At 41.2% G+C, this 144179-nt stretch overlaps 1 protein-coding gene across 2 annotated transcripts; it reads right to left on the bottom strand.

Annotated features, from left to right (window-relative positions):
* Positions 1 to 35471: 35471 nt before the first annotated feature.
* Positions 35472 to 120835, bottom strand: HEATR5A (HEAT repeat containing 5A). 2 transcript variants are annotated; one of them, XM_040968682.1, is made up of 36 exons: positions 120328 to 120835; positions 119700 to 119899; positions 118794 to 119005; positions 117576 to 117684; positions 115758 to 115907; positions 114991 to 115165; positions 107563 to 107723; positions 106114 to 106369; positions 105493 to 105648; positions 102903 to 103153; positions 100453 to 100564; positions 97957 to 98109; positions 96930 to 97029; positions 92442 to 92551; positions 88379 to 88542; positions 87387 to 87562; positions 82074 to 82179; positions 80725 to 80915; positions 79542 to 79701; positions 77310 to 77499; positions 73626 to 73795; positions 68280 to 68436; positions 65478 to 65657; positions 63425 to 63664; positions 61164 to 61345; positions 59618 to 59686; positions 56950 to 57129; positions 55073 to 55295; positions 51544 to 51792; positions 49806 to 49933; positions 47934 to 48081; positions 46806 to 47078; positions 44056 to 44280; positions 38792 to 38946; positions 37888 to 38101; positions 35472 to 37042 (listed from the first exon to the last, which is right to left on the bottom strand). In XM_040968682.1, the coding sequence occupies exons 2-36, from the start codon at positions 119823 to 119825 to the stop codon at positions 36735 to 36737; spliced, it is 6159 nt and encodes a 2052-aa protein (XP_040824616.1). In that variant the 5' UTR covers positions 119826 to 119899; positions 120328 to 120835; the 3' UTR covers positions 35472 to 36734. The 2 variants fall into 2 exon arrangements, with proteins under 2 accessions (XP_040824616.1, XP_040824615.1); XM_040968681.1 differs by lacking the exon at positions 120328 to 120835 and having other exon boundaries at positions 119700 to 119994.
* Between the last annotated feature and the right edge of the window lie 23344 nt (positions 120836 to 144179).

The raw sequence follows: 144179 nt of genomic DNA, 5'->3' as shown, positions 1-144179 counted from the left end.
GGCCTAAAGTATTCGGACCTTGTACCCACAGGGGAAATTCTGAAGAGGTTCCTGGCTCCTAGCTTCAGATCAGCTCAGCTCCATCTGTTTGAGACCACCTAAGGAGTAAAATAGCAGATGGAAGATTTTTGTGTCTTTTTCTCTCCTTCTCTCTGTAAATTTGCCTTTCCAATAAAAATAAATATTTTAAAAAAGAAAATGCGGTGGGTCTCAGGACGGGGCATCTCATGCCAGGATCCCAGACACCAGCCACCATGTGCACCTGGTGAGCTGTCCCCAGGCGGCCAGTGTGCCATTTGGTGCCAGGCTCAGCCTACTGGTCGCCCAGCCGGGGATCCCTGGCGTTTGGTTCTTTCATCGCTTCTTAGGTAGCTCCATGTAGAACCCATTGTGCTTCTAGGACATGAAGCAATCATAAAGGATCCCAATGACAGTAACTCTTCCTTTGAAAAACTTGAAATCACTGAACAATGCTGACCACCAAATAACAGTCCATGCAAAAGCTATGGCTCAGGGCTTGTCCATTAGAATCATATCCTGTTACCTGACATGATGATGGATCAGGAGAAGGGTCACATTAAGCAGGGCCATTATGTTAACTAGCACTCAAGAACCATAACTGGGGGTAGATTCTGTCAGGGATGTGTGGGCCAAACCCTGTGGAAATTCTAGCCCCACTAGTTAGCTCAAGAGTTGGAGTGGTGATGGACTAAGCTAGGTGTGACCAAGAGCCTACCATGACTCACAGGTAAAGGAACCCCCAACAGTCTGGACTGGTCAGTGCAGCAGCACCCAAATGTGCATCCTGAATAGGGTGTGGGATGGGCCGGGCTGCAATGTCCACCAGCTCATACAAGGTCAAATGGAAGTCCAGACTTTGCCGGAACCTGGCCTAAACCCAATGGCATGTATGAGAACTGGGTCTGGGAGTGGATTAAGTGGAGGAACTTGAGAAACTCCCTTGGCAAGTCAAAGCTCCCGCTGGTGAACATGTGGTCCAGACCTGGGGATCAGACAAGCTGGGCAAAGTAGCTCCAACAGCTGGATAATGTGTCAATTGGTAATGGAACAGGGTGTACAGGGCAGGACTGAGCAAACCTTAGCCCACAAGTGAAACTAGAGACCAGGAGGGAGTACAGGTCATGCCGAGCTAGGCTCTTGCACCCACTGGTCTGCGTGAGCCAGTGTCTAAGGCAGAGGTCGGGACAGGTGAGGGGCTGAGCCAAGCTGAGTCAGAGCAACCACTGGCATGTGCGTGATCTATGGCTGGGAACAGGTCCAGTTGGGGAGCTAAGGAGATAACCCTAGCTGGGTTGAGGCTGCCACCAAGGGACGCATGGCCTGGAATGGGGGGCCGCGTTCTGAAGGGGAAATGGCTGTAGTCGCTCTTGGCACAAATGTGGACTGGGATTGGATGCACCGAACTAGGCCAGACTCCAACACCCTCTGGTGTCCTGGAGGACCAGGGCATATGTGGGATGGACTAGGCAATGTCTCAACCCCTACTGAGCCATGTGTGAGCCATATGTGGGTATGGACGAGCCATGGCTGGGTTGAAACATCCAACAGCGAGGACCAGTTTGGGTTGAAGACCAGTCAGGAAAAGCCACTGTTCCTGCTATGACAGGATGTGAACTGAGTAGGGCTGGCTCATGGACCCACCGGTATGCGCAAAATCTGGCATGGGGAGAGGTTCTGATGGAGGAGCCTGGGCAACTCTTCAGGCAGGATACAGACCCGGCAGGCAAGTGCAAGAAACATGATAGGAAACAGCCCAGACTGCTGGCATACATTTGGCATGGGTCGGGGGAAGACCAGGCTGAATCTGTTCACGTCATCCACTGGCAAATCCAAGCACCAGAACAGTGTGGGTTGAGCCAGGTTTGGTCGTGACAAAGTCCAGTGCACAATACGGAATGCCAAGGTGAGGTTGCCTGTCCTGGATGTGACCACAGCACCCAACCAGCACACATGAGAACCAGGAAGGGAGGGGGTGGGGCCGGCAGGGGAATAAGGGGTGGTTCCTTTGCTGGACAGCTACTCCCACTGGAGAGCATGAGCTGGGATGGGTGCAGACCAGACTAAGCAGGGCTACAACACCTGTACGCCTCAGGTGGACTAGATCAGGGAAAAGCCAGCCTGGGCTGATTATTCCTACTGCTGCAAACAAAATTAGAGTGGGTGAGGGTTGTTTGGGCTTAGCCACAGCATCAGCTGGCAGAAGCTGGCACTGGGGGCTAGTTCTATCAAGTCTAACCACAGAACTACCTGGAGAGAGCACAATCCGGGAGTGGGAGAGGCCTGGGAGGGAAATAGTGGGCTTCTCCCTCTTGGGTTACCACTTCCACAGGAGGGCACGAAAATCAGGACCGGGGCTGGGGTGGATTGGGGTGTGGGACAGCCTGGACTACTGCTACACATACTGGCAAACCAGGGTAGGGGGCAGGCCTGGTGGGGGTTATTGTGGGTCGCTCCAACTAGGCTGCAGCTCCCACTGGTTTATGTGAGGACCAAGTACGTGCTGGGCAGAACCAGGCTGGACTGCAACACCCATTGGTTTTAGAGGAAGGCGGGGCTGAAAACAGAACCAACCCAGCTATCGCAATCACCAGCTGATTAGAGTGATAGACTGAGCCGGGGCCTGTACTTGCTATTACATTGAAGAATCTGGTCCGAGAACACCTCAGACAAAGTTTCTTTAGAGATCTCCCCAATTGAAATGCTGGACTCAGAATCCTAACCAAGAAAAGAGAGAAGACAGGTCAATCAACCATCTCAGCTATAGGTTGACAGCGAAATACAGAGCAAACAGAGACTCTATGATGGACTGTATAAATCAGTGGATTCTTCAAAGACCTCATAGTGCTTGGAGTGGCAAGATTGGCAGCAATTCATAACTGGTGAACTATCAAAACCACTTGAGCAAGAACCTTGGAGCATACCCTCCATCCAGGACCTGGGGAGGGTGGGAAATTGGGTGGGCCTTCTCCCTTAATACCCCCCTTTAAACATGAAGGAAACAATAAGGAAATAATAGTCTTACCCACTTTCCTATAGCCTTTGAACCTTTTACCCTAATTATGTAAAGATTGTCAAAAATATAATTTTAAAAAATCTGAAAAAAAAGAAAATGCAAGTGGATTTCAAATATTTTTGCACCAAAATACTTACCTTTTAATTCTATTTTCCATAAACTTTTGAACTCCTCTTATATTTACCTCTACCAATGTAAATTATATGTTACATTGCATGTTTATTTTGAGCAGTTGTTAAACTTTTAAAAGTAGTGAGCTTACATTTGCTGTTTGCTTTAGATATTTTTCCTTTCAGTAGGTTTTCACACTGTAATTATCTAAAACAACGTGGCTTAGTGGAGAGACTAGTGAGTTTTAAGTAAAAAGTCGTAGTATCTCCTAATAGTTTTCAGTGTTCTGACTGCTTTTTTAATCTGGATCAAACTGAATAGTTCTCTCTGGGCTTCAATTTCCTTACCTGAAAAATAGAGGGAATTGCATCTAGCAGTGGATACCTGCTTGTATCAAATGTACTACTTATGCAGGCATAGATTTGAGATGTTCTCTTGCAATTTTAGCTTGCCAGCTGGATGCAAAAAGAAAGTCAGAAGCCTTTTAATGCTATGGACTAGCACCCCCTGCAACAGACAAAAATGACTGAGAATTATAAAAAAAAATTATGAATTATGTATTTTATTTGAAAGTGGGAGTGGCAAAAAGAGAGGGAGAGAAAGGGGGAGATCTTTTGTCTCTTTCATCCCCCAGATGGACACAAGAACCAGGTCAAAGCCAGGAACTTTGTCTATGTCTCCCACGTGGTGGCAGGGGCCCTGACACCCGGACCTTCCTCTGCCTGCTTTCTCAGGTCATCAGCAGTGAGCCTGATATCTGTGACATCTGTGGGGCAGCTGAGCCTCCAACTGGCATCTTCCTGGGATGCAGGTTGTGGCCCCATCCAACGCACCACAACATCAACCCTTAGGAACATTTCTATGAAGATGAGTAACTTAAGAATTCCTCTCGTGAACATCCTCCAAGATGTCCTAAATACCCCTAGTTGTCGGCCAGCACAGGGATCAGAAATACCTGAGTCTACTTGGCATGCTGTTTTTGTCTGCAGTTTCTCTGCTCTCAGGTCTCTTCCGGGTCTCCCACGCGGGTGCAGGGTCCCAAAGCTTTGGGCGGTCCTCGACTACTTTCCCGGGCCACAGGCAGGGAGCTGGATGGGAAGTGGGGCCGCCGGGATTAGAACCGGCACCCATATGAAATCCCGGGCGTGCAAGGTGAGGACCTTAACCACTGTGCCATCACGCCGGGCCCTGAACTATGGTAATGCAACCAAGGGGAGAGGGTTCGGGGAGGGGGGGCGGAATCCCAGTGCCCATAACACTGTGTCACATAATGCAATGCAATTAATAATAACAACAACAAAAAAAGATATTGGTATGAATCTGCCTTAATTATAATGCTATTCATTCTGTTTTATTAAAGCTTCCTTTTTATAAAATAAAAAACAGATTTGTCTCCTTTTATTGGAAAGGAGTATTTGCAGAAAGGAGAGACAGAAAGTTCTTCCATCTGCTGGTTCACTTCCCAAGTGGCTGCAATGGCTGCAGCTGCACCCATCAGAAGCCAGGAGCCAGGATCCCTTTCCAGGTATCCCACAGAGGTGCAGGGGCCTAAGGCTTTGAGCCGTCCTCTACTGCTTTCTCAGGCCACAAGCAGGGAGCTGGAAAGGAAGTGGACTAGCAGAGACACTTCCCTGCTTGTGGCCCGGGAAGGTAGTAGAGTACAGTCCAGAGTCTTGGGACCCTGCACTCATGTGGGAGACCTGGAGGATGCTCCTGGCTTCTGGCTTTGGATCAGCTCAGCTATAGATGTTGTGGCCACTTGGGGAAAGAACCGGTGGATGGAAGATCTTTCTTGGTCTCTCGTTTTCTTTATGGATCTGCCTTTTCAATAAAAATAAATAAATTTAAAAAGAAAAAGGAACAAAATTATGGGGCTAGGCATGGGAACAGGAACCTCTGCTCCATTAGCCACTTTTGGCTGATGGGCAGGGGGCACAGAGCTGGAATTGGCTGGGCCAGGCCAGGCTACAGTACCCACTGGCAAGTGCCGAGGTAAGGCGGACCATGCTAGACTGGACTGCAGTGCCAAACCAACACATGTGAGACCTGGGAGGAAGGGATGAACTTGGTAGGAGGTCTATAGGGGCACTCCCACTGGAGAACATGAGAGCTGGGATAGGGTCAGATCAGGCTGGGGAGGCTGCAACACCTGTTGGCCTGCATGTAAGCTGGACCAAGGGAAAAGCCAGGCTGTGTTAACTGTTTCTACTGATACATAGAGAAACCAGAGTGAGTGTGGGTTGGTTGGGCTTTGCCGCAGCATCAGCAAGCAGATGCTGGCATAGGGGAGCAAATTCTGTCAAGTTAAGCTGCATAACCACCTGGAGAATGCAAGGTCCACGAGTGGGAGTGGGCCCAGTATGGAAACAGTGGGCACCTTTCTTTTGGGTTGCCACTCTGATTGCTGAGCATGAGAACCAAGACTGGGGAAAGCATGGGTAGACAAAGTGGCACCCTCCGGCAGGTGTGTGGGCTGAATAGTGGAGCTGGTTGGGTTGCTCTAGGCTTCAGTGCCCATTGACATGTATGAGAGCTGAACGGGATATGGAACAGACTGGACTAGTCTGCTGTATATACTGGCAAGCATGGGACTCAGGGCAGGGGTGGGCCTGGTGGGAGTGTCTTTGAAGGCTGAGTGTGTGGTGGGCAGGATCAGGCTGGGCTCCAACACTCATTCGTTTGTATAGAAGACATGGCTGGAGACAGAACTAACCCAGCAATTATAACAACCAGTTTGTGTGACAGACTGTGCCAGACCCTGTATTGGCATGCACACACAAGAATCAGGTCTGAGATCACCTCAGATGAAATTTTTGTAGGGATCCCCCCAACTGAATTGCTGGACTCAGAATTCCGACCATGGAGGGAATTACAGATTCCATGGTCTCACCGTAGAGTGCATCTGTCAGAGCTGGTCTTCAGTGGCTTAGACAGAGCAGTGAACAGCATATCCAGATGGCACATGGAGGACATGGCAGTCTATTACCTGCAGAGGACACATAATACCACAACAAAGGACAGAGGACAGAACAAATTGATTAACTACCCCAGCCACATGTTGGCAGTGAATATCTGGGCAAATGGAGACTGTAAGGTGAACTTTATCAACCAATGGATTCTGGAGAGATTTCATCATGCTTGGAGTGGTGAGATCAGCAGTAATTCAGAACTGTTGAACTATCAAATTATCTTGAATAGGAACCTTGGGATTGCCCCACACTGGGGACCTTGGAGTGGCATCGGGTGGCTGTCCTCCATCCCAGGGGGCGGTTGGGAGACTGGGTGTGGCTTGTCCCCTAGTCTCCTCCTTTCCCCCCAGATACAGGCAGGAAAAAAAGAAAATGTGGAAATGGTGGTCTCATCCACTTTCCTGTAGCCCTTGAACCTTAGCACCCTAATCAACTATGTAAAAATTATCAAAAATAAAAATTTTAAAAATAAACAATTAGATATTTTTTAAAAGAGAAAAAGAATAAAATTATTTGGAGTTTTAAGTCTGAAGTGTCCAGCTTTTCATTTCTTTCACGCATAAAGCAGAAAGTGATGACAGGCTTGTGTCCTTATGTACTTGTGAGCGTTCCTCTTGGAGCCCCCCTCTCCTCCTTGGCCCCTCTGCAATATCTCACAACAATGTAATGTCAATGTCTTTCGGAAGGTACCGGGTGATGTTTACATGCTGAAAGCTGTTGGCCCTGGCAAGGTGACTGGAGCCAAATGTAAACCTGGCGTTCCTCATTCCCAGTCAAATACGTTGTGCAACAGTGGCCATGGGCACTGTGTGAAAGGTTGCCTAACAAGCTGCCCCAGTGTTCAGATTAGTCAGCTCCTTGCTGGGTGATGGGTGTGACCAGGATATTGAAGGTCATTACTGATGGAAAGGCTGGCTTGTCAATGACAGGCGCTCAAAGCAGGGAAAATTCAGTTCTTGGCACTCATTTGCTTCTCAGCGATAGGGGTTTGATCTCCAGGGTGCAGAGTCTGAGGGTACTGAGACATGTGGGATAAAGGATGTTGCTTTCTGAGTCTTTATTGTTTCCTGTGAAAACATAGCCCCTGAGTTGAACCTTAAAGGCCATTGCAGTTTCTGGCCACATTAGTTTATGGTGGAACCCAAACCTGTTTTCTGGGGAAATAGTTTTTGTACTCAAAATCTGAATTATTATGAACAACATAAACACTGTCAGAAATTACAGAAAGCAGAATAAGGGCAAAAAACATGCATTAATGATTTTGTTAAAAGTCAGTTTTTTCACAGTAGCACGTGTTCCTAATTTTTGAACTGTCTTACATGATTGTAATTACAGGGCGCTTTTTGTCATGTGACTTGTTTGTAACATATTAATAAGCTTCTTTCCGTATTGTGCTGCCTCACTGTAGCTTAAATAACTGAATAATGTTCTTTTTTTCCCCCTTGAATAATGTCCTTTTAAGTGGTGATTGAAGTAATGTACACTATAGCCAACCCAACAGAGGCGATTTCCCTTGAAATCACCAACTAAAAAGATATGAACATAACCAGAAATTTAGGCATTTCAGAAAAGTTTTGAAGATTTCAAGTGGCTAGGGCCAGTTATGTGTTGTTGGCATCTCATCAGGGCACTGGTTAGAATTCCAGCTGCTCCTCTTCAATTGAGCTTCCTGTTGATGTGCCTGGGAAAAACAGGAGATGATCCAAGTGCCTGGGCCCCTGTCACACACATGGGAGACCTGGATGGATCCTGGGTTTGGCCTGGTCCAGCACAGGTTGTTGCTGCCATCTGGAAAGTGATTCAGCACTTGGAAGATTTTCTCTATTTTTCTCTCTCTCTCTCTCATATACACAAATACACACATACACACTTTATGAAATAAATAAATGTTTTAAATGTTTTAAATCATCATGCAAGAAGCATGATGATAAAATCAGCAGTGTGTACAGCAGAATGTCCTCTTCCCCTGGAAGAAGCACTCCAGTGCTCACCACCTGGAAGGCCCCGTGTGACTTCCTGGTTCAGTCCTGCTCTTCTACCCTGACCGTGATTACCTGTAGCCAAAGTGTTTTCTGTATGCCATCAATTTTTTCTGTATTTTAAATTTTTCCCTTAAGATATACTTCTTAATCACCGAGAGAAATGGGTTATGCATGTTTTTATCAAGGCTGGCTTCTGGTGTTTGTGGAAAGTGTTAACTTACGTTTCTACTCCAGAAATTATCAGGTTGCCACACCCAAATAGGCAGGGCAGCACTTGACTGAGAAGAAGGTTTGCTTAGTGAGGAGGCGTGCACAGCACAGCTTGCTGCAGCATGGGGTATTAGCAGGTTGGGCCTGAGAACTTTACCCTGGAGAGGGATGGCTTTCATTTACTGTACACATAAGGTTTACCCTCCCTCCTTCCTATTCCAGAAGTTCTAACCCTAGTTTTATTCTCCCATTGTTTGGGGATGAGTTTATTGTTTATATACTGTCATTGTTTAAATCACTCATTCATTTCAAAATGAATGGTTGTTTTTGCTAAGCATATAGTTTGTGTCTTCTGGGATAAGTGTACCTATAATGCTTTCATCTTTATTGTCCCTGCTCCTCCCCCCACCATCAGAATTGTTCAGCTGTGTCTTTTCAGATTTGAAAATGGAGAAACTTAAATAATAATAGGCTAGGCTAAAACTCCCACTGGTTTACGTGGAGGCCGAGTGTGTGGTGGGCAGGATCAGACTGGACTGCAATACCCATTATTTTACATAGAAGACAGGGCTGGAGACAGCTGACCCAGCAGTTGCAACTAACAGTGAGTGCAAAGGCCAATTTGGGCGACAGACTGTGCCAGAGGCATGCACACACAAGAATTAGGTCTGGGACCACCTCAGATGAAGTTTTTGTGGGGATTCCCCCTAACTGAACCATTGCACTCAGAACTCCGAACATGAAAAAAATTGCAGATTCCACGATCTGACCATGGAGTGCATGTGTCAGAGCTGGGCTTCCTCAGTGGCAGTACACTGGAACCTGCAGAAGACACATGGTACCATAACAGAGGATGGAGGACAGAATTAATTGATCAACTCCCTCAGCCAAGAGTTGGCAGTGAATACCTGGGCAAAACGGAAACTCTAAGGTGGACTATATCAGCCAGCAGAGTCTGGAGAGATTTAATTGTGATTGGAGTGGTTAGATCAGCAGTAATACAGAATTGTTGAACTATCAAAACTACTTGAGTAGTTTCTTTCTTTTATCTGCTTCTCCAGGAAAAAAAAAAAGTGTGCAAGCTACATGCTAATGGTTGTTTTCTCCAGGTAATGGAATTATGGGTTATATTTATTGTATGTTTTAAAACAGATTTCACATATAACATTTAAAATCAAAAAACGAGAGCCACATCATGTGCAGAGACAATGATAGCCTTCTTTGTGGAGAGAATAATATTCTGTAAGTCTTTGCCTGTGGCTATCAAGGAAATCTTGTTTCTAAACAGATCCTGATCTATATTAAAATTAGAGGCTGTTTTTGTAAATTAAGGGTTTTTGGAGAGAGGAAGTAGAAGATAGTGCACTAAGTGGCTTTTTCGCCTGAGGAGAACTTTAATCTGTGCCAGCCCCACCACACACACACACACACACACAAAATGCATGCATGCACATGCATTCAACACAGTCCTCTGCACAGAGCCCTTTGTAAAACCAAAGGATGCTCTGAGTCACATGGAGAGTGGTGGAGGTAGCGAGCTGCAGGAAGTCCTGAGCTTCCCTAGGGATCACCTAATTCCAATTCTGAAGCTGGTATTGGAATTGGAATTTTGGTTATATGCTTTGGGTAAAGAAGACATCTGTTCATTGAAGGTAAATTCAAGCAATTTAAATGTTTAGCCAAGATAGATTAGACTTGTTAAATAAAGTATACAGGAGGCCATTTATTTGAACTGAGCTTCCATATTAGATCCCAACAGGCCCTACCAAAATGGAGTCAGTGATGCTAAATTCCAGGTCAGCAAACAAACTGTAGGGCTGGCCTGACCTCCGTAAGAGAGTGGCCAGTTCTTCAGGAGCCAATTCCCCAGTCAGCTTTAACCAGTGCAGTGAGGAAGTTCCTTCTGGTTTAATTTTTACAAGGAAAGTAATCTGATGCTAACCTTTTTTATTCTTATGTAACCCTTTTGTGCAACCCTTTAGTACTGTGCTACTTTATTATTTTTGCTGAAGCTGTCACACCTCTCAATTTTGAGGAGGTGCAAAGCCAGGAGCCAGGACCTCTGTTTTGGTCTCCCACTTGGTTGGCAAGAACCCAAGCACATGAGCCTTTCTCTGTTGCCTCCTAGATGCATTCGCTGGCAACAGGACTGGAAGTGCAAGTGAAGCGGGACATGAACTGGTATTTCCATACTGGAGGCAAACATTCCCAAGCAGCAACTTAATCCACTGGGCCATGCCAGCCCAATAAGTGCTTCTTACTTCTTTATCTCTCAAAATTAAAATTGTCGGGCCCAGTGCAATAGCGTAATGCTTAAGGTCCTCACCTTGAATATGCCAGGATCCCATATGGACGCTGGTTCTAATCCTGGCAGCCCTTTGTCCCTTCCAGTTCCCTGCTTGTGGCCTGGGAAAGTATTCAAGGACAGCCCAAAGCCTTGGGTCCCTGCACCCACATGAGAGACCCAGAAAGAAGTTCCTGGTTTCTGGCTTTGGATCAGTGCAGCACCAGCCATTGTGGCCACTTGGGGAATGAATCATCGAACAGAAGATCCTCCTCTGTCTCTCCTCCTCTCTGTATATCTGACTTTGTAATAAAAAATAAATAAATTTTTTAAAAAATTAAAATTGTCAATCCTCTTATTTCCTACTACCTCTGATTTTTTCTTTGGAAATATGAAGCCAAAATGTCTGAATACTGTTGATCTCATCCAGCTTTCTTTTTATGAATGAAGAATGGAGACTTTCCCAAAGTTCCTGTAGGAAGAGGGGAGGTTATTCCTTTTACCTCCTAGTTGCAGGATAGAGTCTTGCTCAAGGCCTTCTCATTTTCCAGTGGAGAATACCCAGGAGAGTCTTAGAAATACTATATGCAATAACTTCCACTTTTTAACTTATCATAGGAAAATGGTGGTTGGACTTTTGCCCTTCACTTTGCCATTTTGTCTGCCTTTGAAATAGAAAGCCAGAGACAGGCTCTGTTTTTCTTGCTAGAAGAAAACCAGAGCTAGGACAGGCATTTGATGGCAAGGAAAAGTCACCTTTGGGATCCCATATTCCATATCCCTTAAACCATATTAGAGTACTTGGATTTGAGTCACTTCCAACCCAAGTTTCTATTCATGTGTACCCAGAGGGAGCAGGTGCTGGTCCGAGTACTTGCGTCTCTGCCCCCGCTCGGGAGACCTGGACTGAGTTCTAGTCTTCTGGCTTCAGCCTAGCCCAGCCCCCCAGCTACTGGGGAGTGAACTATAGATGGAGGACCTTTCAGTCTTTCGTTCTTTCTCCCTACCCCTGTAAGTAAGTAAGTAAGTAAGTAAGTAAGTAAATTTACCAAGGGAAAAATGCCGACAGTAGTTAAAGCTGTAATAACAGCTTGTGTTCAGGAACTATTGCACTGGAGACAAACACAGACCCCAGTATGTACCTGTGCTGCATTTAAGGACAGGTTGGGACTTAACAGTGAGGGAATAGGGTGGGAGTCAGTGGGCTATGAAGAGAAGACCCTAGAGAGAACGGGAGATTCTGACTCAACGGAGCTGATAGAGTTCTTGCAGATGTCAGCAAAGTCATCTGATATGACTCACGACTGGTGGAAGATAAACAATTTAATCATACATGGAAGGTTATCAGGTATCAAGGATGGAACATTTTTCTATACTGATTTCACAAAACTTTTGCTAAAACACAGAAAGTCAGAAAAGAGAGTTCAGAAAAACCTCAGTGACATTTGTTCAAAGAACGAGTGTTAGTCTGTTGTTGGAAGAGTAAAAACCTGGTAAAGAGCCTTGACTGCAGATAGCATCCCCTGAACACTCAGCAGTAAACCAGCCTTAGAATACACTGAACTCAGAGAAATACTTCCTTCATCAGCTATAGATTGCCAGCTGCTCATAGAAAAAGTTCCTGTATATTTTTTTGTACTTATTTTTAATCTGTCTGTGTGGTTTCTAACCCTGACTTTGATTCCAGATGCTGCTCCTTAAAAACTAAATGAATCAGGGGCCAGCATTGTGGCTTAGCAGGTAAGTCACCACCTAAGGCAGCAGCAGTTCATATGCGTGTTGGTTCTTGTTTCAGCTGACCCACTTCTGATCCATCTCCCTGCTATTGGGCTTGGGAAAAGCAGCAGGAGATGGTCAAGTATTTAGGACCCTACCAGCTACATGGAAGATCTATATGGGGCTCCTGCTTCAGCCTGGCCCAGCCCTACCTGTTTGAGCCATCGTGTGGAGTGAACCAGCAGATGGAAGAGCTCTCGCTCTCGCTCTTCCCTTCCCTCTTTCTGGAAATAAGTCCTGGAAAAAAAAGTCAAAACATGGTATTTGGTGTCAGGCCAAAAAAAGCTTTCTCTTTATCTCTCTCTCTCAGCTTATTTCCTTACTTATAAAATAATGATCATTGGAATAATTACATTAGAATAATTATTTTGGAATCACTTATTTCACTGCTTAGGTATGATATACATAGAAACCCCCTGTAAGTTGTAAAATGAAGAATGAAAATGTTATCATTTAAAATGTGAACATAATGTTTGTTTTTCTCTCATGTCACACCAAGTTTTGTACTTATAAAATGCAGGCAGAGACATTTCTGCATCTTTGCACTCAGCAGGAAAATCATATAATTACCTCCTGGGACCACGGGTCATTTGAATTGATTTGGAAAATAATATAGCCATTTTCAGAAACTCCTCTTTTGAAGTATTCTGCATCACACAATGTGGCTCAAGAAAATGAGAAATTGCCCTTATTTATAGATCAAGATGGTAAAAAATGCTAAATTTCCTGTGATTAAGCCAACATTAATGCTAAGTCTATAAGTTTATTGCTGTCTTTGTTCATATTTGACTGCTGTGACAAAATATCTAGACTGGGTACTTTATAACAAGTTTGTCTGTATGTTTGTTTTTGAGAGGCAGAGAGACCCCATTAGCTGATGTATCCTACAAAGGCTTGCAAAGGTCAGGGCCAAAGTCAGGAGCTGGGAATTCCATCCAGGTCTCAAGGTGGGTGGCATCAATTATTTGAGCCATTTTCACTGTCTGCCAGGAAACTGCAATTCTGAGCTGAAACCAGGAATCACACCCAGGTAATCCTAGGAGGGACATGGGCATCTAACCCGTGGCCGAAGAGCCTGGCCAGATGCTTGCCCCACACTTGCAGTTTCAGAGGCTTCAGCCTAGGATTAGATGATGCCATTTGTTTGCTCTGTGGTGAGAGCCTCTTAGAGGGTAGCATCATGGAAGCATGTGCTACAGGGAGAGACCTCATGGCAAGACATGAAGCCAAAGAGCAGGGAAGGACCAATCTGCTCTGTTACACCAACTGTTTTGAGAAAACTGCTGGGACCCTTAAGAACTACTGAATCCCTTCTCAGAGCAACATCCCCAATGACACAATGACCGTATCTGAAATTCTACCTCCTGAAAGTTCCATCACCTCCTAATGTCACACAGTGGAATAAGCTTCCAGTACAAGATCCCTGGGGACACACTCAAGCCTTATCTGCACCATAGCAACCACTCACTACAGACCTCAAGGGCTTTCTCATCCAGCTCTCAAGTATTCTCTCAGAGCACCCAGGCGCTAGGAGCTGGGTGAGTGTTGCCACTATCTGTGATACAGACTTGCATCCCTGACGCACAGTCAAGTCAACAACACTCACTTCCTAACTGGCAGGACCTATTCAGGTCCTACTTGCTTAGATGATTGGACTGTAGAAGTTTATGGCTTAGACTAAGCGATCTTTTTTTTTTTTTAAGATTTATTTATTTTTATTGGAAAGTCAGATATACAGAGAGGAGGAGAGACAGAGAGGAAGATCTTCCATCCGATGATTCAATCCCCAAGTGAGAGCAACGGCTGGTGCTGTGCCGATCCGAAGCCAGGAGCCAGAAACTTCCTCCAGGTCTCCCACGTGGGTGCAGGTGAAAAGGCATTGGGCCATCCTCGACTGCTTTCCCAGGCCACAAGCAGGGAGTTGGATGGGAAGTGGAGCTGCCGGGATTAGAGCTGGTGCCCATATGGGATCCTGGCGCGTTCAAGGCAAGGACTTTAGTGACTAGGCCACGTTGCCAGGCCCCATTCTCTGATTTCTTAGTGCAGATTCTCTTCAAATTTGTTTAAACAATTGTGTTCTCCACTTGGGTCATCCTCCCAACTGCCTTCCCAGGCACGTTAGCAGAGAGCGGGATCAGAAGAAGAGCACCTAAAACTTGAATTGCCACACCTATGGGATGGTGGCGTTTCAGGCACCTGCTCAACCCACTAACCACAGCATTGTGCTTCATTCCCTGTGAAATTCAGCCAAACAGAATCCACATTGAATGTCTGGGGAAAATGGGACCCAGAGAGATTTTTCATCAAGATTGTAGTCACAGGCTAAAGCAGAACTTGGACTCAGGCCTTTTCAACTTGAAAAGCCACTGGTTTTTATTTCCATCCACACCTGTTGTTTAGAAATCTGCTGAGTCATATTTCTAAAAATTCCATTGACTTCTAATAGGAAGTCATATTCTTAATACTTGCTCCATGGTTACAAGCTTTCAACTTGAGAATCTCCTTGTTTCAGGAATGGTAAAAATCTCTCCTGTGCCCTGCCACTGCAGGGAAGGAAAAAAATGTTCAGTTCCCTATCTAGGTTCAGTGTCTGCAGTCTTTGAATTGAACTGACCAGTACAGTAGCTTAGCAAAAGAAGAGTTGATGTATTTATATATACCTGGGAGGAGGGCCCAGTGATAGAAACCGAAAGGGGTGATTGAGATCTGGGAAAGGTATTAGAAAAAGACCTAAATGACTTTAGGAAAGACTCAAGGGCTTTGGGGAGAACAAACAAGAGGTAGGAAATACCTGTGATCCTATTTGTCCCCTTCAGGGCCATGCAGTCCCTTCACTGATAGGACTGAGATGTTCTGTTTCCCAGGAGGTTCTGCTTTTATTCAGGTAAGGGAAGCTCAGAAAGGCTTTTTTAAAAATTATTATTATTCTGTGTTTTTTACTGACTTGCCTTTAGTTCAAAATGGTTTTTCTGCAAAAGTGGCCTGTTTTGGAGTACATATTTAATATTCTGGATGTTTTTACTACTTTTTGACATTCATTTATGCTGAACCTTCCCACTTAAGAATATCCCCTCATTTTAAAAAAACCTTTGGAGAAACAACAGCTTCCAACCTAAAGTCTCCCTAGGGCTAAAAGAGGAAACATTTCTGCTAGTGTGATCTATTTACAAGCACCACAGCTCCCACTCTGCTGTGTGGGTGACTATTTTAAGTCACAGGGCAACGGAAGGTCTGTGTTTAAAAGCCTCTGTGAGATGCACTGTCTGAAGAGTTGGGAAATATGGGAATCAGTGGCATCTAAGCGATGCAGGGAGCATGGAGAAGATGAAATCATAGCACTGGTAAACAGGAAGATGATGATAATGCCAATCCTGAAACATTTTTTTTTCATGGTACATGAGCCTATTTTCTATAGGTTTGGGGATTTCTCTTTCCATCCTCTCCCCCCGCCCTTTTTTTCCTTTCATATTTATTTATTTATTTATTTGAAAGAAAGAGAAAAAAGAGACAGACAAAGAGATCTTCATATGGCTGGTTTGTTCCTTAAATGCCCACAACAGTCAGCCACAAACTCCACCCAGGTGCCCTGTGTGGATGGCCAGGGCCCAGGTATTGAGCCACCCCATGCTACCTTTCCAGGCAGTCACCAAAAGTGAAAAGAAAAGCCCTGGAGATGACTTTGGTCCCAGTCACCATTCAGCTTCAACTGCATAAAAGAAACCAAGGGCAAACTCCTGAGCCAAGCCAACCCCAGGGCCAGGCGATATTAATAAGCGATTGTTGTAGTTTTCCATCACAGGCTTTGAGATGGTTTCACTGGCAACAGTAGAAAATTCAGACTTCTTCCTCAGTTGCGCGTACTGAGGCTGCCACTCACTAATGCATAGCTTTAGTACCTTCTCTATACCTTGCTGTTCCCACCACACTTCACTTCCCTTAGTGATTATGTCCTGAGGACTGAGCATGGGGTCAGGTTCACAAAAGCTAACAAAACTGTCACAGAGCTATCAAAGTTTTTCTTCCAGTGGTGTCCTCAGGCTCACAGTTACTCAGAAGCACAGGAGCTGGTCTCCCACAACCCTGGCACGTCGTTTCTGAGACTGTGCCGTCCACGAATGCACTAGGCAGGCAGGCTGCGGAGAGCCAGGGCTGGGCTGGCTGAATGTGATGACTGGGCCAGGGCTGCAGCAGAGCCTGGTGTGAGGGTGAGGCTCTTCAGGGCTTGTCATGCCTGCCATGGCTGCTGCAGGAAACAAGGAAAGAGCAAGTCCTTAAGGAAGAAGAGCAGGAGCATTTGAGCAGGAAGAGGCAGAAGAGAGGAAGCGGAGGAGAAAAAGAAGAGGTGAGGACCTCAACAGGAGATACTCACAAAAACGGCTGTACTTTGTCACATGCAGATATTGAAAGGGAATCTCTTGGTTAACTCAAACTACAATATTTGAGCATTTCCTATGTACCAGGCATTGCTCTGTTTCAAGTGTGACCCTCACAACCCCGTGAGGTAGGTGCTGTTATCTGCACGCCCATTTGTAGCACAGGAAACTCACAGTGAAGAGGTTCAAGAATGTCCGGAGTGGGAGCAGATCAGTCCCCGTGCTGTCAGCCCCGCCGGCTGTGTGCCTGATTCTCTCGCATGCATGCTCTCTCTCCTTCTCTCTCTTTTTCCTTCATTCGGTGCTTTTGAAGTTGCCCCTCTGTACAAATGTATTTTTTGTTCTTTCACAGAAGAATGAGGTTGGAAGAAAAAGAAAGTGGAATGCAGGCAGATAAAGACAAGACAGGAAACGAGAACCTCAAAATTCCAGGCAAGAGAAAGAAATCCATATGATCCTATAACAATTTAAGTAGGATGGGTTCAGGTACACACACACACTAAAAAGAAGAAAAAAAGGTTTTTCAGACTCACTGCTGTCTTGAACTGTCCAATTAGCTTTGTCTGCCTGATATTTATGGCAAACCTTTTCAGAATACTATGTATATCAAGGGTGGTAAGAAAGTTGTTCCTTAGAATTGAAAAAAAAAAAAAGCAGCCCAAAACAAAACAAAAAAACAGACTACTACATCTCATAATGAGACAGCTTTCTGGGATATTGTGTCTGAAGTCAGGTGGGAGGGGAGAAGCCCTGTAGTTACCTCCTCCCCCAGGACTCCTTGGTGTGTATGTCACTTAGCAGAAAGAATTCTTACCGGAACAGGATATCCTGACCTAAATAGTAAAGACAACACTATGTGGGCTCCAGATGAGGGTCTCTGCTAGTTTTTCCTGTTACCCAAATTAACAACTCTGTTCAAAAATAAGTTCCTCAAAAGACATCCAAAAGAGCTACTGTGTGAATTGGCACAGCTGCTGCCAGCTTATCAGCACGGCCCAGGGGGCTCCTGGGCAGATGTGTGATTTTATCAGGCCTTATTGTAAAACTTCCCTGGGATCTGAGGTGGGGCAGAGCTGGCTGCCTCTGCTCACTTCTCTCCCTCCCCTCACGCAGCCCGCCCTGCAGCGTCCAGGTTGTGCTCCCTGCCTGCCTGCCTGCCTTATGCTGGCTCTGAGTTTGTGTTCGCTGGCTGCTTCCATCCGAAGGGCTTCCAGAGGCCAGGGAGCACACTTTAAAGATGGCAAATGGTTGCTAAAAAGAATCAGTGATAAAAAGAACATCATTCTCTGACAGAAGCAAGCGATCCTTTAGAAGAGAGCAGACAGATCTAAAAGAATCCAAGCAGCTGGATATGCTGCCCCAGCAGTTGTCCCTGGTCCTTAGATTGCCTCATCTTCTCAGTGGCTGGTTGGAAATGGTGGGAAGAGTAGTTAGAAAATGCTAGAGTCATATTGGAACCCTTCTTCCTAACTGTTAAGAAACAAATCCATGTGGTTCATCTCTCACAGGAAGGGCCTTGAAGACAACAAAACATTTAAACTTCAGAATGTATGTCTCGGGGAATTATATGTCACGGCTTGTAACAGAACTACTGACATATTGTTATGTCCAGGCCCAGGGTTTCCCTGAGCTGCTCAACCACAGAAGCCAGTAGAAGTACTCTTCCAGCAAGTCTTCTTAGTGAAGGTTCAATAGCCCAGATGACTAGAGGTGATAGAAAAGTTGCCGTCAGAGGCAGTTTTATTAAACCTAGATCCAGCTCTGGAATTTTTGATTTTCAATGTTAGGAAGGCTGATCATGTTTTCAGACTGATAAATAATGTAACTTTTTAAATGCATTGACTTTTGGTTACTCAGTATTTAAAAACTTTTAAAATTATTTGGATTTTATTAGAAAGACAGACACAGAGGGCCAGAAGACTAATCTTTCAGTCGCTGGTTCACTGCTCAAATGCCTGACCTGGGTGCAGGGGATTGGAGCCCCAGCGTCTGAGCCATGATCAGCTGCCTCCCAGGATGTGCACGAGCAGGAACCTGGATGAGAAGTAGAGCAGCGGGAACCCTATCCGGGCTGTCAGACATGGGATGCAGAAATCCCAAGTGGGAAATTACTTGCTGTGTCACATACCTGCCCCATGTTAACCCACATTTTAAAACATTAAATCTGTGCCCTGTTGTGGAAATCCAAGAAGAAAGGAGGGTATAACGTGGGGCTAACACTGTGGTACCCTGAGTTAAACTACCACTTGGAATATCAATATCCAGTCCTGGAGTGACATTTCCAGCTGTTCTGCTTCTGATCTAGCTCTCTGCTGATGTACCTGGGAAGTCAGTGAAGAGGACCCAAGTCCTTAAGTCTCTGCTACGCCTATGGGAGACTGGGATTGGGTTCCTGGTTCCTCACTTCAGCCTGGCCAAGACCAGGCTGCTGTAACCATTGGAAAAACAAGCCAGAAGACAGAAATCTCTCTGTTATTTCCTGTCAGATTGCCTTTTAAACAAATACATCTGTTTTTAAAGGCTGCAAGTTAATTTTCTATTTCCAGGCCATAACCACCATTAATAGTTTCTTATATATCTTTTTCTATGCATTTAAGAGCATATATGTACATGCATACTTGCATATATGCATCAAGTATGCAAATTTGTGTATGAATAAATATATATATATAAAATCATGATTAAAAAAGCAGTGCATTCTGTTCTTCAGCTTTGTTTTTTCTCTAAATTCTTGCTTATTTTTATTGGAAAGGCAGAGAGCCGAGCACACACACAAATAGTAGAAAGCTCCTATCCATGGGTTCCCTCCCCAGATGCCTGCAACAGCAAGGGCTTGGCCTGCTCAGAGTCAGGGCCCAGGAATTCCTTCCAGACATCACCTCTGCTTGATAGGGACTGTGCACATCGCCAATGGCATCTTAATCCTTGTGCCAAACACTCCAGCCTACACCAGCTCATTTTTAAAAGAGGAAAAAGTAAAAGCCAGATACAAAACCAGATAAGAATATCTGAAAATTATTGGCTTCCCTTATGAACCTAAATGCTAAATCTCTAAATAATAGCTAACAATGCAACAAGGCACTAAAAAATGATTGATTAAAAGGCAAGAGGTGATATGTAGAGATGGAGATGTTCTACCTACTCATCCCACTGGGTCATGCATGTTAGCAGGAAGGGACTGGAAGCGGAGGAGCCAGGACTCCAAGCAGACACTCCAGTGTGAGGTATGGGCATCCCAACAGGTGGCTGAACGTACTGTGCCGTGACATCCTCTGCTTGCAATTCTGATTGTGGGAAAACATTACTGCCTGTTTATGATTAAAAGAAAAACTGTCAGCAAAGTTTAAGTAAAATGGAGCTCCCTTGATTTCATGTGGATTTTTTTTTATATACTAACTTTAGACACATTCCTTTAAAGATTGGGAACATCCATCTGTAATTTAACATCGTGCCATAACAAAGGAAAAAGTTATAGTTATCCAATTCCATATGTCACATAAATTCTTTAAAAATGATATATAAGCTGGTGAAAAACACAAAAAGAGCAAAAATTGTTGTGAGATTTTGTCATCTTGCTGGTGGTTCAGTTTCCAGTTCTTCTCCCTGCCTGGAAGAAATCCTTCCTTGTTTATCCCGTGGGTGAGAGGCAGGGTTCCACTCAGGTGGCATGTCTCTCCTCCTCCTGAGCTGTGGCCTCCACTGCAGCCAGGGAAGGCCATGGGCCCTCAGTCTTACCAGGAAGATGCTTGAGTCCTGAGCTTTGCTCCGGAGATGGCCATGATGTTCCTGCTTTGCCGGTTGCAACGGTGCCTAGTGGGGGCAGTGCCCAGTGGGGGCAATGCTTGGTGATGGCAGTGCCCAGTGGGGGCAGTGTCCCACAGTGTCCTACTTGGTCTTCTTTAGTGGCCAGGCTCTTGCACGGCTTCTAAGTTTGATTCTTCTTTCCCACTGACTTGCTGAACCTGTGAATAGCTTAAGTACATTGCTATTTTTATACACACTGAAAGATAAAAAACTTAAGATACTTTAGTGTTGCATACAACCAAGAATATTGACTGATAGACGCTCTGCCACCACGCAGGGCAGATCAGCCACCCACTCTGATATGGGATGCTGCTGTCACAAGCACCACTACCCCACCTATAGTTTTCTTATCAGTGACCCCATTCGACAGTTGAATTTGTTCCCAACAGGTTTGAATTATTGTAGAATCCTTCAATTAACTCATTGTGCATTTTAAAAAAGTATTTCCTTAGGATAAATTCTCAAGAGTAGAATTTCCATACCCAAAGATAGGAGTCCTGATTTAAATTTGAGATCATAGGGCATGGTATAGTAGCCTAGTGGCTAACGTCCTCGCCTTGCACACTCCAGGATCCCACATGGGCACCAGTCTGATCCCGGCAGCCCCACTTCCCATCCAGCTCCCTGCTTATGGCCTGGGAAAGTAGTCAAGGACAGCCCAAAGCCTTGAGACCCTGCACCCACGTGGGAGACTCGGACAAGGCTCCAGGCTTCTGGCTTCAGATTGGCTCCACTCTAGCCATTGCAGCCACTTGGGGAGTAAATCAATGGACAGAAGATCTTCCTCTCTGTCTCTCCTCCTCTCTGTATATCTGACTTTCCAGTAAAAATTAATAAATCTTTAAAAAAATTGAGGTCAATAAATACAAAATGGATAGGTATAGAAAGAGGGGAAAAGGCACTAATTGTTATAATTGTCAGCATAGTTTATTGAGTACCAATTAAATATTTGCAACCAGTGGTCACTAAGACATGATTGTTGCCTTTACAACTGAATCAAAGTTTCCTTGCTTCCAATTTTTTTCTTTAAGATTTATTTGAAAGGCAAGGTTAGGAAGAGACAGAACTCTTCCATCTGCTGATTCACTCCCCAGTTGGTTGCCACAGCCATGTTTGGGTTGACTTCAGCTGGAAGCTTCATCCAATTCTCCCAAGTGAGTGGTGGGGACACAAATATCTGGACTGTCAGAAGTGTTGCAGGGGCTGGTGCAATGACTCAGTTGTTGGCTAATACCTTCCTGTAAGCAGCCCCATAGGGGCACCTGTTCATATATCAACTGCTCCACTTCCCATCCAACTCTGTTTATGGCTTGGAAGAGCAGTGGAGGAATGGCCTAAGTCCTTAGAACCCTGCAACCACTAGGGAGACCCAGTAGAGGTTCTTAGCTCCTCCTGCCTTCGGATCAGCTCAATTCTAGTTGCTGCAGCCATGTAGGGAGTGAACCAATGGATGGAGGATCTTTACCTCTATCTCTCCTTCTCTCCATAGGTCTGCCTTTCCAGTAAAAATAAATCAATCTTTTTAAAAAAAGGAACAGTAGAAGAGCAACCAGGGCTTGAATCAGAAATGCTCACATGGGATGCTGGCATTACAAGTACACTACAATGTAGATGCCCATCTTGCTACTTGTGAAGCAGATCTGGGGCATAATCTCAGGTAAGTAGAGTGTAGAGTAAAAACAGTACATGCCATCAGAACGTGATATGATGGGGCAGGCATTTGATGTAGCAGTTAAGAGGCCCCTAGGAATTCCCATGTCCCATATCAGACTGCTTGGGCTGGACTGGTGGCTCCACTCTGGATTCCAGCTTCCTGCTCATGTACACCCTGGGAGGCAGCAGGTCATGCATCAAGTATTCAGGCCCATACCACCCAATTGGGCAACCTAGAGTGAATTCTGGGCTCCTGGCTTTGTCCTGGACCAGCCCTGACTGTTGCAGGTATTTGGGAAGTAAACCAGCAAAAAGCAGATCTCTCTTTTTTTTTTTTAAAGATTTATTTAATTTTTATTGGAAAGGCAGATATACAGAGAGGAGAGACAGAGAGGAAGATCTTCCGTCCAATGATTCACTCCCCAGGCAGCCGCGATGGCTGGAGCTGAGCCAATCCAAAGCCAGGAGCCTCTTTTGGGTCTCCCACGCGGGTGCAGGGTCCCAAAGCTTTGGGCCATCCTTGACTGCTTTCCCAGGCCACAGACAGGGAGCTGGATGGGAAGCGGGGCTGCTGGGATTTGAACCAGCGCCCATATGGGATCCCAGGCGTGCAAGGTGAGGACCTTAACCACTGCACCATCGTGCCAGACCCCAAAAAAGCAGATCTCTTAAAGAAAAAAATTTCTGTCTGTTCATCTCTCATAGATTTCTGATCTTTACATAAAGAGAATGTTAATTTAAAATTAAAAAGCAAAAGAGACCAAGTGATGGCCATAGTGATGTAACCACTCAAATTTGCTGTCCTACTTTGGTGAATTTCAAGAGAAAGATCCTTGAATGACTTGAACCAAGTGGCTAAACAGCTGAGAATCAAGGATCTTAAAACAGCCTGACTGGCCAAACTGCCAGGGAGAACAGAGACTGCTGGCTGGCCCTAAGCTAACTCTGAAAGGCAATACACTTGCCATGGATTTGTATGTGTTTAGAGGTTAACTTCACAGTCACCTTGTACATTTTCTGTACAGGGGACACCCTGTACAAGATGCCTGATTTCATTTTGGGTTTATGTTTAAGTCAGCTCCTAATTCTGTACACCACAGAACAAAAGTGGCGCGACTGACTTCTTTTCACTCACTCCCTTTTAAGCAGCTGGATCAAAAACACAGCCCCAAGTTACCCCAGCCCCAAGTTACCACTACTGGTGATAGAATGTTCATGAGCAAATCAGAAGAGCTAGACGACCACAGCTATTTAAGGAACTGAGAAACAAATCAGAGAACTTCTCTAACTCAGCAAATTCGGGCAGCAGGTATTTATGATCTCTTCTCAAACTTGGCCAATGAAAACTCCAGTCACACTCAGGCTGAACCAGTTGGAATTGATAGTAAAATCAAGTTAGACTGGTTTAAGAAGCACACGTCAAAGAGCAATGTTTCCCAAGCCATGTATTCCTTTCTCGTTTCTGTGAGATTACTTTTAGTAGAATCTGAGACTTTTAACAAAGGAAACTTTTTTTTTTTTAATTTACAAGCTACTACTGAGTTCACTATCTGGAGACTAATTATGCCTCCGATGAGAGTTCCTGTTTACACGTAACCAAGACCAAGTCATATGAATACCAGCAGAAGATATTTTTGGTGATTCACCATCAACAGAGGAGAGACGCGCTAAATCAGAAGGCTGAAAGCACATGACCTTACAGTCTGAATTCAGTGGAAGAGTATGTTACCTAATGGCCTGTGAAGGAATTAGAAGATATGTGTTCGTTTGCTCTGTGTACCTAGGCAGGTGGCCAAGGGTCTTGTAAGCAGTTAGGACTGGGCAACCTGCCCTGTCCCCTGATTTGGTTAACTCCTTATCTGCAGTGCTGAGATGTGTGGGAGAGAGCTTGGAACTTCTTGAAATCCTGGCCAGGAAGAAACTTCTGACATCAGATGTTCCCTGTTAAAGCCTGATTCAGCCCTGTGTGTTCGGAATCAGCGAGCCCAGGGCCGGCCTGCGCTGAGTGAGCCAGGCAGCTGTGAGCACCCTCTGTGTGCTGGAGACATTGAGCTCCGCATGCAGCACCAAGCCCTTCATACTTGTCTGCCTGCAAGACAGAGGACAGCAGATGCTGTAGGATAAATTCCTGCTTGTCAGGGGTCTCTGTGTTGAATGGTAAGGGAAATGTATGGAGTTGTGTCTGCCACCTCCTGGCAATTTCCTCAGGTCATTCATGCCTGCAGGGAATTAGCTCCCATTCCTTTGTCCGAGGGGAGAGGCTGTAATCGCAGTCCCTCACACTGTCTGGTGAAGAAGAGGTAGAGGTCCACCTGGACCCAAGAAGAGAAGGGCATTTGTTCTGGGTCCAGGTGCCCTGGGGCATGGCACATGGTATTCCTGTGACACCTGAAACCTTAGCACTTCAAGGGCCTTGTACCTAAAATTCAAGGATTCCCAGATACTTTCTGCAGTGTTTCCTTACTTTCTGGAAGAAGTGAGGCAAGGCCTGTGTGCCCTTTTTGTGGATCAGTGCTTGTGTCAACCTGAAAGTCTGCTTTGAAGATATGACTTCTCTGACCAAGTACAAGATCTCCAGCTGCTTTGGGGAGTGACAACAGTCCATCAATGCAGAGGTAACCTTGAGCAAGGAAGTGCAAGTGATGTCCTAGGGGACAAGAGTTTTAGGGACAAGCCTAAATGAAACAACTTTATTCTTCTTCAATGCCACAAATGAGGCAGGACTTCTCCTTTCTAAGTACCTCAGTCTTACCAAGAAACTAAAGTAGTTGTTTTTTGTTTTGTTTTGTTTTTCCCCTAGGAGAGATTCTCTGGGAATAACCTTATATGGAGAAGCAAAGAATGACTGGATTCTCCTCCAGCAGTTCCTTCTGTGCTTTTTAATCATAAGACGGTTGGTTTAATTATTTATCTTGACTTTATGTTCTTATGTTTATTTATGGTTTTCTCACAAGCACAGCATTGTAAACTCAAGACATTTATGGGTTCTGGTGCATTATTTTCATTTATTTATACTATAAAAATTCATACCACAGTTCTTTTAGAATTAATGTTGTTCCACCACAGCTTTTTCTTTGATTAGGATCTGTTGTTTATTTGAAGGAGAGAAAGAGACAGACACAGTGACCACCCATCTGCTGGTTCACACTACCCAAATGCCCAGACTAGCCAGGGCTGGGCCAGGGGCTGGGCCGGACCCTGACGCTGGGAGCCTAAGCCTCTATGTGGACTCACCATCTGAGTTCCACCACCTGAACTGTTCCAGGTTACCTCTGGGTTACCAAGGTGCACATCAGCAGGAAGGTGGAATTGGAAGAATAGTCAGAACTCAAGCCAGGCTATTGAGAGGGGATTTCCTTGTCTCAGGCAGCAAACTGCTGCACCAAATGTGCACCTTCTTTTTTTGTCTTGTTAAGGTCTTCGTTAGAAAGCTGTTTTGGGGCCAGCACAATAGCCTAGTGGCTAAAGTCCTTGCCTTGCATGCACCAGGATCCCATATGAGTGCTGGCTTGTGTCCTGACTGCTCTACTTCCCATCCAGCTCCCTACTTGTGGCCTGGAAAAGCAGGAAAGGAGAGCCCAAAACCTTGGGACCCTGCACCTGTGTGGGAGACCTGGAAGAAGCTCCTGTCTCCTGGCTTCAGATCAGCTCAGCTCCAGTCATTGTGGCCACTTGGGGAGTGAACCAGTAGATGGAAGATCTTTCTCTGTGTCTCTCCTTCTGTCTGTAGAATCTACCTTTCCAATAAAAATTTGTTCTTAAAGAAAGAAAGCTGTTTTCATGTGAACTCACACTGGAATCAATCTGTACCTGAGAATGCTAAAAGCCTTACTGCCAACCCAGTTTAGAGTACTACGCTGGGAAAGGAGCCTTCAATGGAATGATAGCCAGGAAGCTAGTCAGCTGTAGACACAGCTTAAAAAGTCACTGGCTCACTTGCAAGAATTCTGGCAGCCTTAACATTTGCTACAAATTCCTCTTATTAGTCAATTGTTTTTGAAATTTTTTCCCCCAAGCATGTGTTGCCTGAGTCTACCACACTCAGTGGAGCTCTCTTCCTGTGAGATGTTAGCAATGTGGCCTGTGGCCTCCCAAGTGAGTCAGAGGTCTGGAGGCGGAGGCCTTCCAGGTGCTCAGCATTCAGCCCCTACTGTGCTCCCTTCCTCCTTGGGACCCAGACCGTATCTCTAAGTGGATCTACAGCCTTGAGAAGCTGCTGAGACTTAGTTCTGGGAATCAGAACCTGAAGGGAGAACAGACCCCTCTCCTGACTTACAAGCAACTCAGGTCACAGAATTCTGTGCTCTCATGGGGCACACGCAGGCACTAGTGTCCCAACAGTTTCTGCAAGGAAGAGGCTGGCCCATGAGGCTAACAAAACTGGCCTGTGGTAGAGCTGGTGTTAACCCCCAGATGTGGCAGAGCTAGGGTTCAGGGCCCTTTCTGTGCCAGAATGACCTTGTGTTCCCAACAAGATGTTACACACAGTAGGTTGTGGCTGTTTTTTAAGTTCAAAGGTCATGCTCCTCAGGGATGAATATAATATTCCTAGTTAGTAATGGCTGTAACTCAACGTCACCATGAATCAGTGGTAAGGTCAGATGTCTGTATAGAAGAGGACAGAGGGAACGAAGGGACGGGGAGCTTAGTAACAGAAGTGATTAAGCAGATGGGATTGGGCCAAGGTCAGAGATCAGCATGCGGTCTGCTGGAGCAACACTGCAGCAGGGAGCGTGGAGAGATGCAGCATGATGTGTAAACACTGAGAAGGAAGAATTATTTTCCTGTCATCAGGGAAAGAGCGTGGAGCAGGAAAGAAAGGTTACCACGATGTACACACACACACACACCCCCAGGTGGTAATAACCTTGTGATAAACACTGTCACCTGACCTTCAAGGACTTATTTTTTCAGTATATTTTAAGAAACTAACCTCCTGGGACTGGCGGTGTGGCCTAGTGTCTAAAGTCCTTTCCTTGAATGCACCGGGATCCCATATGGGTGCTGGTTCTAATCCCAGCGGCCCCACTTCCCATCCAGCTCCCTGCCTGTGGCCTGGGAAAGCAGTGGAGAACGGCCCAAAGCCTTGGGACCCTGCACCTGCGTGGGAGACCTGGAGGAGATTCCTGGCTCTTAGTTTCAGATCAGCGCAGCACCGGCCGTTGTGGTCACTTGGGGAGTGAATAATCGAACGGAAGAGCTTCCTCTCTGTCTCTCCTCCTCTCTGTGTATCTGACTTTGCAATTAAAAAAAAAAAAACAAAAAAACCCAAAAAACTAACCTCCTAATGTAACTGTGTAGTAGAGTCATGATTTGCCCTTTTTTATTTCTTGTTTTGTGGTTTTTGTTTTTGCTAGTTTTCTTCCTGGATGCTGAGATTTTCATGAAGTATCCAGAAATCACCAAGGGCCATGAGTTGGTCATGTGTACTTCTTGAGGCTCACCTACACAGGGTTATAGTCCCTTTAATGCCGCCATCTTCCCAGCTGCAGCAGATGCTGGTGTTGCAGGTGCCAGTCAACAAACAAAGCATCCCCAGTGTGTCTTGCTGAGGCTGAAGACTGGAGAAATGACTGCTGGAAATAAGGGGCTGCAAGCCTCCAGTTCCTCCTGCCTGCCTTCAACAGCTTTTTAATTTTTTTTATTTGAAATGTAGATTTTATAGAGAGGAGAGACAGAGAAAAAGGTCTTCCATCTGCTAGTTTACTCCCCAAATAGCTGTAATGGCTGAAGTTGAGCTGATCTGAAGCTAGGAGCTAGGAGCCTCTTCTGGGTCTCCTTTGCAGATGCAGAAGCCCAAGGTCTTGGGCCATCTTCTGCTGACTTCTCAAGCCATAAGCAGAGAGCTGGATGGGAAGTGGAGCAGCCAGGACACGATCCAGCACCCACAGGGAATCTTGATGCCACAGGGTAGTGCCGGTTCCCAGTAGCTTGTTTTGTACTGGAGTGTTTGGCACTTGGTTTCTTTTGTTTGGGATGGAGCCCAAGGAAGTGGCACCTGGGAAGGGAGTGGCACAAACAAAAGGGAAGTGACTAAGGTGTTTTGATACTCATTAAGGTGGGTGTTACTCCTCAGAGAGAGGCCAGGCACCTGTATTGCTGTTCCATCACACCTCTTCCTGCCAATGACCAGTGATTCTCCTGACTAATGGCTTCCAACGTGGGTGAGCAGAGGCCAGGCTGGCCTACTTTGAAACTCCCTGCTGACCACCAGCAGTCTTCCTTAAGTCACTGGTCACGTGGCCACACAGCTGTCCTCCCTTGGGCTACGGGCCAGCCTGGGATGGCACTTAAGGCATGACCCTGCAGCTACCCCCTCAGAAGCAGAAGGAAAGGATGGAAAAGGAGGGCTGGTGAGATTGTGCAAATTCATGTACCTTACCCAGGATGCTCCAAACAAGAATTCCACCCACTCCTTTTTTTTTTTTTCCAAATAAACTTGGAAATGTAGAGTAGCTTGATATATGCAGCCAAGTTGTGAAGATGCACCACATACCCAGCCTCCCCCGCCATCACCACCTCACCCTCCCCTCTGCACTCTGTGAGAGGAAGTCACTGTGTGCAGCCCACACAGGCACATGGGGAGGGTGAGCGTCACCGCCCGGAGGGTGGAATATTTACATAAATTACAGGGAACCCTTTGCGGGGCAGGTTTGTTTGTCCTCCACAATTCAGTATCTTCCATCGTGTACAGACTGCGGACACTGGCTTCATACGTTGGGTTATAACCCAGAGCTCACGAAGGCTCCAGCTTTAGCCTTCTACAACTGTCAGACCTTGAGAAATCCCAGTTGTTTGCTTCAGGCTTTTCATGACTTTCTGGTATTTTCAGTCCTGGGAACTTTTTAAAAATTTCTGAAGCTTGCTTCCTTCCCCTCCACCCCAAGCAAGCTTTATTAATGTTGTCAGGCACACTGCACTGAAACATACAGGGAATGCAATGAAGGGATTATTGGAGTCCTAGGAGTCACATGGTATCATTGTCAGGATGGCCACTGTGGGTGAAGCCACTGCCTGGAAATGCCAGGATCCCATGTCGCAGAGCCTGGTTCCGGCTACTCTTCAGCTCCAGCTTCCCACTCAGGCATGTTGGGGGGCAGCAGGTGATCCATGCAAGTGCTTGGACCCTTGCTACCCATGCAGCAGATCCAGATGGAGTTCAAGGGCTCTGGGCTTCAACCTGGTTGTTGCAAGCACTGGGAACTAAGCCAGCCAATGGCAGTGTTTGCTTTTTCTCTGTCACTGTTTCAAGTAGATAAAAGGCGAAATAAGCAAACAGTCTTAAAAATCCAGTTTTTTAACATTCCTTTTCTGCAGATTCTGATTTAGAAGTGTTGGAGTAAGCTACAAGAATATGAATTAGTCTTTTTCATTTTGTTGTTTTATTTTCATGTCTTTGCAAGAGTTGCAGGGAGAAATCGGTCTTCTTCCTGCTGGTTTATTCTCCAGAAGCCCGTGGCAGTGGGGACTGGACCAGGCCAAAAGCAGGAGCCCAAACTAAAATCGGGTCTCTCACGTGGATGACAGGAACCCAAGAACTTGAGGAATCACTGTCTGCCTTCCAAGGTGTGCATTAGCAGGAAACTGGAACTGAAAGCAGAGCTGGAACTCAAACCCGGCCACTCTTATGTGGAGTGTGATGTATTAATCACTGTGTTTACTGCCTCCAAATGTCTACTTCAGGAATGTGGATTTTAATCTAGTATCTACAAATGGTTCTTTTAGTTAGATATTCTTGATAAAGAGGATCATAGGTTCATTTTAATTAAGACTTCTGAGCAACTTAGATAATCCATAATATGGAAAGAATAACTCTTTATAGTTGGACTCCAAATATTTCAAATTTCTTATCACAATTGGTCCTTACTATTAAAAATGAAGTAGGGAGACAGTGTTGCAGATGAAGAGAGAAAAACCTCAAAAAGTCAGGTGGCTTTGCTAAGGTCACAGCTGGATGTGTAGCCATCCCATGGACATCAGACGAGAAGCAACACAATGTATTCTATAATTTTTCTGTGATTTTGTAACAATATCATTAAGTAAAGTAACTTTAAAAAGTGGGTATCACGAACCAGTGTTGTAGTGCAATGGATTAAGCCACTGCTTGCTTGCTCTGATTCTGATCCAGTTCCCTGCAAAGGTGCCCGGGAAAGCAGCAGAGAAAGACCCCAAGTTTTGGACCCTGTACCCATAAGGGAGACTTGGATATAGCTTCTGGGTCTTTGCTGGGGTCTGGCTCAGCGTGCTTATTATATATTTGAGCAGTGTACCAATGGATGGAAGATGTGTGTGTGTTTCCTTCTTTCTCTATCACTCTGCCTTTCAGATTTTTTTTAAGAATTAAGTAATTTTTTTTTGCAAGAAAATGTAGGAAATACCCTGCAAGACCTAGGAGTAGGTCCCGACTTTCTAAGAAGGACACCAAAAGCAATAGCAGTTGAGAACAGAATAAACAAATGGGACCTCATCAAACTAAGAAGCTTCTGTACAGCAAGGGAAACAATCAACAAAGTAAAAAAGCAACCCACAGAGTGGGAGAAGATCTTTGCACACTATATAGGCGATAGGGGGCTAATTTCCAGGATATACAAAGAACTTCAAAACAACCAAAAAACCAAAACAAACAAGCCACTCAAGAAATGGGCACGGGAAATGGGCAAACATTTCACAAAGGAACAAGTCCAAATGGCAAACAAACATATGAAAAAATGTTCCAGCTCCCTGGCAATAAGGGAAATCCAAATTAAAACATCGATGAGGTACCACCTAACACCAGTAAGATTGGCCCACATAAATAAGAACACCAACGACGCTTGCTGGCGAGGATGTGGGGAAAAGGGAACCCTACTCCACTGCTGGTGGAGCTGCAAATTGGTACAGCCTTTATGGAAATCAGTCTGGAGAACACTCAAACAACTCAAAATCTGCATACCATATGACCCAGCAATAGCACTCCTAGGAATATATCCAAAACACCTGTTTTACGACAAACCAACATGCATCCCTATGTTCATTGCAGCACAATCAGTAATTGCAAAAACATGGAAGCAACCGAAATGCCCATCAGCAGAAGATTGGATAAGAAAGCTTTGGTTCATCTACTCCATGGAATACTACTCAGCTATTAAAAAAAACAAAATGCAGTTCTTTGTGGCTAAATGGGCCCAACTGGAAACTATAATGCTAAGGGAAATGAGCGAATCCCAAAAGGTTAGATACCACATGTTTGCCTTGATTTAACCTGTAATTTTTTGTTTGGTTGTTTGTTATTTTTTGAACCTGTCATTGATACTGTCTCAACCCAGATGTTTCGAAGAATGGAACTTGCATTATTTTTAACATATTGTTTACCCAATACTATGTCAATTAATTCCATAATGTTGTATATTGATACTGAAGTTTTGTTGGGGCTTTTAACTGACTGGATCTTTACTCTGTTAGCCCTACCTTCAGACCAGAGAAGGTCTCCCCAAGAGGCCACTGAACTTATCTGGACAATAAGACGCTGAACTTCATGCTAGGCATGTGTTTGCAAGGAATGAATCTCAACTGAACTTGAACTATGGTTATGCAACAAGGTGGAGGAATCCACCATGGGGGGAGGGGTATGGGAGGGGTGGGGGGAATCCCCAGCGCCTATAAAACTGTACCACATAATACAATGTAAACAACAATAAAAAAAAAGAATTAAGTAATTTTTAAAAAAGATTTATTCATTTTCATTAGGAGGATTAACAGAGAGAAAGAAAGATCTTCCATCCGTTGGTTCACTGCCCAAGTGGTTGCAACAGCTGGAGCTGAGCTGATCCGAAGCCAGGAGCCTTTTTGGTTTCCCATGTGGGAAAAGGAAGGGTGGGAAAAGGAAGGGTGTGTTTGTGTGCAGGGTCCCAAGGACTTGGGCCATCTTTGACACCTTCCCAGGCCACAATCAGGGTGCTGGAAGAGAAGTGGAGTAGTTGGGATGTGAACCAGCATCCATATGGGATCCTGACACTTGAAGGTGAAGGATTAGACTCGAGCTAATCCTTTCCATTAAGCAAAAATAGTATCAGTGCCTGCCAGCTCTGTATTGGCAGCAATAACTTATTTTGTTAAAAAGTATAGAACACTGAGAATTGTTGCAATACATTTTCCAAAAATAAGTTTTTTTTTAATGCACTGTCTACCTAAAGAGTGACATATGGACGTGTACAAGAACACCTGTCAAGTTTGTGAAGAGCGAACTATATGCAGTTGATCGAGAGGATTGTAACTGCCTGGACTACACAGTGATGAACAGGGCTTTGTAAAGAAACACATGAATGCAGCCTAATGCATGATAATGCAGTCCTTAGCCTGCTGTTTTATCAACTTCTATTAGTATTATTGTCTATAGCTTCGAGGGTGGATTTTTTTTTTCTCCTGTAATGCACATCCGGTATGAGAGTGAAGGATAAAGGGAACTCTTCCATAGGGTTTCAGGTGCATCTCTGCATAACGGAGGTCCTGCTCTCCAGGTTTCTATCAGAGGGTTCTCTGGCCAGGAACACTGCCTGGCAGTCTCTACGTTTCTTCTCTGGGCTCCCTGACACCTCCCTCTTTTACAGCACACCATGCTTCAAGCTGCTCAACTCATGTTCCTGTTAAGTTGATGGTGAGGTTTGTTTTACAACTAAAGATTTTGCTTCTGTTCACTGGTTCACTCTCCAAGTAGTTGCAATGGATGGAGCTGACCTGATCAGGATCCAGGAGCTGCTTCTGCGTCTCCCACTCAGGTGCAGGGTCCCAAGACTTTGGGCCATGCTTTATGGCTCTCTAAGGCCATAAGCAGGGAGCCGAATGGGAGGTGGAGCAGCCAGCACAAGAAACAGTATCCATATGAGATGATGGTGCTTGCAAAGGGAGAATTAGCCAATTGAGGCGTTGCATTGCACCCTCCAAAAGGCTCTAAGGAATGGATTAAACAGGATGAGACTCCAGTAGTAGCCTTGCCTCTATAAAGCTCTAGACAAACATACCACTTTAGTAAATGCATTAAAGTTGCTAGATGGCATTACTTAATTTGTGGTTTCCAAGGTACTAAGATTGTTACCATTTTATAATTTTTTCTTACTTCCATTTTCCTCCCCCTCTCCCTTTTTTCTTCTTTTCTCTCTGAACTCTTTATTCAAAGGCAGAGTTATATAGAGACAAAAATCTTTCATTATTTGGTTCACTTCCCAAATGGCCACAACTGCCAGAGTTTAGCTGATCCAGGAGTTTCTTCCAGGTCTTTCATGCTGGTTCAGGGTCACAAGGCATTGAGCCATCCTCTGCTGCTTTCCAAGGCCACAAGCAGGAAGCTGGATGGGAAGTAGAGTAGCTGGGACACAAACCAATGCTCATATGGGATTCCAATGCTTGCAAGGTGAGGATTAGCCATTGAGCAATTGTGCCAGGCCCTGCCAGTCACATTTCTTCAAGTTGTAACTGTAGGGTTTCTGGCTAATATAGTAGAACTTTACTTTTGTTTTGAAGTATGTTTCATGGTTTCTATTTAGTTATTGACCTACGTTCTGATTTTTAAAAAAGATTTTTAAAATATACAACCCAATACTTTCACATCTATTTTATTTTAAACAGTCTTAAGTTGTAACAGAGGCTAATGCTGTGGCATAGTTGGTAAAGTCACCACCTGTGATGCTAGCCTACCATATGGGCACTGGTTGGAGATCCAGCTGTTTCACTTCTGATCTAGCTCTCTGCTAATGTTCCTGGGAAAACAAGGGAAGATGGCCCAAGTGATTGAGCCCGCTTACCCATGTGGGAGACCTCTGGTGTGTGCTGCTGTTTCCTCAGAAACCTGCCCAGGCCTCATTCTTGATCAGTTGGCTTCAGCCTGAATTCGGGTTACTAAGTCAGGATTCCTGATGTTGTTTTCATACCCCAGGAGCAGCATCAGCACACAAAGTGGACATGAACGAAACCTGGTACATCTCCTAACCCACAGCTCCAAAAATGGGGGGAGGAAGGAAAACATTAGAGCCAGACATTTGGCCTGGGGTTGAATATACCAGTTGGGTCACTAAGAGTCCTGTCTTTGTTTCAGACTCCAGCCAGTACAGACCTTTGGAGGCACTGGTGATGGCAAGTATGGGAGAGCAGGATTATGTTCTCAGCTTCATTGGGCATCTAGGGAGTGACCTTGTGGATGGGAGCTTGCCACACGTCCCCAGCACTCAGATGAAGGGCTAGCAGCTTTAGGAAGAGAGGAGTCTGAAGACTGGCCATTCCTCATACTGACCAATCGACACATGGCCTGCCACAGGCCCAAGGCCTGTCCTCGCCCAACTTCTCTTTCTGAATTCTAGATTCAGGAGTGACATATGGGTTTGACACTGTGTCCCTTAACATAAAAAGCCTTTCTTCTATCACAAAACCATTGTTACAGACTGGGTTTTGCACTGATTCTACTTCATTTGGGGGTGCAGGGGCACAAGGACTTGGGCCATGTTTCCCAGGTGCATTGTCATGGAGCTGGATCAGAAGAGAAGCAGCTTTGACTTGAACTGGCACCTATGTGGGATAGGTCACTGTAGGCAGTGACTTAAGCCACTCTGTCAAGACACCAGCCCCAACTATTAAATTATCTTATCAGTAAGGAAATATTTATTAATTCAGTGTTGTATTAAATAAGGTGGTATATTTTTAAAAGGTTAAAATCTTAAACCTATGATATTAGACATGTTTTTGTTAATTACTGACATTCATATACCACCTTTAACCCAAACAATTCAGGACATCATTAATGAATTCAGTTCTTTTCAACAACTGAAACAATTAAGACAAAACAAAAAAGTAAAACCCAAAAGTCAGTATCTTGTATCCAGAGAATATGCTAGTCCAGCATTTGCCTGGGTAAAGCAATAATTTGAGTCCAGATTCATCTTATACCTGTGCAATTCAATAGCCGTTAAGTATTCAGTTAGAGCAGCAGAGGCAAAATTAAAGAGAAACTTCTTCCTTTGAGTAAGCAATCGAGGAGGACTAAAGTGCAGTGTGAAGTTTCCTGCATACTGAAGAACATATTGAGCAGTACGGGAACCAGTCAGGAAGCAGGTGAATTTGGTGTAGGAGGAGGGCAAGAACTGTGAGGGGAGGCAGGCAGGGGGCTGTGACATTTACACCAACCTGAAAGGAGTAGGAGGCCGCCAGTTAGAACAAGGGAGAGAAAAGGGCATCCCAGGTGAAAGACAGACACACCTAGTTCCTGGAACTATTCAGGAAGACTCACCCACTGTGAAGAAGGCTCCAGGGAAAAGACCAAGCTACAGAGATCTCACTCACCTGACAGATGTGCTTTTCTAGAGTCCATGAGACTAATCAGCCATCTTTTGTGGGTAAAATAATTTAAAATACAAGAAGGTTACAGAAAATTAACTTTATTTATGTATGTAGAAAAATTAATTATGTTAGAATTTGTCAAATGTGTTTATTCGCAACAATTTACAAGAGTATTTATGTACAAACATAATAAAATAAACTCTATCACGTTGCTCTTGCTGGGGCTGAAGTGGTCTCTCAGTATGCCTCTGTCACTTCAATTATAGTTAACAGGGAGATGATTTGTTTTGACTCACACAGCTTAACATGGAGTTGGAAGGAGAGTCAGTGGTCATGAACAGAGTTTAAAAAATACTTTTCAACCAGTAAGACTTTATTATTAGATTTTTTCTATATTAAAATATGTTTCACATTAAGAAAAATACTTGTATTCCTTGATGGATTACCTCAGTCTGTTGTACTAAATTTGGCATTATATAAACATACTGTTGATCTAAATATAATATAGATGTGAACAGATAATAAACTCATTGATATGTTTATCACAAACGAAAATGAACCAAATTATTTGTAATGAAGGCAGAAAATCCAACTCAGAAAGAGTAAAATGGAGATGCCCTAGTCTTTTGTAAAATAAATAAAACTCACTTTTGAGCTCAATACAAACTTAGCCAAAATGTGAAAAACCACAGTATTTATGAAAGCCAAAATCTTATGCCAGACTTTAGGGTAATGATTCATTTGTACTAATTTTTGTGGATAATTTTCAACCAGGTTTCCTCAATAAGTTTCCAATCCTTTTGTTAGAGGAGTGGAGGAAACTTTAATGCTATTATTGATGAAGTCAGATTTTGAACTCACTAATTGGATACAGTGTAAGTGCAGATCATTTGTACCAGGCAAATCTCTGTCAGTGTTTACACCATGTGTGCATGAACTGTTAAGAATCCAAGTTTTTAAAGTTGTTGACAACATAACATGTTTAGTAAATTTAGTTCTTCAGCACTTTTTTGAAATTCCTGGCAAAATTCTGTTAGCTTTATGATCTTAATAAATGGGAAAAAATTTCACCAAAAATGCTAAGTTTGCTGTCACTTCGAAAAGTCACAGCTATTAAAGTAAACACAACCAACTAGACTTGCAAGTGCACTTGTGTCTGAAAAGTCACTTTTGTCCCCAAACGGAGGAAATGACCAGGTATTACCTTTAAGGTGCTTTCAATTCCAAGAAGTAACATCAGAGGAAACTGGTCTTTAACTGGATGCTTGCATTCTTTCCTGGGTTCTTGTTGGCTTTGGAGGTTGGAAGTCGGCCTTTGACACTCTCCTGATTCCCCTTAATAGCAGCCTCGAGGCGGGCTTTCAGGGTGGGAGAGGAAGCCATCACACTTTTAAACACTGATGAAAACTGAGGCCCAATGTGCATGAGATTTTGCAAGGCAAAGTCGTGTAGACTTCTCCTTGCTGCAGATGTAGTTCCCAAAGCGTTCTCATCCAAGAGGAAGGAAACCAGGATGGGCAGAAGACAGGCCACCAGCTGGGAGCCTGCAGAGGAAAGAGATTTTGGATCAGAGGCAGAAAGTTGCTGTGAGGGCTGTATTTCACCTGACACATTCATCTTGACCCAGCGGGAAGATGATTCCTTTAGTTTCTCCTCCTAAATTAATACTTAATGATGTTAATACTTGGGATTAACACAACACCTGTCTTTCAAGCAGACATGGGACTAATGGAAGGTTGACAAAATCCTGAGGGATGGGCCAGTGGCACTGTGCTGATCCAGCTCCCTGCTCATGTGCTCCCTGGAAGGCAGCAGGTGATGGCTCTAATTCTTGAATCTACCACTGATATATGAGACTCAGTGGAATTCTGAGTTCCTGGCTTCAGCCAGGTCCAGTCCTGGAGATTGTGGGCATTTAGGGTGTGAGCCAGCAGGTGAAAGATCTCTCTGATGGGCCCAGCATGGTAGCCTAAAGTTCTTGCCTTGCACACACTGGGATCCCATACGGGCGCTGGTTTTAATCCCAGCAGCCCCACTTCCCTTCCAGCTCCCTGCTTGTGGCCTGGGAAAGTAGTTGAGGATGACCCAAAGACTTGGGACCCTGTATCCGCATGGCAGACCCAGAGCAGGCTCTGGGCTCCTGGCTTTGCATCGATGCAGCTCTGGCCATTGTGGCCGCTTGGGGAATGAATCACTGGGGAATGAATCATGGGACGGAAAATCTTCCCCTCTGTTTCTCCTCCTCTCTGTGTAGCTAATTATCCAATAAAAAATAATTTTTTTTTAAAGAACAATCTCTGCCTATCAAATAAATAAAACACAACAATAACAACAGCACATTCTGGCTCCAGAAGTCCTCGGCTGCCCTGAGTTTAGCTCCAACACTCACGATGTTGTTCTTCAGCGACCATCACCAATGCTTCCAAGACCTTGATGCCCTCCTGAAAGACCTGCAGCTCAGCGCTGTCCTCAGGTTTTCTCTTGTCCATTTCCTGCAGTTTCTCCACAATAGTGGAAGCCAAAGAGTGTATGTACGGGTAGGAAACAACTGGATTTGGATACTGGAAAATGGAATGTAAGAGCTGATAGGTCTTGATTTGTACCTAGACAGGAAGAGACAAGAACAGTACATACTATAAATTTAAAAATAAAGCTCCCTAAACAGGTCCCTGGGGACTCTAGGAGCCAAGGGGAGCAGACAGCCAGCCAGACAGTTGAGATGGCTGTGTCCCATACCCCATAGCATCCTTGGTTCCAGTGGCTGGTCTGTGCCTGCTGACTTCTCAGCTTTCTGCTTCTGCAGAACCCAGGGCAGCAGGTGGTAGCTCAAGTAACTGGGTTACTGCAATGCTCCCCCTTGAGTATAAAAGCTAGAGTGAGCTCCTGGCATTTGAGAAGTGAGTCAGCAGATGGCAGCTCTGTGTCTCTTTTTTTTAATCTTCTGCCTCTCAAATAAAAAATTTGAAAGGAAAGGCATTTAAATATATTCCTGATTAATCTCTAACCTGGGTAATCTGGGCTGACAGTTTCCAGATTCAATGCCAGCAGTGGCAATGACAGTTTGGAGTGGAACAGAGGCTTACAGGCTCCACAAGGGAGGAGACCCCTAGGGCTCACATTTCATCTTTGCTCTGGTTCAATAGAATAAGACCATCATTATTTGGGTTGATCACCCCAAGAACAGGTATTCATCTCAAATGAAAAATTAAAAAATTGTAATCTGATATTTTTGTTGGAGCCAACAAAATCAGCAAAGTTTTACAAAACCCTGAACAGTCCTAGCAGACACTTACCAGAGGATCTTTAATGGCAAGAGTGGCCTTGAATTTGTCAATACAGCGCTCCTGAAGACATGGGATGGTAGATACTTCTGGACTGGTGGACAAAATGAATACTGTGATAGCAGTAAGCAGACTGACTTCATCCAGTCCTTGGTGTGTGCCGTCAGCTAGAGGGAAATGATTCATTAGGAACAGAACCTATGAACTGCTTTATATATGTCTAAGACACTGTCTTTGGGAGCAACAATTTCTCTTTTGTTTATAACAGAGATAGTCAATAAACACCAACATTAAGATGGTGGCATAAGGACTGGGCCAGGCTGAAGCCAGAAACCCAGAGCCTCCTCTGGATCTTCCACATGGGTCCCAAGGCTTTGGGCTATCCTCCACTGCTTTCCCAGGCCACAAGCAGGGAGTGGATGAGAAGTGGAATACCTGGGGAGTGAACCAGTGGCTGCAGTCTTCTTTTGTTGCTCTGAATTTCAAATAAATAATGAACCAACTTAAGAAAAGTTATTCTTCTAAAGTCAAGAATTACCAAGTAATCACAGTGTGTGTTTTGTTATTTTTTATGATTCATTTATTTTTATTTTAAAGGCAGATTTTATTTCAAAGGCAGAGCTTACAAGGAGAGATGGAGAGAAAGTCTTCCATCCGCTGGCTCACTCCCCAAATGGCTGCAATTGCCAGAGCTGAGCTGATCTGAAGCTGGGAGCAAGGATCCCCTCCTGCTCCCCCGGGCTTCTCACATGGGTGCAGGTCCCAAGTATTTGAGCTATCTTCCACTGCCTTCCCAGGCCGTAAGCAGAGACCCAGACTGGAAGCTAAGCAGCTGGGACACAAACCAGAACCCACATGGTGCGCTGGTGCCACATGGTGGATTAGCTTGCTGTGCCAGTGCATGGCCTTTAAAGTAATTATAATCTCTAAAGTTAGGAAAGGAGAGGGCATGAGCTTTGTACTTGAGATACCTACTTCCCACATCATAGACCCTGGGTTTGAGTTTTCAGCTGTAGTTCTTGGTTCCAGACCTTGGGAGATAGCATTGTGGCTCATGTAGTGGGGTCCCTGCCACTCATGAGGGATACCAGGATTGAGTTTCTGACTACTGGCTTCAGCGCAGTCCAGTCTGGCTGTTGTGGATGTTTAAATATTGGATGGGATCTCTGTCTCTCAAATAGTTTTAAAAAAGAGAGATGAAAGAAAGCCAAGTCATTAGGATGTATGTCTGTGTTTGCTAGCAGTGTGACTCTGGATGCCTTACTTCAGTTTCTAATCTATAAAATGGGGATTAAAAAATAGCTCACAGTGAGGGGTGTAAGGATTAAAAGCAATGAATTCATGCAAAGCACCACATATAAGTTAGCTATTAATTATCTTTACTGTTCAGTTGTAGAGAAATGTTCGGACAATTGCTTCAATGGTTTTATTTCTTGGATAAGTTTAAGATATTCTGATAAGACATGTATCACATGAACTATCTTAGCACTTTGGCTACACGTACCATTTCTCAAAAGTCAAGAAAAAAGCTAAAACAGAGGTTGCAATCATTTGAAGAAATTCTATTTTTTAAAAAGATTTATTTTAAAGGTAGATTATTATTTTAAAGACAGATATGGGCCGGCGGGGGGGTGCAGATTTATCTTCAGTTCACTAATTCACTCCCAAACACCTGTAACAACCAGGGTTGTGCAGGTGAAGCTGGGAACTGCATCTAGGACTCCCACATGGGGAGCAGGCCCCAAGTACTCAGGCCATCATCTGCTTTCTCCCAGGTGCATGAGCAGGAAGCTGGGGCCACAGTTGAGTAGCTAGAACGAGAACTGGCACCATGATTGCCCACCTCACTGCCCTCCGCAAAATTTGAAAGGCAGAGATTCTGTTTCCATAAGCTAGCTCACTACCTGTGTTCATAAAGCCAAGGCCAGGACTGGTATAGATGGGGAGATGAGAATCCAATATAGTTCTCCCTTGTAGCAAGCAGGACCCAGGTTTCTGTGCCTTCACCTGCTGCCTCTGGGGCATGAGTTAGCAAGAAGCTGGAGTGGAAAGCAGAGCTGAGCCTTGAACTCAGGCACTCACACACGGGATGCAGGTATCTCAGTCACTAGGCCATACACCTGCCACCAGGCCTCCCCCGCCCCCCACACTTTTACTTAGGTTATATGCAGGGTTCCCTTAGCATTAGCTTTGCAGAGGAACACAGATGGTAAGGACTTGAGGTCTGGCTGGCAGCCCCATGAGTGAGGCAGCCATCCTAGAAGGAACCTCAATCTGCAGTGCTGGCCAGTGTTGTGACAGTAACTTCATGGAGACACCCTGAGGCACAGCCACCTCCAGCTGCACCTGAGTCCTTGACCCACAAACACTGGGACAATAAATCCTTGCTATTTTAAACACTCAATTTTGAAACACCTGTTGCACAGTGAATGTTTTATCTGGCATGATAGCTCCTTCTCTCATATCTTGAGGAGCTGTCTCCTAATAACTCACTTTAAATCCTAAGTTCTGGTCTCAATCCCTGGTAGAAGCTCCTAATCCCCCGTTCTGGTGTATGAGGAAAGAGGCAGGCTCATCCCTAGCCTCTACACACAGACCAACTAACTTAGCCTTCTTGCCTCCTGTTCTCATATTAGCAGAGGCATTTCTTCTTCAAAGGGCTGTAGATATTACTTCTTCAGGAGTAACACTTTCAATTCCAAGCTTGGCTTCATTTCTTCCCCCTCCCACTTCCAGAATGAACTCATGTTGGAGTTAGCATCCTAACAAAAGCCGGCAGCACTCCACCTTCCCCTCAGCTGCTTCTCCTCCTGTCAAAAGGAGACTATAGTCCATCTTTGTACTGCGATACTGTGAGCCGTAAATCCCATGCAACCGGACATTGTCTTTTTTTTTGTTCATTTTTAAAATTTCTGGATGTTGTCTTCATAGTTTTACACTTAGTTTTATGCATAGTTTTATGCTTCTGGCCATTCCCTTTTCAAAACTCTTTTCCTTTGTATTCAGTGACTGCATTACTTGTGAGTCTCGTCTTGATTCTGGACCTCTTCTTGCAATGTAAGCTCAAGCTAAGTGAAGTTAATTAGTTTGCAGGTTGCACTGACGACTCAAATAGCTACACAGACCAAAAGCACCTCTGGCCTAGGCCAACTCTTTTGAATTCCAGATCCCTGCACGTTCAGCCCCCACCAGACTTTATCATACAGCCATTTCAAACTCAATTTGCTATCTTGCCTCAAAAACCTGCAGTTGTTGTTCCTGTTAGCGGCACCATGTTTGCATCACTCTATACTTTCAACTCCTAAATCAAAGTATCAAAACTTCTGTTGAAAATGGTATGACATGGGGTCAGTGTGATGGAGAAGCAATCTCTCCTGCAGCACTGCCATCCCATATGGCTGCTGGTAAGTGTCCTGGCTGCTCCATTTCTGATCCAGCTCCCTATCTGTGGCCTGGGAAAAGAGCAGAGGATGGCCCAAAGCCTTGGGACCCTGCACCTGGCTGGGAGACCTACAAGATGCTCCTGGCTTTAGATCATCTCAGCTCCAGCCATTGCAGCCTTTTGGGGAGTGAAACCTCTTTTTCTATCTCCTTCTCTGTAAACCCTGTGTTTCAAATAAAAATAAATAAATCTTTAAAGGAGAAAAAAAAAGAAAGAAAACGGTGTAACATTTTTTTCTTCATTCTGCTTTTCCTTTCTGTTGCAGCTATTATCTTATCTAGCAGTCTTTCTTCTCCAGAATTGTCAGAGATACTAATGTAGATCCCGTCATACCGTTTTCCTCTCTGAAAACCATTTCACAGATTCCACAAGCTTATTACTAGCAACTCAAATCACAAATCATGTCAAATTCTCCAGCAGGCCCTGCCTATCACATGACTTCCCCACACGCCACCAGGCCTTTCCCTCCTACCCTTCCTTCTATTCCAAGTCCAACTATTCCACTTGCTGTCCCTAAGTGACCATATTTTTAGGTCTCCAGATTTTTTTATCTGGAAATTGTTGCACCTAGAATCCCCTTCTATACTATCACCATGAAAAATGGCTGCTCATGCTTTCTGAGGAGCCTTTTGGTGGCCTCCAAGATGCCCCACTGACGTTCCCCCCAGGGAGGGTGTTCTGTCAAGAGGGTGTGTGTGGTCACCTTCAGCTTCTGGAGCTGCTGTGCCTGAGGTCAGACCCATACCAAGGGGCTGCATGAGGCATGGCTGCTTCTGTGGCACGTGAGACACTTAACAGGCAGGCTTGGAGCCCTCAATACCTCCACCCAGCTTGGGGAACTGCACTGTAGTTTGCCTGCCTTTACCCAACATTCCTTCCCCTCCTCGCTTCAGAGATTGTTCTCAAAGCTCCACATCTCTGTGTGTGCTTCTGGAGAAACTTACTCGTGACACTGTTCAAAATTCACTCAACTGCTAATAACTCACAATGTTTAGTACCCTTTGCATTACATGACAGATGCCATGATTTAAGATACTGTCACTGCCCTTAGGATGGTATTTATCACATCCTACAGCACTTATCAGATGCTACTAAAGCTCTCAAATCTGGGGAAAATAGGTGGTCAGTAAATGCAGAATTCAACTGAAAATTTCTTATATATGAAACTGAGTATGTGACATCTGTAAACAGAACAAGGAAGGCAAATATGATGTATACTTCAAAACACTTTTTGCAGTCAAGGAAACATACTGTTAAAAATGAAAATCACATAGCATAGCAAGAATAAAAAAAAGAGAAAATCAAATTGAAATGGATCTTAAAGATAATCCTGGTTATAATGATATTGATATATATACAAGGGGCATAAATGAAATTCTTTGCACTTGCCATCTTAACTACTCCAACAATTTCTTGCAATATAAGACTGTCATTTATTAATGAGAAAATAGTCTCCTGGGAATTTAGTAACTTGGCTAGTCACTTTGTAACTCCTGGAGAGATTAACATATTGATATTGAGATCTTTTCTACTGGTAACCAATGATTACGTACTTGTGGTATATTGTGAGCATCAAATTATTCTGTTAACTAGACAGGGATCACAGCACATTTTTAAATAAACATAACATTACCCCTCGTGGTCTCACTGCCAACATGTACTCTTCCTATCCTGTGACTGCATTAGAATATGAAAGCAGAGAATGTCTGACAACTCTCTCACATGGCAATTACTTGGGTTTCTCCTCTGGATGATACACGGCATCTCCTCAAAAACCTGCTCCTTTCACTTCTTAACACACACTGCAGAGCTGCTTCTAAAAGGTCTTTGTTACCTGGATCCCAACAATCAAGGACTGTTGCTAAAGCGCTTCGGAGAAGGTCTGTCCAAGCTGTGCGGCTTTTTTCTGCTCGGGCCATAGGAGAAGATAATATTGCTTTCAGAGCCTGCAGGGAAGCTGCGACTGTGGAAGAGAGCTGGCCCCCCGGGAGCTTCACAGCAGTTTCACGCAGGACCCCAATCGTGAGGTACAGTATAGTAGGGAGAACGGAGATGCTTCCTGTAAGACAGGTTTTACAACATCTTGGATTTTAGCATTTCTTTTTCCTATATAATATATATGTGTTTCCTAGAAGAGATCATCAATGGGCAAGACATATCAAACAATTTTCTAGCTTTTAAGATTATTTTCATAAAGGATTATAACTATTAAGATAATACAATTTCATGAAGATTTTTAAGGCTGGAGGAAGTTTTGATGTTTGCAATTGGAGATGTCATTTAAATGGTAAACTGTAAAATTTAGTATCAATATACCTTTTCTTTTCTATTTTATTTATTTCTTCATTTTATTTTATTTTATTTTATTTATTTTTTACTGTGATAAAACGTACATTACAGAATCAGCACTGTGGTACTGCATGTTGAGCCAACAGTTGTGCTGGCATCCAAAATGGGTACCATTTCAAATCCTGGCTGCTCCACTTCCAATCCAACTCTGCTAATGCTCCTGCGAAAGCAATGGAAAATGGCTCAAGTCCTACTCCCCTGCCTTCACTCACTTGGGAGACCAGGAAGCAGCTCCTGGCTTACAGTTTTAGATCATTTCAGTTCTGGCCATTGTAGCCATTTGGGGAGTGAACCAGCAAGTAGCTGAACAATCTCTGTGACTCCGCCTTTCAAATACATAAACAAACCTTTTAAAAACCAAAATTACATAAAATCTACAATTTTTAACTACTTAGAATGTATAGCCCAATGATATTACACTGTGCAAACACTGTTACCATTTATTTATTTTTATTTTATTTGGTTATTTTTAAAGATTTATTTATTTTTATTGGAAAGGCAGATGTACAGAGAGGAGGAGAGACAGAGAGGAAGATCTTCCATCTGATGGTTCATTCCCCAAGGGGCCACAATGGCTGGAGCTGAGCCAATCCAAAGCCAGGAACCTGGAGCTTTTCCAGGTTTCCCATGCAGGTACAGGGTCCCAAGGCTTTTTTTTTTTTTTTTTTAAAGATTTATTTTTATTATTTTTTCATTGGAAAGGCGGATATACAGAGAGGAGAGACAGAGAGGAAGATCTTCCGTCCAATGATTCACTCCCCAAGTGAGCGCAACGGGCCGATACTATGCCGATCTGAAGCCAGGAGCCTCTTCTAGGTCTCCCACGTGGGTGCAGGTTCCCAAAGCTTTGGGCCGTCCTCGACTGCCTTCCCGGGCCACAGGCAGGGAGCTGGAAGGGAAGCGGGGCTGCCGGGATTAGAACCGGCGCCCATATGGGATCCCGGGCGTGCAAGGCGAGGACCTTTAACCACTTGCACCACCGCGCCGGGCCCGGTCCCAAGGCTTTGGGACTGCTTTCCCACGCCACAAGCAGGGAACTGGATGGGAAGTGGAGCTGCCAGGATTAGAACCAGAGCCCACATGGGATGATGGCATGTTCAAGGCAAAGACTTTAACTGCTGCATTATCACGCCAGGCGCCATTTTAATTTATTTTAGATTAAATGCTTTTTAAATTAAACTCAAGGAATTTGTACAGATTCAGTCAGTACAAAATATTAAAAGTTTTTGTGGCCATTAACGAGTTGAGAATTTAGTATCTAAGTTGAAAATAACTGTGAAGAAACTAAAGCTGAATGGTCAATTTCCATAGACTACTCAACAAAACTCATCTAATACAGTTTTATCCCCAATCATCTGCTAGTGTTTTTTTTTTTCTGCCACTCTTGGTATGAGACCATGTGTGAGAACAGGTGTGCAAGTTCTAATTCAAACTGGAACCTAAGGTCATTAGGCTAAAAAAAAGATCATATATGAATTGGTCAAGGCACACTTAGGCAGTGTATGCTTACCAACAAAGAATTCTCCTATCATTATGTTCTAGGTTTCACACACAAGTATAGTTGGAAACAAAGCACATGCATCTGTCTATAAAAATATGTTTTAAACATTTTATGCCTCATGTAGCGGATCAAAGCTATAGATCAACTTGCAGAAATACCATGTTTATACATGAAAAAGTAAAACTCAAAACTCAACATCAACTAGATTCTGGGAGACTTTATAGATTATGAATGTCTACAGCTGAGCCCTGAAGGAAGAAAAATCATGAGAAGCAGAGAAGTGATGGGGTCATTCCCGATCAAGTGCAGGAATCAGGAAAAGGCTGTGACTTGGCAGAGTTCCAGTGAAGAGCCTGAAAAGCTAGGTGAAGGTGTATGCTCTGGATCCAAATGGAGCTGGGGTTGACGAGAAGCTTCTCTCATCACCAGGGTGGGAAGAATCCACTAGATTCTGGTTACCACAATGTGACCAAGAGTTAGCAACTGCCACTAGCTAGTTTAAAACACCATTAACCATAGAAGAGAATATCCACTGATGGTCTTTTTATTTATTTTCACCCTTTAGGGAAAACAAGTCACTAAAATGTAATGCTAATCTTGGAGGAATAAAAAAGATACCTCAATGTTTCCCAGCATTCATTTAATCAGAAAAATAATAGCAAGAGGCTCCATTATCTATTAAAACCATTTTTCTCCCACCAGGTCAAATTAGGTAACCACAAGCCACAGCATACCTTCTGGAGAGCACACTGCAGGAAGTTCAGAAAGGATGATCAAGGCGGTGGACACCAATCTACCTCCATCTTCTGACAGCATCTGTGGCTTTGCAGCTTTCATGCCTGGGCTCCCTGTCAATTTCGGATTCAGTTCTGGGAGTTGTCTGACCAGAATGCAAACACATAACTCCAGGGTGGCGAAGACCAGAGACTTTCCCGGCACCAGGCCTCCTGTATCCTTTCCCTCTCCGAACTCTGGCAGCGTTTCCTTTTCAGCAGCCCCATCATCAACTAAAAGACAGGAAAAGTGGTTCTAATAATGCCTTTGTTTGCTTTGCTTCTGGATGAGTACAATTTAGCTCATTTCTGTTACAGACAACACACTCAATGGCTAAAGCCTTAAAAACAGAAAATGAGCACTTAAGGAGGTAAAAGTTATTTTGACTATGACTTCTACTGCACCCTATCAAAAGATATCCTTGTAATCCTACTAGCTTTAAAATATTGCTGTGCTCAAACTTCATTACTAATTGTGTGAATCTGTTCCTTTGTCTTTGGCACACACACAGAAATGGGTCTGACAGCTGAGGCCACAGCAGTGACCTTGGGAGATCAGCTCATGAGAGTGACGAGGCAAAAACAGAAGTCTAAGTCTCTGATATCTTTAAGAAGCTGTCCCAAAGTCCCAAACTGTCCACCTCTGGACTTCATTCTTTGCAAAATACATCTTTGTGTTTTAAATACACTGTTAATATTGGATTGTCTATTACATGAAGTCATGTTTAATCAAATAAAATAATAGACTTAACAAGGTCATATCACATTTGTGAACAAGTAATTTGCCAACTGAAGTTACAAACAGCTGCCAGCTCTTTCCATGTATAATGGTAAATAGCTTAAAATGTACTCTAGTAGTAGAATGGATTCCCTCCCATGCCAGATTGTTAAAATTTTAATTTTCCTAAAGAACAGCAGCTACTGACAATATCCAAGCTGCCAAGTAGAGATGAATGAGAGCATTTAAAGCTATGCCTAGAGATGTTTCATTTGTGAATACATTATCAAAACTCTACAGATACATGAAATAATGCTTCCCAAAATAATGATGCTCCTTGATTCACTAGGCATTAAAGTGACCTGTTTTACCTTCTGCACTTCGCCTTTTCTCCTTCACATGTTCTTGTGCTGCACAGATAATCTGCTTGACCACTTCAAGTGAGGCCAACTGAATTGAAGGGGATTCTCTTGTCAGAATTACTCGATGTAGCACATTCAGCAACTCAATACCCAAGTCCTATCAAAGAAAACAAGGTGGGGACACTGTATTGGAAATCACACTTTTAAACAGCTCACGAAAAAGACAAGTGCAATAAAAATATGTGACACTTGCTCCACTTTTACTTTAGCCAAGGTTGGGCCAGAGCAAAGCCAGGAACCAGGAACTGCTTCTAGGTCTCCCACATAAGGTCCATGCAGCAGCAGGAAGCTGTACTGGAGGCAGGGCCGGGATTCAAACCAGGAACTCCAATGTGGGTGTCAAGCAGCAGCTTAATATGCCACATCAGAAGGCCTGTACCTACTTGCTCCAATTTCAATTAACTCTAGATGTTTATTTTTTTCTTGTCTAGTTTTGTGGAAGATTACCTCCAAACAACCTGAACTGGGAAAATGGAAATTTCCAAAATAAGCTGGGAATTTTGACTAAAACAATATAGGGGCTTATACTAAGGTTTTCTTGCAATAATAAAGAATGAGGGAGAAGCATAACATTAAAGTGAATTGTTGGCCCAGCATGGTAGCCTAATGGCTGAAGTACTGGCCTTGAACACACCGGGATCCCATACAGGCGCCAGTTCTAATCCCAGCGGCCCCACTTCCCATCCAGCTCCCTGCTTGTGGCCTGGGAAAGCAGTCGAGGACGGCCCAAAGCCTTGGGGCCCTGCACCCGCGTGGGAGGCTCCTGGCTTCGGATTGGCTCAGCTCCAGCCATTATGGCCACTTGGGGAGTGAATCATCGGACAGATCTTCCTCCCTGGCTCTTCTTCTCACTGTATATCTGCCTTTCCAATAAAAATTAAATAAATCTTTTCAAAAAAGAAGTGAATTGTAAGTTAATATGCAGAGAATGTAATCTCTTTAAAGAGTAAAACACACTTGAGACACTCCATTTTCTTTTGAATTGGTTAATTATGGTTCTTTTATTTAATCCCTGAAAAAAGAGTAAATCAGTTAGTGAAATACTTCTTTTAGCATCTAGAAAAAATACAGAGTTTTAAAATTCATTCCAGTCCAATTTAAGGCAAGTAGGAGCCTAATTCATGCTTTAAACCTAATAAATCATAGCGTTAATTACTCAAATTACTCATATACAAGTGTATAAATGCAAGAAATACTACTGATCACTAAAGGAATCAGTGATAACAAAACTAATTATTGGCTAACATGTGATGCTAAGAATACCTGTCCAATGTGTATTTGCTTTGGAGAAAAGCACTTAAACAAAGCGCCATACTTTGGGTAGCAGTCCTATAACCATGGCCACAAATAGGACAGATACAAGCACTTGACTTCACCTGTAGGCTGGGCAACAATCTCATAAAAGGGCCTGGAGGGGGAATTCAGCCAACAGCAATACCATGCCACAGGCAGGAACTATATGGACCAACCCGATTCCCTGTGGGTGGGAGTGGGATAAAGCAGACAGGCGAATATGAACAGCAGGGTGCATGTGAGTGGAAAGCAGCGTAGTGAATGCCACTGTAGTGCACAATACAATGCGGAACCTTCCCATTGTCACAGAAACCAGAACAAACAGAAAATGACATTGGCTGAAGCAGAGGCATGTCTGCCCAGGCACAGCACAGAGGCTGGCAGCACTCCAGTTCTGAGGTGTGGCCACATGGCCAGGTGTGCTTTTACTGCTCTATGTTCACTTTGCATGTGCCATGTGTAGTAACCTGAACATGTTTCTGCTCCTTGAAATGAACAGACACCTAACAAAAACAAAAAGCCACCTACGTGATCACTGCCAACTTTACATCGGGGCCAAGGAACATCCAGAAGGGCCTGTAATGCGTGTAAACAAGCAGTTATGCTTTCCATGGTTGCATCTGCACGTAAGGAGCATAAAAATTCCACACTGATTCCTGTGAAAGGCAAAAAAAAAAAGTTGAGATTCATAGTTTATTAAGTTAATTATATATTTTGAAATTATATATATACACATATACACACACACACATATATATAAGTTTAGCAAAAAAGTAATACAAATGAGTCACAAATAATTCAATACTTTGAACAATTAAGTAGGCAATTCCCTTAACAGTTCATTGCTTTCTACATACTTAAAGAGGGTTGTGCACCATTGCTTAATTCTCGTAAGAATTCAAAGATGCACAAGTTACATATCGCAGAATGTAATGCATAGAATCTCATAAGCATATTCTGATTCAAGTTTCAGTGATTATGCTGTGCCAGGTACTGTCTTTTACAAATAATAATATATGAAATTCTTCTAAGAATTGATACAATTAGTTCCATTCACTTTGAGACAGGAAATGGGCACACAGAGTCTTAAGTTTTTGATTTATTTAAATCTTTTTTTTTTTTTTAAAGATTTCTCAATTTATTTGGAAGTCAGAGTTACAGAAGGAGAGAGGCAGAGACAAAGATCTGTCCACTGTTTCAGTCTCTAAACAGCTGGGGCTGAGGCAGGCAGGAGCAAGAGCTTCATCTAGTCTCCCAGGCAGGCATTTGGGTTACTTTCTGCTGTTTTCCCAGGCCCCTAAGTGGAGCAGCTGGGGCACTGATGCTAGCATCGCAGGTGCCAGCTTAACTTGTGGCATCACAAACTAGCCCCTGCATTCTTATTTTCAATTGACAAGTAGCTGTAAACTCATTTGGCTTTTAAGTGACAAATGGTAACTGATGTTAATTTAATTTAATTTAATTCATTCAAGTTTGGTCATGGTGCATCAGAAATTTGGATTCAAGTAGTCAAGCCAAACAGTTTATAAAAATGTAATCTTCATCCTATACGTTTGTTTTTTAAAAAGATTCCATCCTAAGATGGCTGGAAATCAATTTTTAGTGTGCTCAAGGATACAGAAATCTGGTCATGTCTGGCTTGGCAATGAACAGTAAATGTAAATTCTATGAACCATAAATCTTAATCATTTACTTTTATAACCCTCATATTGATATAATCAATACATGCTTTATAGGAAATGGTTTTAGTTTGTTTCTCAGAACTACACTAATATGAAAAACATTCCCTTTTTTCTAGAAGCTTACTGTTCCTAGAAAGAAGCCTCACTTTTAAAATGAAGTTCCAGGAAAGGTAAAAAAGAAAAAAGGCATTAAACTTCAAAATCTAATAATGTTACTGATCTTTGACCTTTAATACCTGCTTGCAATCTTAGCTAATCATCATAGTTTCTTGACCCTTGTAATCCTTGGAGGACAAGCAGGAAAAGTTCTAAGCGTATTTGTCTTCCCAAGAAATTGACAGTGTTTTTAGATGCCACCGTCTCTTAAAACAGTGTGAAAGAAGTAGGCTTTTACAACTTATTCAACTTGATACTGAAGTCACCTTTCAATAGGATTGGAGATGTAATACAATAAAATCCATATTACCTGAAATGTATACAAACCTCCCTACTTATGACCAGGCTAACACCTATGAGGGAGTGAAGGCAGTGAGGCACAAATCAGGAAGGCATGCAAGGTTGTAAACTTGAAAGCTTCTACTGACCTAAAATCAGATGGAATCGATCAGTGTAGACATCCTCAGGGGACTTCACAGTCGCTCCGGATGATGAGCCCTGCCCCATGGAAGTTGGTGTCACAGGCCTGGAGAGGTGAGCAGCTCCTTCATCGGGGTCAGCAACCACAAAGCCAGTGCTGGTAAGCCACAGCGCTGTGGCATGCAGGATAAGTGCCCAGGAGTTGGAATAATGAAGTTTTGCATTTTCGCTAGTCTCTGCTGTGTAGAAAGCACCACCTATCAGAAACAAAAACAAAGAAAGGAGTGCCGGAGAGCAAACCATTAAGAGAAAAAGCAGATTGGTTTCCAAATTCTGATTTCTTCTTTTTTTGTAACTGCTTCCCAGTCTGCTACCCCTCAATTCAACAGCTTATTGATTTTAAACAAAACAGCTATGTTCTGCTTGTTCCTGGACTTCATATAAATACACTCCTATGTATAGTATGTAGTCATTTGTTACTGTTTTCCTGCCTAATATTTTTTAGAAATGTATTATTGTCATTATTTTAAAAAGATTTATTTATTTGAAAGGCAGAGTCAGATATGAAAAATCTCTTCCATCTGCTTGGTCACTCCTCAAATGGCAGCGACAGGGCTGAACCAGGACAAAGGCAGGGGCCCAGAACTCCCATCACAGTCCCCTGTGTGGGTGGCAGGGACCCCAGTATCCCAGCCATCTTTGGCTACATTTCCAGGCTAATAACTGGGACCTGGATCAGAAGTGAAGCAGCTGGGACTCAGATTGGTGCTCATCTGTGAGGCTGATGTCACAGGGAATGGCTTAACCTGCTATATATACCACAATGTTGGCCCCTATTATTATTTTAAAACTTTGTTCTTTGAAACAAAGACTCTAGTCTTGCCAGATTATTTCCTAAATGCCCAAAACATATGGGACTAGGGTAAATTGCAACAAAGAGCTTCTTTCCATGTGGGTGGAAAGAACCCAAAGCTATCACCTGCTGCCTCCCATTGTGCTCATTAGCAGGAGTGCAGCCCAGACTAGAATGTACACTCTAGCAGTACAGACAGTGGGCATCCCAGTGATGCCTTCACTGCTAGGCCAAATTATTCCTTATCAATGTTGTTTCTAATGTTTTAATTTATCCTAGGAATACAACTACTGAGTCAAAGAACTGACTTAACATTCAACTTTATAGGAGATCCACAGGCAAATTCTTAACATTTAATAATGTAATTGTAAAATATTGCAAAAAAAAATTCATTTTCCTACCTCCAGTGCTGACATTACCATTTTGTCTCATTTTCTTAAAAGCATGAGTGTTACACCATTGATTGCTCTTTCTGCTGTCATCATTTTCCTTGAATCAGTCACTTTCATAATAATGTGTGTATTCCCAAACAAATTCATTATTTTATATACTTACAAGTTTACTTAAAAAGCATCAGAGGTTGGTGTTGTGGCATAGCACATAAAGCTACTACCTGCAATGCTGACATACCAGATGGGTACCAGTTCATGTTCCAGCTGCTTCACTTCCAATTCAGCTTCCTGCTAATTGGGAAAGGCAGCAAAAGTGATCCAAATGTTTGCGCCTCTGCCACGAAGCAGAAGAACCAGTTGAAGCTCCTGGATTCAGCCTGAGTACACGGCATAGCACATTAAGCCTCTGCCTGCAGTACCAGAATGTTATATGCACACTAATTTGAGTCCTGACTACTCCACTTTTATCCAGCTCCCTGTTTATAGCCTGGAGAAGCAGCAGAGAATTGCCCAAGTCCTTGGCCCCTGTGCCTACATGGGAGACCCAGAGGAAGCTGCTCACTCCTGGCTTTGGATCAGCTCAGCTCTGGTGGCTGTGGCTATTTAGGGAGTGAATCAGTGGATAGAATATTCCTCTCTGTATCTTGGCCTTAAAAAAAAAAAGAGAGAGAGAGAAAAGAAAGAAAGGAAGGAAATCTTAAAAAAATACGCTAAGAGTAATTTGTCACTATCTCACAAGACAGGCACATCTTATGATACTGTGAATCAACTTCAGGGCATGAAGCAAGAAACAACTATCACATGGTTATCCTGTGAACCAGCGTTCTGGTCAGCGCAGGTGTGGTGCCTCTTTGGGTTAAGCAGTTGCCTGGAATGCCTACATCCCATGCCTCATGTGCATGAGCCTGGAGAGCAGAAAATGATGGCCTGGTACCTAGGTCCCTGCCACCTAGGTGGAAGACCTGGATGGAGTTCCTAGCTCCTGGCTTTAGCCTGACTCAGGCCTGCCTGTGGGCAGGGATTAGAGAATGAACCTAACACATGGAAGATCTCTCGGTCTCTCCCTGTCACTCTACCTTTAGAATAAATAAACATTGTTAAAAATCCTTCAAGAAGAAAAGGTCTTAAGCCACACGATGGATTCCAGGGCCCAAAAAGAAGCCACCAACCCTGACACTAGCAAAACAAGATGCATCACTTCATAATACACATGCTGATGACACAAACACTGCCCGTGTGACTGTAGCTCAGCGCTCAACAACATAGCAAACTGCCTGCCCATTCAGAGATCCTCCTTCTGCAACAAAGGATGAGTTCTGAAACCTGTGTCATGGAATAGTTCCCTTCCATGCAGGCAGCAGACAACCCAGTGGTCCTCGCGAGTGTGTATCTTGCCTGCCCCTCCAAGCCTGTCAGTGCCCCAGAGTCGGCCACCTGTCGCCAGGTGGCAGTATTTGCATGGACTGCAGAAGCAAGTTTTTGCTCTGCTGGGAAGACTTCAGACATTGCTTCAAGACCACAAGAATCATAAGAAATTTATAAACATTCATCTGGCCTTCAGAGCATTGAATTTCCATGCAAGTGAAGAGTATTCCAGAGGCTTGGGGCTGTCTCCATTCCACAATGGCTTCCCCAGAGGTCTTTCGCGTGGCCTTAGATGGCCCAGTAAGGAGCATGTGCTTATCTTCAAGACTCACTGTGCTCACCCACTCAGTGATTTGATCTGCAGGGGAGGCCTACTGAGTGCCAGGCTGGAATTCTCTTCTCCACTTACTGCAAAAACTTGCATATAATCTCTGATTAATCAGAAATTAATTTCAGCACCCCCAGATTTAAAAAACAACAAACAAACAAACAAACAAACAAACAAAAATCTTCTAGCTAGAATGGGACAAGAATCGTAAATCTTTCTGGAAGTGCCCAGCTGTATTACCATTAGGCTTTTTATCTCCTGATGCACAATCAATGCAACTTAGGCCTTCTTGCTAAAGATTATTTCAAATAGAGAATCATTAGCAAAGTGCCATTTAAGTCCTAACAAGTCCTAGTTTGGCTTTGTTCTTAACTGGATCAAATAGAAGTAGTGCCCAAAGTTCAAGCTACAATGAATTTACGTGCAAAACTCTTTTCTCTAAACATCAATAAAATTGGAATGAAAGTTTTCAATAAGAAAAAAAAGGGGGAGGGGGGAAGAATAAAATTAGGGTATAATGGTAAAGATAAATAGAGGAGTTCTAAAAATATAATTTTTACTACCACTCTTGGAATTATCTAAATATTTTATCCCCTTACCTTCAACAGGAAGTTGGGAGGCAAATTCTGAAGGTAAAGTTAGCAGAGCAAAATCCTGAAGGGCAGCCAGCCAGAGTCTGCTCAGTGTGCTCAGATCAGTATGGACTAAGTCAAGCAGTCCATCTGAGGAACAGGACCCACTCCTGACACTTTCTTCTGAGCCGGTGGGGGTCTTCAAAGGCTGCCTGTGGTTTTTATGTCTTTGTACAGCAACAATGTAGACCTGTTAAAGGTTAGTTTAAAAAAAGGAAAATTTTGCATCTACTGAGTAGGTGTCATAATATATTACATATTCCTAAAGAGGCAAACTTATCTTTGAGCATATTTGAAATGTAATACAGTATCAAGAATGTAGATGTGTGAGAATACGCACACACCAAACTAGAGTAGAGGGGCTCCCACTGTAGCAGAGCATGTTAAGCTGTCACGTGTGATGCCAGAATCCAATACAAGAGCTGCCCCTGGAAAGGCCATGGAAGATAACCCAAGTGTTTGGGTCCCTGACACCCACAAGGGAGACCTGGGTGCAGGTCCCAGCTCCTGGCTTTAGGCTGGCCCAGCCCCGGCTGTTGCATAACCATTTGAAGAGTGAACCAGCAGATAGAATATTTCTCTCTGTCTCTGTTTCTCCATATTTCAAATAAATCTTTTTTTAAAAATGGCATATGAATCAAAATAGGCAAGGTCTGATAGCTGCTAATGCTCTGTGATAGATATATGTGTATTAATTATACCATTTTACCTTCTTTTGAATATGCCCAGTCATTTCAATAATAAATAGAAAATGATGTGGCTTTCCTGTTGTTTAGGATAATTAAACATTTCACAATACAATTTCTTTATTTGGGGAGAAGAACATGATTATTATTTAATATTCAAACTCATTCTAAAAACATTAAGAACACTAAAGTATGAGTTACAGAGTGGATAGAACACACAAGCAAACTCGTATTTCCATGAATTCAGATCTCAATAAAAGGTGATTTCCCTAAAATGTTTGGCTAATAACTGCTTCAGTTTAAATCAGTAGAAAAAAGACAACAGGAAAACTCTTCAGAAAGCTTGGGCAACATTTCTATTAACCTACAATTCAGTCTCAAGTTGGAAGTCTTTTGTTTACCTTAAAAATGGACTTACATAGGCTGGCAGTCTGGTGCAGGGGGCTAAGCTCCTACTTATAACACCAGCATCCCGTAGCAGAGTTTAGCCTTGACCTAGCTCCCTGCTAGCGCACCTGAGAAGGAACAGATGATGGCCCAGGAACTTGGGTCTCTGCCACCTACACAGGAGGCCCAAATAGAATTCTCAGTTCCTGGCTTCAACTTAGTCCAACTCTAACTACTGCAGCCATTTGGAGAGTGAACCAACAGATGGAAAACTCTTTCACTTTCCCTTCCTCACTCTGTGTCAACCTGACTTTCAAATAATATTTTTTAAAAGATTTATTTATTTTTATTATAAAGTCAGATATACAGAGAGAAGGAGACAAAAGAGGAGGATCTTCCATCTGTTGATTCACCCCCCCAGTGGCCCGCAACAGTTAAAGCTGAGTCCATCTGAAGCCAGAAGCCAGGAGCCTCTTCTGGTCTCCCATGTGGGTATAGAGTTCCAAGGCTTTGAGCCATTCTCTTACTGCTTTCCTAGGCCACAGCAGAGAACAGGATGGGAAGCAGGGATGCTGGGATACGAACAGCGCCCAAATGGGATCCCAGTGCGTGCAAAGGCAAGAACTTTAGCCACTAGGCTACTGTGCTGGGTCCTCAAGTGATAAATTTCTTAAATGGATTTATCTGTATTTTAAAGTTAATTTCAACTTATGGCCTAAGGTGTTTATTGACAAATTCCTAAATCCCACTTATAAATTAAGAAATACTAACCTCTGCCCAAGCTTTCAGCACAGCTAAGATCTCCATGGTAGAAGCACTTTCATTGTAGAAGTGACTTAGAGCTTCTTTTCCAGCCTGTATTTTGGTTAATGATGAAACAAGCAACTGGTGAACTCTTCGGAGATCATTAAGGTCACTCACAACTCCACTTGCTATCCAGGCACTGCAAACCTGTTTTTAAAGAAAATTTAAAAAGTTATATTTAAAAAGTATGAGTACCTCCCTTTTGAGTTTTGCATAGCTCACCCATTTCTCAGGACTCCAGTCACTGAAACCATCTTACTATCAAGAAATTCAACAGAAAGTGGCTGTTATTGGTCATTAGAAGGCAGCAGTTTAAAAGGGCAAGAAGTCAAACCAGGAAAACAGCATAACTAAGTATAAAACATTAAGTATAAGCACGACTAAGTCTATAAAATTTTAGATATTTTATTAATATGGAGAGAGAAATGAAGCCATTACATCATAACCTAAATGCATAAACAAACATCTGAAATAAATCTACTTCTCCTCATTACTTGAAAAAAAAAATTGTTCATGGGGTAGTTATTTGGTGTGGTAGTTAAGGTGGTACTCTGGCAAGGCCAGCGTTGTGCTATATAGCAGGTGGGACTTTCCTGTGATGGTGGCATCCCATATGTATGCCATTTTGATTTGTGGCTGCTCTACTTTCAATCTGGCTCCCTGCTAATGCACCTGCGGAAGCCCAAGTACTTAGGGTCTTGCACCTCTACAGGAGACTCAGATAAAGTGCCAGGTTCCTGACTTCAGTCTGCTTCAGTTCTGGCCATTCCAGTCATTTGAGAAATGAGCCAGCAGCAGATGAAGATTCTCTCTAGCTCTCCTTCTTTCTTTACAACTCTTTCAAATAAATCTTAAATAAATAAATGAGGGTGCCACTTGGGATGCCCACCACTCTCGATTCATTTCCTGCCAATATGCACCCTGGCAGGAAGGACTCAACTACTTGGGTACCTGCTGCTCACATAGGACACCAGGATGCATTCCTGGCTGCTGGATTTGGTATGGTCTACTTCACCAGTTGTGGACATTTGTGAATATCTGTACAGTGAACCAATGGATGAGAGATCTCTTTAAAAAAAAAAATAAAAAGTCTCTCTCTTAAAAAAAAAAACATGACTATCAATGTTTGGGTTAACACTGGAATAAAATCCTAATCTTGTTTATTTCAAGTCAGAGCTTACATAATTAAAAGACTTACAGCACTACACATTTAAAATTTCATTGGAGGTTTTTATTTGAGAGGCAGAAACAGAAACAGAAACGGAACTGTGGTCTGTTGGTTCACTCCACACATGCTTACAACAGCTGGCCAGAGCCAGGGGCTGGGAACTCAATCCAGATCTCCTACATGCATGGCAGAATCCAGTTATCTGAGGCATCACCACTGCTTCTCATATCTGCATTAACAGCACACTGAAACTAGGGGCCAAAGCCAGGTGCTACAACGTGGCATATGGAAATTCTACCCCGCACCTTAACTGCCAGGCTAAATGTCTACTTCCAAGTGAACATTTTGATTATCTGGAAGACAATGTAGTTTACATTTTAAAATGAAACATTACAAATAATTTGGCAATATACTAAGTTTACTCAGTTATTAGGAACAATCTAGTTTTTCCAGATGCCATATTTTTCTTTCCCTAGGAAAAAAATTTCTTATTTAGGTACAAATGGTCCATAACTTAATGATGGTTCAACTTAACAACAGTATAAAAGTGATATACACTTGCTACAAAATATACTCTGAATTTATTCCTGGGCAAGTGATATGTCATATTAGTTCCTCTTATGATGGTGGGAGGGCAGCAAAGTTCCCAATCAGTTATGTGATCACAATACCGTGTAAGGCAGTGTGTTGTTCTGATGCTCAATAGGTTTGATGTGTTAATTGTACCTTCAGCGGAAGACTTCAAGTGACTTATACAACATGGTAAATCAGATACTCAAACAGAACGCTTAACATCATTAAATGTTGAAGGCACTTAACTATTTCCAACAGAAAACTGATTAAAAGAAAGTGGAAAGAACTGATTAAAGTTTGTTTTTCCATAATGTTTACAGTTAACTGATTCACATGAGTTCCTGCTTTTATTCAGACCTTAGCCCATGAAGGTCTGTCTGAATTTGACAGGCTACTCAAAGAAAAGCCACTGCAATGCTCAACTTCCTTCAAAATAACAATTCTCAACTGTCCTGAAACACTTTTTACTCTATACCATACACAAAAATCTAAAACATAGATTGTTCTTGAGACTAGGAAAACACACACTTAGGTTTCCTGCTGGTGAGAGTTTAAAATGCTAAAATCCAAAGTATACCCTTTAATCCATCAATTCACTTTTGAAGGATTTAACTCACCTATTTGTATCTAGTGGCGTGAGCTATACATAAGGTCATCTATGGTAGCACTATTTGTGAGAGCAAAAGATGAGGAAAAAAGTCCCATGATTATCAGTATGGACTGTTTGAATTGACAATGACATATCCATACATTAGCTTGCCTTGTAGAGAATGAAAAGGAAAGGTGCAAGCTGAGACAGATGGGAAGAAATCATTAAGAATCTTGATGCTAACTATTACCTGCAGAACTACTTCCCCAGATGATTTTTGGAAGTTCATCTTTTTAACCACTCACCTGGCATGCTTTGGCAGTGACATCAGGTGGTGTCTCTGCAGTGAAGGCTGGTCTGAGTGCTGCTCCTACCTGGCAAGAAATTATGACATGAAACATCAGTATATGAGACTGTAACAAGTTCTCTCTTGAACAGTATTTTTAAATCGCTTGCTTATAAGAGTTAGCATGGATGTGTGCTCTCTGACTGCCTGTTATCTTCACTGGTTTTCAGATAGTGACCTCCCAGGTTTTCCTGGAGGACACCAGTTCCCCCTGCACCTCTCAGTCAGTGTAGTTGATCTGGAGACAGCAGCATTGCCTGGCTCCGGGGATGCATACTACAATAGCATAAATTCTCAAGACTTTTGACCGAGAGTTCTGAGAAACAAAGTCTTTCCTAGGGGCTGAGTTCTAGCAGAGCTATCTTGATTTCATGGGAGAGAAAAACTGAGGCTATCACCTACGTAGATGAAAGCAGAGTCAACTAAGAGATTCTAGACCCCAAATTTTCTTTTGTTTAAGTAAGTCTTAAGTTTAATATCTAATGCTTAGAACTCCAAAGTACTAACTGTATAACATAGCTCCTATATTTGATAGTCTGCGTAACTTCAATTGATTCATTCTCCCTAGACACACACTGTTGTTACCTGTTGAAAGCTGCTAACTAAATTGGTGAACTGCTCTGGTCTCCCTAAATGCTAATCTAAATCATAGTAATGAAGATTGCTAGAGGATTATAAGGCAGGTGAAGTTTTTGCTCCAAACACAATTAGTTAGAAAGACTACAGAGCCAGTAAAAGAAATCTGAATCCTTTCCTAAGCATGGGGGGAGGTGGGAAGAGGGTTATAAATAATATTCTATTCTAGGAGTAATGATCTGAAGATAAAACTTTCACGTGGCCTAAGTAGAATATTTAGCAGTGACTTAGTGTTATGTTACTTATTAAGATATTTTCAAAAGAATTTCATTACCAAAGTATCAAGGAAATTTTAATTGTGAAAATTAACACTTGAATTCATACAAGATTTGTTTTATATACCACTTTGCTTTTCTTTGAAGCTTTATAAAGAATTAGCTGTAAAATTTCCTCTTCAAACATATACATTTTATCTACTGATTATTCTAGTGACATGTTAGCAGAGGTTATATACTCAACTATGAATTAAGAGATGACATGTCAGTTTCAAGGACTTTTTATCCAGGTGTTTAATAATAAAACTCTTTTTTTTTTTTTTTTATTGGAAAGGCGGATATACAGAGAGAAGAGACAGAGAGGAAGATCTTCCGTCCCATGATTCACTCCCCAAGTGAGCGCAACGGCCGATACTATGCCGATCTGAAGCCAGGAGCCTCTTCTGGGTCTCCCACGCAGGTGCAGGGTCCCAAAGCTTTGGGCCGTCCTCGACTACTTTCCCGGGCCACAGGCAGGGAGCTGGAAGGGAAGCGGGGCTGCCGGGATTAGAACTGGCGCCCATATGGGATCCCGGGAATGCAAGGTGAGGACCTTAACCATTTGTGCCACCGTGCCGGGCCCAATAATAAAATTGTATAACAGAAAGTGCTTACATTGGCTTGATACTGTTCCAGGATCACATGACCTGGAAACTCTGGTTCAGGAACACTTGCAAATCGCCGAATAACAACTAACAGTGTTTCAAGGCCAGAAAGACGGAGCTGGTCGCTGTGATCTGTGGCCGCCATAAAAGCCATTCGAATCAAGTCAGCAAGATGGAGCACCAAAAAGTCATCTACAAGATCCAAAGTGTATTATCAGGAAAAAGAATGTGCTGGAACTAAGACTTAGGTTAAGTGATAATTTCTTTAATTTAAGTGACCCAGGCTTACTATTCCCGATTCCACGTAACTGTTTTATTATACTGTTTAATACAGATATTAAAGCTAGATTTAATGTATACTGTAAGTATACCCAAATTTAGCCCAAACCAAATAACTACACATAGCTACTCAAACACCAGAGGCAGAAATAGCATCTTTTAAAAGAGTATGAAGGGTATGCTCAAAAGAAACCTTGACCAGACTTCCTGATAAAAGCACATCAGCTGAAACTTAGTAGACTTTGGGTTTTGATAAATTAGGCAGTAATTTATTCTCTTTTGTCAAGTTGCAGGTAGAAGACTTAATATTGCTTTTGAAAAAAGTTTCATGTGGCTCTTCTTCTCCTTCCTTTCCCCAACCCCCAGTTAATTTACTTGAAAACCAGAATTACACAAAGAAAGAGAGAGATCTTTGAAATGATGGCCATGGTCAGGACTGGGATGGGCTGAAGCCAGGAACCTGGAACTTCATTTGAGACTGCCATGTGAGTTGCAGGGCACACAGGCCATTTTCTGATGCTTTCCTAGGTGTGTTAGCAGAGAGCTGAAGTAAGTGGAGCTACCAGGACTCTAAGTGGCACCCATATGAGATGACAACAGGTGACAGTTTAACCCACTGCATCACACAATGTTGGCTCTTCATGTGAGTCTTTATATGGGCTAGACTATCATATTTTTGTATGTCTTCTTAAACACACAAATGTCAAAAATATAAAAGACACTTCTGGCTATAGAAATGACAGTTGAGAACTCTTCATTCCTATAAGCCAGTCAGTATAAAATTTTGTCGGGCAGCATTGTGTTGTACTGGCTAAAGCTGTTGCTCTGACCCTAGCATCCCATAGGGGGCATGAGTTTGTGTCCCAGTTGTTGCATTTATAATCTCACTCTCTATTGACGTGCCTGGAACAGCAGCAGCAGATGGCCTAAGTGTTTAGGATGAACTTTTAGGCTCCAAGCTTCAGCCTTTTCCAAGCCCACCTGCTGCAGCCATGGGGACAGATGGCAGATGTCTGTCCTTTTCTGTTAAACTATGCCTTTGAAATAAGTCAATTAAATCTTTTTAAAAAAAGTTCTTCTGAATGAAAACTATTCTGGGAACAGATGCTAGAAAATCACTTAACAATGTTCAGTAATAAAACAATTAGGGGGTACAAATAATCGTTTTGAATATATGTGTGTGTGTGAACTTGAGAGTAAATATTCAAATGTATTAGAATTAACTATATAGAGATCAATCAGAAGAATAACAGAGCTATAGTTCACAGTAAAGAATTGACATATCTTAGTTAATGTCAACTATAATGTGAACCTAGGATTCATTAGTATTTATAGAATACTAATTTTATACTTGTTAAGGTTCTAGGAGATAACTAATTCAGACCAGCAGTACCAATATTCTATTTTGGAAAGGCAGAATTTACAGAGAGAAGGACAGGCAGAGTGAAAGATCTTCTATCTGCTGGTTCACTACCTAAGTGGCCGCAACAGTCAGAACTGAGACAATCCAGAGCCAGGGACTTTTAGGTCTCGCAAGCAGGTACAGGGTTTCAAGGCTTTGAGCCATCCTCTATTCTTTTCCCAGGCCACAAACAGGGAGCTGGATAGGAAGTAGAGCAGTCAGGACATGAACCAGCATCTGTATGGGATCCTGGCACATGCAAGGCAAGGATTTAGCCATTAGGCTATCTGTCTGGGCCCAAAGAATTATTTCTAAGGCATTTACAGATGATTATTGTATCTCTGAGCATATGTTCTTGAGTAAATTTAAAAAATAACAATAAGCCACACATGTACACCTATAGGTAAGAAATAATAAAACTGAATAGTAAGGATTAAAAACAGTGTTACAATTAGGCTTCCTTTACACTAAGATAGGTTCAAATGTTTTGTAGGCAACATCTATTACACCAAGATAACTGATAAGCAGAAGCTTCATAAAAGTTTCAATTCAGAAAACTGTTGGCATTTTCATTATATGATGCCACTTACTTCTTGAATCCCTTTTTTTCATTTCTTGTGCCAAAATAATGTCAAAATGTGCATTGTCGGCTTTCTCGCACTGGCTAATTATCTTACAGACACACTCAGCAGCAAAGACTCTCGTAGCCCATCGGGGGTTGGTAAAAGGGTGGGACTTTTCATCACTCCTGGTGGTCAGGACTGAGCCGTCATCCCCCTTATCTCCTTCTTCCTCTTGCATCATGTCCACAGACGTTATAGTAGTAAAATCTTTTATCAATGCAAAATACATGTTATAATTATTTAGAAGATGCATTTATGAAAGAACATAAAAAATATCATATGCAAACCAGAATTACTGCTGAACTAGCACACATTTTCTTAAAACAAACAAAACAAAACAAAAAAGAGTTTATCCTACTGGGCGATAATGCTTACCCCATGATACCTCTTTTTAATACCACCAAATGATTAGTTATAATACCACAAATAGCAGTACTGTCTAAAGGGACTACTCTAAAAATTCTAGGTCAAAATGACAAAGTCATTAAATTATATCCAATATGAAAAACTAAGATCTAAACAGAAGGATGGTCAGGACCCCCTGTGCATAGTTGGCAATCCTTAAAGAAGCTCAAAATTCTCTAGTAGGCAATGGAAGGAAAATATGCAAGGCCAAAATGTTCAAAGAATAGATCTTAATTACTGGAGGTGAAGAGCCCAGTAAGAATAAAATAGACATAAAAGAACACTAAAAATTTCAGCAATTATGTGGGTGACCCAAGTAGCATCTTAACAGTTTAGTCAAATATCTGCCACTACTATCTCAAGTTAATATTAACCATAGAGAAACTGGTTTGTTGAAAATCTATCTTTGGTGAGTTTTCCATTTAATTGATTTGAAGCAATACTTCAGATTATTTGTTATATTTATGAAAAGAAATAATTGGGCCAGTAGGAATCAGGTCATACTTTTTAGAGCATAAACATCAATTTTCTTTTTTAGTTGAATTTTACTAGAAAGCCATCCATCAAAATAAAACAGTCAAGTTTAAGTCTTACATTTTCATGACTAAACAACAATAACAAAAAAATTGACTGATTAATTAATAAGAATTAGACATTAGAAGTATTTTCTTTCTTTTTTTTTTAAGATTTATTTATTTTTATTAGAAAGTCAAATTTTATACAAAGAAGGAGAGACAGAAGGAAAGATCCTCCATCCACTGGTTCAACTCCCCAAGTACTCGCAATGGCCGGAGCTGAGTCAATCCAAAGCCAGGAGCCAGGAGCTTCTTCTGGGTCTGTCAAGTGGGTACAGGGTCCCAAGTCCTTGGTCCGTCCTCCACTGCCCTCCCAGGCCACAAGCAGGGAGCTAGATATGGGAAGTGGAGCAGCTGGGACATGAACTGGTACCCACATGGGATCCTGGCATATACAAGGCGAGGACTTCAGCCACTAGGCTACTGCGCCGTTCCCATGTGAGAATACTTTTAAAGTTTGTCAAATTACGGAACTAAAAGATAAATTTATTTTGGTGCAAAAACATTTTGAAACCCATGCAATTTTTTCATGATATGTAATTTCCACAAAATTTTGAAGACCTTCACAAAATCTTCATTTGCTTATTTATTTGACAGGCAGACACATAATGAGAGAGAGAGAGAGAGAGAGAAAGAGACATAGCCATCTGCCCCACTTCCTAAATGTCCCAAGCAGCTGGGCTGAGCCAGGCCAAAGTCAGCAGTCTGGAATGCAACCTGTCTCTCCCATGAGAGTGGCAGGTTACTAATTACCTGAGCCATCACCTACAGCCTACCAGAGTGTACACTAGCTGAAAGCAGAACAGGAAGCCAATGAAAATGGAGGAACTCCAACACCTGGTCAAAGGTGTCCCAAGCAGCATAAATGCTATGCCAAATGTGTATCGCAGAATCTTTATGTAAAGAAAGTAACATAGCAACATCCACACAAGTATAATCCAAATATTCATACAGGACTGAAGAACTGTCATTGCAAGACATGGTTTATATAGCTTTTGGTTTCAGCTTTATTATTTCAGTTTGTTATTACCAGTACTTACCAGCTGAGGCAGCGAGTACATCTTTACAAAGCTTTAACCAAAGGGAGAGTTTTTCCACGGCCATGGACGTGAGCATATGATGTAAAGTCTCTTTGATAACATGGCATAACCTCTGATCTGTTTCTTTGTCTAATAAGGACAATAATGCCCCTTCAAGGCCCAATTCTCTGATGTTGGCGTCTGACAAGAAGAAAATCACTGATCTAAGTAATACAGAAAACAAAACTGCCAGATGAGAAGCTCACACACCCCACGGCTGCTCAAATATTCCGTATCACTTTATTTCAAAGAACTACCTAAAATATTTTATTTTAATCTACTAAGACCCATTTAGTTTACACTGAAAGTTTGGGTTTATATATGATCTTGAATAGCTATTCTTAGGTAAGATCACTGAAAGGTAAATCTTTTTTTTTTTTTAATTATTTATTTTCATTGGGAAGTCAGATATACAGACAGGAACATCTTCTGTCCGCTGATTCATTCCTCACGTGGTCGCAACAGCCAGAGTCGAGCCGATCTGAAGCCAGAGGCTTCCTCTGGGTCTCCCACATGGGAGCGGGGTCCCAAGGCTTTGGTCTGTCCTCAATTGCTTGCCGAGGCCACAAGCAGGGAGTTGGATGGGAGGCGGGGCTGCCAGGACTAGAACCAGTGCCCATACAGGATCTTGGCACATGCAAGGCGAGGACTCCAGCCACTAGGCTATCATGCTGGGCCCGAAAGGAAGGTCTTTGTTAATGACTATCAACCTGTCTTCTTAAGTTGAAGTTGCTATACAAATATGTTTGGTATTGTAAATTTTGTTAAATATTTATTTTTCATTAAGACTGATTTATTTATTTGAAAAACAAAGGTATATATAGAGAAGGAAAGGGGGCGGAGAGAGAAGACAGAAGGGGATAGGAGGGGAAAGATATTGAAGCAGCTGATACCGAGGCAGCAGTTTAATCTGATAAGCCACAATGCCAGTCCCTATCCAATGTTTCCTGGTATGATTATTTAAATTCTTATCAAAAGTGAATTTCAAATAAACATAATTAAGTGTTTATGATTCTGGTAAAAAAAAAGACTTTAAATTTATTATGAGAATTGTATGGAGAATATTTAATTATTACACCTAGGCTATTGTAAACTACTGATTCAGTACTCATTTTGTTAATATTTAATTAGCAGTCACTATACAATATTCTCATTGTAAAATAATAACACATTTTAAAGGACATATATAAACCTTGATCTAGCATTTGCTCCTTTAATTTATGAAAATGCCCAAAGAAGCAAATAATTGCTGTCTTAGAGAATTAACTAATTTAGAATATATGATACCATTTAGGGTTTAATGATTCTGCCATTGAAGAACCATCTAAAGAACAGAAAGAAGTGGTAGGAATGTTTCAGAGGTTGACAAAGACATAACAGCTAATGCCATGTGTGACTCCTACTGGATCCTAGATTTGGGTGGGGTGTTGAGGTAGAAAAAGTCATGAAGGTCATTCTTCAAATAATTGGAGAAATCTGTCTGAGGATGATAAAGGCTGAGACATGAAATCAATGCTGATCTTCCTAGGTGCAGAAATATAGCATGTACTCATATAGCCGACTGTCCTTGGGAAACGCAAGGTGAAGTGTGTAGGGGTGAACTGTCATTGTGTCTGCAGCCTACTTTGAGATCGTTTAGTAAAAGGAATGTCTGTGGGTGTGAGTGTGATTGTGTGTGCATACATGCATCAGCACGTGGAGAGATACATTTATAATGAATATCACCAAGATATTAAGCAGACGCATCTGTGTAACCACTGCATAGGTCTTTCAATCTCTCTATGTATTTGAAAAATTATAAAGTGTTTGAAAGGAATTATATAAGGATAATTCTTCAGGATAATTTTGCTCACATAGCTAGAAACATGTGCCACTATGTTTACACCACAAAAAGCTAAAGCAATAGATGTGAGGTTCATTCTGGGGAGACTATATTATACTGTCAGAACGCAAAAACTTCTCTGGTTGAAAGAAGCAGTGCAATAAGAGCTTTGAAATGAATTCTGCAGCCTATTGATGATTACTATGCCAGGCCAGCAATGCTGATTAATCCAAGTCAGAGCAAAAGTTCTAACAAAATTGTAATTTAAACAGCACAGATTACTAACAGCAAAAACATATTATAAATCTGAAAGCTTTATGGTATTCAAGTATAAGATACTTGTGTTACTTTTTGGGAGACTAATACTTTCTTTGCATTTATATGCATATTTAGGTGACACAAATCAGTTTTAAAATAAAGGGATATAGACAAACTTTTAACTTTAGCTCTAAAAGTTGAAAAACAGCATAAAACTCTTAAATTAGGACTCATGCATAATACATTGTGCTAAAATGAGATTTGGGGTGAAAGGAGACAGGTATGATTAATTACTTAAAGGATAAATCCAATTTCAGTTGAGTGCTGTGAAAAAATTGTTCTATATAAGTGCCTCTAAAATTGTAGTAGTAATATAGGAAGTATTATAATACAAATTGTAAAAGCAAGGTTCTTACTTGACTTTCAGATTTCGGGTTTATTAGGTCAGGATGGGGTCCCAAAATTTTGTGTTTTGAGAAACTTTCAGATCAGGGGAATGTTGCTGGTGTGGGAAATCTTAGTTTGAGAACCATAACCTTAAGCCAGGAACATCACTAACCAGAACGACAGTAATCGTTAACAAATGTTTCTTACAATAGATTTAACATATATTATATATTAACATTTAAATTTTGTGCAAATGTAAATTCTAAGATCAAAACAATCATTTGAACTGGACATACTTTTACAAAAAGAATCACCTGGAGTACATTCTTCTTTGCTGTCCTTAGCAAACATAGCAGCATGTTCTGAAACTTCAGCTGCTTCTCTTTGCACAAGCTGACGTAAACAAGCCAGTACTGCTCTTCTCAGTAACAAGTAGGGACTACAAAGATTCACCTGAAAAATAGCATGAAAGAGTTGCAATTCGTGATGATAATCTGCAGGTCTACCACTATTCACTGGACCACACCTCCTGATCCTATCTAGCCCATCCCTGTACTGGACACAACTTATTAAATACACAGAAACTTCTTGAAACTATGCTAGTATGCACTTCTGAGTATATGATTTGTAACAGCTTATGGATTAATATGTTTACTAAATTATGCACTGTTCATAAACAAATCAAAAAAGCCTCTTGAAAATGTTAAGAAAAACAACATATAAAGGTAAAAAAAATTGTGAAGGAATATATACAATTGAAAGCATTTGTTTGTGCTCATGAAACTGTATTCCCAATTCCCTACACAGAAATCTGTGGGAAACCATATAAAGAATATAACATAGTAGACAAAATGGAGGGTCTGGAGCAAACTGCCTCATTTTGGGTCGTAGATCTATCAGTTATGAGCTGTGTGGCCTTGAGTAAATTATTTAATCTTTCTTTGCCTTAGTTTCCTCATCTGTAATATGACCTTTTCTCACAGGAATGTTGTAAAATGAAGGCAAAGTAACGTGCAAAGTGCTTACCACAGTAACTGGGCAAACATTAAATGCTCAATCAATATTAGTTACTATTAATGTAATTTCTAACAGTGGAATTTTATTCAGATGACATGGAGTAAAAAAATGCATTTTACAAATAAAGGCCGAAAGAACTTTACCAGAAAGCATTCACCAAAACTCTATAAAGACAAGTATTACAGAACAGCACATTTCACAGTTGCCAAATATACTTAGAGAAATCTGTACATGAAGACACCAGAGGAAACTTCTGTAACTCTTATCTACCTATGGCCAATGACAGACCTGTTAATGTCCCTCAAATGATCAATCACAAGTCAAGGAACTCTGCATACAAATTTGTACTGAGTGATTTCTTAAGTAAAATAAAATGTATAATTTTAAATGTACTTTGTTGTAACTATGAAAGTAGAGATCAGTTTGCAGTGGTCTTCAACAATAAATGTGTTCTTTTTTTCATGGTTTTTTATTTATTTTAAAGATTTTTTATTTGAAAGAGTGACAGAGACAGATTGAGGGAGGAGTCAGGGAAAGGGAGAAGAGATCAGATCATCTGTTTACTGGCTCAAGCCCCAGGATGGTTGCAACCAGCAGTACTGGGCTGGGCTGAAGCCAGGAGCTTCCTCCAGGTCTCCTACACAGGTAGCAGGGGCGCAGGAACTTGGGTCATCTTTCACTGATTTTGCCAGGCCAAGAACAGGGAGCTGGATACCATGGGGAGCAGCTGGACTCCAGGCACCCATATGGGAAGCAGGCTTCACGGGCTATGGCTTTACCCACAATGTCACGATGCCAATTCCAATATGTATCTTATGATTGTGACTTTCAAACAAAATTTGAGAAGTAATAGAATTTTAAAAATAGTGATCTTTGGATTTGGTGGATATGGGAAATACAAGCAATTTTGGTTTAAACATCAGAGACCAAATTTTGAGGAAAATAAAAAGTGGAACAATTAATTTCAATATATAAAAACACATTCAGGGCTCAGTGGCGTGGCCTAGCGGCTAAAGTCCTCGCCTTGAACGCACCGGGATCCCATATGAGCGCCGGTTCTAATCCTGGCAGCTCCACTTCCCATCCAGCTTCCAGCTTGTGGCCTGGGAAAGCAGTCGAGGACGGCCCAAAGCTTTGGGATCCTGCACCCATGTGGGAAACCGGGAAGAAGTTCCTGGCTCCTGGCTTTGGATTGGCATAGCATCGGCCGTTGTGCTCACTTGGGGAGTGAATCATTGGACAGAAGATCTTCCTCTCTGTCTCTCCTCCTCTCTGTATATCTGACTTTACAATAAATAAACAAATCTTAAAAAATAAACAAAAAAAACACATTGAAAAAACTGAATCCCCAATTTTATTAGAAGTCAAAAACATAAGATGTTTGTGAATATATATATCATCAGTGACTCATAGGGATAGAATATGGTATTAAAACGTGATCTACTATACCCTCTTCACACAGAATCATGAACTCAAAAGTGGAAGGACAGGAATGGCATTCCAGAAATGTCTCAAGGTAAGTCATACTTAGGAAGTCTGTTGTTAAAACGAGTACACAGGTTAACAGAGAAGATAAACATAAGACTAAGTTGTACTCATGCTCAAGATAACTTATGTATCCAATAACAATGACAAAAGCACACCACAAGACATTGTAAAGAAAAGTTAATAAACCTACTAGTTATTTCAATGGGAGTTTCATAAGCAATGTAATCAAGACGGTGCAGCATTTATTCAGGCTGGTCAAATAATTTTTTAGAAAAAGCATGCTTAAAAACTCTTGACTTGATTTGCAGAAAAAAAGTGAAGATTGTCAACAAAGCAAAATGGGAGGTTTAATATCTCCATGTCATTCTCCAGCATTTGCACCAGAAAAAGCAACACTAGGTTAAGGTAAGCAAAGAAAGCAGGCAAAATATGGAAACTCAAAAATGTGGTTCCAATTCCTTTCTGAATTGATCATATTAAATCAAAATTATGTAAATCTTAAAAAGTGCGGTAGCTGGAGAAAGTTAAGAAGGATTTATTTATTTTTTGCTTTAAACAAACACCATAAAACATGCTATGCATACTGGACTTTGCATTAATGAACAGCATAAACAAAGAGATGCAGATTAAAAAAAAAAAACTACAACCAAAAACAACACAAAAGAACAGCACTGCAAACCTCAAAAAAAAAAAAAAAATTAGGAATCAAGGGTCAGGGACCTACCAACACAGAATTATCCAACAAGATTTCCTGCACAAAAACAAATGACAGACCGGTCATGACAGAACCAAAAGTAAATACTAAGATGACTTTGAAAACAGTCAGCTCACTATTAAAATAGAAATATTGATAGAACTATTGCTCAAACTAGATTGGTTCAGTTGAAATAATGTGTCACAAATTCTTTTTTTTCCTTACCCATTATTTAAAATATGCGCTGTGTTAAGCAACTCAAAACAGTCAATTGAAAATTTCAAGATTGAGAATCTATGATAATTAAACAATACGTCTAGTGTAATTATGTTTTCTTTTGGATTCTCTGATGAAGCTTCATTATCAAAAGCAGACACAAGCCTGAGTGGAATGATCTGGACTGCATTCATAGGAACAGGTGTCCACCAAGAGTCACAGTTAATGATTTACCTCATCCTAAGCTATTTATAGATTTTTTTTTCTAATCTTGGAAGCCAAGTTATAAAACTGAGAACACTCAGAACTACTAATTAGGGCCACATGCAGAATGGAAGTTAAACAACCCGTAGATAGAGGAAAAACCCTTCTACTAAGATTTATGCCTAATAATGACATATAATTTCCTTACTCAGATGAATACTCTGAGTGATAAAAAATTTTCAATCTAATAAATTCAGACCAAATTACTAACCAAAATATTAAGGCAAACAATTAACACACAGTAATGATAATACTGTAAAAATATCTCCTACAGTTTAAATATTATGAAAAATGTGACTAAGATTTGGGACTATTACTTCTCAACTGCTCTGAATACACCCAAAGGTAAAATTTGGTAAGACACTAATTCTTCTTTATATGTAACCTTTTTGGTGTGTATAAGAAAAAAATTTTTGAGTTTTATTAGATTTTATTCATTATAAATTAGTGGCTGTTTTTCTCTTAAGTTTCAACACAGTTTAATTAATAAATGAATTCATGCATCACTTGAAGGAGATTAATGGAAATTTACCATTGTATGGTTTTAAAAGAAAAAAATGACAGTATCAATATATTTAAATGGAAAGTAAAAGATCAATCTGCAAAGGACTAGGAAATTTTTCAGTATTTAGTTCTAGCAATGGCTTCTTGAATACAAATAGAAAAATTCCTCAGGCAAAGTCCCTGAGTGACCAAGATTCAACCTTTTTCCTCTAAGTGTTCTTTTCCTAATATACAACTGACTGAAATCTAAAAATACAGGGACAAAAGTTTTTGTCAGAAAAGGTGTTTTAATGACTATCAGTATCAGTAGTTAATATGTGTTTAAGACATGCATCAAGAAAATAAAAACAGTTGCCATTGTTGAGTGCTAATTAAGTGCCTGGGACATGTGCCTTCAAATGCAGCATTGGTGTAATTGTAACATGTTGGTATGAGTGCTAGAACAGGTTATCCAGCTTTGGTCACATTACAGGAAGGGGGAAGAGTAGAGATGAAAGTTATTCATGAAACTCACAAAGACATCATAAAACAATGAAACAAGTATTGGAAAAGGAGTCCGGAAACCTGGATTCTAGAACCAGAGTTAGTTAGCTGTCCCTACCTAGATGTGTCACCTTGAGCAAGGTATGATGGTGTTTGTTTTGGCTTTGGTTCTTAGTTTATCTTTTGATGGAGAGGACTGGTTTCAATGACACACATAATCTAACTAAACTGGAATAATCTGTGTGACATAGTCTCTGAGGCTATGTCAGGCTCTGAAATGCTGCAGATTTTGCCTTAAGCTTGAAAATGAAAGGTATCTGAAAGAGTGATTCATCATAGCCATGTTACTAGAGGGACAGTGCTATGAACATGGCTGGAGTGGAAAAATGGGAAAGGAGTGGGTCAAGTTCTAATCCCACGAGCATCCCAATGTTTGAGGCAAGTCCAGATAGAAATTGATCACACTCAAGGTGACTGGATTAGGAACCATTTCATCAGACTACCTGTATATTTCTGTGTTCAGTAGAAAAAGAATTAGAATCTCAATGTTGATGCAAATGTTGCTAGAATATTAAGGGAAAACTATTTTCCATTCAGTTTGAAAAGAACTTTGTTAGAATTTGGAAAAGACAAAGAACAATAAGAGAAAAAGACCACATAAATTTCTGCATGTCTGAAAGCATTTACTGATACTGTAACTCAGGTATTTCAAACACCTAATAAATTACTGATTAATTCACAAAACATTATATATGTTATGTTCAACACTAGTGCAAGAAAAATTGATATGCATTTATGAGAGATTTAAGAGGTGAGGCTGAAAGCTGCTCCCTACCCACCTACATAGGCTGGAACTGAAGGAAAACAGCTATGTGTGATATATTTTTGTTCAGTCTAGAGAACTGAAACGTTTACTAGAATAAGTCTAAGCTTCAAATAAGAGAAACTAAGGAATCAGTTATAATTTTATACTCACACAGAGGCAGCTAACCAAGCTAGATAAGTTGACATATCTTGGGGCAAACATATGAAGCTGCTGAAGACAAGAGATGGCTTGAGCTTGCACAAGGCAGTCTGGGTTATCTTGCATCACTGCACAACCCAACAGACAGGAAGTCCTTAAGGTAGACATTGAAGCACTGTTACCTGAATGAAAAGCAGACTGGTTTAAAAACTAGCCCATAAAACCATTGTTTTTGAAACATATTTCATTACTGTTGAAATTTTACTTCCAGAGTTTTTTCTAAAAAGACTTGTTTACTTTTATTTGAAAGGCAGATTTCACAAAGATAGGAGAAATACAGAGAAAGTCTTCCATATGATGATTCACTTTCCAAATGGCAACAATAGCAGAGCTGAACTGACCCAATGCTGGAGCCAGGAGCTTCCTCTGGGTCTCCAGTGTCCCAAAGACCTGAGCCATCCTCTGCTGCTTTCCCAGCTCATAAGCAGAGAGCTGGACTGGAAGTAGAACAGCTGGGATATAAACTGGCACCCATGTAGGATGCCAGTGACGCAGGCAGAGGATTAGCTTGTGGCGCCACTGTGCTAGCCCCAACCTCCAGTGTTTTTTTTTTTCATTTTTAATGTTTTACTTTTGATGATATTTACATAGCTGATTAGGGTGGGAAGTGTCCAGGATCAGGGCAAAGTGGGTGAAACCTTTGTTTCCACATTTTCTTTTCCTTCTTGTATTTGGGGGAAGGGGAGAGACAAGGGGAGAAGCCACATCTGGCCTCCCAACTGCCTCAATACCAAGGGATGGGTAACAACCACCCAGTAACATCCCAAAGTCCCCGACGTGGAGCATACCTCAAGTGTTCTGCTCAAGCTGTTTTCAATTTTTCTGAAATCTGTTGATTTCACAAAAGCAAGGATAGCTAGACAGGAGGAGGCATTCCCTGGAATGAGTATAGGCTGGAGGGTGGAGTTGGTTGGGATGAGTTAGGTTTCAATGCCCAATTGTGTACATGAGTTCTGAATGGGATGTGGGACACACTGGACCAGTTCACTGCACATGCTGGCAGGCACAGGAACCAGAGTGGGGTGAGGGACAGTCGAGTGGGAGTTATTAGAGGTTGTTCTGACTGAGCTGCAGCTTCCCTGGTGTAGATGAGGGCCAACTGTGTGGAGGGCAGGACTGGGCTGGGCTGGGCTGGGCTGCAGCACCCATTGGTTTGCAGAGGAAGGAGGGCAGAACGAATTGATCAATTATCCCACTGAAGCTAGACAGAAAACTCCTAAGTGAATGGAGACTCTGAAGCACTCTATGTCAGCCAAATGACCTTGGAAGAATTTCCTTGTCCTTGAAGTGGCAATATCAACAGCATCTCAGAACTATGAACAGAACATGAACAGAACTCTCAGAACATGCGCTGCAACAGGGACCCTGGGATAACATCGGGTACTGAAGTGGTTGGGAGGCTGGACATGGTCTCTCCCATTTTATTCCACATAACTCCCCCACCAGATACAGGAAGAAAGCAAAGAAACTGTCTAAAAAGAAAAATTATGTCTGCATAAACTAACCAAGAAAGGGAAGGGAGATAAGGGGATTGCATGGGAGGAACCTAGGGAGTGAGGGAAGTGTGGCTGTTTCCTTGGAATTGTATGGAATGCCAGAACTCTGTTCTCTGTATATTAATCAAATTTTAAAAAGACAAAAAAAGAAATTGTCTCATACTGTTTCATATAAAGTGTAATGAGAAATTGCCAATAAACTCTGTAAATTCAGCCCTGCTTATATTAGTTGAGCTTACTTTGAAACCATTAATTTTTAAAGATTTATTTACTTATGTGAAAGGCAGATAGAGAGAGCAAGGAGAGGAAGACAGAAAGAGATATCTTCCATCTGCTTGTTCACTTCCCAATGGCCACTTAGCAGAACTGGGAAAAGCCAATGCCTTAGAAGCTCAGAGATCCACCAGGGTTTGGGTGGCAGGGGCCAAAGGTTTCGTGCCGTCTTCCACTTCCTTCCTAGGTACATCAGCAGGAATCTGATGGGAAGCAGAGCACTTGGGATTTTCTCTGATAGATATTGGCGTCACAGGTGGCTTACCCTGTATGTAGTGCCACACAATGGTCCCTTATTTCTTATACAGACATCACAATCATTTATTTATTACACAGATCATACTGATCCACTTTGTGTCTGTGATTTTAATTGTTAATGGCAGCATCTTTGGGAATCACTTGATCTTTCTAAACATATTATTGACTTTTCAAAGTGAGAGAAGTCTAAATGGCATTTATACATTCACTGAAAACCTACTGCGGTGGGTCTTGGGAGGCCCACATTCTGTGTCACAGTGCCTTGGTTTGAACATCAGTTCTACTGGTTCCAGCCCTCTGCCAACGTACTCCATGAGAGGGAGCAGATGAAGGCTCGGGTACTTGGGTCCATCCAATGGGAGATGTGGATTTTCCATGCTGTTGGCTTCAGCCTGGACCACCCCTGATTTTTGCAGGCACTGGGAAGTGAATCAGAAGGTGGAAGATTTTTTTGTCTCTGTGACTTTCACGTAAAATCGAAATAAACAAAGAATAAAATTTTCCAGATGCCAAGCATAAAATTTAAGAACAGAATTCATTTTTATGTGTATGTTTTAAAAAAATATTTATTTATTTTTACTGCAAAGTCAGATATACAGAGAGGAGGAATGATTCACTCCTCAAGTGACTGTAACGGCTGGTGCTGCGCTGATTTGAAGCCAGGAGCCAGGAATTTCTTCCAGGTCTCCAACATGGGTGCATGGTCCCAAAGCTTGGCGCCATCCCCAACTGCTTTCCCAGGCCACAAGCAGGGAGCTGGAAGGGACAAAGGGCTGCCAGAATTAGAACCAGTGCCCATATGGGATCCTGGCATGTTCAAGGCGAGGACTTTAGCTGCTAGGCCACTGCACCGGTCCCTATGTGTACATTTTAATATAAAACATTATAAAAGCAGTGATGTAGATAACTCTAGATTATGGGTTTGGTTTCCAAATTCATGCAAATATGTAAACCCAGACATCTTAAGAAATGTATCTATTTGAAAGACAGAAAAAGAGAGATTTCCTGTTTGTTGGTACATTCTCCAAATGCTTCTAAAAGCATCAGGACTCGGACACGATGAAGCCAGGAGCATGGAACTCCACTCAGGTATCCCACCAGGGTGGCAAACACCCAATTACCTGGCCCCCAGGGAACACAATAGTAAGAATCGGGAATCAGACATGGAAGCACGACTTGAAGCTAGGCACACTAATACCTGGAAGTAGGGGTCCCATGTAGCATCCTAACCGCTACACCATTGTCTGCTACAGAGTGCGGAAACTTATTCCAGCTGTGGTGTTTGAGGGAATGCCTAGCAGAAGGTCTTTAGGTTATTGGTAACATGTCCTCAGAAGGTAGTTCTTCCAAGATGCTTGGTTATGAAAACTTGAGTTGGGCCCCATCACTCTGTGTCATGACTTGTCGTATAATGCAGAGGAAGGACTCCTCCTCTGCACACACCCTGGCATTAATATCTACCACCCTTTTTAGAGGGTAAAGCAATGGGACTGCCGAGTTTTGGACTTGAATTTATAGAATTGTGAACTAAAGAAAAACCTCTTCATTGATAAAGTTAGTTGCTTTAGGTAGATTGTTTCAGTAGTGAGAAGGTGACTAATACACATACCTTGTAGTTCTGGGCCTAATGTGGTAATAAGAGCATTCAAACAGCGGCCAAGACTTTGGTGAACTTCAGCATGTGTAGGAGGTACATTTAACAATAACATTATGATAAGAGAAAGGGTAGGTTCCACATGTACATTGTAGAGTGGACCAGCAGAATCAATGATCAAAGACAAAGAATGTAGTGCCCAGGTCTGTGAAAATAGAAAAACACAATCAAGAATATTACAGCAGTATTAAGAAACAGAGATTAGGGTAAATTCAGTACAAAACTAACTCAGAGGAAATTGTGTTAGAATTGTATACTTATATGTAATTTAGCATCACAAGTTACCACATTTGGTACTTTTTTTAAAGATTTTTTTTTATTACAAAGTCAGATATACAGAGGAGGAGAAATAGAGAGGAAGTTCTGTCCAATGATTCAGTCCCCAAGTGAGCATAACAGCTGGTGCTGTGCTAATCCGGAGCCAGGAGCCAGGAACTTCCTCCAGGTCTCCCACGTGGGTGCAGTGTCCCAAGGCTTTGGGTTGTCCTCGGCTGCCCTCTCAGGCCACAAGCAGGGAGCTGGATGGGAAGGTGGAGCTGCCAGGATTAGAACCGGCACCCATATGGGATCCTGGCTCGTGCAAGGTAAGGACTTAAACTGCTAGGCCACATTGCCGGGCCCTGGTACTCTTTTTTTAATTTAAGATTTAGTTATTTTGATTTAAAAAGGCACATTTATAGAGAGAAGGAGAAACAGAGAAAGATCTTCCTTCTACTGGTTCATTTCCCAAATGGCCATGATGGCTGGAACTGAGCTGATCTGAAGCCAGGAACCACGAGCTTCTTCATGGTCTCCTGTGTTGGTGCAGAGTCCCAAGTTTGCAGACTATCCTGAGTTGCTTTCTCAGGCCATAAGCAGGGAGCTGGATGGGAAGTGGAGCAACGAAGACACAAACAGTCACCTATTTGGGATAGTGGTAGGTGGAGGATTAGTCAGTTGACCCACCATGCCAGACCCTATAATGTCTGGTACTTTAAAGGCTTGAATCAAATCTAGTTTGCTGAAAAGTGCTTATATAAGGAAAGAAACTTGAAATTTAAAGAAAAAACAATAAACTATGAATACATACTAAAGTATGGACAAATCTCTTGAACATAACATTAAATTTTTAAAAATGCCAAGGAGTATATACTGTATATTTCCATGTATATAAAGCAGGTAAAACTAATTTTTGCTGTTAACAAATTAGGAAAATGAATATGCTTGATAAGGCAGGTAGAACACAGCATTAAAAAATGAGTTGGGCAATGATAATACACTGTTTTTTGATTCAGGTGCTTGTCAGAGTATATTGATAGGTTCAATTACCATAGGAGCATTTGTCCAAGTGGTTAAAGTCCTGCTTGGGATGTCTGTGTCCCCTATCAAAGTGTGGAGTCCCAGCTCTACTTCTGACTTCAGCTTCCTGCTAGTGTGTTCTGGGAGGCTCAAGGACCTGGGTATCTCCCACCTACATGGGAGATCTGAACAAAGTTTCAAGGTTCCAGCTTTGTTCTCCTGCCTGGTCAGGGGCTATTGCAAGCATTTGGGGATTTTCTTTCTCTGTCACTCTCTCTTCTTTTCTTTGCCTTTCAAATCCAGGTTACTGAATACTACAGTAATCAGCAGCATGCTTACCAGGGGGACAGAAATGAGGGTAGGGGGAGCAAAAGAACAGGAAGAATAAAAATTTCTAGATTTACCATGAGGAGAATGATGAATTTACTGACAGAAATAGGTAAGATACATAATAATGCATTAAAACAATTAAAACCATGTTTCAAGTTCATGACTTATATTCCTGACTTAATTCCATCATTTATTAGCTTTATAGTTGTGAGCAAGTTATTCAATTGTGTAAACCCCAGTTTCATTTCCCTGTAATGGGAGATACCATATACACTAAACTACTTTGAGGATTAAATATGTTAACATTTTTAGAACATAATATAATCCCTGGTGCGTACTTAATCTTCCAAATCTTATTATTTCTATGTTGAAAAAGGGGATCCATTTTCAGAAAAGATTTGAAATTGCCTTTATACACTGTGGATCTATAATGTGAGAAGTAGATTTGAGTTTTAAAAAAATCCAAAGGTTAGCACTGGTTTTGACATTTATTATGGGAAAAAGACCATTATTCACAAAGATTACTGGTTAGTAACAGCATATTCATGAATTCCAAGGACAGTCCTAGGCGATACTCACCTGCACATCAGGAGAAGTGTTGTCCTGAGATAGAGTATAAAGGACTCCAACACAAGAACTCAAATGTTGAGAAGAACTCATTCCTCCTAAATACCTATGTAAGGACCCCAAAGCCAATGCGTGTCCTGTTCTGGTAACCACATCCCTTGCTGATTTCAATCTGTAATTGTGGAAATGAAAATAAATAATAACCTCATCTAATTCATGAATACTGTCACTTAAGTAAAGGCTTTTAAGTGAAATGCTGTAAAATTCAGAAATCTATTATTAGCTGATAACAATTCTGAAATAATCTGAATAGTATCCTACAAAGGAAAACATTTAAAAGTGTCTCTATGTTTTCAATGATTAACTTAGTATCAACAGTTTCTGTGCTTATTAAAATTTCTTCTGCACTGTGTGCTTATTGAAGTGCTTTATATTTAGTTTCTTAGTTCTCCCAGCAACACCAAGGTTCACTGCATTTTCAGTTCCTTTTTACACATAAGGAAGCCAAAAAGGCTAGCCACAGAAACTCTCATAAAGTAACTTGCTATTAATGAGAGAGTTGAAATTGTAGTAGTTAGTAATCTGACTCCAAACTAGGTGCTTAATCAAATCAAGTAAACACATTCAGCAGAGTAAAGTCCAAGTCCCACATGCACTGTCATCTCTGATGACATTGTATACATACAAGCCAACAAACACACACAAGTACTTAAAACCACAAAATGCCACTATCTTTTAATTCAGGTTTTCCAGGTACTCATATATATAAGAATAAAACTAATATAATTGCCAACAACACAGAAAAATTGAGAGGATTACATAATCTACTCAAAGTCAGGAAGCTGACAGAAATGAAAGAATAGGTTAAATTTCCTAATTTGCAGTTGACAACCTTTTTCTAAAGCAGATGGTTTTTACTACCTATATTTCACATGATAAAATCTCCTATCTCAGTGGCTTAGCGTATCAGTGGCCTAGAGTATATCAATTATACTACTCATATTAGAGATACTGATCTTCTTACTGTAAGAAGAGGAAAGCTAAAGTAGTAATCTTTATAAATTCTAAGACCAGCAAGCTAAATTTGCCAACTTTCCATTTCTTAGTTAAATCTCAGAATGCAGTTGTTACTGGTTCCAACAAGCTAGCAGGCTAAACAAGTTAGCCCATAAGTAGTAAATAAGAAATTGCTTACTTGTCAAAGCTCACTTGAGCTAATCCAGCAGTAAAAGCTCCATCATCAACCACTTGGGCTAACTTGGCCCATGCCTCTGCAGCTGCACATCTCAACAAGGGGTTGGAGCTTTCCAGGGCTCCAATCACTAATGTCAGGACAAGTCTTCTTACTTCTTCTGAACCCAAATTTCCCTTTGAGCCAGAAATGTACTGAAATATGTGAAGAACAAATAAAGATTACTATTGTAGTAAATTCTCTTATACATTTTGGAATGTATGTTCTGATTATCCAAATATGTTCAGAACATAAAGATCCACATTGTTCATACAAACATAATTTTTCTCCCAAGTCTATTTGATAATTTAAATCTTCAGGGAAATAATGTGGAAATCAATTATCACTGTAGTATAAACATATTATAAAACATTAAATTAAATATCCATAAAATGAATGATCAGGTGACTAATACTTCTTATTTTACTTAGACTCAATGATCAAAAATGCAGATTTGACTCACTGAATTTGATACACAAGGCAATGTCCTTCAATCCCTTCTCTAGGACTGTAGATTTAGTGGGTTAATCTGTGGCCCCAAGCCAGAGGTTTGATTTTTGACTAACACATTTTATATGGAAAAAAGTAAAAGGAAAATTCGAATTCCAGGAATAATCTTCATTATGAGGTTAAGGAAAATGAAAGAAAACAAAGGCCTTAAGAACAACATCTGGGAGATACACTTGGCCTAACAATGACTCATTGGCTGGTATGCCTGTGTAGCTGAGTGGGTGGCTTGAGTTAGAGTCTCATCTCTAACTGCTGATTCCAGCTTCTCACTAAAACTGATGCTGGATGGCAATTAGGTCCATGCCACCCACATGAAAGATCTGGATTAAACGCCTGGCAGCTTGCAGGATCTTTTCTGACTCTCCAAAAAATAATTAAACATAAAAAATCATCTTCCAGGGCTGGAGCTGTGACCCAGTGGATTAAATCACCATCTATAACACCTGCTTCCAAAATGGACCGAGGTTTGAGTTCAGATTGGTCTGTTTACTATTCAGCTACTTGTTAATGCACCTGGGAAGGCAGTGAAGCCGGCCCAAGGGCTCGGGCCCCTGACACTCAGATGGGAGCCCTGGATGCAGCTCCAGCTTCTAGTTTCAGGGCCGAGCCCTGGATGTTGGGCCATCTGGGGAGTGAACCAGTAGACGACGATTTCTTTTTTAATCTCTGCTTCTCTCTTACTCCACCTTTCAAATAAATAAACTAAAACTTTTTTTAAAAAAAAATCACCTTCCAATCTATTTAGGTGGTCTATTTATGCATTTTAAAAAATGAACATTTGGATTTTTAAAAAGTATAATTACCTTCAAGAAACCAGAAACTGAAGAAACAACATGCAACTGAACTACCTGCTGACGAGCTCCTTTAGTGTGCTTTATACTGCTCAAAAGCTGTTCCAATATAACAAGCCTAAAATCAGAAACAACAAGATATAAAACGTAAGACTTGCCAATATAGATAAAACAAGCTAAAGGGCAGTAATGAGTACCTTCTGTTAATTTATTTTGTTATATTATTTTGTTGGAACTACTGAAATGAGACAGACTACTGTGGTATACCTTGAAGCAGAAAAGAAAAACGTATCATAACAAATAGGGGAATATTTTGATGATAGGTCATTCTAACAGTGAGGAGAAGCAGTTTGTGAAAAAAAAATTAGAGAAAACCATTTAAGAGTTTAGCTGAGCAAATTCAGCTATTTCAGTGACTACTTTCTAACAAAACACATCTAAAAATTACTTACATCAACTTTTTGTCTTTCCCCCGCCACTTCAGTATCTTTATTTATCCTAGAACATGAATATAATGAACCTGGATATAATGAACACAGGTCAGTCCTGAATACCATTTACACCTCACAATTTAGGCTCCACAAATACTACAGTATTTGTGAGGATATGCATTCCACTAATCTGGAAACTAAAATTTAAGATTATATTAACAAATTTACCCAATATCTACATAACTACACAAAACATTAATATCTAATTCTCTTAAAAATGTGGCCTTTTGTGGTCAGTGTTGCAGTGTAGCAGGTAACGCGTATGACACCGATGAACCAGAGCCCCATATGGAAACTGGTTCCATTCCAGATGCTTTACTTCCAATCTGTCCCCCTGCTAGCGTGCTTGGGAAGGCAGCAGCAGGTAGTCTGAATGCTTGGGCTCAGGTAACCACACAGCAAATCCAGATACAGCTCTGGTTCCTGACTTCAAGCCTAGCACAGCCCCAGCCACTGCAACCCTCTAAGCAGTGACTCAGCAAATGGGAATCTCCCTTTCCCCCTCTCTCTTTCCTGGTAATTCTGCTTCTCAAATAAATAAATAAACTTGAAAAACACAAATTTACTGTTTTGATTTTTGTCTTAACCAATAGGAAAGATTACCATCAATAGACCTTTTTCACAGTGTTTTGCTAGATATTGAGAGCAGAGGTTTCTTTGTCTTAGGCAGGCGAACCCTTTCCCCAACACACACACAGTTAACCCAGCAGTATTAAATCTTCAAAAGTAGCAGCAGATTCAACCCCAGAGATGATGGGGAACCTGCAAATCTCTCACCCAAGCATTTCTTCCTAAGACTCACTGTTAACATTTTTGTTCTTAATAACATGATTCATTAGATTCAATTTTTTTGTTCCATTTAAAGTTAGCACGAACCAATGTCATCTGTAGTTAAGGAGAAGCCTTAAACCATTTCAATTTCCAACTATACTGTACTGTACCAGGATAAAAAAAAATCGACAGAATGTATCTCTACTACTGAATAAATAATAAAAGCTTCCAATGAAGCTTCTAAATATACCAATACAACAAAATACTAAACTTAATACTCATGCCTATACCAACAGTGCCATGACCTACATAAATAGCAGAAAGTTGGAGTCAAAACTACACCTGATAGATTATTTTACTCCAAAACACAGGGAATAATGAGGGTGGGAGGGGAGAAGAGGGAGGAAGTCCTATGCCTGAAATCTTATTGTATATGACAAAACTTTAATCCTTTGATTAAACTCATTTGATATTACATATATAGGGGCCAGCTTTATGGTATAGCAAATTAAGCTGCTGTCAGCAATTCTGACAATCCATATGTACACTAGTTCAAGTCCTGGTGGTTCTACTTCTAATTCAACTCCCTGTTATGCACCTAGGAAAGCAGAATGTGGTCCACCAAGTACTTGGGCACCTTGACCCATGTGGGAGGCACAGACTCAGGATCCTGGCTTTGACTTAACTCTGTTTCGACTATTGCAGCCATTTGGGAGTGAACCAATGCAATGGATTAAAGACCTTTCTCTTAGACTTTCTCTCCCTGTCTGTAACTCTGTATTCTAAATAAATAAACACTACTTTTTTTTTTTAAAGATTTATTTTTATTATTTTTTCATTGGAAAGGCGGATATACAGAGAGGAGAGACAGAGAGGAAGATCTTCCGTCCGATGATTCACTCCCCAAGTGAGTGCAACGGGCCGATACTATGCCGATCTGAAGCCAGGAGCCTCTTCCGGGTCTCCCACAGGGTGAGGGTTCCCAAAGCTTTGGGCCGTCCTTGACTGCTTTTCCAGGCCACAGGCAGGGAGCTGGAAGGGAAGTGGGGCTTCCGGGATTAGAACCGGCGCCCATATGGGATCCCGGGCATGCTAGGCGAGGACCTTTAACCACTTGCGCCACCGTGCCGGGCCCAATAAACACTACTTTTAAAAAACAACATCTATCCCACTTTTCACATCACTTTTATCCTGATAACTTTTGTGAATTCAAAATACATTAAACACTGTATACAACATCTATTGCAGAATTTTCTTTTTCCTTTTTTAAAATTATTTTATTTGAAAGGCAGATTACAAAAAGGAGACAGACAGATCTTCCATCTGAGGTTCAATTCCCAAACAGCCTCCATGGCTGGAACTGAGCTGATCCAAAGCCAGGAGCTATAAGCTTCTTTCATGTCTGCAACATAGGTGCAGAGTATGGCAATATAATAATTTATGCAACCATGTCCCTAATTTTGTGACATATATGGCACCTTTAATATTGTAAAATATGTGGCAATTTTGTACATATACAAAAACAATCATACATAAACATATAAATTCTGCCTTTCAAGACCATATTTAAGAAAATATGAGAACATATTTATGCTCAAATTGACCTCCAAGTAAATGTGGTATTAAAGGAGGATTAATACAACTATTTGGTCAAGCCAACAACTTGGAAATTGAAAACATCCTTAGGCCATATCCTATCCTTTATAATGGGATTGTATCATGTTGGGAGCACTAAAAATATGTAACATTAGAGTCTGAGAATTTTGTTATATTGTAATATAATTTGACCTACAATATAATTTTCCTACATTCATGGGCTCAAGATTATAAAAACAGGGCTGTAAGGGTCTGGAATCATCTCCTTCCTTTGTTTCTCAATCTTTTGTGACTATTACCTGATAAATGACCACACACATCCCTTCAGGGATCTCAGCGAAAAATTCTCAATCTATATAAAGTTGGAGATGACTGTTCTCAGTAACATCAAATTGGTATCCTAAGGTAGTATGTATTGTAATTATGGGTTTGGAAGGAAATAAGGTAACAAAATAAGGAAATAAGTTTACTCGGTACAAAATAAGGAAATACATGATTACTCAGTAAATGGCAAAAAACATCATATTTGAAAATGATGATTTACTTTACCCTTTCAGACAGGAGATGTAATGGCAAGATTTTTTAGTAATAAGAACTGTGAAAGTTCTTTTTCTTTGTTAATCAACTCACAGGCGACATCTTGTGTTGATGCAATGCACTTACAGCAGAGGTTGTCAACCCAAGACCCAAAGCAAGCTTCTGTGCCCACCATATTAATGTAGAACAATCTTTAGGATTTTTAGAGGTTGTTTATATGATTCCAATGTGCAAGCCAAAGTAGAATAATACTCCAATGAATTGCTTCATTATTTTCAACTAGATACAAAGTGTATTTAAAAATAACCAGAAACAACAGAACAAGATCAATACTTCTTTTTCTGAATAGGATATTTGGACTTTCTAGCCTTAAACACCATACTTGCAAAGTTTTCTTACTTATAGAACCCTTCAGCTATTATAGAGAGAATCAGCTGATTTAAAAGGTAGCTTAATTTCATTTTCCAATTCAAGCATACATCAAAACTTAAAATTTCCAATGTTATGGCAATCTCAAATTATAAAAAGTTCTTTTAAATTATTTAAATATAATGTTAACCAATAATAACAAAATCCTCTGAACTATTTCACTGCTAAATATATATATAGATATATTTAACTGTTAAATGCGTAAACATTAACTGAGATCCCTCTTCTTTATAAATGTAAAAATAAATCAAGAAAAATGTCTGCAATTAGCAAGTATCATATATGGAACAAGAGGAAATGACTAATTTTTCCCCTCTATGTAGTTTCTGGTTCTCTTATGACACCCAATGGAGACTGCTGTTAGTTGTTTACAACCTATTTCTGCATCTAGAGTCCTGGCAGACCATGTGCTTCAGAAATCTGCAATCTACTGCTTACTGTTTTATTTAGTTAAAATCCAAACAAAATAACAGGTTCTGCTTATATGATCTTTACAAAGAAGATTTTCCTTCTTTTGAATTCTCATTATATTATTTTTTATCCAGGTAGGGAAAAAAATTGAACATATTTTAAAGTTCACAGCTCAAACAATGTAAAAAAGGTTTGATTTAGTCAAATTCATTGTTGTGTGCCTAACCTGAGGCGGGCAAATATGAATGAATGTAAACAATAATAATTTGTCAACTGTTAATCAAAAGAGCCTAGTGGAGAGCTTTCCCTCTCATTCAGTATCTCAGCAGCAGAATTTCTAGAATCATGGATTCTGATCATTGAGAAAGTTATCTGCCCAATTATCAACTAAGAAACTGACATTCTCAGTGACAAATCATGAGTTTTTCCAAAACCAAAGTTCATTTTTTTGGGTATTTATTTCTTCACATATACCAGCATAAGACAGAAATCTCTACATACTATTTTATCTAATGCTCTAAATCTTGCATAATTAGCAAATAATTGGATGGATACAACATGTTTTGATACATATATATATTTATTTGGGGGTATACAACATGTTTTGATACATATATATATTATAAAAATTTATCGCAACCAAGCTTATTTATTATATCCATCCTCTGCCTCAGTTACCCTTGTTTTTGATGTATGTGATCCAAAGTTAAAGTATACTGATAAAATGAACATTTTGAAGTTGGCCTAATTGAAGAATGATCCCTGGAGACCTATAACGGATCTATAAAGTTGCCAAAGTAAGAAAACCTATGGGAGCTACTTAAGCAGGACAGTGGTTTTTTGCTTTGCTCTGCTCATAAATTAGTGTTTTTTTGTGTGTCATTATTGACCTTTTCATTTGCATTTTCAGCTAGATAATAAACTATAGTAATAGTATCCACAATAGTGCCTCATGGTTTTAGGCATTTAACCATTTATTAAAATACGGCCTTCAGCTGTCATTTTTAGTAAATTGAAATCTTCTCACAACATTCTTACCCACAAGTTCTCTATCAGGTATTTCATGACAAGGGAACCTCAAGAGGCTTACCTTTGCGCTTCTCCTACACGAGCACAAACAATCCCAAAGAGCTTGGCCGCAGAACTAATCACTGATAGTGCTGCAGGGAGGGGCTTAGGCACAGAATTTCCCTCTACATCTTTTTCATAAATAGAATAAGGGTCAAATTCGAGACTTCCACAAGCAATGCCATTACCAAGCAGCAACTAAAAAGAAAGAAGATACGTAAAGTTTTACTTACTTAATTTTAAGAGTTTTGCTGAAATTCAAGGGATAGGGGAAATAGATTCTATCATTCTTTATAAAAATCTTAATAAATACACTTTTCATTTGCTTGAATGAACAAGAACTGACAGCACAATCAAGACTGTTCTTCCATTTGTTGGCTTGCTACCTCACTTTGCTGCCTGTAACAAGCAGCCAGCCGGGCCAGGTCAAAGACAGAGCCTGCAGCTCCAATCCAGGTATTCCTTGTGGGTGGTAGGAACCCAAGTACTTCAGACATTTATGCTGCCTATTAGGCTGCATTAGCAGAAAGTATGTTTGGAACTGGTGTGACTGGGCCTTGAGTGGGCACTCCCACATGGAGCATGGCCATCCCAGGCAGTGACTTAACCTGCAGTGACACTATGCCCACCCAGGCATACAAAGTTTTTAAATCAGTGTTCACAGATTGGATATATCCAAAAGCTAATTTTCTAAATTTGCTATGTTTTAAAATGTATGTGAGAGGTAGACAGACAGAGACTGAGCTCCCATCCAATGACTGAATCTTCAAATACCTGAAGTGGCCAGGGCTGGACGGATCAAAAGCTGGAGGCAGGAACTCAGGCCAGCTCTTGAACTGACTCATCATTAGCTGCCTCCTACAGCTAGCAAAGGCAGGAAGCTGGAATCAGGAGGGAGCTGGGTTGAAACCCTCTACTAATCCCAGGTACTAACATGGGATGTAGGTGTCCCATCCTGCATCTTACTATTCTGCCACATGTCTATACCCAAGAATTATTTTAACATGGCCATACCTGTTCTTCAATAAATCTATGGTCAGTCTCTTGTAATAAAGGATTTAGTATCAAAAGATCATCCTGATGACATAGGGGTGGAAGTAAAAATGTAGACGCCGCCACCTGGATCTCAGAGGTAGTCAGGTCAGCAGCCAGCTCTTTGAGGATAGCACAGAGGTTTCCTATTGAGTCAAACAAAAAGCGCAAGTTAATAATGGTATCACTAGGAGGTAACTGTTTAAAGAGGAGAGGGAAAAAGCCAAGAGTGAGCTTTAATCTATGCACGGGCAGTTTCATAAATCATGATCAGAGACTATATTACTCATTCTTCAAAACTGTGCTACACATTTGGGTTCAGCTTAGTGTTGCAGGTTACGTTTGAGAATGAATAGCAAGGCATGATGGCTCAACTAGCTAATCTTCCACCTGCAAGCACCGGCATCCCATATGTGGTGCTGGTTAATGTTCCAGCTGCTCCACTTCCCATCCAGCTCCCTGCTTATGGCCTTGGAGAGCAGTGGAGGATGGTGCAAAGCCTTGGGACCCTGTACCTGTGTGGGAACCCAGAAAAAGCTTCTGCCTCCTGTGTTTGGATAGCTCAGCCCCAGCTATTGTAGCAATTAGGGGAGGGAACCAGTGGATGGAGAATCTTACTCTGTTTCCTTCCCTCTGTAAATCTGCCTTTCCACTAAAAACAAATATATCTTTAAAAAGGTAAAAACTGGGGCCCGACGGCATGATAGCCTAGTGGCTAAAGTCCTTGCCTTGAACATGCTGGGATCCCATATGGGTATTCTATTCCCAGCAGCTCCACGTCCCATCCAGCTCCCTGCTTGTGGCCTGGGAAGGGAGTTGAGGACGGCCCAATGCTTTGGGATCCTGCACCCATGCGGAAGACCTGGAGGAAGTTCCTGGATCCTGGCTCAGGATCGGCACAGCACCAGCCGTTGTACTCACTTGGGGAGTGAATCATTGGAGGGAAGATCTTCCTCTCTATTTCTCCTCCGCTCTGTATATCTGACTTTATAATAAAAAATAAATAAATAAATAAATAAAAGTAAAGATTGGGGCCCAGCGCTATAGTGTAGTGGTTAAAGTCCTCGCCTTGTATGCGCTGGGATCCCATGTGGTCACTGGTTCCAATCCCGGCAGCCCAGCTTCCCATCCAGCTCCCTGCTTGTGGCCTGGGAAAGGGGTCGGGGATGGCCCAGAGCCTTGGGACCCTGCACCCATGTGAGAGACCGGGAAGAGCTCCTGGTTCCTGGCTTCAGATTGGCTCAGCTCCGGCCATAGGGTTCACTTGGGGAGTGAACCATCAGACGGAAGATCTTCCTCTCTGTCTCTCCTCCTGTCTACATATCCACCTTTCCAATAAAAATAAATAAATCTTTAAAAAAAAGGTAAAAATTGAAGGGATATATCCATGTACATGTGTAGACGTACCTTATAGTACTGAGTAAATACTATTACGACTTAACATGACAGAGGTATGAAACATTTCTTAAAAAATCATTACAAAAGCAAGATAATTCATACTTATTTATTACAAAATATCCTGGAAACTTTTAGAGGAAACATCATTTGATGTAGAAAATCAAAACACACACAAAAGGAGACACAGAAGTAAAACATAGAGAGAATAACTCATCCATAAACACTTCAATGCATATCACCGACATTATGAACACAGATTTTAAATGTAACCCAACTATCATAACCTACATTTAAAACACTAATCATCAAATATCCATTCATTATTCACATTTCTAATTGTCTCCTAAGTGCGTTTTTCTTGGTTTCTATATGGATCACTACCTAAGTGGGATCCACACATTGCAGTTAATTGGTATATATGTTAAAATTATTCCTGTTACTCTCCTTATTTTTTCCCTCATCTTGTAATTTATTTAAAGAAAAGTTACTTAAATTCTGAAACTCTCATTATAACTAGAGCAAATTCTTATTTTGCCGTATAAACTGTGTGATAAGACATTTGAGCCACTGATCTGATCAGAACTTTAACATTTTTTGTTAATCATATTTTCCAAATTAATGAGTTAAGATGAGTATATTTAAATATTACTACATTTCACCTTATGACTTGAGCTGTGAGTTACGTTGTGTAAAATGAAATTAACATTTTATCAGTAAAGTTGTCACTATCATGCTCTACATACATTATATAAATCGGATAGAAAATAATTTCTTTTAAATTCAAAAATCCCTAAGAGGAAAAAAACAGGCTGGCTTCTATCATTAAATTGTTAAACATGAATAACACACATTACAAATTGGCAAATAATTATTTTTGGTTGAAACAAAAAATCTTACAAATTCATTTTCCTATAAATTATTTAATTATTCTCAAATTGTAATCTTGAATTCTCAAGTGTTAACTCAATGACGCCTTGAAAAGTCTATTTCCCATCTGTAATTTGAAAATAGTTACAAAATACTATAGTAAAAGTTCAAGAATTGTTCTTGCCACAACTTAACAGTTATCTGAGCACAACAACCTCAAAGTTATTTCTCAGCTTTCCTTTGCTGAGTTCCTAATAGCTTTTACATATGTAACAGGCAGGTTTTATACTGAGAGCACAGAGTAACACCCATCACAAAGCTGTGACTGTTAGGCCTCTAGCAAACGGAGAGGCAGCACAGCACAATGTAATTTTTTTAAAAAAATCTGGATTTCACTATTTACTGAATGTGTTTCCATAAATTGGTTTTGTAATCTCTGAGTGTTAATCTGTCAAATGATAAAAATGTAACAGCTCTTTATAATATCCTGTAATAAATGCAGCAGGATATACACTAGCACATTGCCTAGTACAGAGTTCTCTTGATAAGGTTTCTGAGAAAGAACAACGTATTTTTTTTCAGATCTTTAAAAAGTACATATACACTAAACAATGTATAACATACATTTTACTATGTGAAGTCAGAAGAGAGCTGATATGAATAAAAACAATTACATAAATGCTCAGACAATGTCATGGCCATATTTTGAACTAATGTGATAAATTGTTTGCAAAAGAAATCTGCAAATGTAGGTTATTTTTTAAAAGTTTTTTTATTTAAAATAAAATTCAGCTTAGCACAGGTGCCCAGAATTATAAAGACTAACCAAAAAAAAAAAAAAAAAAAAAAGATAAAATACAAGTTTTTATAGATGAGTTTCCAGTGTCTACTTCCTAGAACAAGCATCTTGAATAATCCATTTATACTGGAACTATAAATTACAACTGACTTTAGACCTAATTTTAAAAGGTCAAGTTTATTTTACAAAATGCAGAATTTTAGTAACTGAAAGTCAACTTTGAGGACAAAAACATCTAATCTCTGTAAAATCAATCTCACAAGTTAGCTTAACATTAAATTTCTATCTGGGCAGGTTAAAGAATAGAATAGAACAATGGAAAGAAAACTATGAGTGGACAAATTTACAGTGATTTACACTATACTTTCTCTGCAAAATGATGGAGATCCCAAATCAGTGACTCATTCTCTCCCACAGAGCAGAACGAAAGCATGCCCAGAGAAAAACAAGACATGAAAGATTGTTGCAAAGTGGGTTGAGCCTGTGCCTGTGGTACCAGCATCCCATGTGGATGCCGGTTTGAGACCTGGCTGCTCCACTTCCAATCCAGCTCTTTGCTAATATGTCCAGGAAAGCAGCAGCTGTCCCCAGTGCTTGGGGCCCTGCACCCATGCGGGAGATCTGGATGAAGCTCCTGGCTTTCACATGGCCCAGCCCCAGCTGTTGGCAGCCATTTGGGGCAGATGAAAGATTTCTCTAATTCACTTCTTTCTTTCTCCTCTTCTCTATGGAATTCTGCCTTTCAAATAAATAAAAACCACATCATTTTCAAAAAGAAGCTTTTTAAAAGAATGCATTTTATTCACTACAAAATGGTAGACATGTGCATTAAGATTGAACCTTTTAAGCCTCCTTCCTGGAAACAAGGCATTAGATAACTGCCAGGGTAATTGACAGATTCATTCAATTACTTAACAAATGACTATTACTTTCAGGTACTGTTCTACCACAAACAAGAAGACTTTAGTTTATCACACATACCTTCATAGGTCTCAGGAGGTAACAGAGCCAGCAGTTCATACAGTCTTTGTCTATAAACTACTGATGGTGTTTTCAAAGGACTTCCATATGTTTTTAATATTGAAGAAAGCCTTAAAATGAACAGAAAAAAAATTTATTTTAAGGTTTATGACAATGTGCAAACATCAAAAAGGTTGATATGTAAACCTAATTCAGTTATCCATATTATTAATAAACACTGGTGCTATCTGGATTTTTAATAAGGTGTTATAAGAGGTATTAGAAGCACCACATGTGGAAATCATTCTATCATGCTGTGTAAGAAAATATATATAAGGCCCAGTGTGGTGGCCTAGTGACTAAAGTCCTCGCCTTGCATGTACCGGGATCCCATACGGGTGCCAATTATAATCCTGGCAGCCCCACTTTCATTCAGCTCCCTGCTTGTGGCCTGGGAAAGCAGTCGAGGATGGCCCAAAGCCTTGGGACCCTGCACCCGCGTGGGAGACCAGGAAGAATCTCCTGGCTCCGGATTGGTGCAGCTCCAGCCACTGCAGTCGAGGATGGCCCAAAGCCTTGGGGCCGTGCACCTGTGTGGGAGACCCAGAAGAGGCTCTTGGCTCCTTGCTTTGGATAGGCTCATCTTCAGCCATTGCAGCTGCTTGGGGAGTGAATTAGCAGACAGATATTCCTCTCTGTATCACCTCCTCTCTATATATCTGACTTTGCAATAGAAATAAATTAATCTTAAAAAAAAAAAAAGTGAAGCAGATGGGACTCAAACTAGCACTCATGTGGAATGCTGGGTAGCTTTACCTTCTATGTATGCCATAACACTGGCCCCCAAAAGCCTCTAAAATATATATTTTTCAAAAAGAAATTCAGTGTCAATTTAAAGTAGAGACTCCATTTAAAAATCCAATTATACATTATTTATGAGACACACCTAAAAGCAATGCTATGGGGAAAAAAGTATAATAATCCTAAAGCTTAGATTCTAATGAGAAACACTGTCACAATAATGAAAGTTACTATTTAATGACAAGATTCAATTCACCAGAATATAATTCTAAATGTACATATGCCTACTTAATATCAAAGTATAAAAAATAAAACATTAATAGAACTTTGAGAGGTATATAACACAAAAAAGACTGAATTATGACTAAAGAAAAGTAGATTAAAAAGTTTTTTCTAAATATTATAGTTGTAGTATGTGTTGGAGTAGAACAGGGAAATAGACCAATGGAGAATAATAGGGCAGAAAGATTATGCATCGGCATAGAAATATATAATAATGAATGACAAAAGTGAATAGCATTCACTACAGGAAGTATGAATTTCTTTTTAGCAAGGTACAGGACAATTTGTTATCCATATTAAAAGAAAATGAATTCAGATCTTCTGGTCTGAATGTGTCTCCTAAATTTCTTGAACTTGGAATTTAATTCTTAATGCCAACAGTGGGAAGAGGGAGGGTATTTGCCTCTCAAAGGATCAATATCATGTTAAAAGGGCACAATGAAGGGACGGGGGCCTGGCCTCTTTTTGTTCCTTTGTCCCTTGTGCCCTGTGAGATGTTTTCCTTCTTTCTGGAGGATAAAATGACAAGGACCACCTTGGATGTAGGGACTCAGTTCTCAACAGAACTGAACCTGCTGGTACCTTATCTTGGATTCTGTTTCTTGACATGTGAAAAATAAATTTCTGTTCATAAAATATTCAGGCTTCGCTATTTCTTGAGAACCGCACAGATCCCTACTTTACATCTTTGCAGGAAGAAAGGATTTTTTAAAGTGAGAAGTTTATTTTTTATCATTATTATTTTTTAAACAATTTTTTCTTTTTATTGCAAAGTCAGATATACAGAGAGGAGAAGAGACAGAGAGGAAGATCTTCCGTCAGATGATTCACTCCCCAAGTGACCACAACGGCCGGTGCTGAGCCAACCCGAAGCCAGGATCCAGGAACTTCCTCCAGGTCTCCCACGCAGGTGCAGGGTCCCAAGGCTCTGGGCCGTCCCTAACTGCTTTCCCAGGCCACAAGCAGGGAGCTGGATGAGAAGCAGGGCTGCCGGGATTAGAGCTGACGCCCATATGGGATCCTGGCGTGTGATGGTGAAGACTTTAACCATTATGCCACCACACCAGGCCCCAAAAGACTTTTTAAATCAAGATACAGAGTACTAACCCAATAAACAGATTTGAATTGATAATGATTGTCAATCAAAAAACCTAAAAAATATTTTAATATTTTAATGAACAGGACAAGAATAGTATCAAAAGCATGTAAAAATTTGTATTACTCAATTATAAAAAGGAACAGTAATAGAAAAGAAAGACAGATTAAAAACATACATAAAGGGCTGACGTTTTGTCCTAGTGGGTAAAGTCACTGCTGGCAATGCCAGCATCGATATGGGCAGTGGCTCATGTTCCAGCTGCTCCATTTCTGATCCAGCTCCCTGCTAAGGCTCTTGGAAAAGCAGCATAACATGGCTCAAAGGTATGGACACCTGCCAGCAATACAGACAAGGGAAAGCTGCTAGCTCTTGGCTTTTTCCTGGCCCACCCCTGGCCATTGTGGCCATTTAGGGAATGAATCAGAGCACAGAAAACCTCTCTCTTCTGTGTCTCTCTCCCTCTCTTCAACTCTGCCTTTCCAATTAAAAACAAAACAAAATGTATGAATGAATGGGCATTTCATAGAAGGGGACATAATGAGGCATAATAAATTTATGATGCCTAAATCATTAAGAATCAAACACACACTTGAAACCACAATGAACTGATACCATTTTATGCCCACTGGATGAGATTTGCTTGATGTCTGAATAAGGGTGAGAGAAGTGGATCAAAAGGCACTCAAATAAATTACTGGGAGAAACATTAATTTTGAAAAATAATTTCATATTATCTCATCAAGGTGTTCACACAAATATCTTTTGGCATGGTCAGTTCAATGCTAGTACACTTCCTAAAGACCCAGACTTGAATAAGAATGTTCATATTATTAGCTTAAGGTTTTAAAGCAGAAAGTTGGAAATAAGCCATATATCTATTCGTAAAAGGATCAATATCTTGTTCAATTACACAATTATATAGCAGCCAAAATGAAGGAAGAGAATTTAGCTGAACAAGAGCTGAAACTCGGAATCCATGCTGAATAAAGAAAGGAAGTTTGGACAGATGTTTGTATGGCGATTAAACTGCCTCTTGGGTGCCTGCATCCCATGTTGGAGTGCCTGGGTCCAATTCTAGCTTCCTGCTAAAGTACATCCAGAGGGCACCAGCTCAAGTACATGGGCTCCTGCCACCCACATGAGATCCAGATGGCGTTCTGGACTCCTAGCTACAGCCTGGCCCAACTCTGTTCATATAGTGTTTTAGAGAGTGAATCAGTGGATGGACAATCTCTCTCTCTTCGTAATTCTGTCTTACATATTAATAGAAGAAATCTTAATAGAATATTGACTGGATCATAGTATGTACTCACTATCTATAACTCCTTTTGAGCTACCAAGTAGCTGTGACTTAGACCTCCTAGCCATAATGTATGTAACATTTACCATCTAGACCTTACAGCAAACAAATCTTAACTACTGCTGTTTTGGACCCATAGCTTTTTACTGCATTATCAAATTTTATAAGCTATATCTTAAATGTATTTCTAGCTATATATAAAATATTATATCACTAAATACTTTTGGAACAGACCTTCTCTTTACATTTTATTAATCTGGAAATTGCAAGCATGCACAATATACACTATCTTCATGCTTAACTCAAAGTTATGAAAATATAAACAAAATAGTAAAACTTAACAAGCACCTAGTTTTTATGAATGCAGACTAACTCTAACAATCCATTATAAGGACACCTGAAAAGGTTAGCAAATCTTATTATTTCTTGTTAAATCTGTCCATAGGAAGGTATACTCTTCATAAACAAGTTTCTTTCTATTAATGTTTCTTTCAAGATCTTAGTCTAATAAAACACCACACACGCCTAAACAATTGTCTCCCTCAGCAAAATGGAAACAATTTGCCACCACAGAAATCTGCCATATTAACATACAAAAAGAGTGCCACACAATCAAAGAGAACTCGTTGCTCTTACAAAATTGTATGGGGGCTAGAACTGAGGCACAGTGAGTTAAGCTGCTGCCTGCAGCACTGGCATCCTATATGGGCATTAGTTGAAGTTGCAGATTTTACACTTCCAATCTAGCTTCCTGCCAATGCATTTGGTAAAGCAGCAGAAGGTGGCCCAAGTCTCTGGGCCTCTAAACCCACATGGGAGACTCACACAGTGATCCTGTCTTCAGCCCAGCAACTGGCCCAGCCAATGGCTACTGGCAGCTGTTTGGGAGGTGAATCAGCAGATCAAAGATCTCTCTCTTCCTCTTTTTTCCCCTCTTAATCTGATACTCTTTCAAATACATATAAAATTAATTAAGAAAAAAAAAGAAAAGAAAAAATTTTATGTGACCTAAATAGCCAATCCTTACTGAGTTAGCAAATCCACAGCACAAGGAAGCGGCGGGAGAAGACGCTGGATGACTTCGTCAGTCAGGAGATCACCACAGTAGGAAACAAAGCTCTTCATAGCTGAAAAAGAGAACTTTTATTTGCCATGGTATAATCAATAATAAAAGGAGCACCAGAGCATAGCATTTTTATTAAAGAAATAAAGAATTGTGTTAAAAACAAAAACTAATATAAAATAGAAGCTACTGTATTCCATTCCTACTCATACCAAGACCAACAACCAGATTAAAGAAGAGTTTCTGTGCAACAGCTGCCCTCGGCTCTTGAGTTCATTCAGTCAAAATAAAATGACTCTTGAATTTGCATGCCAAGTTGAAACAGGTGTTGTGTGAAAGGATTTTCTCGAAGGAATTATTATAAAATTAATATTTAAAGTTAGACTGAAATTCAAAATAAATTCAAAATAAACTCTTCTAAAAAGTCTTAAGGAAACAAATATAATCAATACTAATCCTTCTTTATCTTTCCAGAATTCTCATCCATAATTCAAAATTTTGTGTTGGAATGCTATTTTTAACAGTCTACTATCAAAGGGTCCTATTTTAACCTTGAACCTTCTTACCCTAATTAACTATGTAAAGAATGTCAAAATAAATTTTATTAAAAATAAACATATGCATGTATATAGTAAATGGGAACTGTGCTAACTCAATGTAAATTAAGTCAAATTGAAATATTTCTAAAAGGAAGAATATTTAATATAAAGCATTTTAAGGGTATCTTGATAGTTTTCAACTGGACTGCCCTTAATAAAACATTTTCAACTGGGCTGTAATAATTAAAATATACATTAACTTAAATATTAAAATTGTTCAAGAGTGGTTCATTACATCATAGTTTGGCTGACAACAAATCAATTATGTTAAATATAAAAATCACTAGAGGCACACTTTCTTCCCTTCCAGTAGGTGAGATGCATGGTACCTGTAAGGACAAAGGATGGAAGGAGCCGAAGGAGAGGGAAAGAGAAGACTAAACTTAACCTACCGCACAGTGCACCAGCTCGTCCTTCCAGCGTTACCTGCCATGTGAATGAATCTCCTCGGCTCTTTTCTGTTTCTAGATCTTTAGGAGATGCTGGAAAGACACACTTCCACAACAGCAGAACTCGGGCAAGGTGATGACTAACCACTGCAGGACCTGTAATTCATTCAACTTGTCAGTGTAAGGGGAACTCAGACTGGTCACTCTTAACTTAGCTGGAACTTTCCGATTAATGCAAACATTGTGACTCACTACGGTGGTACTTTCTGTCTTTTCTCATTTTCTGGATCTGCTGTGACACATGAATGTCCTGAAGTGGAAGGCTATAAACAACCAAACAACTTACTAACATTATTTTAGAACCACTGCTAGAATCATTTCAAGCATTATTATTTCAGAATTTATTCAAGAGGCAGAAACAAAGACAGTTTTCATCTGCTGGTTCACTCCAATGTAATGTCTGTTTAAGAAATAAGAGACTATTGTGTAGCACTACAGGGTAAGATCTGTGACGCCAACATCTATCAGAACAACTGCTCAAGTCCCAAGTGCTCTGCTTCCCATCAGATTCCTGCTGATGTACCTAGGAAGGAAATGAAAGACGGTACAAAACCTTTGGCCCCTGCCACCCACACCCTGGTGGATCTCTGAGTTTGTAAGGCAAGATCTTTTTCTGTGTGTTTCTTTCTCTCTGTAAATCTGCCTTTCAAATAAATAAATAAACCTTTAAAAAATGATATAATAGCAATATTTAACAGCATTTATTTATTACATTAAAACATAAAATAGGGGCCCAATGCAATAGTCTAGTGGCTGAAGTCCTGCCTTGCAGCCAGTTCCTATTCCGGCTGCTCCAATTCTCATCCAATTCTCTACTCGAGAAAGTAGAGAAAGTACTAAGTAGAGAAAGTACTAGTAGAGAAAGGCCCAAAGCCTTGGGACCCCCTGTACCCGCACGGGAAACCTGGAGGGTACTCTTGGCTCCTGGCTTTGGATCAGCTCAGCTCCAGCCTTTGCGGCCACTTGGGGAGTGAACCGGCAGATGCAGGATCTTTCTTTTTGTATCTCCTTCTCTATGTAAATCTGCCACTTTTCCAATAAAAATAAATACATCTTTGACAACAAAATAAAATAAAGTGGACAGTCACTGAAAGAATCCATAACTGAGAAAATCTATACAAGTTACCTGCCAATGTTCCCTAAGATACATTACTACCTCAACAGTGGACAATGTGGCATCCGCTGCCTGGCTAGACTTGAAGACAATGCAATAACATAACACATATAGACTAAGTTATGAAAAATGAGTTTATAGTAACTGCAAAGTTAAAACACAAAATTAAGTTTTTCACACCTGAGAACAATATACATGCACACAGATATACAATATATGGTGGTATCATCTGTAAGTGAATCAAAGTTGCTTTATAAGACATTAGATGAACTGGGAAGTATAGCAACCAGGTCAGAAAAAGTAGTTTGCATTTCAAAAATGACTTAATGCAGTTTACTTGCATTTACCTTAGTACAGCAAAGCAAATATGTTAAAAGTAATTAAACATCATAAAATGGTAAAAGGAATGATGAAAAATTCATCACCATGAATGAGGTAAAACTAAATACCAGTGATTAATCATCAGGTATGATGTAAAAATGAATAAACCACTCAGATTATTGTCTAAAATTCACTTCTCTCTCACACACACACAAAAAAAATCATAGTTCCTTAGGGAAATGGCTGTGAATATAAAACTTGGGTATCTGGTCATGTCCCAGACAAGCACATTTTCAGAGAACACTAGATTTATGTTAAAAATACATGAACCAATTGGAATGATTTCCTCTAATAAAGATGAGACAATGTGAGTATTAAAAGGAATGATGAGGTGTTAGCATTGTAGTGCAGTAAGCTAAGTTGCTGCCTGTGACATCCCACATGGGTGCTGCTTCATGTCTCAGCTTCTCCACTTAGAATCCAGATCCTGACATTGGCTTGAAAATGCAGTGAAGGAAGAAGGCCAAAATGCTTGGGTCCCTTCCACCCACGTGGGAGATCTAGAAGAAGTTCTTGGCTCCTGGTTTCAGCTTGGACTAGCCTCAGTCATGGTGGCCATTTGGGGAGTGAACAGTAGGTGCAAAGACCTCTCCCTTTTTCTGTCTCTCCCAAAACACTTTAGAAGTGAAGTAAAGAAATGGCTTAAGGAAACTAGTTGAAGAAAAAGCGGGCAGCTATTTTAATTATGGCACATATGAAAAGTTAGTCGCATCAAATCACATAAAAGAATTCTTTCAGTCAGAAAACATAAAGCATTTAGTGGTTATATGAACTTTTTTTTTACTGTTTTTTTAATTATTATTATTATCATTTTATGATAAAGTTCCATAGACGCTGGGATTTTCCTTATCCCCTCCCCAATTCCCCACCCCCTCACTGAGTTCCCTTATATCAATACCATAGTACAGTTCCCCGCTTATGTGAACTTTCTACAAGACTATTACCTAATGTCATCAGAGCAGCAATCAGCAACCATCCAGCTTGTGTACGCTGAGCTGAAAGACGACTGTTTTGAGCAGCAGAACACAGCAAATCTTCTGCTAGTGTCATGATAATCTATTTGTGTAAAGAAGAATATGATAGAAAAAAATCATCAGCTTACAAGTCACTGGATAGTACAACTAATAACAACCTCTTGAAAACTTAAATATAACAAATAAAAATGATTATCAATCATAGACTACATGCTAAGACAATGTCATACAGGAAATTGCTAAAACTTCAGTTTTCAAGGTTAAATATTGGTATATTGGACAGTACATAGCAACCCTGTAATTCACTGTAGAGTACACAAAACACACATCTCTTGAAACAAGTCTGAATAGCCAGCATTGTAGTATGAGACAAAAAGCTAGATATTCAAATTTACAAATAAAGTATGCTTACACAGGACAAAGGCCAGGAAGCAGATAATATGCATGAGAATATATATCACAAATCACCTCTGCAAAAGCAGCAAGTGTTATGAGCTAGCATATAAATGTCCTGAAATGGAAGACTGGTATATTTTAAACAACCAAACTATTCAGTACCGTTATTTTAGAACCACCAATAGAACTTTTTTAATCATGATTTTAAAATTTATTCAAGAGGTAGAAACAAAGAAGAGTTCTCACCTGCTTGTTCACTATCCAAATGCCCAAATCTACCAGGGTTGGGCCACAGCAGGAGTCCCACACCAGGAGCCAGGAATTCACCCTAAGTCTCCTATGTAGACAACAAGGTCTCAACTACACTAGGCATCATGTGCTACCTCCCAAGGCCTGGACCTGGGAGCTGGAACCAAGACTCTGAGTGCAGATAGTCTAATATGGAATGCAAGTGTCTTCAGGTCCTAAGCACTAAGCCCTGACAGTAATCTGTTAAGACTTAGTAGTATCAATTTAGGATTAACTAGAATAAGGGCAAGATGAATCATTCTAGTCAAATAGGAAAACCAGACAATATCTTAGAATAGGATTTCAATAATATGGAATTGGAGCTCTTGTCTCAATAATGAGATCTGCAGATATTAATTTTAATTAAACAAATGCAATGATAAATTTTTTGCCTAGCAAGATGTGATGTGTTAGTGCAGAATATAGCTAAAAATTTTTAAAATAAATTGGTACCTCCTCCAGTTCATAACCACCTTACTCCAATGGCATTGTCAATACCCAAAGCATCTTTGTGAGTTGTTTAGTTATTGAATGATCTTTGACAGAGCTCCAACAGTGAAGGAAATATTACAAAACTCAATAACAACACAGAAGTGACCATGAGAAAAAAAGAATAATGATGGTTTATTCTATTAAAAACACTGTTAGATGTGTGAGATGTGGGCTTTAATATCAGATAATATCCTATTACATGTTGCAACGCATGCTTTGTGTTTGCATATTTCATTAAACTTTTATGTTTACTTCTCTTCACAATTCTTTGCATAATAAAACTAAGTTATTTACTTCCTTGGTTCAGCATTGAAAACACTGCATTCAAAAGCACAAGATTTATCCACAAAACTCTATTTTATATCACTACTACTTTGGGGGGTATTGTTGAGTATCATTATAAACTGATGAGGCTTTACATATTAAAGGTGTTTTAACCTACTGTAGCAATTATTTGTGATGTGCAAATTACTCAGTCTTTGGCCAGCGGGAGCCCCCTTACATATCACCTTTTACCTCTTTGATAAACAAGTTTCTTGCTTTCAGGCACAACAAGACACCATAATTTTACACTGTGCATTTTTCCTGTCCCACCCCTATAGTGAGTCTCTCTCTTCTATAAAAGCAGTAACTTTCTGGTTGAAATTCATATTTGGAGTCATAACTGGGTATGTTCTGTTACTGGATTATCATTGCTTCTAGGCTCTGGAGAGCCAAAACAATATAAGCATTTTTCAACAAAGAACATTTTAAGTTCATAAACATCTGCATCATTATATATCTAAAGTTGATATGCAAACAGACTTCAAAATAATAGCACTAATAAAACCACTGATTATAAAATTATTACATAAAGTTCTTCCACAGCTTAATTTGTCTTTTACAATGGAATTTTAAATGTATTACACACTATACAGCAGCAGGGCCAGACAACAAAATAAAACCTTCAGGAACCATTACTTCACAGAGATACTTCTAACTGAAAGTACAGAAAATATTCCTTTATTCGTATGAGTATAAAAATTTTTATACACTTTTAATAAGCTATCCTATCATTTTTCACAGCGATTATATTGACAATATTTAACTCCTTTTTTTTTTTTTTACAATATTTAACTCTTAAAGAACAGAACTAGCTGCTTAGATACGTGTCCTGCATGTTTTTGATTGGATGATATATGACGATGACATTTTTAGGAAACATCTGAAACATCCTTACCACATGTAAAGAATGAAATCATTACCTTGCCCTTTCCATGTGGAATTCCTAGAGGACAATGTCTCACTGCTCCCAACAAAGCCGCCACAGCAAAACTAAACCCAGTCACCGCTTCAGGTGAAGACTTGTGTACAGAGAGCCGTTCCAGGCAGCGATCTAAGAGTGGCGTTAAGTAGGAAGGTAATGCCACAGCAATGCAATGTAAACACCACGCTGCAGCTAGCCGAACGGAAACGCTAGGATGAAGAATAACCGAAATGACACTGTCAAGAAGGCCTGGAGGGACAGAATAAACAAGTTATGACTTAGGTACACGGATAAAACTACAAAATAGCCAAAAAAAGCCAATAGCCACATGTATACCAATAAGATCCGACTGATCGATCAATTGATAGATTGACTGACTGGAATGATAGAATAAAGTGCCATTTACAGGTTTACTTCCCAAAAGCTAGTGAGGCCTTGGGACCAATACCAGGAACTGGAAACACTCACATGGGTGGCAGGAATTTAATCAGTTGAACCATCACCAGTGCCTTCCCGAATCTGCATTAGCAGGAAACTAGGAGGCTGGAGCTGCAGCTGGGTAATGAACACAGGCTCCTCAGTGTGGGACATGGGCATCCAAGCCAGCAATTTAACTATCAAGCAAAATGCCTACTGAAAACTACAATCAGACATTAAGTGATAACTGGAGAAATATTTCTAACACTTGCATTTCTTCATGCAAACTAGATTAAATTAAGTCAGCAAACCAAAAAGTCTTTTGTTTCTTGAAGAAGCCAATATTCTGCCTTTTTAAAAAAAAAAAATATATTTACTGGGCCCGGCGGCGTGGTCTAGCAGCTAAGTCCTCGCCTTGAACGTACCGAGAGCCCATATGGCCACTTTTCTAGTTCCGGCAGCTCCACTTCCCATCCAGCTCCCTGCTTGTGGCCTGGGAAGGCAGTTGAGGACGGCCAAGGCTTTGTGATCCTGCACCCAACGTGGGAGACCTGGAGGAGGTTCCCGGTTCCCGGCTTCTGATCGGTGCAGCACTGTCCATTGTGGCTAACTTGGGGAATGAACCATCGGACAGAAGATCTTCCCTTCTGTCTCTCCTCCTCTTTGTATATCTGACTTCGTAATAAAAAAATAAATAAATCTTTTTAAAAAAGTATTTATTTATTTTTAAAATACAGGTCAGAGAGGAAACAGAGAGAGAAAGATCTTCCATCTGCCAGTTCATTCTCTAAATGGCCACAAAAGCCAGGACCAGGCCAGGCTAAAGTCAGGAGGCAGGAACTTCTTCTGGGTTCCCCACTTGAGTGGCAGGACCCAAAGACTTTCTCAGACACACTGAAAGGTAGTTGGGTGGGAAGTGAAGAAGTGAAGCAGCTGGCACTGCAGGTGGTAGCTTAACACAGAAAGCCATACAGCCAGCCTCATTGGCTTCATTGGCCTGACATCAGTACTAAGTAGGTACTAGGAATTAAAAATCATCAACAAAAAATAATGGACTTAAAAAAAAGTGTCACACTTTGACCCATGCTTTTATGGTTTTTCATCTCTTCTAATTCATTTACTGCATAACTGCTAATACTTCCTATCTATTGAACTACTCATATTTGTGGACAAAATGTCATTATCCAGGTTTCACTGGGTCCTTAGTGAACTGCTAATCTATTAAAAATCTACTACCACTAGTGAGAAACCAAAAACATTGATATTTACTAGGATTCAATATCTCATCCAAAAAGACTGTGTTTGGCATAGTAGTTAAGACACTAGTTGAGATGCTCATAACTCATACCAAAGTGCCTGGCTATGAACCCAGCTCAACCTCCAATTCCAGCTTCCTGCTAATGTGCATCCTGGGAAACAGTAAGTGATACAACTGAATTAGTTAAACCCCTACCCCCAGCAGTGGGAGACCTGAATCAAGCTCTGCGCTACTGATTTTAGCCTGGCAGTCCTGGCCATTACAGGCATTGGGGAATGAAGCAGCTGTTGGGAAAATTCTGTGTATATCTTTCTTTCTGTGTCTTTTCAAAACTATGCAAAAAGAAAAACCATTTAAATTTCATGTCAAACTGATACCTAAAATTCTAATCACAAATGCGATGTAAGGATCTAGGCAGCAGGAAATCTGAAAAAGCCATTTAAAATATACTTTGAAATGTAAGTATTTCAAAGAAGAGCGTCACTAGACACCACATATTGCACAATTCCTTTGATAGGAAATGTACAGAATGAACAGAAGTTGTCCGGGGCTAGAGAATAAAGCAGTGGCAGGACAGCATGTGATGAAACATGAAGTGGACACAGGTTGTGGGTGTGCAACTTTGCATATATATCAAAATCACAAACTGCTATGGTGAACTTTGTTTTTTGAATTTTATCTCAATAAAGATATTGTGAAAAGTGATCAAATAATTTGAATAAATCAAAGACTCAAATACATACATATTTTAAGATAATCTTGATTATAAATTTCTCATGAAACAGTTCTAAGAAATGTAAGGTAGGATCTGTAATCAGTGAGTTATATGAAGGAGATTTCCTTCGCTGGGAGGAATCTATCTAGTATACAAATTAAAACAAAAACTCTGATAATTCACAAACAAGAGATGTACCTGCACTTGAATCCAACAGCAAAGGGGCAGCTGTGGTGCCCAGACCATGTATGAGATTTCCAAGCTCTTGTAACGCACATACTAGCATATGCTGGCTAGCTGCTACGTCTGTGGAACCAAGCCGGGTTTCCAAATTACCATCACTCATCCCTGCATCTAAAATAAATGCAAGAATTCACTATGTATCACCATTTTATTAAGATACACTGTAGGGAATGGGTATTAGAAGCAGAAAAGCACAGAAGCAAAATCACCAAAGCTACTTAATCTGTATGAAACTCTTGAGGCAATAATGAAATGTCTGAATAGGAACTTACAGTAAGAGAAAAAACTGAATAAATTCAACTCCCAAGTTAAAGCAACCTAATCAGAGATTATTCTTTTAGCAAGAGCCACTGAAAAGGAAGACTTGGAAAACTAAAAGATATTTCAATAATAGTGATAGTAAAGGTAAATAGAGTAGGGTTAAGATAGCACAGGAGATAAACTAATTAAACACTATTTTCTGGTACACTATTATCAGCCCCCAAGATATTTGTATTAATATAGTAATATACCAGTTCAGCCTTTCCAAAGGCACAATCCTCTTAAAACTGTTTAAATAGACAAGAAAATCCATACCCATAACTTTCTTTAGTTTCCAGATGGCCTGGCAAATCTCCTTTGCAGCAGCAATTTGAGCCTTTTCTCCAAGAAGGCCTCCTATGGTAGCTCGGAGGACAAATGAGACACAACGACGAGAGCAGACGGCATCAATCTGAGCTTGGGCGGCTTTCGGGTGTGACTGCGACACAAGGCTTAGGACATGAGAAAGAAAGGCAGCAAAATTTTTCTCTAGCCAACCTCCTCCTAGTGTTGAAATGAATGCCACATAAGCCTAAAAGAGAAAGGAGTTCATCTTCAAAACTGTTTCCAACTCTTTGCTAATATTTTTTCACAATATGTAAAATTCACCAATTTTCTTCTTTCTTCACTACAAATTAAATTTCCTTACTTGTAACCAGTTGATATAAATAAATGTAGCACCGTTTCTTTTAAAAATCAAAAGTGCAGTGCAAAGATTTTCAAATCAGATTTCATTCATGTTGCTTCTGTCTTACTTTGGTGAGATTATGAGAAGTTTTAATAGACTCAACTTAGCCAGCTCATATGTAAAAACTGTCATAGCTTTTCTGAACAAAAGTTTCAGGGTACTTAGCATTCTGAACAAGACATATCCAATTTAAACATATGAACACATTATAAGAATTAATTATGCTCCAGCACCATAACTCTAAGGGAATTGAGTTCTAAAAACCTGAAAGGCAAGTTTATAGTGATGAATGGCACTATTCGGCATTTTCATGAATGTTAATGATCTGTCTTACTCCAGAGACACAAAGGCAAGCAGTTTTCTCAGTAATCTGTTCCTTAGAAACACACAGTTTAATTCCAAGTATCCTGGAAAGCTCATGTTTTCATGAAGTCTATGTACAGTATAAAACAATGAATTTTTCTAAATACAAGATTGCTGTGAACCATAGCAACATTAAGGAAGAAAAAAAGGTAATTCATGGGAAAGAATGCAAAAATCTTTGTTTTATTCTGTGATACTTTCTCCTAATTCATCCATTAAAATTTTATTAAGGATCAAAAATCTAAGAACCGTGATATTTATTTAGAGTTGAAACAATACAAATATTATTGCCTATACTGAATAATATGAACTAAATAGCTTACATTTGGGTGAATAGGTTCAAAGAAACATAATGGAAACACATCAAACCATAAAATCCCAGAAAATGCAAAGGCTCAAAATAAAGCAAAAAAGTAGCTTGTTTGTGTTTCAAGAAACACAAACAAAAAACTTCAATATTGTGAACTTCAAAAAAACGTTGTGGGTAACAGAGTTGTGTTACTTGTAACCTAGCTTTTAAAAACTGTTTCGGCCTCCCATGATCTATGTATAAATATGAGAGCATGAAAGGTAAGCAGTGACATTGCAGAGTATCACCTTGGGGAAATCAGACGTTAAAATCTGAATGGTAGGCCAGTAAGAATTACACATGTACACTGATTTGTGATTCCAACCTGTGTAACTCCAACTCGAACATCTCTACTGACTGAACTGGTTCCTTTCAGCATATCTCCGCTGGCCCGAAGAAAGCCTGAACTCCCACGAAGAAACCCTGTTCCTAGCAATTCCAGAACTTCCTCCAGAGTTACTCTGCGTGTGCTTTGACGTGAGGCTGCTATGACAAAGAACAAAACATATTTTTACTTGATAAATTTTAATGCATATTCTTGATTTACAAAAAAGTCAGCATGATATATAGGACGTTGTACATATCACAGTACCACAAAAGTCACAGGGTTCAGAGGTGAAATCAGAATGGACTCGCAAATTACCATGGCAAGGATATCTATAAAGTGTATAAATCTTTTTTTTTTTTAAAGATTTATTTCTTTTTATTACAAAGTCAGATATTCAGAGAGGAGGAGAGACAGAGAGAGGAAAATCTTCTATCTGATGATTCACTCCCCAAGTGACCACAATGGCTGGTGCTGCACCGGTCTGAAGCCGAGAACCAGGAACCTTCTCCGGGTCTCCCACCCGGGTGCAGGGTCCCAAAGCTTTGGGCCGTCCTTGACTGCTTTCCCAGGCCACAAGCAGGGAGATGGATGGGAAGTGGAGCTGCCAGGATAGAATCGGTGCCCATATGGGCTCCCAGTACGTTCAAGGCGAGGACTTTAGCCTCTAGGCCATGCTGCCGGGCCCAAGTGTATAAATCTCACAGACCATGCCCCAATGCTCTCTTTTCATCATTAAGTTGAAAAGATACCGGTCTTCTGAACAAGGGAAGGGATATGTGGCTGGCCTTGCAGTTAAGATGATAACACTGTACTGGGCCCGGTGCGGTGGCGCAGTGCTTAAAGTCCTCGCCTTGCATGCCCAGGATCCCATATGGGCGCCGGTTTTCTAACCCCGGCAGCCCCGCTTCCCATCCAGCTCCCTGCCTGTGGCCTGGGAAAGCAGTCAAGGACGGCCCAAGGCTTTGGGACCCTGCACCCACGTGGGAGACCCGGAAGAGGGTCCTGGCTTTGGACCGGCATAGCATCGGCTGTTGCGCTCACTTGGGGAGTGAATCATGGGATGGAAGATCTTCCTCTCTGTCTCTCCTCTCTGTATATCTGCCTTTCCAATAAAAAGAAAATAAATCTTAAAAAAAAAAGATGATAACACTGTACACCAGATTACTGGGGTTTAACTCTTGGTTTCGGCTTCTAAAACCAGTTTTCTGTCCACGTAGACCATGCAGGCAGTGGTGACAGCTCAGGCAGTTGGGTTACTGGCATGTGGATGGAAAACCATGTGAATTCCGAGCTTTGGCCCTAGGTGCTATGGGAATTTGGGGAGTGAATCAGCAGAAAGAAGTGTGTTCTCTCAAATAAACGTATGAAAATCCTTTCACATACTAAAAATGCCAAAAACCATAGTTTTATTTTTTTAAATGCTACAACTTTTAATGACAATTTTATAAAGCAACCACTATGCCATATTTTTAAAAAATTCTCCACTGGCAATACTTTTGTTACTTTCTTAGTCTCTGAAGAAATTAAAATTTAATATTACTAAATTACTCTGCTGGCCCCTAGGCTCTAATACTCAAGAGAAAACTGGCAAATGCCATATGAGATGCCCCATAATTTGGGTTTCAGCCCCAAATGTATTTTCAGTTCCAGTTTCTTGCTAGTGACACCCTGAGAGGCAGAAAATGATGACTCAAGCAGTAAGGTTCTGCTGCCCACATGAAAAACATGGCTGGAGTTCCAGGCTTCTGGCTTTGGCAGTGGCCCGGCCCACTACTCATCCATATGGGAATGAACAAGTGGATGGAGATCTTTTTCTAGGTGTGTGTTGTATGCCTACCTTTTCTCTCACTCTCCCTTTCAATTAAAATAACAAAAATAATGTTTATTCAAAAATCAAGACTAGGGCCCAGCACCATTGCGTAGCGGCTAAAGTCCTCACCTTGCACATGCCGGGATCCCATATGGGCAGCAGTTCTGGTCCCGGTGGCCCCACTTCCCATCCAGCTAGCTCCCTGCTTGTGGCCTGGGAAAGCAGTTGAGGATGGCCCAAAACCTTGGAACCCTGCACCTGCGTGGGAGACCTAGTAAAGCTCATGGCTCCTGGCTTCAGTAGGTGCAGCACTGGCCATAGCAGTCACTTGGCAAATGAATCATCAGATGAAAGATATTTCTCTCTGGCTCTCCTCTCTATATATATACTTAACTTTGCAATAAAAATAAATAAATCTTTAAAAAATTAGATAAGTTAAAAAAATCAAGAGTAATAAGAGATAAGTTAGGTGAAGAAGTATTACAGCTGCCTTCAGTTATACACAGTTGAATTTTACCCACTTAAAATATAGGAAACAATATTTACTTGAAAAAAATACAAAAGCTGGGGCCAGTGTTGTGGTGTAGTGAGCTAAGCTGCGACCTGTAATTCCAGCATCTCACATCAGAGCTTTTTGGTTCAAGTTCTCCTGCTCCACCTCTGGTCCAACTCAACTTCCTACCAACGTTTCTGGAAAGGCAGGAGGAATGCCAAAATGGGATCCCTGACAACCACATGGGAGATCCACATAGGGTTCCATGATCCTGCTTCCATTTAGATGAACCCAGTCATTTGGGGAGTAGACCATCAGACAGAAGTTACCTACCCCCAGTCCTTATGTCTACACATATATATCACTCTTTCAAATAAGTTAATTTTTAGAAAAATCAATTTCCCTTCTTTTATTTCTCTCCTGAAAATTTATGGTCACAAGATCTGACCCCTACTGGTCACACAAATAGAGAAATAAACAAACAACAAAACACAGGAACAGAAAAATAAACTCAAAAATAAACTTATGAACAAAAATCTATTCCATAACCTAAAGAGAAAAAACCTTCAAAAACAAATCTAGCTTGGCTCTTGGGGACAACCAGTAAAGCTCATGTCCTTGTCAATCACAAATTTTAGGAGTATGTGTAACAGTAAGCACAACAAGTTTATAGTATATTAAATAGTGATTAAAAAACAAGCAGAGGGTCCAGAGCTATAGCATAGTGGTTAAAGTCCTCGCCTTGCACGCACTGGGATCCCATATAGGTGTCACTTCTAATCCCGGTGGCCCCACTTCCCATCCAGCTCCCTGCTTATGGTTTAGGAAAGCAGTCAAGGACAGCCCAAAGCCTTGGGATCCTGTGCCCATGTTGGAGACCAGGAAGAGCTCCTGGATCCTGCCTTTGGATTGGCACAGCTCCAGCCGTTGTGGACACTTGGGGAGTGAACCATCGGATGGAAGATCTTTCTCTCTGTCTCTCCTCCTCTGGATATCTGACTTTCCAATAAAAATAAAAAGAAAAAGAAAACAGAGAAGGGTAAATGAAGTCAAGATTTCTGGGGTGGGGAATCACTGTGACTTTAAAAAGACATCAGGACAAGATTCATTGACAGGCGACATTTCTGTGAGTATAGTGACATTTGTGTGAATGTAGTGACAGAATAAGGAGGAGGCTATCGAGGGAAAAAACATGTTAGAAAACAGGGAACGCTATAGTAACGCAGCCTCTGGATGGGTCCAAGGCCCAGCTGCGTTCACACAGGGTAATGAGGAAGCGGTGACTGAGGAGGTAGGGGAGAAGACAGGCTATGGAATCATACATGACACCTTGCTAACCTCCCTAATAAGCATGTTACTGACATAAGTTAAGTTGCCAGTCAAGGAACCTGAGCAGAGGAGTGAGAGAACAGGTACGGAGAACATCTTGCTGCCTACGGGCAGAGCAGAAGTACGGAGAGCTACGCGAGCTGACGGTGATTTGGATCAAAGCACAGCAGCGTAGATGCAGTCTGGACATACACATAGGCACAGTTTTCAATTTTCCTAGAAAAAAATCACGCCTACAAAAAAAAAAACCTTGTAAAAACAGCATAATAAACATCCATTTACTTCTCACCTGGACTCATTTCTGTTACCCTCATTACTTTCCACAATAGAATTACAGCCAGCTGTTCTACAGGATGATCCTTGATACGAGTTTGTCTGGAAAAGGACTACGCAGACACACTGCATCCTCAATGTATAACACCAACAAGCTCACGATGGTGTTAATATGTCCCAACATTGGGGAACACTTGGATGAGTCTCCAGAGTCATGTACTGCAAAATTTTCATTTATAATTGTAATGCAATCTGGCAATACGTTAAGATGCCATAAATATTCTGTAATCCATCACATTTTCATTCAGAAATCATTTGAGAATTCCCACTTCCATAAATTATTTCTGTAATGATTATAAAAGTTAATTTCTAACAACTATTCCTTGTATAGTTATGAGTTGCCATTCCGCCATAACATTTTTTTTCTCTCTTCTTTTTTATTTATATTTTGTCTGCATTGATTTGATTCCCTTCTCACTTAACTGTCACTATGCATTTTGGTGTCAATGCATCCTAGGTTTGACGTCTCTTGAGAATGTTAATCTGTGCACACTGCTTCCTTCTGGTATCAGATAGTTGGGCTCATTGTGAACTTTCCCAGCCCTAACCCCAGAATTAGCCATTTTCTCAAGGCGGCTGCTTCTAAGATAACCACGTACAACAGATGTTGAGTGTGAAAGTGAGGAGTCAAGGGTGACTTCACAAATTTTGGCTTGAACACCTGTGTGGAGAGCGGAGCCGCGCCTCAAAGATGGCACTTGCTGACCATTGCTTGGTGGCACAAAGGTGATAAACAGGTTTTGAGAAGTTACTAAGGATTGGGCCGAGCACGCAGAGAAGCTACGTGACCTAAGTCATGATTGGTGTGTTTACCACATGATGTGAGGAACTGTGTATGGATTGGTTTGTGTAATGTAAAAAGGTCTGGGTGAAAAATAGTTAATGAGGAGATTCCACCAGGCACACTTCAAGGCCAGAGCTAGAGCTAAAGCTATCGCTATCACTTCAAGGCTATTGCTAGCTAGCACTAGGCTGCTTTTGCTTTACTGTAATAAATCTTACAAGTGCTGTAACTGCTTTCACTTTGCCACAACGCTTGAAGTCTTATCCAATAAACTTTTTTTAAGAATCTTTACCGTATCGGGGTCTTGCTCGCGGGACGAGGGACCCCGATAACCTGGAAGGACAGAATTGTCAAACTATTTAAGCAAGCATGCAAGTACAGCAAACACATGTATGTATGGGGGAAGGAAGAACAAGAGTTCAGTTCAGGACAAGGTAACTTGAAACAATAAATAAGCATCCAAACTGAGGTGTGAAAGGGCAGCTGAATATCAAAAGTCTGAAGTCCAAGACAGAACTTGGACTAAAGATATAAATACAGGAATCACAGATACAGAGATGGAATCTAAGATGACAATGAGTGATCTTATAGAGAAAAGCAGAAGACCAACTAACAGGCCATGAGCTTTTTCACAGAGAAGGCAAACCACTATCAGAAAAGAATGAACAGGACTACACAGTGAGGAGGAAGGAAAACCATGTGAGCATGAGGCCTTACAAGGCAAGAGAAAAAGGACAGAAGAGGAACACTTGATTGGGAGGAAGCTTGACTGGAAAATGCCCAATGATTTGCCTAAGCTACTTGTAAGAACATAAACTCCACAAGAACAGTTTGTTTATGTTTTATTTATATATCTCATGTTCTCAGAACAGATCCTGGCCTAGTATAAATATTCAAAAATATTATGATAGGAAAAGATTTAAATATGATAAGTAAGAATAGGAAAAAAACTGTTCTATATCACTAATCAGCAGAAAAATACAAACTAAAATCACAGGAAGAAATCACCTAATAACCTATCAAAATAGCTATCAGCAAAAAGCAAAATATCAGTGTAACCAAAGACATAGAGAAACTAAAGTTCTTATACACTGTTGGTTAGAACACAAAATGGTATAGCACTATAAAACTAGTATGAAAGTTCTTTCAATAAAGCAAAAAATAGGGGTAGGCCTTGTGGCACAGTGTGTTGAGCATCTGCTTTGGGATACCATTGCCTCACAGTGGAATGATTCAAGTTTCACCTGCTCCATTTCCAAGTTGGCTTCCTACTAATACACCTGGGAGACAGTAGCTGCTGGCTCACATACACAGTTCCTTTCACTCATGTGGCAGACCCAGCTGGAGTACCTGGCTCTTGGTTTTGGCCTGGCCCAGTTGTGCTGCTGTAAACAACTGGAGAATGAATCATGAATGACTCTATCCCCCAAGCCCCATAAACTTGAAAGAAAAAGAAGTCTTCCGAAGACTTACATTGCAAAGAAAAGACAAAGCAGGCTCTTAATTGCTGGAGAAGGTTTTATTTATTTATTTATTTACTTACTTACTTATTTAAAGATGGGGGGAAAATCAAAGCATATTTAGTAGAAAACAATGAGAGGAAAAAATCTGATACTGAAGAGAGAATGGGAGACATCTTAGAGCAAGGTCCTCATGTACATAAGAAGATGAGTTGTAACAAGAGACAGGATAATTCCTTTTTAATAAAAATGATAAAGTCAGGAAGAGATTCTGCTTTGTAGGTAGAGGAGCCTATAGAAGACAGACCATCACATAAAGGTACAACAATGGAAGAGCTCTAAGGTTAGAAGAGGGAAAAATATTCAAGAAGTAGTGAGTTAAGCGACCACTAGTGACACCAGCAGTCCATACTGGAACATCAGATCAAGTCACAATTGCTCCCATTCTGACCCAGCTTCCTGCTAGTGTGTCTGAGAATGTACCAGATGATAGCTAAGAAAATGGACCCTGGCTTTAGTTTGGCCCAGCATTGCCTATTATATTCATTGGAAAATGAACCAGAAAACAGAAGATGCTTTCTTTTTTCTTTTTCTCCCTCAGTTTCATTCTGGCTTCTAGATCAATAAATCAGCTACTGAATATTTTATGATTGAACATAGCCCATTACACTCCAAGAGTGTTTAATATTTCCTCATACATCTCCTGAAGTATTTGAAGAAATTTTAGGACCTATAGCAGTATCTGTGGGGAAAAAAATCGTTTAGAAACCCGGCATTGCAGTAAAACAGGTTAGACCACCACCTGCCAATCATGGCACTCCATTTGGGTGCTGGTTTGGTTCCGAGCTGCTCTACTTGTTATCCAGCTCCTTACTGTGAACATGGCATAAGTCCTTGGATTCAACCACGTGGGAATACAGATGAAGTTCAAAGCTCTTGGCTTCACCTAGGCCTAGTCTCAGTCACTGCAGCTATTTGTGGAGTGAACCAGCAGATAAAGAGTCTCTCTCACTGCCTCTCCCAATCCCTGCAACACTGCCTTTAAATTAAATTACACATACATATGTAAATAGATATAAATGTTTTTAAAAAGAAAATTGGCTGACAGAATGCTTCTTCTTAAAAATAATAGTAGGTAGCTATAATGCTAAACATATTTGTTTATATCAACTGGAAAATTATTAAAGATATTCTGCAAATAATTACATTAATTTACCTGCTCCTGGATGTTTAGAAATTATAGCTTTAGCCAATATTGTGCCCAGTAGCTTTGAAACTGAAATCCGCACATCATAATTAGAACCTTCAAAGGACTTAAAACATAGTGTGGCCACACTGTCCAGGTCTGTACTCCACATAAAAATGGCCTCATTCTGAAGTTCAAGGAGACACTATTCAATTGGATAAACAGAAATTAATGAAAAACAAATAAAAATGTCAGGGTTAAATTTATGTAACTTGTAGAAACTACCATAATCTAACAAAGAAAATTCACAAATTCAAGGTAGCAACCTAACGATCACAGCAGTTATAGTAATAAAATTCATTGCGATTATAGCATATAAAGATAATGTTCCCACTAAAGGTGTTAAAATCAATCTGTCAGCTATGTACAACTATAATTTCAACATAAAGAGAAAATTTTATGATCTAACCTACTGTATTAATAAGGCATGACTAAATACAGAGTTACTACGAAGCAAAATAAAGTTTACAAGTAAATTTTAGCTTGCAGAATTACAGAGGGAAAGCGTAACAGAATGGAATGAATACATAAGAATCTGGAAACAAACTTCTGATGATGTGTTGCTAACTAACTGAGCCCTGGGCAAATCCTTAAACTCCTGACCTTGCGTTTCCTCAGCTGATCATCAAGGCTATAGCTCTCCATGATGAGCAGTTGCTAAAACGCATACACAAAGATAATCTGACTTAATTTCTTTACACGTACTTTTAGCAAGGCTGCTCTACAGACCAGTTTACCTTTGCAGCAGCACAACGAACGGCCATGGATCTATCTGTTAAGCAGGATCTAGCTGCTTTATAAATATCTCTGTGGCAAGGTGTAGCAGCAGCTCCTAGTCCTTTCAAGATATTTTGCAGACTCAACATAATCTCATAACGACCTTGAGACTGTCACAAAAAAAGGAAAAAGAAATATTTACACAAGAAAAAGAATATTATGAAGAATGACACCAAAAATCGATATTTATTTTTGTGCATAGCAACCAACTCATTCAGACACCAAGAAACATTAATAGTTACTATCATAGGAGGTACTTACTATTTAAAAAGTAGAAACATTCCAACAATACACAAAGTTGTCATGAAGATTATACAAAATTATATAGGAAATGCTTGGCAGGCAATTATATAGCCTAGCAATTGAGATGCCTGCATCTACCCAAGTTCTTGGGTCATTGCTACCCACAAGAAGATTCATATGAAGTCCTACCTTCTGGTTTTGGCTAACCCTGGTCTCAGCTATTAGAGCATCTCAGTAATAAATTAGCAGATGGAAGCTATCTCTCATACAATTTTTTAAAAAAGTGGTCCCGGCACAGTAGCCTAGTGGCTAAAGTCTTCACTTTACATGTGCCAGGATCCCGTGTAGGCACTGGTTTGTATCCCAGCCCCCCACTTACATCCAGCTCCCTGCTTGTGGCCTGCAAAAGCAGCAGAGGATGGTCCAAGGCCTTGGGACCCTGCACCCATGTGGGTGACACAGAAGAAACTCCTGGCTCTTGGCTTTGAATCAGTTCATCTCTGGCCATTGTGACCACTTGGGGAGTGAATCAGCAGACAGAAGATTGTTCTCTCTGTCTCTCCTCCTCTCTGTGTATCTGTCTTTCCAATAGAAATAAATAAATCATTAAAAAAACAAAACAAAACAGGGATGGCTTAAGCGCTGGAACCCCTATACTCATACGGAAGAGCTAGAACAAACTCATGGTTCCTAGCTATAACCTGGCCCAGCCCAGAGTAGAGTGACCACTTGGGGACTGTGCCAGCAGATGGATAATCTCTCTCACTCTCTAACTTTGTGCTTCAATTAAGTAAGATAAATATTTAAAAGGAAAAAAAAAAGAAAAGAAAGAAAGCATTAGTAACAGAACAGATAAACAGGAGAATGCACCAGTAACTCGGGATGAATCACACAGCTCAGAGACAGGCTTTTTGAATATATATTCTCAGAGGCAAAAAAAAAAAAAATCAAGAATAAAGAAAGCTTAAGGGAAACAGCACAGCATGAAAACAGCAAATATCCGGATTATTGGGACTCAAGAGAAACTTGAGAATGCCAAATGGGAAGAAAGCATAGTCAAAAAGAATATGATAATAAACATCCCAAATGAAGAGAAATATACAATCGCCCAGGTACTAGACGGTGACACAGCACATAAAACTGCTGCCAATAACACTGGCATGAAATATAGGCACCAGTTCAAGTACCAGTTGTTTCATTTCTAAACCAGATCCTTACTAATGAATCTAGGAAAGCAGTAAACGATGGCCCAAGTGCTTAGGCCCCTGCATCCATCAGAGAGACCCAGAAGAAGCCCCTGTTCCTGGCTTCAGTCTGGCCCAGCAGCAGCCACTGCAACAATTTGGAGATTGAACAGTGGATAGATGACCTTTCTCTTATTCTGTAACTTCGCCTTTCAAATAAAAATTTTAAAAAGCAAATAATTAATGGAAAAAGTTTACACGTATTAATGTATTTTGTCATATTTATCAAAAAAGCACAAAACATGAAAAATCCTATCTTTTTATTATTTAGTTCAATATGTGACAACTTACCTCAGCACTCTTCATGGCTTTAAGAATATTCCCAACTGTATCAGTAAAGGTGCTACCCAGTATTCTGCCCAATTTCTTGTATAAGGAACCCAAACATACCACAGCAGCACTGAAATGATATTTAAATTATAAATTAGTCAGGCTAAGAAAACAAATATAAAAAGATCTTAGAATATACAAAAGTGATTTAGAAAAATTTTTCCACTGTTGTGGTCTTGTTTTCCCTTTCTTGGGAATATCTTTTGAAACAAAAGTGAGGAAGTCTCATTTACTATATTTTCTCTTGCTAGTTACACATTTGGTATTTTATCCAAGAAACCACTGTCATATTCAAGATTACAAAGATTTTGCCTTGAGAGTTTAATAGTTTAGCTATTATATTTCAATCTATGACCCATTTTGAGTTAATATTTTGTAGATGATACAATAGAAGGATAAGAAAACCACTGTTTTGCATCTTGATAGTCAGCTGTCTGGAAGGAAAAGATTAATTTTATGTTGAAAGGATAAAATTCCCCAGAATCTACTCTGTGGACATAACACTGAGGTGAATAAGCTAAGCATACCTTTGATAACAAGAATTTTAAAAGGATGTATCATTCTTAATTTAGATCTCACCAAAATGTTCTATCCATCCCTCAAATTTCTTACAAATTGAAAATTTGCAAAATATTTTAATAGCATTTGAGTCATATACCAGATAATCAAAGATGGACTTACTTATAAAGAGTAAGAGAAACAAGCCATAAAGCTCCCATCAAATTTGAAACCTGAAAATTTCATGGGAGAATATATTCTGTTACAAGCAAAAAATCAGAACAACATTGCAGTCATTGCTGTGGAACCATGGTGCTCATGGCCTATTCTAAAATCAAAGGAGATATAAGGAATTGAATCCCGTGAAACAAACTAAGCCATTACTTTTAGGTTCTTAGAAGAATATTTTCCCAAGATACTTATTGTCAGTTTCACTACCAAAAACCAAGAAATTAAAATAACACCCCAAATCTGAAGAACTCCGAATATTTTCTTTGTAGGCACTCAAGTACTAAAATTTGAGAAAAACATCAAATACACATAAGAGTTTCCAAAAGGAACTTTCTCAGCCAAAAGGACAAAGTTAAAGTTAGATTTTAAAATTCAGTTTCAAAACACCTGTCAAATAGTTTTGGTACTTAATAAATAAAATTGGCACACGAAAGATACAATTTAACTTACAGTTTAGTGGGAAGGTAACTTGGAGAATCATCTTTACTACGAATAAGATCATTACACTTATCGATTGTCTCATAAACAGAGAATGTGTCTCCAATACTATAAAGTATGGCTAGATTCTTGGCAAGAAGTTTGCGAGTAGGAGGCCCTGGGGAACTGTTCAACAAATATAGAAGCTGTTCAACAAGACTCTTCTGTTTCTCCCTAACATCATTCTGGAAAGAGATGGAACAGAAACATAATTCCAAGTCAACACAGTCAAAGGTAACCCTTCAATTTCTCTTTTACATACTTAAGAATTAAAAAGGCTCTAAATAAGCTGATATCATGGCCATTGTGCTACACTAACAAGTAGTTTGTTGCCTGTTAACATCTCCAAAAAAATAAATTCCAAGCCACACTACTCTATAGTCTCTGTTAACAAAGAAAAGAGCTCTATTTATTAAAAACCTTTCTTCTTACATTTGAAAGGCAGGTCAAATTCATACTAACCAGAATCTCTTAAGTAGGTATATGTAATCTGATTATATATATGATTACATATGAGCTTGTATACATAATTTGATTATAGAATGTATGTGTATAATGAGATTATATATGTGACATAAATTTAAATACATGCATGCCGTAGTAACCTATAATGTAAAACAGAGTTGATTTTGTTATAGCTATCCACTTTGTTGATTTTTTTCTAAATTTAGTGTAAATTTAGTGTAATTTCTTCTTGGCAATGTTGATTTTTGAAGCAAAGAGCAACAAATTTACCCTATGTAACTATTCAAATCTTTAATAAAATCTAGCATTTTGAAGTTAATTTTGGTTATTTTAAACAGAACTAGAAAAACAAACTGAATAAACCAAACTTCACCTGGCACTTAAAACAAAAACAACTTTTATAATTTTACCCACCCTGCTGGTTGCTAGCAAGAGTTTCTCCAAATATCTCAACCACTCAAAAATAAATTCAGCCTTCTGAACTTCACCTAGCTGATTGTATGCTTCTTCATTAAGCAATAAACTATGAGCTAATTCCATTCCTTGAGCAAATTCTCTTAGCAGGTCACAATTCTTCTCCTTAAACTTCAGTCAATATGCCTCAGAACAAAAAGCTGCAACAGAGAAAGATAACACATTAAAAGAAAAGCAATCATAATACCAGAAATCTTCTACAGAGAAGTGAAAGCATGATTAAATACACACATCTTTTTTAACCATTCTAATAGGAACTCAGGAAAATCCTAGCAACAAATTTTGGTTGACAGAATCCACCTCTGTATCTGTTAATGGCAGACAGGCAAAATAAAGTAGTATTATCAATATTCATATGCAAAAGTCTGTTAAATAAAACAAGATTCCACTAGAATCCTGTAAATTTTAAAGTTAGTTATACTGAGTATCAGGTTAACACTCATTTACTAAAACAAGTCATAGGTACATATCAATAACCAAATATCCAGATCTCCTACTAAAATTCTGCCATGTCTTTGGGACTTGTCATTTATCTGAAACTCCAATCCAGGAACAAAAGGACTTTTACCTACTGGCATTGGTTCCTCACTCAGTCTAACAAAAGTACTCTTTGTAGCTATTGGATAGGAATTTTAGAAGAGTTCCATATCAGCTAATAGACAGTGTCCTTTTTGTTGTGAAAGCAGGCATTTTTTTCAAGGCACTTGGATGAATGCTGTCCAGGATTGAACCAATGTATAGGATCTGCTCTGACCCAGATTCATTGTCTTCAAAGAAGACAGAGAAGAAAACAATAAAATAAGCCTTTAAAAAAGACAGAAATTTTATTTTTTTCGTTATTTTTGTATTCTTTTGAGTTGATCCTATTCATCATTATTTCCTGGATACACTCTAGTCTTTCCAGGACACACATACCGTATAAGCCTGTATAAATATACACACATCCACAAATTTCCAAGATGGCATTGCAATGTATAATACTTTTTTTCTTTTCAGAGTGCATACTCAAATATACAACAATAAAACAAGTATGTTTTGCTACAAATAGCTTCAAATAGTTAAATAAATCAGTCAATAGAATGTTACCTATAAATAGTGGATATGTGAATATTTAGTTTACTATTCTTCAACTTTTTGCAGTTTTTTTAAAAGATCACAATTAAAAGTAAGAATATTTCAAGTAAGGAAAGAAACTAGCTTTAAAAAATAAAGTATTACTTCCTAACTGTGGACAATTGACCAGGTTGCCTAGAACCTAGGCAAGTGTTAAACTGCTGGAAGGAAAGCAGCCAACAGCTGGCGGGCATCCTGGGCCACTCATCGCCAAATCTGTGCTAATTAGGCCCCAACTAGGACCAGGCAGCAGCACCAGTGGCAAATGTAAGAGTCTGGACTAAGGGTAAGGGTCAGCACTAAGAGTAGACTATATCAAATAGGGTTGCTGCCCCAGCTGGAATGTGTGACATCCAGAGCTGGGAGTAGGCCTGGTAAGAGAACTTTCCTGCTAGTCTGCAGCTCCCTCTGAGGAGCACGTTCACCATGGCTAGGGCGGGCCAGACCAGACAAGGCTGCAACACTCATCCGCATTTGTGTGGGCCAGGTCTGGAGACAGGCTGGGCTGGGCCAGGCCTCAGCATCTGTTGGCACACACAAGAGCCAGGACAGGCTGTAGGAAATGCCAGCTGGGTTGGGTTGTAACACCTGCCAGAGAGAGCTGAGACTATGGGTGGGTTATGCCAGACTGGATCAAAGCACCTACCAGCACGCTCAAAACCTGGGGCTGGGAACATGGCTGGTAGAGAACTCTGGAGACTTCCCTGCTGAGTTGCAGCTCCATTAATAATTGCAAGAGCCGGGGCTAAGGGCAAATCAGAATGAGCAAAGCTGTAGCACCAATCAGCATGCATGTGGACTGGGTCTGGGGCAAGCCAGACTGGGCTAGGCTCCAGGACCTCCTGGTGCTCACAAGAGCCAGAATTGGTGTGGGACAGGCCAAATTAGGCCATGGTATAAGCTTGGGGGGTAGGCCAGCCTGGGACAGGCTGTAGCACCCATCAATGAGAGCCAGAATGGGTATAATCAGTTGGACAAGACTGCAATACCCACAAGTGAGTGCCAAGACTGGGGTCAGCCATGTCAGTCTGGGTAGCAATACATGATGCCACATGCAGGATCCAGGGCTGGAAGCAGGTCTGGTAGGAGGGTTTGGGGAACTCCCCAACTAGGTACAGCTGCCACTGGTGAGCATAAGAGCCAGCTGAGAGCCAACTAAACCAGCCCTTTGGCACAAGTGTGGCCTGGGTCAGGGGGCAGGCTAGGCAGGGGCAGCCCACAGCAAACACTGGGCTTGGTTGAGAGCCATGACAGGATGCAGGTCAGGTATTGTTGGAGCGAAATACCCACTGGCATGTATGACAGCCAGGATGGGTGTGGGCCAGCTGAGCTGGGCCCAGCACCAGCTGCAAAGTGCAGGGTATGGATGTGAGTCTTTCAGGCTGGCTGGCAATACTCCAAGACAGGTGCAAAATCTGGGGCTGGGAACATGCCCGGCAGGGAAACTGTGGGCACTCCCTTGGTAGGCTGTACCTATTGCTGATGAGCACAAGAACCAGGGCTGGGATGGGTCAGGCTGGACAAGGTGGTGGCTCCTGTCAGTATACATGAGTGCCAGGTCTGGGGGTGGGGTGAGCTGATCTGAGCTGCAGCACCACGGGTATACACAAGAGCCCGATGGAATGTTGGCTGGGTGGTTTAGGCCATATCAGACGCTGTCAGGCATAAAAACTGGGGCTGGGGTGGGCCTGGGGGCGCTTATTGGGGTTCAGCCTGACTAGGCTGCAGCACTTGTTGGTATGCGTGGAAACCAGGTCTGTGGTATAGGCTGGTAGGATTGTGGCGCAGCACCCATCAGTTCATACTGGAATATGCACTGGCTGGTGCAGGCAATAGAATGCACCTGACCCTGTACTGCCTGGTGCACATAAAAGTTAAGGCTGAGGGCCTGGTGCAGTAATCTAGTGGCTAAAGTCCTCCCCTTGCATGAGCCGAGATCCCATATGGGTGCTAGTTCGTGTCACAGCCACCCTGCTTCCCATCCAGCTCCCTGCTTGTGGCCTGGGAAAGCAGTAGAGGACGACCCAAAACCTTTGGACCCTGCACTCATGTGGGAGAACCAAAGGAAGCTCCGGACTCCTGGCTTCAAATTGGCACAGCTCCAGCCACTGTGGCCACCTGGGGAGTGAACCAGTGGATTGAAGACCTTTGTCTCTATCTCTTCTTTGTAAATCTTACTTTCAAATAAAATAAACAAATCTTAAAAAAAAATAAAGAGTCAAGTCTGAGGTCACTCCAGGCAAGCTTTGTTGGAGGACTCCCTGACTAGACCACTGGACTCAGACCCTGGCAACAGAATCACAGAATGTGTATTCCAGCTTTGGAGTGAATGTATCAGAACTGGGCCTTCTCAGCTGCTGATGCCTGTGCAGTGAACAGCATGTCTAGTTGCACAAAGAGGACATGATAGCCAGCTCATCTAGGCAAGAAGGGGATGTTAACTGCCATGTCAGAGAATGGGAAATAGAATAGGTTGGAAAATTCTCCTAACTAAGCTAGCAACATGGTCCTGGGTCTGTGGATGCACTAAGGTAGACTTTTTAAACCAGCAGACCTTAGAAAGATTTTCCCAACACTGGAGCAATGAAACTGACAACATCTCGGGACTATTGAAACCACTCAGTTAACACGCTAAGAATACTCCTTTTCACACTGGCATCTCTAAGCATCATCAAATGACTGCCGTATGCCCTGGTGCTGATGTAATTTGACAGCAAGGAGTGGTCCTTTCCCCCTATCCCGTGCACACAGGATAAAACAAAACAAAGAGACTGAAACATGTGTCCCATCCACCTTCCTCCATACCTGATCCTCTACACTCTACACTCTAATCAGATCCCCACATGGCGTGTATCCATCTCAACTAAGTAAACACTATTAAATATAAAAATGTTAAAAGTAAAAAAATAAAACATTACTTGGTATGACTGCAAGAGTGGCTGTGAACTCCTACCATCTCACTTTCTGCATGCTTCCTAACAATAACTACAATTCGAAATGAGATATTAGGAACTGCATAAATAACTGCAAAAGAAGAGCTGGTAGGCTCTACTCACAGAAAAAAGAAGAATTAAAAGTGCTGGCTGCACTGCCTCGATCAGCGCATGCTCTATACATATGCTGACAAATCACAAACTGCACTTCAGCAAGATACATAAGCATTGAAGATTAATTAAAAATGGGGCAGTCGAACCAACCTGGTGCAGCAAGCTAATCCTCCACTCTTGATGCTACCATCCCATATGGATGCCAGCTTGTATCCCGACTGCTCCACTTCCAATCCAGTTCTCTGCTTATGGCCTGGGAAGGTAACAGAGGATGGCCCAAGTCCTTGAGACCCTGCACCCACATGAAGACCTGGAAGAAGCTCCTGGCTCCCAGCTTCACATTAGCTAAACTCTGGCTGTAATGGCCATTTGCAAAATGAACCAGAAGATAAAAGACTTCTCTTTCTTTCCTCTCTCTGTAAACTCTGCCTTCAAATAAGATTAGGTTAAAAATTATTACTACTATTATCCTTTAGAATATTAAATAGAGAAGGCACTGAGGGTACGTCAAAATTTGGTAGAAAGGGCCCGGCGGCGTGGCCTAGTGGTTAAGGTCCTCACCTTGCACGAGCCGGGATCCCATTTGGGCACTGGTTCTAATCCCAGCGGCTCCACTTCCCATCCAGCTCCCTGCCTGTGGCCTGGGAAAGCAGTCGAGGATGGCCCAAAGCCTTGCGACCCTGCACCCGTGTGGGAGAACCAGAAGAAGCTCCTGGCTCCTGGCTTCAGATCAGTGTAGCACTAGCCGTTGCGGTCAATTGGAGAGTGACTCATCGGATGGAAGATGTTCCTCTCTGTCTCTCCTCTTCTCTGTATATTTGACTTTGTAATAAAAAAAAAAAAAATCGCGCCCAGCACGATAGTGTAGTGGTTAAGGTCCTCGCCTTCCACACCCTGGGATCCCATATGGGCGCCAGTTCTGGTCCTGGCAGCTCCACTTCCCGTCCAGCTTCCTGCTTGTGTCCTGGGAAAGCAGTCGAGGATGGCCCAAAGCCTTGGGACCCCACACTCATGTGGGAGACCTGGAGGAAGTTCCTGGCTCCTGGCTTTGGATCGACGCAGCACCAGCCGTTGCAGTCACTTGGGGAGTGAACCATCAGACGGAAGATCTTCCTCTCTGTCTCTCCTCCTCTCTGTACATCTGACTTTCCAATAAAAATAAATAAATCTTAGAAAAAAATCTTTTAAAAATTGGTAGAAAAACATAATTATTTTCATACAAAAGCTTGTGAAATTCATTTATATCTTTCATAATATGCATTTCCATGTACTTCTGAAATTTTTCATACATAAATGTGGATGCTTCCTTTGCCAATGTACTAGCAGTAAATCAGGAGGCTGGCACAGTGGTTAAGCTGTCACCTGAGAGACTGGCATACCTTACAAGTACCAGTTCATAGCCCAGATGTTCTGCTTCTAATCCAGCTCCCTGCCTATGGCCTGGAAAAGTAGTGGAGGGTGGCTCAAGTCCTTGGGTCCCTGCAACGCTGTGGGCAATTTGGAAGAAGTTCCTGGTTCCTGGTCTGCTGAGATCCCTGCTAATGTACCTGAGAAAGCAGCAGTAATGGCCCAAATGCGTGCACCCCTGCCACCTAAAGCTTCTGCCTCCTAGCTTTGGCCCAGCCTACCCTAGCCACTCTGCCCGTCTGAGGCGTGACCAGTGGACAGAAGATCTGTCTCTGTCTTTCCCCCTCTTTCTTTGTAACTTTGACTTTCAAATAAATAAGTAACTTGGAAAAAAAAGTTCTTCAAAGCAACAGGAAACTAAATGAGGAAAACTCCAAGCCTAATAGAAAGAAATAACTGGAGTTTTAGAGTAACATGTAGAATTTGCAGGTAATAAAACAGAACTTTCAAGTAATATGCTTTATATTCCTCTAAATAAATCTCAATCTTTTACAGAGAAACCAATAAATAAAAATGTATTAGACTACCAGGCAAGAGACATAGGGCCGCTCTTTCCTTTCTTTTCACCCAGAATTTACTGGTATAACATTACTTAAGAGAATCAGATCACCATGATTATCACATAATTGAAAAGATTCTCTTTAAAAGAGTCACAATCAGGTTCCCTGTTGGCCAGATCTAGTCCACAGGGACTGAAAAATAAAACCAGTTGTTAACATTTAAACCTTAGAGGGCTGCACATGAAAACCTGAAACAAATGACATTCCAAAAGGGCAGGGATGATCCAACAGCCCACAGTCATACCCTCGTCTGCTCATTTACTTATGGTATTTCTATAGCTTTTTATCTTAAGCTCAATTTAACTTGTATGGATTTGTAACTTTTCAACTCTAACTCTTTAATCTCACCTCCACTCCTCTGGCTTGCAGGACTCTATGACACTACCCCAGGGGCAAGGACAACTGTCACCTAGCCAGTCTTCCCAGGTATATGCCATATGGGTTGCTGCATCCCAGTTAGTCCCGTCTGCCTACCCAACCTACCCATGACCTGCCTCTGACACTCTTAATTAAAATAACATGGGCAAAGGTTATGTTCTAGAGACTAACTTTTAAGGACCAACAACAAAAATAAAGATAACAGGGCCCGGCACGGTGGCGCAGTGGTTAAGCTCCTCGCCTTGCACGCCCGGGATCCCATATGGGCGCCGGTTCGAATCCTGGCAGCTCCACTTCCCATCCAGCTCCCTGCCTGTGGTCTGGGAAAGCAGTCGAGGACGGCCCAAAGCTTTGGGAACCCACACTCATGTGGGAGACCCGGAAGAGGCTCCTGGCTTCGGATCGGTATAGCATCGGCCTTTGCACTCATTTGGGGAGTGAATCATGAGACGGAAGATCTTCCTCTCTGTCTCTCCTCTCTGTATATCCGCCTTTCCAATAAAAATTTAAAAAATAAATGTTTTAAAAAAAAGATAACAGTGCTAAGAAATTCATTTTTACAGACAGTATGATTTTCAACTTCAAAATAAACTCCTCTGAGTATAAAAGTTAATCATCCAAAAATTTTCACGATCAAGAATAAAGTCAATGCTAGAGCAGTAATTTCTGGAAGAAACTAAATGCAATAAACAGAGGATGAAAAGATGGGAGGTGTTTGGCACCATGACCAGTAGTCACCCGCATCCCATATCAGAGTGCTTGGTTTGTATCAACCTTCTGTGGTTCCAAACCACCTTCCTGCCAACGCAACAAGAAAAGGAGTAGATGATGGCTTAAGTACTTGGGTCCCTGACACGCACATGGGACACCTGGAAGGAGTACCAAGCTCCCGGCTTCAACATGACTCAGACTTGGTCATTATGGCCAGTTAAGCAGTAAATCAGTGGATGGTTTGTCATTCTCTCTTTGTCTCTTTGTATGTGTCTGTCTCCCTCTCTGCCTGTTTTTCAAAGCAAATGAAAATAAATATTAATTGCCAATAATAAAAAAATGATAAGTTTATAACCAATGCCTATGATTATTTGAGGGGAAAAAAAAAACCCTCAGTAGCATAAAGAAACTTTACTATAACCACTGGGATGGGAAAGAAAAACCTACTTTTAGAATCCAATTACCCTTTCTGGGGGTAATTTCTTTTCTTCTTTCTCCATGGCAGCAATTTCTAAAGGTCATTAGGACTGTTGAAAAGATATTTTGTTCCTTAAGTAACAGCAACTTGGTGGTGTAAAATGATCTATCAAGAGGCAAAATAGCTAACACAATGTGGTAATAAATAATTCAGTGAAAAGCTTCAGATCATAATCACAGCATAAAGTTAGCTCTAATGCCCTCAACACATTCCTCATATAAATTACCCTGAAGTAGTCCCTAATGGCAATCTCCTATCTAAAATTCCTCATCTAAAAGGCACCTAAGATCTCTACATTTGCACAGTGAATGTGATAAACAAGCACTTTGCAAATTACAGACGTCCAGTTCTTCCCTGAAGTGTTACCCAATGCTAATGGCTGAGTTTATAAATAGAATTTCAATCCCACACTTATTTGAGAAATATTTATTCTGATTTTTCATATTTTTCATTCTCATGTTTGTGATTATAAAGTGACTAATTATTTAACCAAACATTTTTGGTTAGTTGCTACTTGATAAGCATGTCATAAAACTGCTTCCAGACACTTTTCTTTCTTTTTTTTTTTTAAAGATTTATTTATTATTATTATTTTTTTTTATTTTTCATTGGAAAGGCAGATATACAGAGAGGAGAGACAGAGAGGAAGATCTTCCGTCCGATGATTCACTCCCCAAGTGAGCGCAATGGGCCGATACTATGCCGATCCGAAGCCAGGAGCCTCTTCCGGGTCTCCCACGCGGGTGCAGGTTCCCAAAGCTTTGGGCCATCCTCGACTGCTTTCCCGGGTCACAGGCAGGGAGCTGGAAGGGAAGCGGGGCTGCCGGGATTAGAACCGGTGCCCATATGGGATCCCGGGCATGCAAGGCAAGGACCTTTAATCACTTGCGCCAACCCGCCGGGCCCCAGACACTTTTCAAAGGAACAAATTCAGAAGCTAATAGACATATGAAAAAATGCTCAGGCTCCCTTGCTATAAGGGAAATACAAATGAAAACCACACTGAGGTTCCACCTAACTCCAGGGAGACTGGCCTACATTCAGAATGCTATTAACAATACCTGTTGTCATGGATGTGGGAAGAAAGGCATCCTCCTGCACTGTTGGGGGTGGTGTAAGCTAGTACCACCACTATGGAAGTCAGTATGGAGAGTGCTAAGACAACTGAAAATTGACCTGCCATATGATCCAGCTACCCCACTTCTGGGAAATATATCCAAAGGAAATGGAATCTGCATGAGAAAGGGATCTGTATTCCTATGTTTACAGAAGCACAATCTACAATAGCAAAAATATGGAAACAACCCAGATGCCTGTCAAAAGAAGACTGGATAGGGGCCCGGCAGTGTCGCGCAGTGGCTAAAGTCCTTGCCTTGAACGCACAGGGATCCCATATGGGCACCGGTTCTAGTCCCGGCAGCTCCACTTCCCATCCAGCTCCCTGTTTGTGACCTGGGAAAGCAGTTGAGGACAGCCCAAAGCCTTGGGACCCTGCACCCATGTGGGATACCTGAAAGAAGTTTCTGGCTCCTGGCTTTGGATCGGCATAGTATCAGCCGTTGTGTTCACTTGGGGAGTGAATCATCAGAGGAAGATCTTCCTCTCTGTCTCTCCTCTTCTCTGTATATCTGACTTTCCAATAAATAAATAAATCTTTAAAAAAAAAAAGAAAAGAAGACTGGATAAAGAAACTGTGGTACATCTATTCCATGGAATACTAATCAGCCATTAAAAAGAATAAAATTCTGGGGCTGGTGCAGTAACCTAGAGGATAAGGTCCTCACCTTGCACATGCCTGGATTCCCATAGAGGTGCCAGTTCATGTCCTGGAGGCCCCACTTCCCATCCAGCTCCCTGCTTGTGGCCTAGGAAAGCAGTTGGGGATGGCCCAAAGCCTTGGGATCCTGCACCCACATGGAAGACCTGGAAAAAACTCCTGGCTCCTGCCTTCAGAACAGCTCAGCTGCAGCTGTGGCGGCTACTTGGGGAGTGAACCATTGGATGGAAGATCTTCCTTTCTGTCTCCTTCTGTGTATCTAACTTTCCAATAAAAATAAATAAATCTTAAAAAAAAAAAAAAGAATGAAATTCTACCATTTGATTATGCTCAGTGAAACAGGCCAATCCCAAAAGAAAAAATATCATGTTTTCTCTTACATAAGGCAATCTTAATGCAAAATACAAAATCAATCAGCATGCATGTACATATAGTCATCTGGAGCAACTGTATAAGACACCAACATACAGAAATGTGAAGATACAATGCAGTATACATCTCTACTTCCAAATAAAGAATGGACTCTCAACAAAACTGTAAAATACATCTCAACAATGGGATGCTCGACTCTGTCATTCTCCACACCTACAATGTTAGGATACTCTTAACTAGCAGAATGACTGACTTGTGACTGTTTTTGAAGGACTATACTACTGTAATAAAAAAGGAGAAATCAATGGGGGGAGGAGGTCTAAGGAGAGGAAGGAGGGAAGTCCCAGGGCCTTTGGAACTGTACCATAAAATCAATTAATTTTAAAAATTCTGTTGCTATTCCAACTTTCTATTTCCTTATTCTGTGTTTAGAGCCTACCAGCTCCTCTCTTCTACCTCTTTACATGTACTATTACAAACTACAGTAATCCCAATGTTCTTTTCTGACTGTTCTGGTACCCATAAACACTCCCCTCTATTACTCACCAAAACCTTCCCAACCTCTTTTCCAACAGTAATTACTGTTCTAAGCTAAGTCACTATTTTTCCCCCAAGTTGCACATAAGAAATACAGTATTTGTCTTCCTGTGTCTGGCCTATTCATTGAACATCTGTGTGTTGCTGCAAATGACAGACTGTATTTCAGTTTGCAATTAAAAATATTCCATTGTGTGTACATACATTATCTTCATCTATTGATGGATATTTGGGATGATTCCACACCTTGGCTCTTGTGAACAGTACACAGCATACACACAGAAGTGTGAGTATCGTGCATCTGTTGGTTTCATTTTCTTTTTTCCTTTTTTAAGATTTTATCTATTTTTCTTGGAGAGACAGATCAGATATATAGAGAGAAAGATCTTCTCTTTACTGGTTCACTCCACAAACAGCCACAATAGCCACAATTGAGCCGATCCAAAACCCCGAGCTTCTTCTGGATCTCACATGGATGTTCAAGGTCCCAAGGCTTTGAGCCAGCCTCTACTGCTTTCCTGGGCCGTAAGCAATGAGATGGATGGGAAGTGGGCACAAGCCAGCACCAAGTGGGATCCTTGTGCTTGCAAGGTGAGGATTTAGCCATTGAGCCATGTGTTACTCTCCAATGGATTCATTTTCTTAGAAAGGGAATACATACAGAAGTGGGATAGCTGGGTCATACAGCAGATCTACTTTATTTTTCTGAAGAATTTCCACACTGCTTTTCACAGGGGCTTCACTAATTTGCAATCTCACTAACAGTGTGAAATTGTACTCTTCTGTCCAACCCTTTGTTTGGACCAGCCTTTCTACCAGGATTAGATGATACTTCCTCATGGCTCTGTTTCTCTTCTCTGATAGCTGGTGATGCTCAGCATGTTTTCATGCATTTATTGGCCATCTGTATTTCCTCTGCAGAGACCCGGGGATTCAGATTTTCAGCCCCTTTAAAAAATATAAATAGGGCCCGGCAGCATGGCCTAGCGGCTAAAGTCCTCGCCTTGAACCCACCCGGATCCCATTTGGGTGTCAGTTCTAATCCCAGTAGCTCCACTTTCCCATCCAGCTCCCTGCTTGTGGCCTGGGAAAGCAGTCAAGGATGGCCCAAAGCCTTGGGACCCCACACCCATGTGGGAGACCTGGAGAAGTTCCTGGCTCCTGTCTTTGGATCGGTGCAGCACCACCCATTGCGGTCACTTGGGGAGTGAATCATCGGACGGAAGATCTTCCTCTCTGCCTCTTCTACTCTCTGTGTATCTGACTTTGTAATAAAAATATAAATAAATCTTTTAAAAATATAGAAATAAATAAATAAAAAGCAGCAGAGAAGGTAATGAGAGAGTTCCCACCTACTAATTCACTTTCTATATGCCTGCAACAGGCAGAGCTGAGTCACAAGAGCCCTAAACTCATCCTAGGTCGGCTATGTGGGACCCAAGTACTAAGTCAACTCCTCCTTCCTTCCAGGGTGCTGTATCATCAGGAAGCTGCATAGGAAGAGGAGCCACAGTCTGAGCCCAGGGGCTATGATGTGGTATGTGGGCACCAAAGTGGCAATGAACAAAATAAAAAGCACACCCTTTTATCCACTTCTTAACTGCACTTTTTATGTTTTTGAATTTTTTTAGTTCATTTATTCTTGATACTAATCCTTTGTCAGATGCAGTATGCCAATATTTTCTCCAATTCAGTCAGTTCTCCTTATTCTCTTATTATTTCTTTCACTATGCAGAAATTCCTTAATGTGATATAATCCCATTTGTCAATTTTTACTTTTAATGTCTACACTTCTGCAGTCTTACTCAAAAAATCATTGCCTATCCTCATATCTTAAAGTGTTTCCCTTATGTTTTTATCTAATAGTATGAGATCTTAGAATGACATCTTTGAATTGATGTTTGCATAGGGTGACAGGTAAGTAGAGGGAGATCAAGTTTCAATTATGTGCACATGGCTATCTGAATCTCCCAGTATCATTTATTCATGAAATACTGACAATCATTTTTAATAGCAGCTAATTCTTTTTAAATTTAATAAATTCAGTTTTTTATGATGTTTGCATAGTTGAAAAAGATGCATGCCCTTGTGGACCTCTGATTAGGGTGGGAAGTATTGAGGAATGGTGAAAAGTGGATGGGATGATTGCTGTTCCATGTCTGGGTTCTTATGTTAGATTTCCACCATGGTCTCCATAGCTTCAGCTCCTGGCTCACCAGTCTCCACCTCCTGTGATCCCATGCTGAGGCTGCACCATTTCTGTACAACCTTTCTCCTACTTTCGGTTGGAGCAGGTCCCAGGATCAGGGAGATACCAGGTGTCCTCTATAGCTAGGTGGTTGGTGATGCTGATCTTACCAGAACCTGTTGGCCGTTAGCTCTGAGGGCCACATGGATCTATTTTGACCCGTGCAATGCCATAATTGGTATTATTTTCCTGTGGAATCAGTGCAACCCACTGAGCTCAGTGAGTTTGCTCCCAGCTCAGTGGATACGTAGCTCACTGTTGTCCCCTGAAGTCTTAAATTCTTCGCCACACTGTAAGAAATGACACCTGATGTGACACTACTAGAGTTCTTGAACTGTTGACCATCAGGTCTGAGGGCTACCCGGACCTGTCTTGGGTGGAACCTTGTTGCCGGTGGAGTTCAGATAGCTGTTCGCTGAATGCTGCTGGGGTATCAGTCATTGCAACGCCACACCATTGTGTCCACTGCTTTCCTGTGTCTGTCAGTCTCCAGGCACCCCTCTGCTGTTGTTCTGTCCTGTCCTATTTCCTGGAATGTGACCTCTCTGCTTCACATTGGCTAATATTTCTCTGTCTGTCTAAATGTGTCCTTAGCCTATTCTGCCATCTTGATTCTCCTTTTTTTTTTTTTAATTTTTCAAAAAGCTCAATATCGAGTGTAAAAATTTTGTATATGTTCTACTGCTTTCTGAAGCCACAGGCAGGGAGCTAGACGGGAAGTGAAGCAACCAGGATATCAACCAGCACTCATATAGGTTTCCAGTGCATGCAAGGCAAGAATTTAGCCACTGACCCATGGCGGCAGGCCCAAAAACTAAAATTATAAAGGTGTTATTTCAATATCTATTTAAACCTTAAAACAATAAAGTACAGTAGAGAAGTGTATTAAACCACCTTTGGGATCAAGCCTGGAGGTATGAAGGGCAGTAACGAAAAGACCTCTTCTTTCAGCCAGGGTGGACTTTCTTGCAACATAACAAGCATGACCTAATTAACTTGTGGGTTCCTTTTTTATAATGTATAATTTTACAAAGCCTGAATCACAAATGGGAATGTGAGGTCAGTGTAGAATGATCCAGCATCTTTCTAGATGAAAGCTAATTACTGTTATTTTGGGAAGAGCTGTGGGTTTTAAAATTTATGTCTGCTTCCAGAAGTATCAGAGTAGTTGAGAGTTGCGGGTTTGTTGTTGCTGTTTTGGGTTTGTTTATGCCTTTTGAGAAACTGAAGAACGAATACTTAAAAGTTGTTGCGATGTCTTTTGAAGGAAAGTCAAAAGTACAGATTTAATTATGACAAGTGTCAGAAAAGGTCCGTTTTCACTTACTGCTCTTTTTCATTTTGTGAATTATACTTTTCAAGTTTTAGAAGGAAAAACAGACAAATAATCCAACCAACAACTTGCATTTGATATTCTTTTTGGTTATTTGTAATTTTTCTCTTCTCCCTCCTTAAAATAGTATAATTTTTTTTAAAGATTTATTTTTATTTTTATTGGAAAGGCGGATATACAGAGAGGAGAGACAGAGAGGAAGATCCTCCGTGCCATGATTCACTCCCCAAGTGAGTGCAACGGCCGATGCTATGCCAATCTGAAGCCAGGAGCCTCTTCCGGGTCTCCCATGCGGGTGCAGGGTCCCAAAGCTTTGGGCCGTCCTTGACTGCCTTCCCGGGCCACAGGCAGGGAACTGGATGGGAAGCGGGGCTGCTGGGATTAGAACCGGCACCCATATGGGATCCTGGGCGTGCAAGGTGAGGACCTTAACCACTGCACCATCGTGCTGGGGCCAAAATAGTATAATTTTTTTTATTCAAAGATTTATTTATTTTAAATCTTTGAATAAATCTTTGAATAAATAAATCTTGAAAACACAGGGGGTTGGGGAAGAGATCAGTGAGGGAGAGACACAAAGAGAGGGAGACAGAGAGTGTCCATCCACAGACTGATTCACTTTCCAAATGACTGCTGTGGCCTGGACTGGACCAATTTGAGGTCAAGAACCAGGAGCATCCTCCAGGTCTCCCACTTGGGTGTCGCCATCTTCCACTGACTTCCCAGGAATATTAGCAGGGAGATGGATCACGAAGTGGAACTAACTGGGAGCTAACTGGTGACCAAATGGTATGCCTGCACTGCAGATAGTGGCTTTACTTGCTAGGCCAACACCAACCTTGCATGGTATAATCTTTCACAAAACTATCAAAACAGGCCCGACATGGTGGCCTCTTAGCTAAAGTCCTCATCTTGAATGTGGCAGGATCCCAAATAGGCACAGGTTCTAATCCTGGCTCCTGGCTTCAGTTCGGCTCAGTTCTGGCAACTGCAGTCATTTGGGGAGTAAATCAACAGACAGAAGATCTTCCTCTCTGAATATCTGACTTTGTAATAAAAATAAAATAGATCTAAAAAAAACCCTATCAAAACAAATCTCTGAACCTTAATACAGAAAACTATGTTAGGGCCCGGCACGATAGCGTAGCAGTTAAGGTCCTCACCTTGAACGCCCTGGGATCCCATATGGGCACCAGTTCTAATCCTGGCAGCCCCGCTTCCCATCCAGCTCCTTGTCTGTGGCCTGGGAAAGCAGTTGAGGATGGCCCAAAGTTTTGGGACCATGTACCCATGTGGGAGACCTGGAAGGGCTCCTGGTTCCTGGCTTTGGATTGGCTCAGCTCCAGCCATTGCGGCTGCTTGGGGAGTGGTCCATCATATGGAAGATCTTCCTCTCTGTCTTTCCTTCTCTCTGTATATCCGCCTTTCCAATAAAAATAAATAAATCTTTAAAAAAAGAGAGAGAGAAAGAGAGAAAACTACATTAGCATTTCTCATTGAACTGGTATAGTTAGCAGTTTCTATATTTATATATATGTGTCAGTCTAAGTGTGATGGAGTGCACAGAAAAGAATAGCAAGCAAAATACAGTCTCCCACACACTATGCCAGATCTTTGAAGACTGAGGTGAACTGCAAGTATTCAGCCATCTGTCTTACTGCTTTCCCAAGCCACAGGCAGAAAACTGGATGAGAAGTGAAGCAACCAGGACACCAACCAGCACTCAAATGACCCTGTACCAACAGGTCATTTCAAATTCTTAGCCCACTAGGTAGTTAGTGGTTCTAGCATTCTCTCTCTTTTTTTTTAAGATTTATTTCTTTTTATTGCAAAGTCAGATATATATAGGAGGACAGACAGAGAGAAATATCTTCCACCCAATGACTGACTCCCCAAGTAACTGCAATGTCCGGTGCTGCGTTGATCCAAAGGCAGGAGCCAAGAGCTCTTCCTGTTCTTCCATGCGCATGCAGGGTCCTCAACTGCTTTGGGCCGTCCTCAACTGCTTTCCCAGGCCACAGGCAGGGAGCTGGATGGGAAGTGGGGTCTCCAGGACATGAACTGGCACCTATATGGGATCCCGGTACATTCAAGGCGAGGACCTTAGCCACTAGGCCACGGCCCAGGAAAATGTACCCAACAAAACTTTACTCTGTCTTTGAAAATGAAATAAAATTCTTCCACAGTTAAAAAAAAGTTAAAAGAATATGCCTCTTCCAAACCTGCCCTACAAATGATACTTAGAGGTTCTCTTGACAGAGAAAAGGAATAGTGCCCATCAAAACCAAAGGCAAATGCGACGAACATCCCAGTGAAATAACAACAGAAGACTATGTCAATGAACAACCCATTGCTAAAATGACAGAACCAAAATGGCACCTATTTGTATTACCCCTGAACGTAAATGGCTTAAACTCATCAATCAAACATCATAGATTAGTAGACTGGACTAAAAAAACAAAATCTATTTTTTGTCTACATGAGACATATCTCACCAACAAAGATCAGTGGAAACTATATCTCATGGATTTGGATATTTTTGTTAGTTTCATCTCTTCCAAACACTTTCTTCTGATTAAATTCTTCAATGACTCATAGATCACACTATATCATCATTTTCTTCAAGAAGGTTCTTGATTTTCTTTTTCACTTTTTCACTGACACATCAGTCATTCTACAGCACGTTATTTATTGTCATGGTGTTGTTGATTTCTTTTTTCTTCCTGTTGTTTATGTTTCGTGGCTTTTCATTTAAGGGGATGTATAGTAACAGTGTAATGAAGACTATAATATTTAGTACCATGTAATTTAACTTCATGGCATTGTAAATTTCTACTTTTCTTCCTATTGTTGATTTTGATTGTGACTTTTCATTTAGTGGGATACATAGTAACTGTGTAATGGAGACTATCATATCCATATGTGAAGATACAATGCAGTATGCATCTCTACTTGCAGACAAAGATGGACTCCCAATAAAACTGTTTACTATATTTTGACAATAGGATGCTGGATTCTCTGCCATTGTCCAGGCCTGCAACAATGGACATACGATTGTTTATGAAGAATTATAGTATAATAATGATATAGGTGAACTCAATGAGGGGTGAGGGATTTGGGGAGGAGATAAGGGAAATCCCAGGATCTATGGAACTGGATCATAAAATGATTATAATAAAAAGAAGTAAAATTAAAAAAAAGCAGTGCTTGTGAATAAATAGTGGCAGCAGAAATGGTTCAACTCTTTGGAAAAATAATGTATAAGAAGTCACAAAAATATCAAACTGACAAAAACATCTAATTTTGAAAGAAAAAGGAAAGTATCACTAGTATGAAAGCACTCATTAAAGTGCTATAAAAGTAAAAACTGGAAAGAACACATCTTCAGAAAAATAGTTAAAGTTTGACATATTCAAACAATACTACACTTTCATTAAAAATTCTAAAAACTGTAAATACTTAACTTTCACAGACTAAGAATAAAAACTACAGATAGGTGGTATTTACCAAAGAGTACTTTATGGAACAAGTACAGTGGCAGAGAGCGAGTAGTATTCTGATGGGGGCAGAAACCGTGCGAAAAAGACTTTTGGAAAATGCTGAGCTGGCAGTTTTCTGTACCATGACTCCCCCAGACCTTCACACAGATACGGGATTGAACCTTTCTGAACATGTGCTAGCTACAGGTCTCTGGCCGACGCTATCCTCCCTCCAGTTTTGTTAAATATTGTTAGGAATTAGGCAGACTTGGTATTGTACATAACACAATTTTTGAAATATCAGTTATTCAAGACTAGTATAAGTCAAAGAACTGAAAAATTCCTTTTGTTCATGCCATAATAGAATATTTTATTAGAAATAGACACATAAGAAGTTAATTCCATATTTCTATTTAAAATAGGCTGTTTCCAATGGTATTTGTATCAAATTATTATATCCACAATTTTAAGTAGCAATAGAATATTTTTAGCTATTCCTGAAAAAGATAACTTAAATCAATTCAATATATTGGAACCTATTAGATCACATAAAATTTGTGTTATTCATACTTTTCAGTAAGTTTTACATACACATCCTTTTCAAACTAAAAATGGCTTGTACTGCAAATTTTGAAATTCAACTTCTGGGGATTGGTGTGGTGCTTCAGCGAGCTAATCTTCCACCTGCAGCACCAGCATCAAACAAGGGCACTGGGTCAAGCCCTGGTTCCTGCCCTTCTGACCACTTTTCCTGCATATAAACTAAAAAGCAGCAGTGGATGGCACAAGGTCTGGCACAGACCAGGAAGAAGCCCCAGGTTCCCAGTTTTGGTCATCAAAATCATTTAGGGAGTGATCCAGCAAATGGAAGATCTCTCTGTCTCTTCCTCTCTATCTTTGTAACCCTTCCAAGTAAAACAAAAATTTTTTTAAATTCAATTTTTGGAATTCTGAAAATAAATCCCAATCAAGCAACTGTGTTTCCTAAGTCATGCCACACACAAAAGCCTAATTTATACTTGCTCCAGGCAGAACACTAATAAACTATTTTAATATATAATGAAAACATATTCACTGTACCAAGATGCCAAGAATATTTCTGGCAAATGTGGCATGAATGGCAAAAATGTTGCTTCTCACCACTGTGTAATTCAAGATAATAAGAAGAGCAAATACACACCACTCCAAATGTAGGTGAGCAGCTTGAGCAGCTGGATGGTACAGGAAGGGCACAGGAATTATAGACAAGGACTATGAACAAAGTGCTTGAAAAACAGCCAGAAGTGGAAACAAAGTTTCTTTGCTTCCTTCCCCTCACCCCTCTCAAAATACCTGTCTACTATGAGGGATGAGAGTAAACCCTGCCCATATAACACATTGGATATACACCTTCTATTGTGTCAAACTCCTAAGCTGGTCTAGGGCTGTACCCTATAATCAACCTAATTTGGTATTTTTGCAGCAAATAATAGACATATTTGCATAAGATGAGATGACTAAAAACACTGTTCCAGCAGTTCAGGCCATGTTTTCAAGCCTAATAAGCAAAAGAAAAAAACTTTTCAGAGCCTTTTGAATAATGGAATAGACAGAAGTTGCACTAGGTGGAAGGACACATTGCCAATGGGAACCCCAACTGGAGGAACCCTATTTCTGGTATTCACCCTCCAGATTACAGAAGAGAAAACCTATAAAGGTGGATAGGGGAAAGCAGAAGTTGGAGATCAAGTAGTATGAGCCAACTTCTTTTGTTATTTTGTAAAAAGTTTTATTTTTATTGGAAAGGCAGATCTATAAAGAGAAGGAGAGACAGAAAGAACTTCCACCCCCTCGTTCATTCTTCAAATGGCTGCAACAACTGCAGCTGAACTGATCCAAAGCCAGGAGCCAGGAGCTTCTTCCTGGTCTCACACGTGAGTTTAGGGGACTAAGAACTTGAGCCACCCTCTACTGCTTTCCCAGGCCACAAGAAGGTAGCTGGCAGTTCCCACTGAACCATGTGAGAGCTGTGTCAGAGCATGGACCAGGTGTGGCGGGGCTGTTACACCCTACAGTAAGAACCGGAATGGGTACAGGTTGGTTGGTCAAGGCCTCTGTTCCTGTCAGGACTGGAGGTGGACTAAGTCAGCTCGGGCCAAGGACCCACTGGTGTGTGAGAGATCTGCTATTGGTAGGTGACCTGATAGAGGAACTTATGGAACTCCTTTGCCAGGATGCAGTCCCTGCAGGTGAGTGCAAGAACCAAGACAATGAGCAGCCCAGATCAGACAAGGTACAGTACCCACCAGCCTACATGTTGGTCAAGTCTGGGGATAGGTCAGGTTGTACCAGTTCATAACACCCACCGGCAGATTTGAGAACCAAGACAGGGTGCGGGATGAGCCAGCCTGGGCCACAGCACCAGCTAGTTCACATGAAGGCTAGAACTGGGGCATAGTGGGCTGGGCTAGGCTTCAGTACCCACTGGCAAATGCCAAGGTAAGGTGGGCCACACCAGACTGAATGGGCCACAGCACCCACCAGCACACACATGACCTGGGGGTGGGGGGCATCGAGCCTGGTAGAGAAGTTGAGGGGGGGCACTCCCCTGCTGGGCCTGGCCTTCACTGGTGAGCTTGAGAGCTGGGACTGGTGGCAGAAAAGGCCAGGCATGGCTACAACACCTGATGGCCTGCATGTAAACTGGGTTGGGGGAGAGCCAGGGCTAACTGACTGAATCCACTGATGCAGGTATAAGCCTGAGTAAAGGCAGGCTGGTCAGGTTTTGTCACAGCATCAGATGACAAGTGCTTGGACTTGTGGCAAGTCCTGTCAGGCTAGACTGCAGAACCACCTGGAGAGTGAAAGACCCAGCATAAGGAATGGGTCCAGTAGGGAAACTACGGGCACTTTTCTGATGGGCTGCAACTACCACTGGTGAGCATGAGAACCAGGCCTGGGGGGTGGATCTGGTGAAACAGGTGTTGGCACCCCCTGGCATGAGTGAGGGCTGTAGGGTGAAGTTGGTTGGCATGAGTTAGCCTTCAATGCCCAATGATGTATATGAGAGCAGAATGGGATGTGGGACAGACTGGACCAGTCTACTGTAAATGCTGGCTAGGGGCAGGGGTTTTTGAGGGTCATTCTGACTGGGCTGCAGCTCCTGGTGGGGGGGTGGTGGCAAATGTGTGGCGGATAGGGTTGGGCTGAGCTGTAGCAACCCATTGGTTTGCATAGGAGATGGGGCTGGAGATAGATCTGACCTAGCAATTACAACTATCAGTGTGTATGTGTGGGCTAATGTGTGTGACAGGATGGGCCAGATCCCCCACTGGTGGGTGCCTATGGGAGTCAGGTCTGAGATCACTTCAGACGAGATTTCTTTGAGGGTAACCCCAACTGAACCACTGGACTCAGAACTCCAACCATGGCAGGATCTGTGATCTGAGAGTGGAGTACATTTGTCTGTATGGAGTCTATTCAGTTACTGAGAATGGTGCAGTAGATGGTATACCCTGAGGAACACAGAGGATTGGGAGGTCCATTGGAGCCTGCTGAGGATATCTCGTGCCGTGGCAGAGGAGGGAGGGCAGAATAGGTAGGCTACCCCAGAGAAGCTTGACAGAATTTCTGGGCAAGTGGGGATTCTGGGGTGGACTCTGTCAGCCAATGGAGCTTGAAAGGGTTTCTTCATCCTTGTATAACTGAGATTGACAAAATGTCAGAACTATCAAAGCCACTTGAACAGGGCTCTCAGAACATGCTCCACACAGGGGATTCTGGGATGACATCAGGTGACTGTTCCCCAACCCGGGGTACTGGGTTACTGGGGTGGTTGGGAGGTTGGACGTAATTTCTCCCCTTGTCTCCCTCCCCGAGAGATACAGGAAAAACATGAAGAAGGTGTGGAGATAGCAATCTCACCAGCTATCTCCTTGTCCTTGACCCTTCCCACCCTAGTCAGCTGTGTAATCATGAAGGATTAAAAAAAAAAAAAGCAGGAGTTGGATGGGAAGTGGAGCTGCTAGGACCAGAACTGGCACCCATATGGGATCCTGGCACTTGCCAGAGAAGGAGTAGGGGGAGATTAGCCAGTTGAGCCATCACACTGGGCCCAGAAGCCAACTTCTTACCAGACAGATTGGAAAACAGAATCAGTGATTTTTTGAGGATTTATTTGCTAAAACATCTTAACTCCCTATCTTACTTAATCTCGTAACGCTGATATTTAGATAGTGTTCTCATTTTGCAAAGGACAATGATTTTAGAAACTTACCCAATGCTGAAATGACTGAAGTGGAGGAAAGTATTGCCCACCTCTACATAGTGTTAATGTCCATGTTCTCCCGAAACTGGAGTTTTTTGCTGGTCTCCTATCATGACTGTTGCTACAAGCTATTGCCACAGCTACTGAGTCATCTAATCCTCCCAGCTTCACTGTTCTTTGTTACGTCACTCTCCTTATATGTTTTCAAGAACTTTGAGATTTTTTGCTAAACTGTTAGGTCTTCTAAACAAGTCCCTTTCCCTGGACAGGAAATCAGCAAGTCCTAAAAGGACTCCCTAAGTCTCTGGACACTCATGACAATTTTTCCACTCTTTATTCCACACAACAACTCTTCCATCTCCCTGGGAAGGGGGGTTTTCTCTGGGGACACATTTTAAGAAGTTTTACTCTTATCCAATCTCTTACCACATTCATCTCAAAGTCACAGCCTAGCAATTTCACTACTTAGTACTTCATGGCTGAGAATTCCCTAACAGGAAGTGAAAGACTGTACCAAGTCTATGCATTAGTTAATTGTTTCAGAACTCATGGATTTTGCTATTGTAAATCCTTCAATGCCTATTCATTCATTTTGACAACGATAATGACAGTTATCCAGAATTCCACTGAGGGGGTACTGAGAGCACCCTATTAGAAATGATGGAAAGAAAAACTGAAAGCAGGAAGAATTCAGTGGAGGTAGCTAACTGTGATGAAAAAGTCTGAAATGCTACTTCTTAAAAATATTTTAATAAGAACAGCAATTTAGTGTGATTCAGGAACAAAATATGTAAGATTCCATTACTTCCCCCAGCACAGCAGAATTCACAGGTCAGCATCCTTGCTCAGTTTTTGAAGTAACTCCGCCCTTATACTTGCTACTCTCCCATGTGCCACTCAGGACTTTCCAGATCAGCCATCAGGGCCTGACTGCCACAAGAATCCTGCTCTGCTCATGGCTCTTACACCCTGGCTGGCGTTCAGTTACAACTTCAACCCACACACTAGGCTGACAAGCTGGCTGTTCCTCACAGCTCCTGCTTCTATTTTCAACTTTTTATTTATTTATGTAAAAGCCAGACAAAAAGACAGAAACAGATCTCCCACCATCTGGTACTTACTATTCAAATGCCCTCAACAGCCAGGAACCAGGCCAAAGCTAGAGCTATAGGAACTCAATCGCAGTGTCTTGAACCAGTGGCAAGGATCTAGCTCCCTGACACATCACCTGCTGCCTCCCAGGGTATCCACAGCAGGAACTTGGGATCAGGAGTGACATCAGGACTTGAACCCAAGCTCTCCAACATGGGATATAAGAGTTTCAAGCAGCAGCCGTGAATACAGCTTCCCATAGAGGCACTACCTCTGAGCCAGCTCCCAGCTCATATGCCTGGGAAAGCAGCAGAGCTGGCCCTCAGAAAGCAGTTGGAAGAAGCCCCTAGCTCATGGCTCCACACTCTAGCTGCTGCGGCCATTTGGGAAGCAAACCAGAAGACACAAGATGTCCCTCTTTCACCTTTCAAATAAATAAATCTCTAAAATAATAGTAATAAAGAGTCTCAAGTAGTATTGTGAACCACCAAGCTCCTTTCTCCCACTTTTTCTGCAATATGCCTTAAGAAACACCTAGTCTAGGATTTAGTTCTATTTCTGATTTTCTGGGGCCCCACTTGAGGGATGTCCACCGCAAACAGTGCTTCACTCTCCTGGTCTGGTGTCTAGTTGGGTTGCAAGGAGGAACTCCATGCTATCCTGCCTCTGGATGTCACTGTCATAGGGATTCACCCACTGAATCGAACTCCAAAACGGTATGGGGGAACACTCCATAACCAAACTAATTGATTTTTCTGCAGAAACAGACAGAGTCAGGAATGGTAGCGGCTAAGGTCTTCACCTTGCACGCACCAGGATGCCATAGGGGGTCGATTCTAACCCCGGCAGCCCTGCTGTCCTTCCAGCTCCCTACTTGTGGCCTGGGAACGCAGCTGAGGACAGCCCAGGGCACTGGGACCCTGTACCTATGCGGGAAACCCACCCAGAGGAAGCTCCTGGGCCCTGGCTTTGGATCCACTCAATTCTGATGGTTGCAGTCACTTGGGGAGTGAATTGGCAGACAATCTCCCTCTCTGTCTCTCCTCCTCTCTGTATATCTGACTTTCTGATAAAAATAAATAAATCTTTTAAAAAATGAAAAAGACAGACATAATCACCTCTCATGGGACAAATAGTAAGTCTGTAGTCATCCATGCTATGTTTTTCTGCCAAGTAAGCAAAGAAGAAAACTTACAGTAAGACATTTTGTATAAGTGTCTTCCCCTTCTTGATTTACATTTTAAAAATGTATTTCTAATATGAAATGCATACTCACAGCAAGAAGGAAAGATAGAGAGTTAGAGGTTTTCCATCCTCTGGTCACTCTCCAAATAGTCCCAATGGCCAGAGTGGAGTCAATCCAAATTCAGGAGCCTGGAGCTTCTTCCAGATCTCCCACATCGGTGGCAGGAGCCTGAAGACCTGAGCCATCTTCCACTTTTTCCCCAGGCCATAAGCAGGGAATTGGATCCAAAGTGAAAACAGCTGGAATTTGAACCGGTACCCATATGGGACACTGGCATAGCAGGTGGAGGCCCAGCCCACCACATCATGGCAGTTGCCCCCAAAATATATGGTTTTAAACTTCTGATGTTTCAATGGGTAAGCTCATTGTGGTATACACACAAAGGCATGCATATAT

This window comes from Ochotona curzoniae, unplaced genomic scaffold (assembly GCF_017591425.1).
Source record: "Ochotona curzoniae isolate NIBS_2020 unplaced genomic scaffold, NIBS_Ocur_1.0 scaffold_4701, whole genome shotgun sequence".
Classification (NCBI taxonomy): Eukaryota; Metazoa; Chordata; class Mammalia; order Lagomorpha; family Ochotonidae; genus Ochotona; species Ochotona curzoniae.
The sequence above is the reverse complement of the archived record's forward strand: the minus strand, read 5'-3'. Positions and strand labels throughout refer to the sequence as shown.

Excerpts from the sequence above, each read along its gene's own strand:
- HEATR5A (XM_040968682.1), bottom strand. The coding sequence starts at position 119,825 with ATGGAATTAGCTCATAGTTTATTGCTTAATGAAGAAGCATACAATCAG. Across the intron at positions 103,154-105,492 it reads GCTGTTGGATTCAAGTGCAG|GCCTTCTTGACAGTGTCATT; the intron begins GTACATCTCTTG and ends CTGTCCCTCCAG. Across the intron at positions 55,296-56,949 it reads TGCTGAAAGCTTGGGCAGAG|GTCTACATTGTTGCTGTACA; the intron begins GTTAGTATTTCT and ends AACCTTTAACAG.